General features: G+C 47.0%; 5 protein-coding genes across 6 annotated transcripts in view; 2 read left to right on the forward strand and 3 right to left on the reverse strand.

Annotated features, from left to right (window-relative positions):
• Positions 1 to 6,774: 6,774 nt before the first annotated feature.
• On the reverse strand, positions 6,775 to 20,484 carry CYB5D1 (cytochrome b5 domain containing 1). Its single transcript, XM_073624188.1, has 4 exons — positions 20,266 to 20,484; positions 17,688 to 17,764; positions 9,502 to 9,720; positions 6,775 to 7,541 (listed from the first exon to the last, which is right to left on the reverse strand). The coding sequence occupies exons 1-4, from the start codon at positions 20,390 to 20,392 to the stop codon at positions 7,311 to 7,313; spliced, it is 654 nt and encodes a 217-aa protein (XP_073480289.1). The 5' UTR covers positions 20,393 to 20,484; the 3' UTR covers positions 6,775 to 7,310.
• An 80-nt stretch (positions 20,485 to 20,564) lies between these two features.
• Positions 20,565 to 67,815, forward strand: NAA38 (N-alpha-acetyltransferase 38, NatC auxiliary subunit). 2 transcript variants are annotated; one of them, XM_073622969.1, is made up of 3 exons: positions 20,565 to 20,673; positions 23,004 to 23,175; positions 67,704 to 67,815. In XM_073622969.1, exons 1-3 carry the CDS (start codon positions 20,629 to 20,631, stop codon positions 67,799 to 67,801), a joined length of 315 nt encoding a protein of 104 aa, XP_073479070.1. In that variant the 5' UTR covers positions 20,565 to 20,628; the 3' UTR covers positions 67,802 to 67,815. The 2 variants fall into 2 exon arrangements, with proteins under 2 accessions (XP_073479070.1, XP_073479069.1); XM_073622968.1 differs by lacking the exon at positions 67,704 to 67,815 and adding an exon at positions 28,863 to 29,117.
• On the reverse strand, positions 43,020 to 56,035 carry TMEM88 (transmembrane protein 88). Its single transcript, XM_073622966.1, has 2 exons — positions 55,793 to 56,035; positions 43,020 to 46,034 (listed from the first exon to the last, which is right to left on the reverse strand). Exons 1-2 carry the CDS (start codon positions 56,033 to 56,035, stop codon positions 45,786 to 45,788), a joined length of 492 nt encoding a protein of 163 aa, XP_073479067.1. The 3' UTR covers positions 43,020 to 45,785.
• Positions 67,816 to 71,004: 3,189 nt separating the features above from the next.
• RANGRF (RAN guanine nucleotide release factor) lies at positions 71,005 to 81,714 on the reverse strand. The gene is made up of 5 exons (XM_073622967.1): positions 81,236 to 81,714; positions 79,960 to 80,076; positions 75,810 to 75,966; positions 72,593 to 72,687; positions 71,005 to 72,462 (listed from the first exon to the last, which is right to left on the reverse strand). Exons 1-5 carry the CDS (start codon positions 81,313 to 81,315, stop codon positions 72,342 to 72,344), a joined length of 570 nt encoding a protein of 189 aa, XP_073479068.1. The 5' UTR covers positions 81,316 to 81,714; the 3' UTR covers positions 71,005 to 72,341.
• Positions 81,715 to 106,279: 24,565 nt separating this feature from the next.
• LOC141134135 (uncharacterized) overlaps positions 106,280 to 118,891 on the forward strand; it is a 19,342-nt gene continuing 6,730 nt past the window's right edge. Inside the window, 11 exon segments of the mRNA XM_073623721.1 lie at positions 106,280 to 106,353; positions 106,636 to 106,706; positions 108,692 to 108,784; positions 108,858 to 108,985; positions 109,071 to 109,211; positions 110,631 to 110,690; positions 112,826 to 112,981; positions 114,376 to 114,472; positions 116,027 to 116,256; positions 116,929 to 117,085; positions 118,217 to 118,425. Coding sequence (XP_073479822.1) covers positions 106,280 to 106,353; positions 106,636 to 106,706; positions 108,692 to 108,784; positions 108,858 to 108,985; positions 109,071 to 109,211; positions 110,631 to 110,690; positions 112,826 to 112,981; positions 114,376 to 114,472; positions 116,027 to 116,256; positions 116,929 to 117,085; positions 118,217 to 118,425 — 1,416 coding nt within the window.

The raw sequence follows: 118,891 nt of genomic DNA on the forward strand, positions 1-118,891 counted from the left end.
TTTGATGGGCACAGTGGCTGCGTTTGATGGGCACAGTGGCTGCTTTTGATGGCACAGTGGCTGCAATTGATGGGCACAGTGGCTGCAATTGATGGGCACAGTGGCTGCAATTGATGGGCACAGTGGCTGCTATTGATGGGAACAGTGGCTGCATTTGATGGGCACAGTGACTGCATTTGATGGGCACAGTGGCTGCATTGGAATCCATAGTCCAGCGCCCTGATATATAGATCACAGGTCACAGTGGCTGCATTTGATGGGCACCATGGCTGAGTTTGATGGGCACAGTGGCTGCGTTTGATGGGCACAGTGGCTGCGTTTGATGGGCACAGTGGCTGCGTTTGATGGGCACAGTGGCTGCAATTAATGGCACAGTGACTGCATTTGATGGGCACAGTGGCTGCAATTGATGGGCACAGTGGCTGCTTTTGATGGCACAGTGGCTGCAATTGATGGGCACAGTGGCTGCAATTGATGGCACAGTGGCTGCAATTGATGGGCACAGTGGCTGCAATTGATGGGCACAGTGGCTGCAATTGATGGGCACAGTGGCTGCTATTGATGGGAACAGTGGCTGCATTTGATGGGCACAGTGACTGCATTTGATGGGCACAGTGGCTGCATTGGAATCCATAGTCCAGCGCCCTGATATATAGATCAGGGGGCCGGACGCATGGATAGGGAAAGCAGCACCTGTGCACCCTCTATGGATGGGCCGCCACTGGGACTACACCTATAGCAAGGTCATTATCTGACTTTAGTCCAAGCTGCACAGTTTCTTTTTATGCATAGCGGGGTGTGTGTGTGTGCTGGTTAAATGCCACCGGGGGGGGGGGGGGGTCACAGTGGCTGCCTTTGATAGGCACAGTGGCTGCAATTGATGGCACAGTGGCTGCATTTGATGGGCACAGTGGCTGCATTTGATGGGCACAGTGGCTGCAATTGATTGGCCACAGTGGCTGCTATTGATGGGCACAGTGGCTGCTATTGATGGGCACAGTGGCTGCTATTGATGGGCACAGTGGCTGCATTTGATGGGGCACAGTGAGGCTGTATTTGATGGGCACAGTGAGGCTGCATTTGATGGGCACAGTGAGGCTGCAATTGATGGGCACAGTGAGGCTGCACTTGATGGGGCACAGTAAGGCTGCAATTGATGGGGCACAGTGAGGCTGCATTTGATGGACACAGTGAGGCTGCATTTGATGGACACAGTGAGGCTGCAATTGATGGACACAGTGAGGCTGCAATTGATGGGCACAGTGAGGCTGCAATTGATGGGGCACAGTGGCTCCTATTGATGGGGCACAGTGGCTGCATTTGATGGGCACAGTGAGGCTGCATTTGATGGGCACAGTGAGGCTGCAATTGATGGACACAGTGAGGCTGCAATTGATGGGCACAGTGAGGCTGCAATTGATGGGGCACAGTGAGGCTGCATTTGATGGACACAGTGAGGCTGCATTTGATGGACACAGTGAGGCTGCAATTGATGGGCACAGTGAGGCTGCAATTGATGGGCACAGTGAGGCTGCAATTGATGGGGCACAGTGGCTCCTATTGATGGGGCACAGTGGCTGCATTTGATGGGCACAGTGAGGCTGCATTTGATGGGCACAGTGAGGCTGCAATTGATGGACACAGTGAGGCTGCAATTGATGGACACAGTGAGGCTGCAATTGATGGGGCACAGTGGCTCCTATTGATGGGGCACAGTGGCTGCATTTGATGGGGCACAGTGGCTGCGTTTGATGGGCACAGTGAGGCTGCAATTGATGGACACAGTGAGGCTGCAATTGATGGGGCACAGTGGCTCCTATTGATGGGGCACAGTGGCTGCATTTGATGGGGCACAGTGGCTGCATTTGATGGGCACAGTGGCTGCATTTGATGGGGCACAGTGGCTGCATTTGATGGGCACAGTGGCTGCATTTGATGGGGCACAGTGGCTGCATGTGATGGGGCTCAATGGCAGCATTTGATGGGCAGAGTGAGGCTGCAATTTATTTATTTTTTTGTCAGTATTTTTCAGTTTGTTTGCGCCCCCCTCCAAAATTTTTGAGCACCAGCCGCCTCTGCGCCTAACCGCTAGGCATCCAGTAGGATCGCCTGACGCCTTGGCCAGTCGGGAAACAAGTCTCACGACCTGCCTCCTGATTGGCGGAGAGGAACTTTAGTGTGAAAATAGCGAAAATTCATTCACTATCGTCACACAACTGGGTGGGCTCGGAGCGCAATGCTCTGCCCCCAAGCCCAACCTTTTTTTGAAGCCTCTGGCTCTAATCAAGTGCTTAAACCCCCCCCCCCCGCAATGGAATCCATAGTCCGATGCCCTGATGTGTAGATCAAGGGGCCAGGCGCATGGATAGGGGAGTCGCCCTTTATCTGCAGGTTTTTGGTAAAGGTGAACTAAACCTTTAAATTATTAGCCAGCTAAGGGCCCCTGAAGAACAAGAGCGCTGCATTGTGGCCCAAATAACAGGTTTGACATGCCTGTCATATACAGGAAGTTTCCAGGATCTGGATTTCAGATTTTGTACTCTGGTACCATCTACAGGTGAAATTTGGTACAGCAGGCCGCCCTTTAAAATGGAATAGTCAGCCTGTTCAAAAGCTATAGCATGACAAGGGTGCAAATGTTTATACATGGACCTGTGACATCTGTTCGGTGTATAAAACTACCAATATGGCTAAAAAGCAGGCCCCAAAACTGCCTTCTGAATGCTTGAAACTGACCCCAGGCAGACTGCCCACTAGTGCCAGGACAAGGTCCTTCAGCGCCCAAGGGAAAAAGTCCAAGGTGCCCCCCCCATATAAGCTGCAAATGACTTCAGCAGCATAGGCTGTAGGTCCTGAATTTTTTGCACACCCCTCTCTCAGAAACGCCCAAGGCAACTGCCTTTTCTGCCTACCCCTCAGCCCAGCTGCCCACACAGGCTCAGGTTCTGCTCCAAGTTAAGTTCTGCCACCGCCAATCAACAATCCACAGCCAAATCCTCTATGCCAAGGGTAGGCAACCTGGGGCCCTCTAGCTGTTGTGGAACTACATATCCCATGAGGCATTGCAAGGCTGGCAGTTACAATTACTCCCCAGAGGCATGATGGGACTTATAGTTCTGCAACAGCTGGATGGCCCCAGGTTGCCTACCCCTGGTCTATACTATCCCATTATTTAGGAGTAGGTGGGCTTAGCTCAAGTAGGGGGGAGGCTTAGCTCTGAATCAGAGGACATTGCTCCTGGTATAGCAGGGCTCCCCGAATACAAAAAAATGCAACTTGGAGTACTTAAAGGGTTTGATTTACTAAAACTGGAGAGTGCAAAATCTGTGACTCCCAAAAGTATTGAAGCAAAAGCAGGAGAGCCAGGCAATGGGCATTCTCAAAAAGAAGGGGGTCAATGATGGTATCTCTTCACAGGATGGTATCTATCACAGATAACTTGTATATTCTAACTTTGAGGCCAAGTGTCATGGGACACCCATATTTAAGGTGCAACATGACTGTCCACCGTCACCCCCCCCCCCCCCCAACTTACCTGGAGTGCTTCTCCCCGCGGTGCCCTTTTGATATCTGACTTTAGCATATCTCTACTTGTAGAACTTGTAGAACAGCATCATCCATTCAGAAGGATTTATGAATGGGGAGATTACGAGTCCCATCTGCCATCACAGTGAAAGCAGATGGACTCACAGATCGCACCGGCAGCAGGACACTTTTAGTCCATTGTTGACTTCCTCTAGTCCCATAATAAAAGACCTTACCATTGTATGAACCAGGGGCTGCTGCAGGTATATAGGAGCCTGCAATGCACTGATCACCGCTGCAATGCTCTGCAGGCTTGAATGCAAAAATATAATAAATGCACTTTTTGTTGTTTTTTTATATTATGAGTGCATCTGTTACATTTTTGCACAAGGAGGACCAACCCATTTAAACATTATTGCAGGTACCTTTTGGTGCCCACTCTGTAGCCGTATTGCCCGTTTCATACACCTAATATTTTAGGTTCACGTTTAAAAGGATAAGTTCACCGCAGGGAGCATGTTACACTTTACACCCATATTTAGGTGTAACATGCTCCTGCAGTTTTCACTGCCCCCCGCACCTACCCCTGTGACAGCAGGTCGGGGGATCTTCTCCCCGCACCCGCTGTTACAAATTAAAAAGAGCACCGCCGCCGCCCTTTTCAGGACGCAGGACGTATGAATTCCTATGGCGGGGTTGGGGGGGGGGTTTGAAGCACATGATTAGAGCCAGAGGCTCTAATTGGTTACAAAAAAGGGTGGTCTCGGGGGGCAGAGCACTGCCTTCTGATCCCACCCAGTTGTTTTCACACTAAATCTTCTCCCCGCCAATCAGGAAGCAGGTGTGAGACCTGTTTCCCGATTGGCCAAAACGTCAGGCGTCCAATAGGATCTAGCCAGTGGGGGAAGTCGCTGGAGCCAGAGAGGAAGCCCCCCCCCCTGGAGCTGCTGCCTGGACCCCGCACCCACTAGCCTAGAGCCGTTGGCCAGACCCCGCTAGTCTGGAGCTGCTGCCTGGACCCCACACCCACTAACCTAGAGCCATTGGCCAGACCCCGCTAGCCTGGAGCCGCTGCCGAGACCCCGCACCTGCAAGCCTAGAGCTGCTTGCCAGACCCCGCTAGCTTGGAGCAGCTGCCCGGACCTCGCACCCGCTAGCCTGGAGAAGCTGCCCGGCTGCCACGCTGGATGACACCCCCCATCTATCTGGATCTATCTATCCAGGTACGTGCTGGTTGAACCGGCAGACAAGCGGGAGGATTGTTAGTATGGGGGGTATGGTTGCTTGCTGCCCCTCCAAACAAAGAACCCACCAGCCACCACTGGTTACACAGATACCGTTTTTTGCCAGCGAGTGCGAGTACGGATACCTTCGGTCAAGAACTCGCCGTTTCCCAGTACTGATACCTTTGCAGGGTGATTTGAGCCCATACAAAAATGAACGGAATCAAATGGCACTGCAAAGAACCGCATGTGATTTGAACAGGTATGCGGTGCGATTCATGTCCGAATTGAATGCGGTTTCCTGCACCGCTCCTGTATGAACCCAAGCTGAAGTCACTATGACAAGCCTGGATTCACACAGGAGCAATGGGGGAAAACCGCATGTCATTCGGACAGGAATTGCACCACATTCCTATTCAAATCACATGCGATCCTACGCAGTGCGATTTGAGCCCATTCATTTTGTATGGGCTCAAATCGCACTGCAAAGGCATCAGTATCGGAGCATTTGCACGAGTAGGAGTACTGGGGCATTGGTACTGGCAGGGCCATCTTTAAACGCAGGGCAAAAGGGGCAGCTGCCCCGGGTCCAGTCACTGTTGTGGGGCCCAAAGCACCTGCCCTTTTAGCCCACAAATTGTTAAGTGGATGTGTGCCCAGGGTCCAATCAATATTAAAGATGGCCCTGGATAGCGGTATTGGTGCAACCCTAATACTAAGAGTCTGCAGGAGTCTGGCATTGCACCCGTGATCTAATGATCATAGGTGCTATGCTTTCCAGGCTCCTGCGGGGGAAAAAAATAAAAAAAGGCACTTTTTTTATTCTGCAGAAATATGTACATTTATTATTTTTTTACCAAAAGGTGAACTTATCCTTTAAGAAATTCCTCAATAAAGAATACAACTTTTTCCATTGTTAACAGGCTGCTCAGTGGATATGCATTACTCAGCTTGTGACTCAAAGGCTATGTAACTCCTGTTCCTTATCAAATGTGCGGCCACAGAATTCTGTTCAGCTCAACGGAATGTATACTAGACATGTGCAATTCGTTTAGTTCCGATTTCTTTATTATACGAATCTTAACAAATTCGTTAATTCCGAAATTTCCAAAATCTCAGAATTTCCGAAATTACAAATTTATGAATTTTCAAATTTCCGAAAATTCCGAAATTCGAAATTTCACAAATGTAAAAATTCTAAAATTTGGAAATTTGAAAATCCAAGAATAAGAATGAAAATCTGAAAATTCACAAGAATGAAAATCTGAAATATTAACTAATAAATATTAAATTATAGGTATTGGAATGTCCTTTCAAAATTTGGCTATTTGGCTGGAACGTATATTTGAACGAATTATCTGAAATAACGAATGCCGTATCTAAACGAATGGAACGTAACAATCTAATATTAATAAATAACATTAATAACAATAAAATCTTTTTATTATTATTAATTATTCATTTGTTCCATTCCATTTGTTTCGACGCGACATTCTATTTTGGATAATACGTAACTTCAGATAAATGCGTTACGTTCACAAACAGACAAATTTGAAAGGAAATTCCAATACCTATAATTTAATAGTTAGTTATTATTTCGAATTTTACTGATTTTCTTTCTTTTTTTTCAGATTTTTGAATTTCTGAAAATCCGAAATTAGGAATATCGAAAATTAGAAAATCCGAATTTTCGGTTTTCCGAAAAAAGCAAAAAAAGGAAAACGAACAAATTTTTTGTTAGTGCACATTTCTAATGTATACCCTCCTGCCAACCCGTCCATTTCTCAATGGATGGCTCCTGATAAGGGTCCTATTTTCTTACATAAAGTAAAGAATACCAAATCACCAGGAAAAACCCACATTAAATAATTGGCTAGCGGTTAAAGCCTTACCCCAGTTTTTAATATTTTTGTTTAGGTTTCTCTCATACCCCCCCCCCCCATGCTATTTTATGTACTACTTACTCTTTCCATGCCCTTATCTACCACTGGTTCTCTTTCAGGACGAACAACACCCTGGGGTTGAGTTACTAAAAATGGAAAATCTGCTGCAGCTCTGCATAGAAACCAATCAGCTTCCAGGTTTTATTGTCAAACCTTAGTTAAACAAGCTAGAAGCTGATTGGCTACCATGCACAGCTGCATCTCTGCTCTCCGTCATGTGACTGGTTAAAATTCAGTATGTAGAACAATTATATACAATAAAGTTTGGCGGTGTAGAAGCTAGAGTTGGGCTTTAACTCTACTCTAGAAACAATCTATTAAGTTATTAGAAGGACTGAGCTTTCCAATCATTGTGGGGTTTTTACCCCTCCAAAAACAGCACTATACCTGGCTTGGTGACTGGCTAACATGTTGTAGGATAGCTGCACTGCGATTGTTTTTTTGGCATCAAAGGATCTGCAATTTGATTGGCTACTCTGCACAACAACTAAAAACAATGAGCAGCAATTTACTTTGTCTCTTGGCCTAAGAAAATATAAAACTGGCACTGTATATCAGAAAACCTTATGGAATAAGGATGTAGTGGTGACGAGGGGGGAGGGGGTTGATGCCTTGCTATTTAAAGTTCTGTCAGGTCATCGTTGAAATATAAGTGTATGCTGGCTGTATACAGATCGGAATCTAACTTCAGCTCCTCAAATTCATCATCTTCATCTTCCACACCGTTTTCCTCTAATGTCAGATCCATGTTCAGAGGAACACCGCAGTACTTCCATGTGTAACTGGCGGCATGGGCATTGTATGGCAAATAGCGGCGCAGAATCTCCCACATAGTTTCCTCTGAACAGACCTAAAAGACACAAGGGGGACACTATAAACGTCTTATAAAAACAGAGACAGTGCCATCATTCCCTTCTGCATCACCCTGCAGGAGGAGAACAGACTCATAGCTCCCTTCTGTCTGTATCACCCTGCAGGAGGAGAACAGACTCATAGCTCCCTTCTGTCTGTATCACCCTGCAGGAGGAGGACAGACTCATAGCTCCCTTCTGTCTGTATCACCCTGCAGGAGGAGGACAGACTCATAGCCCCCTTCTGTCTGTATCACCCTGCAGGAGGAGGACAGACTCATAGCCCCCTTCTGTCTGTATCACCCTGCAGGAGGAGGACAGACTCATAGCTCCCTTCTGTCTGTATCACCCTGCAGGAGGAGAACAGACTCATAGCTCCCTTCTGTCTGTATCACCCTGCAGGAGGAGGACAGACTCATAGCACCCTTCTGTCTGTATCACCCTGCAGGAGGAGGACAGACTCATAGCTCCCTTCTCTCTGTATTATCCTGCAGGAGGAGGACAGACTCATAGCCCCCTTCTGTCTGTATCACCCTGCAGGAGGAGGACAGACTCATAGCTCCCTTCTGTCTGTATCACCCTGCAGGAGGAGAACAGACTCATAGCTCCCTTCTGTCTGTATCACCCTGCAGGAGGAGGACAGACTCATAGCTCCCTTCTGTCTGTATCACCCTGCAGGAGGAGAACAGACTCATACCCCCTTCTGTCTGTATCACCCTGCAGGAGGAGGACAGACTCATAGCCCCCTTCTGTCTGTATCACCCTGCAGGAGGAGGACAGACTCATAGCCCCCTTCTGTCTGTATCACCCTGCAGGAGGAGGACAGACTCATAGCTCCCTTCTGTCTGTATCACCCTGCAGGAGGAGAACAGACTCATAGCTCCCTTCTGTCTGTATCACCCTGCAGGAGGAGGACAGACTCATAGCTCCCTTCTGTCTGTATCACCCTGCAGGAGGAGAACAGACTCATACCCCCTTCTGTCTGTATCACCCTGCAGGAGGAGGACAGACTCATAGCCCCCTTCTGTCTGTATCACCCTGCAGGAGGAGGACAGACTCATAGCCCCCTTCTGTCTGTATCACCCTGCAGGAGGAGGACAGACTCATAGCTCCCTTCTGTCTGTATCACCCTGCAGGAGGAGAACAGACTCATAGCTCCCTTCTGTCTGTATCACCCTGCAGGAGGAGGACAGACTCATAGCACCCTTCTGTCTGTATCACCCTGCAGGAGGAGGACAGACTCATAGCTCCCTTCTCTCTGTATTATCCTGCAGGAGGAGGACAGACTCATAGCCCCCTTCTGTCTGTATCACCCTGCAGGAGGAGGACAGACTCATAGCTCCCTTCTGTCTGTATCACCCTTCAGGAGGAGGACAGACTCATAGCTCCCTTCTGTCTGTCTCACCCTGCAGGAGGAGGACAGACTCATAGCTCCCTTCTGTCTGTATCACCCTGCAGGAGGAGGACAGACTCATAGCTCCCTTCTGTCTGTCTCACCCTGCAGGAGGAGGACAGACTCATAGCTCCCTTCTGTCTGTATCACCCTGCAGGAGAACAGACTCATAGCTCCCTTCTGTCTGTATCACCCTGCAGGAGGAGGACAGACTCATAGCCCCTTCTGTCTGTATCACCCTGCAGGAGGAGGACAGACTCATAGTCCCCTTCTGTCTGTATCACCCTGCAGGAGGAGGACAGACTCATAGCTCCCTTCTCTCTGTATTATCCTGCAGGAGGAGGACAGACTCATAGCCCCCTTCTGTCTGTATCACCCTGCAGGAGGAGGACAGACTCATAGCTCCCTTCTCTCTGTATTATCCTGCAGGAGGAGGACAGACTCATAGCCCCCTTCTGTCTGTATCATCCTGCAGGAGGAGGACAGACTCATAGCCCCCTTCTGTCTGTATCACCCTGCAGGAGGATTACAGACTCATAGCTCCCTTCTGTCTGTATCCCACTTACCTCCAGGGTATGCTCCTGGGATGTCAGTGTGTTAATGATACGTATGGTCCGGGTTTTGGCAGACAAGATTCCAATTTCATAGGATGGATCCCGCCACCAAGGGCGTCCAAAGTCTGTGTCCCAATCTGAACAGGGGTAGGAAGGGGATATATGGAGAAAACGCCCCTGAGGTGTAGAGTATCTCAAGCAGCCAGTTTGTGGATCTATGAATGTCTTGATCTGTGAACACAGTGACAAAATAAAATGGCTGTCAGCAGAAAAGAACTATAAAAACACATACGAAGGTCAACTATCCCAGCACTTCCCCGGTGTGACAGTTCAGGGACTAACTACTGAAACATGGATCAGAACATGTTCCCCGACATGCTCTCAAGCTATGTTAAAGCGCTGGACGCTGGGCACACTGTGTGAGAGAGCTGGACGCTGGGCACACTGTGTGAGAGAACTGGACGCTGGGCACACTGTGTGAGAGAGCTGGACGCTGGGCACACTGTGTGAGAGAGCTGGACGCTGGGCACACTGTGTGAGAGAGCTGGACGCTGGGCACACTGTGTGAGAGAGCTGGACGCTGGGCACACTGTGTGAGAGCGCTGGACGCTGGGCACACTGTGTGAGAGCGCTGGATGCTGGGCACACTGTGTGAGAGCGCTGGATGCTGGGCACACTGTGTGAGAGAGCTGGATGCTGGGCACACTGTGTGAGAGCGCTGGACGCTGGGCACACTGTGTGAGAGAGCTGGACGCTGGGCACACTGTGTGAGAGAGCTGGACGCTGGGCACACTGTGTGAGAGAGCTGGACGCTGGGCACACTGTGTGAGAGAGCTGGACGCTGGGCACACTGTGTGAGAGAGCTGGACGCTGGGCACACTGTGTGAGAGCGCTGGATGCAGGGCACACTGTGTGAGAGCGCTGGATGCTGGGCACACTGTGTGAGAGCGCTGGATGCTGGGCACACTGTGTGAGAGAGCTGGATGCTGGGCACACTGTGTGAGAGCGCTGGATGCTGGGCACACTGTGTGAGAGAGCTGGACGCTGGGCACACTGTGTGAGAGCGCTGGATGCAGGGCACACTGTGTGAGAGCGCTGGATGCTGGGCACACTGTGTGAGAGAGCTGGATGCTGGGCACACTGTGTGAGAGCGCTGGATGCTGGGCACACTGTGTGAGAGAGCGCTGGATGCTGGGCACACTGTGTGAGAGAGCTGGATGCTGGGCACACTGTGTGTGAGAGCGCTGGATGCTGGGCACACTGTGTGAGAGAGCTGGATGCTGGGCACACTGTGTGAGAGCGCCGGATGCTGGGCACACTGTGTGAGAGCACTGGACAGGCCACGTGAGAGCGCTGGACACTGGGCACACCGTGTGAGAACACTGGACACGTCACGTGAGAGCGCTGGATGCTGGGCACACTGTGTGGTTGGATGCAGTGCTACTTAGACACTGTGAGTTGCTGGGCATAGACGGGGGGGCACTGTGAGTATTGAGGTATTATGGACACTAGAAAACTGTCCCCATATGTAGCTCAGGCTAATGCCCCGTACACACGGTCGGATTTTCCGATAGAAAATGTCCGATCGGAGCGTGTTGTCGGAAATTCAGACCGTGTGTGGGCTCCATCGGACATTTTCCATCGGATTTTCCGACACACAAAGTTGGAGAGCAGGAGATAAAATTTTCCGACAACAAAATCTGTTGTCGGAAATTCCGATCGTGTGTACACAAATCCAACGGACAAAGTGCCACGCATGCTCAGAATAAATAAAGAGATGAAAGCTATTGGCCACTGCCCCGTTTATAGTCCCGACGTACGTGTTTTACGTCACCGCGTTTAGAACGATCGGATTTTCCGCCAACTTTGTGTCACCGTGTGTATGCAAGACAAGTTTGAGCCAACATCCGTCGGAAAAAATCCTAGGATTTTGTTGTCGGAATGTCCGAACAAAGTCCGACCGTGTGTACGCCCTATAAGTCCATTGACTGAATGTCAGTTTTAACCACTCCACTCAATGTTGTATATATTTTATAAATGTCTTTGTTATCTCCCTTTTTTTTTTTGCTATGAATAAAAATGTATAATATGGTTTTAATATGCCTATAAAGTCCATTCATTCCTCTCTAATTTGCTAGTGATTTACTGAGGTAATGTAACTGGGGTACTGTGAGTACTGAGGTATTGTAGTGGTCAGGAGGAGAGGATGTCGGGGGGCCGTGTGTTGGGTGGTCAGGAGGAGAGGATGCTGGGGGCCGTGTGTTCGGTGGTCAGGGGGGGAGGATGCTGGGAGCCGTGTATTCGGTGGTCAGGAGGAGAGGATGCCGAGGGCCGTTTGTTCGGTGGTCAGGAGGAGAGGATACCGGGGGCCGTTTGTTCGGTGGTCAGGAGGAGAGGATGCTGGGGGCCATGTGTTCAGTGGTCGGGGGGGAGGATGCTGGGAGCCGTGTATTTGGTGGTCAGGAGGAGAGGATGCTGGGGGCCGTGTGTTCAGTGGTCAGGGGGGGAGGATGCTGGGAGCCGTGAATTCGGTGGTCAGGAGGAGAGGATGCCGAGGGCCGTTTGTTCGGTGGTCAGGAGGAGAGGATGCCGGGGGCCGTGTGTTCGGTGGTCAGGAGGAGAAAATGCCAGGAGCCGTGTGTTCGGTGGTCGGGGGGGAGGATGCCGGGAGCCGTGTGTTCAGTGGTCAGGAGGAGAAAATGACAGGAGCCGTGTGTTCGGTGGTCGGGGGGGAGGATGCCGGGAGCCATGTGTTCAGTGGTCAGGAGGAGAGGATGCCGAGGCCATTTGTTCGGTGGTCAGGAGAGGATGCCGGGGGCCGTGTGTTCGGTGGTCAGGAGGAGAGAATGCCGGGGGCCGTGTGTTCGGTGGTCAGGAGGAGAGGATGCCGTGGGCCTTATGATCAGTGGTCAGGAGGAGGGGATGCCGGGAGCCGTGTGTTCGGTGGTCAGGAGGAGAGGATGCTGGGGGCTGTGTGTTCAGTGGTCAGGAGGAGAGGATGCCGGTGGCCTTGTGTTCGGTGGTCAGGAAGAGAGGATGCTGGGGGCCGTGTGTTCGGTGGTCAGGAGGAGAGGATGCCGGTGGCTGTGTGTTCGGTGGTCAGGAGGAGAGGATGCCGGGGGCCGTGTGTTCAGTGGTCAGGAGGAGAGGATGCCAGGAGCCGTGTGTTTGGTGGTCAGGAGGAGAGGATGCCTGGAGCCGTGTGTTTGGTGGTCAGGAGGAGAGGATGCTGGGGGCCGTGTGTTCGGTGGTCAGGAGGAGAGGATGCCGGGAGCCATGTGTTTGGTGGTCAGGAGGAGAGGATGCTGGGGGCCGTGTGTTCAGTGGTCAGGAGGAGAGGATACCGGTGGCCGTGTGTTCGGTGGTCAGGAAGAGAGGATGCCGTGGGCCTTATGATCAGTGGTCAGGAGGAGGGGATGCCGGGAGCCGTGTGTTCGGTGGTCAGGAGGAGAGAATGCCGGGGGCCGTGTGTTCGGTGGTCAGGAGGAGAGGATGCCGTGGGCCTTATGATCAGTGGTCAGGAGGAGGGGATGCCGGGAGCCGTGTGTTCGGTGGTCAGGAGGAGAGGATGCCGGGGGCCGTGTGTTCAGTGGTCAGGAGGAGAGGATGCCGGTGGCCTTGTGTTCGGTGGTCAGGAAGAGAGGATGCTGGGGGTCGTGTGTTCGGTGGTCAGGAGGAGAGGATGCCAGGAGCCGTGTGTTTGGTGGTCAGGAGGAGAGGATGTCGGGAGCCGTGTGTTCAGTGGTCAGGAGGAGAGGATGCCAGGAGCCGTGTGTTTGGTGGTCAGGAGGAGAGGATGTCGGGAGCCGTGTGTTTGGTGGTCAGGAGGAGAGGATGCTGGGGGCCGTGTGTTCGGTGGTCAGGAGGAGAGGATGCTGGGGGCCGTATGTTCGGTGGTCAGGAGGAGAGGATGTCGGGGGGCCGTGTGTTCGGTGGTCAGGAGGAGAGGATGCCGGGGGCTGTGTGTTCGGTGGTCAGGAGGAGAGGATGCCGGGGGCCGTGTGTTCGGTGGTCAGGAGGAGAGGATGCTGGGGGCCGTGTGTTCGGTGGTCAGGAGGAGAGGATGCTGGGGGCCGTGTGTTCGGTGGTCAGGAGGAGAGGATGCCGGGGGCCGTGTGTTCGGTGGTCAGGAGGAGAGGATGCTGGGGGCCGTGTGTTCGGTGGTCAGGAGGAGAGGATGCTGGGGGCCGTGTGTTCGGTGGTCAGGAGGAGAGGATGCCGGGGGCCGTGTGTTCGGTGGTCAGGAGGAGAGGATGCCAAGAGCCGTGTGATCAGTGAGAAGCAGCAGGATCATAAGCGAAAGACACCAGGGGGAAAGACACCATGTTATCTGTGTTTAGGAAATTCCAAACAGTTTATTAAACAACCAGTGCTCAGAATAGGGTAAAGTTAAAAGTTTTATTTGGATTATCCCCATTATATTAGCAGGTAAAATGTCCAACAGGACTAGTGATGCGACCAAGTGCACATCTTGCTCCATGCATACGCTCATTGAACAGCGGCTCGCGGGTGAATACTGCTGTACGAGATGTGAGCAAGTGATCTGCAACACTGTGCAGAATATACAGACTCCCTCCCCTAGCTGCCAGGGGAATGACTACTCTAATAAGGATGGGGGCAAGGTTACAGGCAAGGTTACAGGCAAGGATAGACAGATTCTGGTGGTAGTGGACTGGAATTTTTAGAAGTACAGATAAGTCAGATAAGTCCCCAAGGGCGTGATCGCCGAATGTTTTGGTTCGGCACATTGTGGATCTGAAGGACAGATTGTTGGGTGGGGATGGGGAGGACCCAGCTGTCATGGTACACATTGGTACCAATGAGAAAGTTAGAGGAAGATGGAGAGTCCTAAAAAAAAATAATTTCAGGGACTTAGGAGCTATATTGAAGAAAAGGACCTCCAAAGTGGTATTGAAGAAAATACTGCCAGTACCTCGAGCCACACCAAAGAGGCAGCGGAAGCTTAAGGAGCTTAACAAGTGGCTGAGGATCTGGTGCAGGAAGGAGGGTTTCAGGTTCCTGTTCTCAGTTAGTTTCTGGTTTGGTTGGTTACCGGCTCTATAGTAGGAACAGACTGCACCTAAATGGGGAGGGAGCAGTTCTGTTGGGGGAGAAGATGCCCAAAAAGTTGGAGGAACTTTTAAACTAGGAGATGGGGGGGGGCCTAACATTGTAACATCATTTTCCGTTACATACAAAAAAAAAAAAAAAGGGTAATATATATATATATATATATATATATATATATAATTTTTTTTTTTTTTTTTTTAAATCATTAAAGTGTATTATTTTCCCCAAAAGACGAAAAAAACGCTGCATAAAAAATGTGTGACATAGAAAATTGCAACATCACCCATTTTATCCTCTAGCCACCTCAGGACCGCCCACAGTATATATACACGTCATCACTTTGATGTTTAATACCGGGGTCATGTCAGCTAGTTGCCATAACCCCAGTATTTTTTTTAAAACTGTGGACGATTCTTTGTAAGATAAAAGTGATCACGGTGGCGGATTCGCCACTGGATAACTTTTAGAGTTGGTGGGAGAGGTGGCCCCCCCGCCGCTTCCCGGTCGTCTCTGGGCTTACCGGACCTGTCAGTTAACCTGGAGCCGATTCAGGGATGGGCAGGAAGCAGAGTGAGGGCAAGATAGCCCTCACTTGGCTCTATGCCCTTGGAGGATCAGAGCGCCCACATATGTAAACAGTGCTCAAACCACACATGGGAGGTATCGCCGCGATTGTTATGCCCTGTACACACGGTCGGACATTGATCGGACATTCCGACAACAAAATCCATGGATTTTTTCCGACGGATGTTGGCTCAAACTTGTCTTGCATACACACGGTCACACAAAGTTGTCGGAAAATCCGATCGTTCTGAACGCGGTGACGTAAAACACGTACGTCGGGACTATAAACGGGGCAGTAGTCAATAGCTTTCGTTTCTTAATTTATTCTGAGCATGCGTGGCACTTTGTGCGTCAGATTTGTGTACACACGATCGGAATTTCCGACAACGGATTTTGTTTTCGGAAAATTTTATAGCAAGCTCTCAAACTTTGTGTGTCGGAAATTCTTATGGAAAATGTGTGATGGAGCCTACACACGGTCAGATTTTCAGACAACAAGGTCCTATCACACATTTTCCATCGGAAAATCCTATCGTGTGTACAGGGCATTAGAGTGAGAGCAACAATTCTAGTACAAGATCTCCTCTATAACTGTAAACTGGTAACCTGTAAACATTTATAAAGCGTCGCCTATGGAGATTTTTCAGTACCGAAGTTTGGCCCCATTATATATAAATTTATATATGTATATATACAGAGTATATATATATATATATATAAATTTATTTATATATGTATATATACAGAGTATATATATATATTTAGGTTTGTCCATCGGATCGGGTCCCAGCGCTGCCATTTGAACTAAGGGAAGCAGGCAGTGGAGCCTTGCAGCTTCACTGCCCACTTCCTACTGTGCATGCGTGAGTCGTGCGGCGCTTTGTGAATGGCCGGCTGTGTTATGGGACACACACAGTTCCCAGAAGGCAGCGCGCCCCATTCCCCAGAAGACAACGCGAGGAGGAAAAGAATGAAGATCACCGCGGAAAAGGAAGTGGCAGATTAGGACGATCTGCCTAGCAACAGCCATTTCTGGTAAGTAAAAAAAATTGTTTTTTTTTTCAATTTTTTTTTTCACATTTTTAGGAGCCTTTTTATGTAATTTTTTTTTTTTTAGGGTCGACCTCCGCTTTAAGTTGAATCTGTTTGTAAGTCGGAACAGGTACATTTTTTAAGTGTAGCTCTAACCAAAAAAACAATTTTTAAGCTTTTTGGATAACATAGGGAAGGGTTATCACCCCTGTAACATTTGTTTTGCTGTCTGCTCCCCTGTTCAGAAGATTTCACCTCACTTTCTGTCCCTATGACAGTTGGATTTAGAAAATTTTGGGTTGTTGTGGAAACAAGGATTGGTGATAAATCATCAGTGGAGACACGTTTTTCCCATAATATCTCTTACAGGAGAGAATTTCCCTTCCTAGGGGTAGATTTCCGCTCACTTCCTGTTGTCTCCTTCCGTTTGTAAGTCGGAGTTACTTGTAACTAGGGGACTGCCTGTGTATGTGTGTGTATATATATATATATATATATATATATATATATATATATATATATATATATATATATATATATATATATATATATATATATATGTATATACACACACATACATACATACATACACACACACATATATATTTGGGGGTTCTAAGTAATTTTCTAGCAAAAAAATACTGAACCTGTAAAAAAAAAAAAAAGTGTCAGAAAAAGGCCTGGTCTCATTTCTTGAGGCCTGCAAATGCCAGGAAAGTACAAATACCCCCCAAATCGCCCCTTTTTGGAAAGAAGACAGTCCAAAGTATTTAGTAAGAGGCATGGAGAGTTGTTTTTTTTTAAGTTGTATTTATTTGTTACAATTTTGTGGAAATTTAAAAAAAATATATAGCTTTTTTTTTTTTTTTTCACAAAGTTGTCATCGTAACAAGTTATTTCTCACACACAGCAAAGGCATATTTATAATTATAATAAAGATGAAGCTATCTGTAAAACTTTTCTAAGGTTTCATTCATGAAACCTTGTTTACTACAGTGATGCTCTGATTGGTCACAGCTATTACATGGTATAAGGTTGCTGTGATTGACCCAGGTACCATGTGATCATTGTGACCAATCACAGAGATCACACAGTAAGCAAGGTGTCATGAATGACATTCCTTACTTACTACTGTAACTGTGATTGGTCACAGCGATCACATGGCACCAGGGCTGCTCACAGTGGCCCAGGACCGCAATCAGTAATCTCCTGTGTCCACAGACAGCGCTGCTGTAGGCTCTAGGGCAGGGATATGCAATTAGTGGACCTCCAGCTGTTGCAAAACTACAAGTCCAATCATGCCTCTGCCTGTGGGTGTCATGCTTGTGGCTGTCTGTGTCTTGCTATGCCTCATGGAACTTGTAGTTCTGCAACAGCTGGAGGTCCGCTAATTGCATATCCCTGCTCTAGAGAGCGCACACCAGCCGTTGAGGTGGGAGGATGTATGGGAACGTCCACCTGCATCAGCACTGCACCCGTCCAGCAATGACCTGATAGTTTACATAAAGAGGCATTCTCTAATTTCTACTTACATCGCCTGTCTTGGGATTGAACCAATGACTGATATCCTTCCCTGCAGCTTCAATAATTGGCTTCAACAAAATGTCACCTAAAAGGAGACACAGGATAGAAATGTAAATGCCCCGCTCACAAGCAAACAGAGGGACAGACAGTAAAGTAAGGACAATACAGGGGGACAGGTGACAAAGGACACACAGGGACAGTGCGAGGGGACAGGTAGGGGGGGGGGGGTCAGGTGAGGGGGGAACACATAGGGACAGTGCAAGGGGATTGGTGAGGGGGGGGGAAACGACACATAGGGACAGTAAGTGGGGGCATAGAGACAGTACGGGGGGAGAGGAGAGGGGGGACACATTGGGACAGTAAGGGAGGGCAGCTAAAGGGGATACATAGGGATAGTACGGGGGGACAGGTGAGGGGGCACGTAGGGACAGTAAGGGGGAATAGTGCGGGGAAAAGTCAGGTGGGACACACAGGGATAGTAAGGAGGGGGGGGGGATACAGGGACAATACAGGGGGACAGGTGACAAGGGACACACAGGGACAGTGCGAGTGGACAGGTGAGGAGGAGCACATAGGGACAGTGCGAGGGGACAGGTGAGGGGGGGGGACGACACATAGGGACAGTAAGGGGGGCATAGAGACAGTACGGGGGGGGCAGGTGAGGAGGGCCACATAGGGGCAGTACGGGGGGGGACAGGAGAGGGGGGACACATTGGGACAGTAAGGGGGGGACAGGTAAAGCGGGGACACATAGGGACAGTTCAGGGGGACAGGAGAGGGGGGACACATTGGGACAGTAAGGGGGGGACAGGTAAAGGGGGGCCACATAGGGACAGTACGGGGGGACAGGTGAGGAGGGGCAGTAGGGGGGGACAGGTGAGGAGGGCCACATAGGGGCAGTACAGGGGGACAGGTGAGGAGGGCCACATAGGGGCAGTACGGGGGGACAGGTGAGGAGGGCCACATAGGGGCAGTACGGGGGGACAGGTGAGGAGGGCCACATAGGGGCAGTACGGGGGGACAGGTGAGGAGGGCCACATATGGGCAGTACGGTGGGGACAGGAGAGGGGGGACACATTGGGACAGTAAGGGGGGGCAGGTAAAGGGGGGACACATAGGGACAGTACAGGGGGACAGCTGAGGGGGGGGATATAAGGACAGTAAGGGGGGACAGGTGAGGGGGGCACGTAGGGACAGTAAGGGGGGTGCATAGGGACAGTAAGGGGGAAAAGTCAGGGGGGGGGACACACAGGGACAGTAAGGAGGGGGGATACAGGGACAATACAGGGGGACAGGTGACAAGGGACACACAGGGACAGGGGAGAGGGGGGACACATAGGGACAGTAAGGGGGGGGTCAGGTGAGGGGGAAAACATAGGGACAGTGCAAGGGGATAGGTGAGGGGGGGAAACGACACATAAGGACAGTAAGTGGGGGCATAGAGACAGTACGGGGGGAGAGGAGAGGGGGCACACATTGTAACAGTAAGGGGGGGGACAGCTAAAGGGGGGATACATAGGGACAGTACGGGGGGGACAGGTGAGGGGGGCACGTAGGGACAGTAAGGGGGGATAGGGATAGTGCGGGGGAAAAGTCAGGGGGTGACACACAAGGACAGTAAGGAGGGGGGGATACAGGGACAATACAGGGGGACAGGTGACAAGGGACACACAGGGACAGTGCGAGGGTTCAGGTGAGGAGGAGCACATAGGGACAGTGCGAGGGGACAGGTGAGGGGGGGGGGGGCGACACATAGGGACAGTAAGGGGGGGACAAGTGAGGAGGGCCACATAGGGGCAGTACGGGGGGGACAGGAGAGGGGGGACACATTGGGACAGTAAGGGGGAGGACAGGTAAAGGGGGGACACATAGGGACAGTACAGGGGGACAGGAGGGGGGGGGACACATTGGGACAGTAAGGGGGGGGGAACAGGTAAAGGGGGGAAATAGAGACAGTACAGGGGGGGACAGGTGAGGAGGGTCACATAAGGGCAGTACGGGGGGGGACAGGAGAGGGGGGACACATTGGGACAGTAATGGGGGGGGACAGCTAAAGGGGGGACACATAGGGACAGTACGGGCCGGACAGGTGAGGGGGGATAGGGAAAGTGCAGGGGAAAAGTCAGGGGGGGACACACAGGGACAGTAAGGAGGGGGGGATACAGGGACAATACAGGGGGACAGGTGACAAGGGACACACAGGGACAGTAAGGGGGAGCGGGCAAAGAGACAGTGGGGGGGGGGGGACACAGAGACAGTGAGAGGGGACAAAAGAGATGGGGCATATAGGGACAGTAAGGGAGGGAATCAGGGGGACACACAGGGACAGGACAGGAAGTGATAGTAAATCTCTCCAGCAGGGACACTAACAAAAACTAAATGATTTCAGTGACTTCCTGTCCCAGTGACCCCCCCCCCCCCATTTCTTGTAAGGTGTCACATGAACAGGAAGTGAGGGAGAATCTGCCCTTTGGGAGGGTCACAGATAAAGATATAACCAATAACAGAAGACATATCAGTCCATATTGGGGCGATATAGAATGGAGCTCTATGTGTACAATATGGGTTGTCAGTGTCCGGGGTCACCTCTGTAGTGGGCGGCCAGTGGGGTGAGGTCATACACCCTTCCCAGGTACGACACCCACAGGTCGGCGGCGGTGCAGTGACGGGACACCTCCCTGGGAGTGAAGAACGGAGCTCTCGCCGGAGACATGATTGAAGGTGTCTTGGTTACCCCGGCAACGGGACGCGCAGCGCCCTCCTTCCGCCCTCATACACTATTTCCGGTTTGGTTTCCGCACTTTTGCGTTCCACTGAGCTCCGATAGGACGTCACATCCGGTGTACAATCATTATAGGCTGTGCAATTGGCTAAAGGTTGTATTGGGGCGTACCCTTTCCGTTAGTGGCTGGGTTGTGTGCTTCCCATAGTGCACTGCGGGGAGAGGAGATGGCAGCTGTGCTGGAGGAGAATGGATGTAGTCCCCCTCCTGGGGTGAGTACGACCTCCCCACCCCCACCATTCCTTTATAGAGGTCTAAGAGGGGGTCCTATACAGGGACTGGGAGGAGGAGGAGCTCCCCAGAGACCAGGGGGTCCTATATATGGACTGGAAGGAGGAGGAGCCCCCCAGAGACCAGGGGGTCCTATATATGGACTGGAAGGAGGAGGAGCTCCCCAGAGACCAGGGGGTCCTATATATGGACTGGAAGGAGGAGGAGCCCCCCAGAGACCGGGGGGTCCTATATGTGGACTGGGAGGGGGAGGAGCTCCCCAGAGACCGGGGGGTCCTATACAGGGACTGGGAGGGGGCTCCCCAGAGACCGGGGGGTCCTGTACAGGGACTGGGAGGAGGGGGGGGCTCCCCAGAGACCGGGGGGTCCTATACAGGGACTGGGAGGAGGAGGGAGCTCCCCAGAGACCGGGGGGTCCTATATATGGACTGGGGGGGGGCTCCCCAGAGACCGGGGGGTCCTATATATGGACTGGGAGGAGGGGGGGCTCCCCAGAGACCGGGGGGGTCCTGTACAGGGACTGGGAGGAGGGGGGGCTCCCCAGAGACCGGGGAGGGTCCTGTACATGGACTGGGTGGAGGGGGTGCTCTCCAGAGACCGGGGAGGGTCCTGTACAGGGACTGGGAGGAGGGGGGGGCTCCCCAGAGACCGGGGGGTCCTATACAGGGACTGGGAGGAGGAGGGAGCTCCCCAGAGACCGGGGGGTCCTATATATGGACTGGGGGGGGCTCCCCAGAGACCGGGGGGTCCTATATATGGACTGGGAGGAGGGGGGGCTCCACAGAGACCGGGGGGTCCTGTACAGGGACTGGGAGGAGGGGGGGCTCCCCAGAGACCGGGGGGTCCTGTACAGGGACTGGGAGGAGGGGGGGCTCCCCAGAGACCGGGGAGGGTCCTGTACATGGACTGGGTGGAGGGGGTGCTCTCCAGAGACCAGGGGGGTCCTGTACAGGGACTGGGAGGAGGAGGGGCTCCCGAGAGACCGGGGGGTCCTGCACAGGGACTGGGAGGAGGAGGGGGCTCCCCAGAGACTGGGGGGGTCCTGTACAGGGACTGGGAGGAGGAGGGGGCTCCCCAGAGACCGGGGGGGTCCTGTACAGGGACTGGGAGGAGGAGGGGGCTCCCCAGAGACCGGGGGGGTCCTGTACGGGGACTGGGAGGAGGAGGGGGCTCCCCAGAGACCGGGGGGGTCCTGTACGGGGACTGGGAGGAGGAGGGGGCTCCCCAGAGACCGGGGGGGTCCTGTACAGGGACTGGGAGGAGGAGGGGGCTCCCCAGAGACCGGGGGGGTCCTGTACGGGGACTGGGAGGAGGAGGGGGCTCCCCAGAGACCGGGGGGGTCCTGTACGGGGACTGGGAGGAGGAGGGGGCTCCCCAGAGACCGGGGGGTCCTGTACGGGGACTGGGAGGAGGAGGGGGCTCCCCAGAGACCGGGGGGGTCCTGTACGGGGACTGGGAGGAGGAGGGGGCTCCCCAGAGACCGGGGGGGTCCTGTACGGGGACTGGGAGGAGGAGGGGGCTCCCCAGAGACCGGGGGGGTCCTGTACGGGGACTGGGAGGAGGAGGGGGCTCCCCAGAGACCGGGGGGGTCCTGTACGGGGACTGGGAGGAGGAGGGGGCTCCCCAGAGACCGGGGGGGTCCTGTACGGGGACTGGGAGGAGGAGGGGGCTCCCCAGAGACCGGGGGGGTCCTGTACGGGGACTGGGAGGAGGAGGGGGCTCCCCAGAGACCGGGGGGGTCCTGTACGGGGACTGGGAGGAGGAGGGGGCTCCCCAGAGACCGGGGGGGTCCTGTACGGGGACTGGGAGGAGGAGGGGGCTCCCCAGAGACCGGGGGGGTCCTGTACGGGGACTGGGAGGAGGAGGGGGCTCCCCAGAGACCGGGGGGGTCCTGTACGGGGACTGGGAGGAGGAGGGGGCTCCCCAGAGACCGGGGGGGTCCTGTACGGGGACTGGGAGGAGGAGGGGGCTCCCCAGAGACCGGGGGGGTCCTGTACGGGGACTGGGAGGAGGAGGGGGCTCCCCAGAGACCGGGGGGGTCCTGTACGGGGACTGGGAGGAGGAGGGGGCTCCCCAGAGACCGGGGGGGTCCTGTACGGGGACTGGGAGGAGGAGGGGGCTCCCCAGAGACCGGGGGGGTCCTGTACGGGGACTGGGAGGAGGAGGGGGCTCCCCAGAGACCGGGGGGGTCCTGTACGGGGACTGGGAGGAGGAGGGGGCTCCCCAGAGACCGGGGGGTCCTGTACGGGGACTGGGAGGAGGAGGTTGTACACAGACATTGTAGTAGAGCTTGAATGTTATGTATTGGTAGGACCTGGATGTGGGGCCCCGGAACAACGCCCGCCGTAAGCTGCAGACTCTCCTGAACAAAAACATGCGGATAGAGATGACAGATGGACGCTCCCTGATTGGCTGCTTCCTCTGTACAGACCGGGACTGTAACGTCATCCTCGGTTCAGCCCAGGAATTCCTCCGTCCCTCAGGTGAGACCCCATTGGACGTTCAAAAGGTCTAAGAGGTGATCCAGCAGTCCCAGTTTAAATGCCAACTAGGGGTACAAAAAAAATAATAATCTACCCCCCCCCCCAAGCCATCACTCTGTCCCTGTCCAGGACTGACATCTGAAGATAAAGAGCATTGTGTAATAGGTGACTGTCCTCCTGTACCTCTTACCTGTGCAGAGTCCTGAGGAGGACTGGAGGACACTTTTCTGGCTTGAGGTCCACTCTATGGTTGGCCTATAAAACATGTAACAATATCGCCTCCTAGTGGCACAAGGTAACTATTGTTAAATAGAAACTCCGGGCACATAAAATGTGATCATCAACCACTTCAGCCCCAGAAGACTTTACCCCCTTCCTGACCAGAGCACTTTTTGACAATTGTGCGGTCATGCCATGTTGTACCCAAACAAAATTGACGTCCGTTTTTTCCCACAAATAGAGATTTCTTTTGGTGGTATGTGCCCCCCCTTGCGTTTTTATTTATTTATTTTTTTGCGCTATAAGCAAAAAAAGAGTGACAATTTAAAAAAAAAAAAACAATATTTTTTTACTTTTTTTTTTTTTTTCTATAATATCCCCCAATTTTTTTTTTGTTTTTTTTCCTCAGTTTAGGCCGATATGTACTCTTCTACATATTTTTGTTAAAAAAATTGCGATAAGTGTATATTCTTTGCGCAGAAGTTATAGCGTCTACAAACTATGGGAGAGATTTATGGCATTTTTATTTTGTTTTTTACTAGTAATGGCTTCTTTCTTCCTTTTCTCTTTTTTTTCTCCCTTTTTTTTTTTTTCTCCTCTTTTTCTCTTTTTTTTTTTTTTTGCCAGTAAATACCTTATACAGCCCCCTTCCTCTTTCTTGTCATTACCCTAGACCAGTGACGGCGAGCCTTGGCACCCCAGATGTTTTGGAACTACATTAACTATGATGCTCATGCACTCTGCAGTGTAGTTGAGCATCATGGGAAATGTAGTTCCAAAACATCTGGGGTGCCAAGGTTCACCATCACTGCCCTAGACTTGTGGCATTATGCACAGCTCTCTCACGCTTGTGAGTTTGCCAGGAAGGGAGGGGGGGATGAGTCATAAGAGGGCCAATGAGAGCTGCAGAGCTGGAGGTGTGCCTCTGTGTAAATCCAGGAAGTGAACAGGCAGCAGTTTCAGCTGCCCACAGTTTAAAATGGATGCAGCCAGACTCAGTGGAGGGAGATTTCTGCAGCATTGTACTGTATTTGGCAAATACAGAATCACAGCACAGTGGAACCTTGGTTAACGAGTAACGCGGTTAACGATCGTTTTGAAAGACGAGCAACTTTTTAAAGAAAAAAATTCTGACTCTGTTTTGCGAGTGTTGTCTCAAGCGAATGGGGTGTGCAGTACCGCATTTGGCCAGAGGTGTGGGGGCGCCGGTGACACTGAGCCGTTCGGAAATACTCCGTTCCTGAATGTTTCCAAGCCTTTCCAAGGTTTTCTGAGTTCAGCCAATTGTCCCCGAGTATTTACATTGACTTCTATGGGGAAACTCGCTTTGATATGCGAGTGATTTGGATTACAAGGAACGTATTGTGCTCGTAATCCAAGGTTCCACTGTATATATAAAATAATATGTAAAGTGGTTGGAGGGAAGCTTCAGAATGGCAAAGATGGTTTTTATTACAAATTATGTGAGCAGACTGCAGTTCCTTTTTAACTGTAATCCTGTTTTGGTAAGTATTAGAAAAAAAATTAGGATATCAGGAAGAACTCGATGGTGGGGACATGAACCAGTCTGGTATGGAGAGACTAGTTTAGGTATGACTAAAAATAAAAAATAATAATAATATTAATATTATTAATGGGAGTCCAAAGTGAAAGTGCTTCTAGGATGCACTAGAGGTAATTTCTGCTCCTCAGGTCAGATGTGAGGTGTCTCCAGTATTGTGTGTGATGGAGGTCCCCACATGACATTCTTCATGACTGGAAGTGGGGTGACTCCAGAATTGTTAACAGTATTCCTCATGTGACCACTCATTCTCTCCCTGTGAGGTGAAGATATGTGAGTGACAGTGGGCCCCATGTGACCGCTCTTCATCTGCCCCATGGGGCGACTCCAGGATTGTGAGTGACAGTGGACTCCATGTGATCACTCTTCATCTGCCCCATGGGGTGGCTCTAGGATTGTGAGTGACAGTGGGCCCCATGTGACCGCTCTTCATCTGCCCCATGGGGTGGCTCTAGGATTGTGAGTGACAGTGGGCCCCATGTGACCCCTCTTCATCTGCCCCATGGGGTGGCTCTAGGATTGTGAGTGACAGTGGGCCCCATGTGACCGCTCTTCATCTGCCCCATGGGGTGGCTCTAGGATTGTGAGTGACAGTGGGCCCCATGTGACCGCTCTTCATCTGCCCCATGGGGCGACTCCAGGATTGTGAGTGACAGTGGGCCCCATGTGACCGCTCTTCATCTGCCCCATGGGGCGACTCCAGGATTGTGAGTGACAGTGGGCCCCATGTGACCGCTCTTCATCTGCCCCATGGGGCGACTCCAGGATTGTGAGTGACAGTGGGCCCCATGTGACCACTCTTCATCTGCCCCATGGGGTGGCTCTAGGATTGTGAGTGACAGTGGGCCCCATGTGACCGCTCTTCATCTGCCCCATGGGGCGACTCCAGGATTGTGAGTGACAGTGGGCCCCATGTGACCATTCTTCATCTTCCCCATGGGGCGACTCCAGGATTGTGAGTGACAGTGGACTCCATGTGACCGCTCTTCATCTGCCCCATGGGGCGACTCCAGGATTGTGAGTGACAGTGGGCCCCATGTGACTGCTCTTCATCTGCCCCATGGGGCGACTCCAGGATTGTGAGTGACAGTGGGCCCCATGTGACTGCTCTTCATCTGCCCCATGGGGCGACTCCAGGATTGTGAGTGACAGTGGGCCCCATGTGACTGCTCTTCATCTGCCCCATGGGGTGGCTCTAGGATTGTGAGTGACAGTGGGCCCCATGTGACTGCTCTTCATCTTCCCCATGGGGCGACTCCAGGATTGTGAGTGACAGTGGGCCCCATGTGACTGCTCTTCATCTGCCCCATGGGGCGACTCCAGGATTGTGAGTGACAGTGGGCCCCATGTGACTGCTCTTCATCTTCCCCATGGGGCGACTCCAGGATTGTGAGTGACAGTGGGCCCCGTGTGACCGCTCTTCATCTGCCCCATGGGGCGACTCCATGATTGTGAGTGACAGTGGACTCCATGTGACCGCTCTTCATCTGCCCCATGGGGTGGCTCTAGGATTGTGAGTGACAGTGGGCCCCATGTGACCGCTCTTCATCTTCCCCATGGGGCGACTCCAGGATTGTGAGTGACAGTGGGCCCCGTGTGACCGCTCTTCATCTGCCCCATGGGGCGACTCCATGATTGTGAGTGACAGTGGACTCCATGTGACCGCTCTTCATCTGCCCCATGGGGCGACTCCAGGATTGTGAGTGACAGTGGACTCCATGTGACCGCTCTTCATCTGCCCCATGGGGTGGCTCTAGGATTGTGAGTGACAGTGGGCCCCATGTGACCGCTCTTCATCTGCCCCATGGGGCGACTCTAGGATTGTGAGTGACAGTGGGCCCCATGTGACCGCTCTTCATCTTCCCCATGGGGCGACTCCAGGATTGTGAGTGACAGTGGACTCCATGTGACCGCTCTTCATCTGCCCCATGGGGCGACTCCAGGATTGTGAGTGACAGTGGGCCCCATGTGACCGCTCTTCATCTTCCCCATGGGGCGACTCCAGGATTGTGAGTGACAGTGGGCCCCATGTGACCGCTCTTCATCTGCCCCATGGGGCGACTCCAGGATTGTGAGTGACAGTGGACTCCATGTGACCGCTCTTCATCTGCCCCATGGGGCGACTCCAGGATTGTGAGTGACAGTGGGGCCCCATGTGACCGCTCTTTCTTTGCTTCCAGGGCAACTCCAGAATTGTGTGATAGTAGGGGGGGCCCCCACAGGACCATTCTTCATCTGCCTGCATTGTGAGTGACTGCGGCCCCCAAATGACACTTTATGTGCCTGCAGGGTGGTAGTCAGCTGCTGCACCTGCAGGGCTCTAATGAAGACAGTGGCAGGGTCTGCATCCCTTTAGACGTGATTTCCTTTTGGGAGTATCTCGCCAAAAATAATAATTTTTTTTTTTTTTTAATTTTATTTTTTTTGCAGGGGAGTTCAAAAATCGGACTAGTATATTAGTGCGATGCACAAACTGTTGGCGCTATATAAATCCTGTATAATAATAGTGCAGATTTCTGGAAAAATCGGGGGGGGGGGGTAGCCTTCTGTATACTCCAGGTTTAGGAGTATACAGATTTATTGCCCATGTACCTGGATCTAACTCCTCCTAGGTAACCACCCATGTAATGGTTATCAGTAGGGGATTTACAGGTGCCTTCCTGCTGTCATTAACCCCTTCCAGACTGGCTCATAGTATATTTACTCAGCTCCCAGCTACATCACTAACCTAGTCTCAAACGCCAACCTACTCGTTCCCTTCGGGGGTTGTAAACCCATTGTGTGTTTTTTCACCTTAATGCATCCTATGCATTAAGGTGAAAAAACCCCTGACACTGAGCGCCCCCCTAGCCCCCCCGTTTACTTACCTGAGGTCGTTCGTTCCCTGGGTGGAGACACGCTCTTCCTCTCTGCCCGTTGTTCCGGCTCTTGATTGGATAGAATGATGGCAGCACAGCCATTGGCTCCCGCTGCTGTCAATCAAATCCATTGACGCGGGGGGGGGGGGCCGAGTCCTACATTCTGTGTGAATGCAGGACTCTGTAGGAGAGCCTTCTCCAACGTGGACACTCGATGTAGGGAGGAGCTACCAGCACCGCCGGGGGACCCCAGAAGTCGAGGATCTGGGCTATCTGCATAGTGGAGGTAAGTATGATATATGTTTGTTTTTTTTTTTTTTTTTTTTTTTTTTTTTTTTTTTTTTTAAATAAAAGGGTTTACAGCCCCTTTTAAAGGTAATGTCCTTCAACTTTACAGTTCCAACTTATCTTACCTAAAGTGTCATAAAAACCTTGTTGTTCGTCACAATCTTTGCTCTGGTCACACACAGAGCTCATTGAGTCTTTGGAGCAGGGGTCTCCACACTTTTCAAAGGGCCCCTTTATTAGTCCTTCAGACTTTAGAAGGGCTGAATTGTGGCCAGCAGGGGCAGAAAATGTCACGGGCCCAGCATCCGTGAGAATAAATATGGCCTCCAAGGTTGGTGGTCAATAGGAGGAAGAGTATACCTCCCTATTAGTAGGAGGAATAGTATCCCATCATTGGTATCGGTGGAAGATATAGTGCCCCATTGTTGGTGTCAGTGGGAGGAATAGTGCCCCAAGCGCCGGATAAAGGCCCGCAAAGGGCCACATCTGGCCCTCAGGCCACAGTTTGAAGACCCCTGCCTTGGAGTGACTCCTCCATGATAGATTTATTTCAATGTAACAAGGTAAGACTAATTGGGATCTTCTTTTGCTGTGCTGCTCCTTTTAGGTTACCCATAGTGCTCTAGGAATCCTTTGTCATATGTGAAATGTTTGTTTAAAAAAAAAAAAACAAAAAAAAAAAACAATATATAATTCCTGAGTTAACCTGCTTTTTTCTTCTTTATATTATGTTCCACTAAAGTCCTTTCTCTACTCTTCAGACACTTTTCCTATCAGAGAGCCTCGTGTCTTGGGTCTTGCCATGGTCCCCGGACATCACATTGTATCCATACAAGTGGAGCTGGAGAGCGTCACCTCCCCTCAGTACCTGTGAGCAGCGGAGGAGATGTTGTGTGTTCCTGAGTGCAGAATATAGACATCGGCTGTCTGTGCCCCACCCATCCCCCCCAGATCTGTATGTGTGTAACGCCGTGTACATTTTTCTATAATGCCAAAAATAAATTATTTTTACTGCCTCCCCTTCTTCTCATTTAGTTGTGCTTGTTCAATAGTGAGGACTCCATATTTCGGACCTGTTCTGGTTGCTTGGCTGTCAAACTGATCCATTGTCTTCAGTACTTTTCTGAGGAGTCGGCCTCCATCAAGAATGCAGATCTGACTTCCGTCTGAATCTTTAATCGATGTGCTTGTTCCAAGTCAGAAAACATTGAAGGCGGAAATGGCCAGGGGACTAGTGCTCATAGGAGGAGGTCAGCAACAGTCCCTGTGTGGGTTTTTTTTTTTTTTCCTTCGTGCATGAGTGGACAAATTTAACCACTTCAGCCCCGGAAGATTTTACCCCCTTCCTGACCAGAGCACTTTTTACGATTCACCACTGCGTCACTTTAACTGACAATTGCGCAGGCAATTGCGATGTTGCACCCAAAGAAAATTGACGTCCCTTTAGGCCGATACGTGTTCTTCTACATATTTTTGGTTAAAAAAAAAAAACGCAATAAGCGTAATATTGATTGGTTTGTGCAAAAGTTATAGCGTCTACAAAATAGGGGATAGCTTTATGGCATTTTTATTATTATTATTTTTAACTAGTAATGACGGTGATCTCTATGTATGTGTGTGTGTATATGTGTAATTTTTTTTTTTTTGTAAATCGGGACTGCGACATTATGGCGGACACGTCAGACAATTTTGACACATTTTTGGGACCATTGTCATTTATACAGCGATCAGTGCTATCAAAATGCACTGATTACAGTAAAAATGTCACTGGCAGGGAAGGGGTTAACACTAGGGGGCGATCAGGGGGTTAAGTGTGTTTTCTAACTGAAGGGAGGTGGGGACTGTGTAGGGGAGAAGACAGATCGCTGAACAGATGATCTGTCTCTTCTCCCCTCAGATAACCAGAAGCTGTGTGTTTACACACACAGATCCCAGTGTGTCACGAGCGATCGTGTACGGATCTGCGGACGAGCAGGGGGCTCGCGCGTGCGCCCTTGGTGGTCACAGGGCGAAGCGACGTTGCATAACATCGTCTCGCCCAGCCGTGCCATTCTGTCGCAGTACAACTGCGGCGGCTGGTCGTTAAGTGGTTAAAGATACGTTCCAGGTAAGGATATTTTTGTATGGTTACAATGGTCAGGCTTGCACCAATGTAACTATGGGGTTGATTTAGTAAGGCAAATCGACCTGTGTACTTTTGCAAGTGTAGTTGCTTCAGAGCTTAGTAAATGAGGGAGAGAATATCTCTTCTGTCCTCCATCATACAGCATTTTTGCTTGCGCATGATTGTTTGGTGTGGTGTTTTTTTTTTTTTTTTTTTGTTTTTTTTTTTTTTTTGTTTGTTTTTTTTTCCCTTGCATGTGATTGGGTATTCATTGTAAGGTAAAACTTTATCTCCTTTTTTACAAAGCTCTGGAGCAACTGCACTTCAAATAGGGAACAGTCTATTTTGCCCTTAGTAAATCAACCCCTACGCTTGAACCATATCCAGAAGATCCATGCGGATGCTGGAAATCGCTGTAGTAGGCACGGGACCCGGAAACGAATGGCGATCACTAGAGCAGTGGTGCCTGCTACAGGGATATCCATCTTCCAGGTATGGATCGTGCATAGTTCAATTGGTCAAAGATGAACCAATGTAACTATGAAAAAATAGCCATACTGGGAATTCAGTTAGTGTTTTTGTTTTGTTTTTGGTGGGTTTTTTTTTTGTGGTGTGTTTGTGGTTTTTTTGGTGTTTGGTGTTTGTTTGTTTTTTTATGGTGTTTGTTGTTTGGTTGTTTTTGTGTGTCTTTTTGTTTTTGTGTGGGTTTTTTGTTTTTTTTGTTTTTGTTTTTGTTTTAAGCACTGAGTCCTCTCCCAGCAGTAGGTGATCCTGGACAATGCGGAGTAATGTGATCACATCAGCTCTGCTCTCTTCATCATTCCATTGTGTGTACAGGGTGCTACTCGAGGGAACGGCCATGACACTACATTCAACATCTTTCCTTGGTCTTCTGGGTTCCGTAATGCTTTACTTCATACAGCTCCCAGCACAGTGACTGAGCTGTCAAGACGGCTCTCAGTATCTACTAATGATCAGGAGCTGGTAGGACCGGCTCCTGATCGTGGCGACGGCCAATCCCAGTGGGCACATGATTGGCTGATCCTTCCCATCCCCCAGACATAAAGACCCAGCTTAATGGGATGCTGGGTCTGGCCCAGTGTTCATTTTGGCAGCAAATTTCGATCTAGTTTTAGTCTTAGGACTAAAATGGCATTTTAGTCTTCTGTAATTATTTTAGTCGTATTTAGTCATCTAAATCTCCAACACATTTTAGTCGACTACAACTCATTTTAGTTGACTAAAATCTAATGAGTGTAATTAAATTGTAATGCATTAGTTAACATTTCTCTACAATTTCCAAACTCATTATATACTGCTGGAGTGAAAAATCTAATATGTTATTATTTATGATATTGGGGTATGAACATGCACTACAGACCAGTGTTCATTTTGAAGTCATATTTCAATTTAGTTTTAGTCCCATTTTTAGTCTTTTGACTAAAATTGGCATTTTGGTTTTAGTCGTATTTTAGTCATCTCAATTGTTTTAGTCGACTAAAATGTTTTAGTCAATAAAATGAACGCTGGTCTGGCCATGACATTACATTTAACATCTTTCCTTGGTCATGGGGGGGTGGGTTCAGTAAAGCTGGTCTTCATACAACTCCCAGCACAGTGACTGAGCTGTCAAGACAGCTCTCAGTATCTACTAATGATTGGGAGCTGGCAGGACCGGCTCTTGATCATGTGTTGGTCCCACGCCTGATGAAGGGGTGTGGCTCCAAAACGTTGCAATCTGCTGTATCGATGTTTTCGCTGGAGAAAAAAAAAAAAAAAAAAAAGCTTTGGACCCGTTCTGGAGATCCTTGGTGTGTTGGTGACGTTCTCTTGCTCTGACTTGACACGGTTCCAGACGGTGGTGACTTCAGCACCCACCTACATACACAGCCATTTCTACAGGAACGTCTGCTTTGGGAATAGTGTGTTGGAAACTGACAGCCAATCACAGTGGGCATGTGATTGGCCTGTTCTCACCCCCCCCCCCCCCCCCCTCCAGGCATTAAGACAGTGTTGGGCAACCCATAGATTATGCAATTTTACTTTCCTGCAACCATGAGTGGAAGTAAAGAAAATGTTTGATTTTTTTTTTTCCCCATCGACACAGTCAGTGTTGTTTATTATTATTATAATAATAATACATGATTTATATAGCGCCAACAGTTTACGCAGCGCTTTATAATGTAGAGGTGGGACAGCACAATTACAGTACAGTTCAATATGAAAGGGACAGGAGGGCCTGGCTTATAGAGCTTACATTCTAAAGTGAGGGGGTGGTGGTACAAAAGGTAATAGCTGTGGGGAATAATTTGATGGGGGAATCTCTCCTGCTGAGCCATTGTGTTCTGCACTTTTTCGCAGAAGGGAGTTGAACAAGACATGTGACCACTCATTAAAATGAGAAGAAAAGAGGTTTAACCTTAAACTGCATAGAGGGTTCTTTACTGTAAGAGCGGTAAGGATGTGGAATTCCCTTCCACAGGCGGTGGTCTCAGTGGGGAGCATCGATCGTTTCAAAAAACTATTAGATAAGCACCTGAATGACCGCAACATACAGGGATATATAATGTAATACTTACACATAATCACACACATAGGTTGGACTTGTGTCTTTTTTCGACCTCACCTACTATGTAAGGACTGGTGCCCAGAACTGGACAGCATACTCCAGGTGCGGCCGGACCAGAGTCTTGTAGAGCGGGAGAATTATCGTTTTATCTCTGGAGTTGATCCCCTTTTAATGCATGCCAATATTCTGTTTGCTTTGCTAGCAGCAGCTTGGCATTGCATGCCATTGCTGAGCCTATCATCTACTAGGACCCCCAGGTCCTTTTCCATCCTAGATTCCCCCAGAGGTTCTCCCCCCAGTGTATAGATTGCATTCATATTTTTGCCACCCAAATGCATTATTTTAAATTTTTCTACATTAAACCTCATTTGCCTCATCAATGGATCAACTTGGGTACAATCAGCCTGCTCATAGGCGGGTCAAATCTCAGCCAGTCCTTGCTGAACCGGCTGAGATTGGGACCATCTATGGCCGGCCTTGATGGGATGCTGGGTCTGGCCATGACACTACATTTAACATCTTCCCTTGGTCTTCTGGGTGTAGTAATGCTGGACTTCATACAACTCCCAGCACAGTGACCAAGCTGTCGGTTTGTACTAATGCTCGGGGGGAGGGGGGGGGGGGGCTGGCAGGATTGGCTCCCGATCATGTGACCACTGTAACAGCCAATCGCAGTAGGCACGTGATCGGCTGATTCTTCCCATCCTCCCACACCCCACCAGGCATAAAGACCCTGTTAAAGGGGTGCTGGGTCTGGGCGGGAAGGTCTTGGTTCTTTTAAAAGTCCTGTTTTAGCAAAGTGCCTGTGGTTACTGGCTCTTGGGGCGCAAAACAGGACAGAAGGGTTCTTTTCTGGCCCTGGAAGGTAATCAAAGGCACCTTTTGTGGTAGTTGTCGCCTATTTGCTGCCCCAGTCACGGTTTGTGAAATGTAGAAGAGGGTCTAATTCAGTGTGATTTTTATGGGCAGTGTTCTTTCTGGCAGCCATGATCATAATCCAGCAGATAACACTCAGGTCCCTGACCTGTAAAATCCTGTCCTTCAAACACTTGGGGGGGGGGGGTCTGTTTTATAATAATAATTTTAAAAAATTGCAATGAAATGTTTGTAATATCTGTGAAATGTCAGTTTATACTTACTGCCTTTTCACAGGGTGAATATACAATTTCCTAACATTCGACCCTAAGAGAAAATAGTCCTAAGAACATTTGATCAAAAGAGTTAGGCTATTTTCTGAATTGATCGAATGCTAACGTTACAGGCTAAGAATGTTCCACCAGAACAGAGAACTGTAAACCATGGGGTTTATTAAAAAAAAAAAAAGTGGCAGAGCTATTTATCCTGCGTTGAACCTTCATGTATATGCATTTTGTATGAATGAGAGCAAAAAACGAATGTGATTGGCCTATTTTCTCTCCACTTCAAATGTGTTGCATTTAGAGCAGGGGCATTGAGTTAAAATTAAATGTAAAATTTATTTTCTCTTTACAATCGAATGTCAGAAAAGCAAAACATAGAAACCGACGTGTCACACATAATACAGGCTTTATGAGTGACTTTTGTGCAAATGCTAATTTTTTTTTTTTTTTAATAAATAGACCCCTGGGGCAATTGACCTGGCTATACGGTGCCCTGTTTAGTCTTCAGAGTGTGATTTAATTTTCCTGTGAACGACGGTTTACACATGCACTGGCAATGGATGGAAATTCAGATTAAATAAAGAATAAGTGGGAATTTTCTAAGGCTGCTGCAGTTCCTCACAGCTGCCACTAGATGGCGACGTAGTTGCAGTGTTGGTGTGAACAGTGCAGCAGAGTTCCATTTTTCTTATAACTTGCATAGAACTGTACAATATGTCCCATACTTTAAGTGAACCTGTCAGGGTGGTAATAAGTATGCTGACATGTTCTATTAAGACATTTTTTCATCAGTCTCTGTAAATTCTAGAGACTGTAGGGTGTAAAAATCCCAGGAATCTCACTGTTATTCCACCTTCATAAAGCTTGTGTCCAGCCTGTTTAATTTTCATGGGGTCCCCATTCTGCGTCAGAAAAAAAAAAAAAGTTTGGCATTACTCCTACCCCCCCCCCCCCCATGTTCCAGCCCTACCCCACATATTATCACAAGAGAAAGGACAACCTGCATGCAGCAGATTTTGTGCAGCCCTTGGGGCCCCTACAGACACTGATCTGGGTTTCCTTATTGCTCTGGTATAGAATTGATCTCTAGCAGTCTCATGTAATGTGTTCCCAGTCTATAACTGTCTCTTGAAGCATGAACTCCAGTCTACAAATACTCCTATATCATGTTCACAGCTCTGATAGTCTCCTGCAGCTTGTCTACAGTCTCTGACCATCTCCTGTACCATGTCTACAGTCTCTGACCATCTCCTGTACCATGTCTGCAATCTCTGACCATCTCCTGTACCATGTCTGCAATCTCTGACCATCTCCTGTACCATGTCTGCAGTCTCTGACCATCTCCTGTACCATGTCTGCAGTCTCTGACCATCTCCTGTACCATGTCTGCAGTCTCTGACCATCTCCTGTACCATGTCTGCAATCTCTGACCATCTCCTGTACCATGTCCGCAGTCTCTGACCATCTCCTGTACCATGTCTGCAATCTCTGACCATCTCCTGTACCATGTCTGCAGTCTCTGATCATCTCTTGTATCATGTCTGCAGTCTCTGACCATCTCCTGTATCATGTCTTTAGTCTCTGACCATCACCTGTACCATGTCTGCAGTCTCTGACCATCTCCTGTATCATGCCTACAGTCTCTAATTATTACTTGTATCATGTCTACAGTCTCTGGCCATCTCTTCTTTCATGCCCAGGGTCTTTGACCATATCCTGCTGTGTGTCTGTTGTCACTGAGGGCTCGCTAACACTAGCGATTGAAGGACAGTAAAACTTGCTGTGTTTTTACCGCTCTCCCTTTAGCTGCAGATGCTTTGTTTCTGTGGCCATGGCAGAAAATATACCCCCTGACGCTTTCGCCGGTCGTAGCACCTCTCTGCAAGCGCCCCTTTACTACATGCAGTGCCAGCAGTTGCAACGCATTACTGCGAGGTTCAAGGGGTTAAAGCAGGTGGTGAGAAGGCAATACAATGCCTCCTCAATGACTGTCAAACGCTCTCTAAAGAGTGATCCAAGCGCAGACCGTTCTTTAGAGGCAAAAGCAAACGTGAACCAGCCCTGAGACTGCACATTCCCTTAATTTTATGTGTGGCCCTTTGGTGACGTCGGGGGCTGCACTTGAGGCTCCCCACATCAAGTTTGTGGACCACCACTGCTTGAAGGTATGGAAGGACCATGTGACTCGCTCCATGTGACAGTGCTGTCACACATGGATTCCTCAGCCCTCATAGCTTATGAATGGAGTGGGGGATGAACAGAAGGTAAGGATATGCAGGGCTACATTGAAGCTTGCCCCCCCTCACCATTCTCTTTCGGTTCACCACTGCAAAGGGTGACCTCACATACCATTTACTAAGGCTGCTGAATTTGGCTTTTACTACTGATTTTGAGTCACTTTAAAGACCCCAAGGGTTTCAAACAATATACTATTTTTAATGGGACAGGAGTTCTTCCAATACATGCAAAGGTAAAATAATAAACATATGAGTTTCTGTAGGCTGTGTATCAACCCTACATGCAATAACCCATAAAAAATCACAATTACCGTACAAAAAAAGGTCACAATTACAGTACAAAAAAAAGTCATTTATTTAATCAAACAAAGGTGACATAGGAAGCTGAGCTGCAGGCAGGCTGTATACAGAACTAGGGCTCTCCATGTACTCCTTCCTTGGGATCAGGTGTCGGATAGAGGAAGAAAAGTGGACAGATACAGTGCACACCCAGTTCATTGATCAACACAGGCTCAACGCAAGGCACTGAAAAAAAAAAGTGTTCTCTATGTGGCCTGTTCACACCATACAGGTGTGTTGCAGGGAAGCTGCATTTTTATGCAATTCAACTCACAAAAACGTATGCCAATCTCTGCCCACGATCCGCAGGTGCTGCATACAGTGGCCAATAGCAGTGAAAGGCTATGCACAGCTGTACACCATTACTTAGGTAAACAGGCGCACGTGTACGGCATAGTTGCCAACATTCTCCAAAAAAATTTAGGGACACTTTTTCATCTGTAGGCGAAGTATTATTTTAATTAGGGGCAGAGCAATACTTTGAAAGTGTGGTCTAGTAGGAGCGGAAAAATGCGTAGTGACAAAAAATGGGCGTAGTTTTAATTGCGCTAAATATTGGGCGAGGCTTATTGGCGGTGTGGTTAAATAGAGTCTGAGATGACTTACATAGTGGCGAATGTGGTAATATATAGGGAAAGAAAAAAGAGAGAGAGAGCGATTGAGGGAGTGAGAAATAAAGAAAGAGAGAGAGAAAAAGATAATGGCTAATAATTGACAATGCACCCATTAGCTGGGACAGGAAGCCCAGACAGCGCACCCATTGGCTGGGACAGGAAGATTGAGGGAGTGAGAAAGAGATAATGGCTAATAATTGACAATGCACCCATTGGTTGGGACAGGAAGCCCAGACAGCGCACCCATTGGCTGGGACAGGAAGCCCAGACAGCGCACCCATGGGCTGGGACAGGAAGCCCGGATAGCGCACCCATTGGCTGGGACAGGAAGCCCGGACAGCGCACCCATTGGCTGGGACAGGAAGATTGAGGGAGTGAGAAAGAGATAATGGCTAATAATTGACAATGCACCCATTGGTTGGGACAGGAAGCCCAGACAGCGCACCCATTGGCTGGGACAGGAAGCCCAGACAGCGCACCCATTGGCTGGGACAGGAAGCCCGGACAGCGCACCCATTGGCTGGGACAGGAAGCCCGGACAGCGCACCCATTGGCTGGGACAGGAAGCCCGGACAGCGCACCCTTTGGCTGGGGCAGGAAGCCCAGACAGCGCACCCATTGGCTGGGACAGGAAGCCCGGACAGTGCACCCATTGGCTGGGATAGGTAGATTGAGGGAGTGAGAGAGAAAGAGATAATGGCTAATAATTGACAGTGCACCCATTGGCTGGGACAGGAAGCCCAGACAGCGCACCCATTGGCTGGGACAGGAAGCCCGGACAGTGCACCCATTGGCTGGGACAGGAAGCCCGGACAGTGCACCCATTGGCTGGGACAGGAAGCCCGGACAGCGCACCCATTGCTGGGACAGGAAGCCCGGACAGCGCACCCATTGCTGGGACAGGAAGTCCGGACAGCGCACCCATTGGCTGGGACAGGAAGCCCAGACAGTGCACCCATTGGCTGGGACAGGAAGCCCGGACAGTGCACCCATTGGCTGGGACAGGTAGATTGAGGGAGTGAGAGAGAAAGAGATAATGGCTAATAATTGACAATGCACCCATTGGCTGGGACAGGAAGCCCAGACAGCGCACCCATTGGCTGGGACTGGAAGCCCAGACAGCACACCCTTTGGCTGGGACAGGAAGTCCGGACAGCGAACCCTTTGGCTGGGGCAGGAAGCCCGGACAGCGCACCCATTGGCTGGGACAGGAAGATTGAGGGAGTGAGAAAGAAAGAAAGAGAGAGAGAAAGAGATAATGGCTAATAATTGACAATGCACCCATTGGCTGGGACAGGAAGCCCAGACAGCTCACCCATTGGCTGGGACAGGAAGCCCGGACAGTGCACCCATTGGCTGGGACAGGAAGCCCAGACAGTGCACCCATTGGCTGGGACAGGAAGCCCAGACAGCGCACCCATTGGCTGGGACAGGAAGCCCAGACAGCGCACCCATTGGCTGGGATGCAATGCAGCCCCGCTTCCTGATACCTCCTCAGCCAGTAGCTGGCTGAAGTTGTCTGTTATATTCCTCCCTCTCCCTCCAACATACTATCCCGATTTCCAGCCCACCCAGCTTACTACGTGGGCGGCCCTGGATAACACTGGGTGACGGCGGAGAGGTGCGGCTTTTTTATGGGGGATCAGACACCTTGGCCCAAACTGTCCCTGCCCGGGACAAAGCCTATTTTCCGGGATTCTGCCCAGGACAGGCTCAGACAGGGACATGGGTGGCTCTGAATTCCGTGAATGTCCTGGACAAAATCGGGACTGTTGGCAACTATGGTACGGGTGTACGACTCTGGATGCATGCTACATTTTTATGCAGCACATATATGGTGTGCACACGGCACATAGAGAAGAATTGTTTTCTCAGTGTCCTTGGATGAGTTCATCAACGCAGCTTGGCGCTCCTCCTGTGAATGAGCCCTACAGTGTTTTACATGTATATTTAAATGCAATGGAATTTAAAAATAGGAGAGTGGACATTCTATCAACATATCATTTGTTAACTTTATATGGGAATCCGTAATTGATCATTACATATACTGTACATCCTCTGCTTCCTGTTTAGTAGTTGTACACAGTGGCTGTGCTTTACTGCTCAACTTGGGTCCATTCAGCCTGCCCATATGTGGTTTGAATCTCGGACTGTTCCTGCTGAACCGGCTGAGATTCAAACTGTCTATGGCCGGCTTATATCTTGTTTTCTATGCCCCCCCTAGATCTAAACAAGCAGTTAACCCTTGCAGTGCGAGTGCAGCCCCGCCAGAAGAGAGCGCTTTCAGCTTTCCTTAAAACACTTTAAAGTGGTTGTACACCCTTCCATATACCCAGTGAAATGACTGGCCTCAGGTGATACACAGAGATGAAACAAATCCTCCTACATAAGTTCTACCTGTTTATCTGCAGCCTTCTGTTCTCCACAGCCATTCAAAGTCCAGAATTTATAAAGCTTGTCTGGGCTTTCAGAAAAAAAGGGGGCAGAGAGCTGAAGTTACACTCTGCAGAGCTCAGTGAGGAAAGCTGTGAGAGCTGATTGGAGGGAAGGGACGTCACTCCCCCACCCCCCTTCTCCCCCTCACAGGGGAACAGAGCTGAGGCTGTCAAGCAGAGTGTGTGCTGGAGCTCCCTCCCCGTCACCTTTTTTCTCTTGGTGTCAGGAAAACTTGTCAGAAGTGATTCATGTTGATAGCAGAGGAAGGAGGCAGCAGACAGAAATTATATTTAGTGCTCTGTATTGAGACAATTACACACAACAGAGGGATATGCTTTGTTCATATTTCATGGGTCATAGGGCCAAATGTAACTGTTTAATGTAACATATACCATAAACGTGAGATGCCCCGTGGAAGCTGGAAATCGGTGTAGTAGACACCACTACTCCAGTGATCTCCACTACCCTCTGGGTCCTGTGCAAGTAGCTGCTCTGCTGCTTTGTGAACACGGGAGGTTGACTGCTCGGCACAAGCACCATTCAAAGCCTGAAATGCAAAGCATTCTCTTGTATGTTATACATATAGTTATATTTGGTCCAAGCTTAATGTAACCAGGGCTTTTTTTTTCTCAAAAATAGGTGCAAGTACTTCCCTCTTCCAAGTCACCCCTTGTCTCCGCCCCTTATCCACCTCCGAGCTCCACCTCTTGGTTCCACCCCCTACCCTAAACACAACCAAGTATCATTGTGTGGTTCTAAGTCATTTGTATGGATTTTGTTAAAGAGGAACTGCACTCTGCTCACATAATTTGTAATAAAACAACCACTTTGCATATTATTCTATATATATTGTGATTCTGTACTTGCCAAATATGCTGCAGAAATCTCCCTCCATTGAGTCTGACTGCAGCCATTTTAACTGTGGGCAGCTGAAGCTGCTGCCTGTTTACTTCCTGGATTTACACAGAGGCACACCTCCAGCTCTGCAGCTCTCATTGGTCCTCTTATGACTCATCCCCCCGTCCTTCCAAAGAGAGAGAGGGGGAGAGAGAAGAAGAGAGGGGAGAGAGAGGGGAGGGGAGAGGAGAGAGAGGGGAGATGAGAGGGGAGAGGGAAGAGAAGAGAGAGGGGAGGGGAGAGGAGAGAGAGGGGAGATGAGAGGGGAGAGGGAAGAGAAGAGAGAGGGGAGAGAGTAGAAGAGAGAAGAGGAGAGAGAGGGGAGAGAGTAGAAGAGAGAAGAGGAGAGAGAGGGGAAAGAGTAGAAGAGAGAGGGGAGAGAGAAGAGGAGAGAGAGGGGAGAGAGTAGAAGAGAGAGGGGAGAGAGGAGGAGAGAGAGGGGAGAGAGGAGGAGAGAGAGTGGAGAGAGGAGGAGAGAGAGGGGAGAGAGTAGAAGAGAGAGTGGAGAGAGGAGGAGAGAGAGGAGATAGAGTAGAAGAGAGGGGGACAGAGTAGAAGAGAGGGGGACAGAGTAGAAGAGAGAGGGGACAGCGGACAGAGGAGAAGAGAGAAGAAGAGAGGAGAGAAGAGGAGAGAGAAAGGAGAGGAGAGAAGAAAGGGGGGAGAGAGAAGAGGGGAGAGAGAGAAGAGGAGAGAGAAGAGAGAGGGGAGAGAGAAGAGGAGAGAGAAGAGAGAGAGGGGCGAGAGAGGGTAAAGAGAAGAGAGAGAGGGGCGAGAGAGGGTAAAGAGGAGAGAGAGAGGAGAGAGAGGGGTGAGGGGAGAGAAGAGAGTCGAGATAAGAGAGGAGAGAGAGAGCTGTGTATGATGGAATGGACCCTACAGCACACCCCAGCACCCCTTGTCATTGCATACATTGGGTGCTGGAGGTGCCGGAGCTGCGTTCTCCCCGCGTTCCCGCTGAAATAAAGCCCTGAATATAAGAATGTAAAAATATCCATACCTGGAATTCTTCTATAAAGATGAACTATGGCTAAAGTAAAAAATGACCTTCACTAGAATTACCATACAGGTTTTGTTCTTCTGAAGCCTCCTGTAGCTTAGTTTATTAACTGTTGATCCTGCCACCAGATCCATTTGTCACTTCCCTTAACAGGCCAAGCAAAAGTGGAACTTACAGTTGAGATAACCCATATGCTTTCATCTTTTATTCTTATGCTTTAATCCATTCCCTCAAAAGAATATGTTGCTGTAAAGGCTTAAAAGCATTAGCCGGAGTTGGGCTTTAATACATTTGTTCCTTTTTTTTTTTTCAAATCCAGCTACGTAGGGTGACAACGCTGCTGTGTGATCTGACTGCAGAACGAAGTGTTGTCACTCCTTTACAGGAAGTGAAGTGTAACAGACCTACTGGCAGGATCGTTAGGTAATAAAACTTTGTTACAGGGTGGACTCATAAACTGCTCTGTTAATGCTACTGACATTTTTTTTAATTTTGCCCGTAGTTCCACTTTAAAGACAACCTGTATAGAAAGATACACAGGATCCTCCATTACCAGCCCCTTTCTGAGGATGATAGATGTCTGGTAGACATGCGCAGTTCGTTTCGATTGAAATTCGGACACAGTTTTTGTTATTCAGAAATTCGGATGTATCCCAATTTCCGATTTACAATAGTAATGATTTTACGAATTTAAAAGGATCAGAAATAACAAAACAAAATTTCAGCCGAATTTCAAATAGTTTTTGAATTTAATTCGAAAAGTTTTCGAATCAAACAGTTTTCGAATTTCCAAAGAGAATAAAATAGAATATAAAAATAAAGGGATAGAATAGAAAAGAATAGAATAGAAGATAAACTAATAAAATATAATAGAGTAAAACAGAACAGCATACAAAATAAAAGGATAGAGCAAATAATAAATAGTAAATAAAGGGATAAAATAGTAAATAAAAGAATAGAATAGAAAAGAACAGACTAAAACAGAACAGAATAGAATAGAACATAAAAAAACTGAATAAAATAGAATAGAAAATAAAGACATAGAATAGAATAGACTAGAATAAAATCGAATAAAACAGAATATAACCATCTTCTAAAATTCGAATTTTAAATAGAATAAATTTGATTTAGAATAGAATAGAAAAGAATAGAATAGAATAGAATAGAAAATATTAGAATAGAAAATAAAATACTAAATTAGAAAAGACTAGAATAGTATAGAATAGAATAAACAATAGAAAAGAATAGAATAGAAAGAATATAACAATATAACTGTTTTCCAAAATAAAAATTTTGAATAGAATAAATTAGAATTCAAATAGAAAAGAATATAATATCATAGAAAAGAATAGAACAGAAAATAAAAGAAGAGAATAGAATGGAATAGAAAAAATATATCCATTTTCCAAAATTCGAATTTCGAATAGAATGAATTTGATTATGAATGGAATTCGATTTGAATGGAAATCAAATTTGAATTGACTTGAATTTTCCAAATTTGACCTGATTCGAATTAGAATAAATGAAACGAATTCCAAAAACGAATTAAACAAATTTAACTAAACAAATTTATGTAAATACCGAATCGAAATGAAACTAAGCAAAAAAAGAAACAGAAGAGCACATAGGTAAAGTTAATACACATACTGGTGGTAACGCGTTTTGATACAGTATGATCATTTGTTCAACTGGTTGCAACCAAACAAATCAAACTGCATACAAATGCAACGTTCAGTCAATGAGTAAATTGGTCCTTTTCCACTGAGATTGCTTCCATTTTTCCCTAACAGTCTGTGCTGAAAACCAGAGAACACACTGTAGGTAGCCAGCCGCTACCCCCCAAAAAAATCTAGTGTCCCGATCAATTTTTTTGCTTCTTATTGATGGATGATCTATAGCAATGGAAGGAAAAGCCTGCAAGGTCTTCTGGATCTGAATATATAGACAGTTCCATGCTATGGGTCATGGGAAGATTTGGTAACATGGTCAGGTCCATGCTACGGGTCATGGGAAGATTTGGTAACATGGTCAGGTCCATGCTATGGGTCATGGGAAGATTTGATAACATGGTCAGGTCCATGCTATGGGTCATGGGAAGATTTGGTAACATGGTCATGTCCATTCTATGGGTCATGGGAAGATTTGGTAACATGATCAGGTCCATGCTATGGGTCATGGGAAGATTTGGTAACATGGTCAGGGCCATGCTATGGGTCATGAGAAGATCTGGTTATATAAACAGTTCTGTGATATGGGCTATGGGAAGATTTGGTGGTATGGACAGTTCCATGCTAAGGATCATGAGATCTGATTATATAGACAGTTCCAGGTTGCTGGAAAATCTGGTTATATGGATAATTGCATGTAATTTAGTCATGGGAAGATCTGATGATATGAACAGTTCTGAGCTATGGGATACGAGTAGATCTGGTTATATGGACAGTTCCATGCTAGGAGTCATGGGAAGATCTGGTTATGTGGACAGTTCTGTGCTATGGGTCATGTGAAAGTTCTGGTTATATGGACAGTACAATGTTATGAGTCATGGGAAAATCTGCTTGTGTGGAGAGTTCCGTACTATGGATCATGGGAAGTTCTAGTTATATGTACAGTTCTGTGCTATGGGTCATGGGAAGATCTCGATATATGGACAGTTCCGTGTTATGGGAAGATCTGGGTACATACACAATTCCATGTTATGGATCATTAGGAAGATCTGGTTATATACACCGTTCCATGCTATGAATCATGGGAAAATCTGCTTGTATGGAGAGTTTCATTCTATGGGTCATGGCAAGATCTAGTTATATACACAGTTCCATGTTATGGATCATGGGAAGATCTGGTTATATACACAGTTCCCCGCTATGAATCATGGGAAAATCTGCTTGTAAGGAGAGCTCCATGCTATGGGTCATGGGAAGATCCGGTTATATGGACAGTTTTGTGCTATGGGTCATGTGAAGATCTCAATATATGGACAGTTCCGTGTTATGGGTCATGGGAAGATCTGGGTATATACACAGTTCTGTTCTATGGGTCATGAGAAGATCTGGTTACAGTATATGGACAATTCTGTGCTTTGGGTCACTGGAAGTTCTGGTTATTTGGACAGTTCCATGCTATGGGTTGCAGAAAGATTTTGTCACGTGGACAGTTCCATGTTATTTGTCATGGGAAGATCTGATTACATGGACAGTTCCATGCTATGGGCTATGGAAGATCTTATATTGATAGTTCTGTGCATCGGTCATGAGAAGATCTGGTTATATGGACTGTTCCATGCTATGGGTCATGGGAAAATCTTGTGTTTATGGACAGTTCCGTGGTATGGGTCATGAGAAGAACTGGTTATATGGACAGTTCAGTGATATGGGTCATGGGGAGATCTGGTTATATAGGCAGTTCTGTGTTATGGGTCATGGGAAGATCTGGTTATATGGACGTTCCATGCTATGGGTCATGGGAAGATCTTGTGTTTATGGACAGTTCCGTGCTATGGGCCATGAGAAGATCTGGTTATATGGACAGTTCAGTGATATGGGTCATGGGAAGATCTGGTTATATAGGCAGTTCTGTGTTATGGGTCATGGGAAGATCTGGTTATATGGACGTTCCATGCTATGGGTCATAGGAAAATCTTGTGTTTATGGACAGTTCCGTGGTATGGGCCATGAGAAGAACTGGTTATATGGACAGTTCAGTGATATGGGTCATGGGAAGATCTGGTTATATAGGCAGTTCTGTGTTATGGGTCATGGGAAGATCTGGTTATATGGACGTTCCATGCTATGGGTCATGGGAAGATCTTGTGTTTATGGACAGTTCCGTGCTATGGGCCATGAGAAGATCTGGTTATATGGACAGTTTAGTGATATGGGCCATGGAAAGATCTGGTTATATGGACAGTTCCGTTTTATGGGTCATGGGAAGATCTGGTTATATGGACAGCTCTGTGCTATGGGCTATAGGAAGATCTGGTTATATGAACAGTTCCGTGCTATGGATCATGGGAAGATCTGATTATATGAACAGTTACATACTATGGATTATGGGAAGATCTGGTTATATAGGCAGTAGCATGTTTTGAGTGATGGAAATGTGGGTATTGTACTTCCAAAGCAGCTGAGAATTAACACAAGGCCATTGTGTTCTTTGCTAATAGTATGGTACATTGTAAGGTCTCAGTCCTTTGTACGTTTTGGATAGTTCTTCAGGGATGATGCAGCGTAGCGCTTGCAGTAGTGACATCATAATGAAATCAGCAGGTCCAAGATAGGCATAGTTTTGGAAAGCAACGTGGTCATTGTGGCATCACACAGTCAGTAGGGTGACCAGATGTCCCCTTTTCACACCCAGGCCTTGCTCTGTTTGGGGCTCTCCTTGGCTGGGGTTCTCTGGACCCTGCCTCCTTCGTACATGGCCCGGCTATAGGGCAGGAAGCAGGAGCCAAGGTGGAAGCTGCGGACGATACGAGCGTAGCCAGCCAGGCCGAGGATCAAGAAGGGCAGGAGCAAAGCCAGTCCAAAGACCAGCAGTGTCACACAGGCTGCCGGGGTCAAGATGGCGGGGCAGAGGGTCTCCTTCGCTTGGCGGAACTGGGGAGGAGAGATAAATGGAAAGGGTTAGACCAAAACATGCCAGGAGCAGTGGATATAAATGCATAGTTATACTTTTTTGAATGATAGCTATTGAACTAGATAAAAAATAATTAAATGGTGAGTCCACCCAAAAGTGATATTTGACTTATAAGTGGAGCCTAAAACTCCAAAAGAGAGATCTCCCTTCCAGCAGGTGGCAGGATACTGAACATAGCTTGCTGAAAACACCAGAGCTGCCTCAGTACTCCTGCCAAGAGCTCTCAGGCAGTCAGGCTGGGGTGGAAAGAGCTAGATGATGCTGAGTGACCTCCACCCAGGAAATAAGGTGAGCTTCATCTGACTTTCTGCAGCTTCTAATGCACATTGTTAGAAGCTCACAGTATGCAGCGAAATCAGAGTGAGTCATTTTAGTACAGGTGAGGAGCCGGTGTTCTGCCGGGAAAGTTCCTCTCGGCGGATAAGGACCCCCCTCTACTGCGCAGGCGCAGCGCTTGTGCAGTAGGAGCCGCCGGAAATAGCCGAATAGAATAGAAATCAGCTGTACATGGCGCCTGTAAGAGGGCCCCTCGCGGGCTCGCTTCGCTCACTCATGCTTCGGGCACGGCCTCGCTTCGCTCGGCACTTTTTTATTCTCCCTCTAGGTCCACTTGGATGGTGGGGCTTCAACCTGGACCCAGGGCGCAGGCGCCGTGTACAGCTGATTGAAGCTTTTCCGCTTCGGCTATTTTCGGCGGCTGCTAGGCCTTCGTACTGCTCATGCGCAGTACAGGGGGGTCCTTATCCGCCGGGGGAACTTTCTCGGCAAGACACTGGCACAACCGTACAAGACTGAAGGAAAGGCCGGAGGTCAGATTTAGGAGGAACATGGCAGAATAGGATAAGCAAAGTGTTCAGGCGAAGGATCCCATTGGTCGTTTGTCAGTTTTGGAATATCCTGGCTGATAGTCCCATCATGTGAGGTCAATTTATTCTGCAAAGGGAAAGTCTATCTAAAACCAAATGTTACTTTTCTAGTTATGAATGGAGCGGTGAAGGGTTAACCCCTGCCAGGATTTTATTGCTTCGGGTCAAAAAATGGCATGAGGTCCCCCCCCAACTTCCATACCAGACCCTTATCTAAGCATGCATCCTAGCAGGAAAGGAAAGGGGGTGGGGGCATGCATGTGCCCATATCCCCCACCTTACCTGTACCATACTAGCCTACATGCCCTCAACATGGGGGGGCTTTGCAAAGCATTGTGTCTCCATGTTGATGAGGACAAGGGCCTCTTCCCTACAACCCTGGCCCGGTAGCTGTGGGGGTCTGCAGGCATGGGGCTTATTGGAATCTCGATGCCCCATTGAACAATAATCGGGCATTAAGTCCCCCCTTCCCAGCGAGGACACAAACACAGGATTCAAACAGCAATACTCCCCCCCACCACCCACCACCCACCACAGGGGTTCTGATCTTTCCCCCTATTCATCCAAAATAAAAAAAAGTTTTCGCTTGAGCAGTGATCTCTAAACTGCAGCCCCTGCTTGCCTTTATCTGGCAAGCAGTTAGTAATGGTTAGTTAGCTGTCCATGGTCCATATCCCCCCCCCAAAAAACACTCATTGCAGTTTTAGAGACCAAATCTGAGGACTTTCTATGCAAAGCAGAAAGCAGCTATTTGTTGCACAGATCTGATTTTGCAGTTTATAGGGGAACATAACATGAAGATTGGGGGAGGGAGCGAGGGCTCCATGTGGTACCAGACGTTGGAATGTGCGAGGGAGGCACACCCGTCTACATACATTGGATCGGAGAGGCTGATATCTATATACAAACTCCTAAAGCACGCTACAATACTTAAAGAGGAACCCCAACCCGCTGCTTGTTATCTCCAGGCAATGCAAATGTTGGAGAATGCAGATCCCTTTATTAATCTCGGGGGGACAGCAGGAGGAAGGGAAAAATGTGATCATGTTCGTAAACTTGCTTGATTTATTTGTAAATAATACACCTGCTATAGAGCAGCCTTTCTCCGCCGGGATGCTGTCTGGGTTAGTCAGGGGTGACATCAAACAGGGGTACCCCGACAATGGCGGAACGCATATCTGCAGCCACACATACACTATATTGTCAAACGTATTGGGACGCCTGCCTTTACACGCGCATGAACTTTAACCGCTTCATCCCCCGGAAAGATTTTACCCCCTTCCTGACCAGAGCACTTTTTGCGATTCGGAACTGCACCGCTTTAACTGACAATTGCGCGGTCGTGCGACGTTGCACCCAAACAATGACGTCCTTTTTTTCCACACAAATAGAGCTTTCTTTTGGTGGTGTTTGATCACCTCTGCGTTTTTTATTTTTTGTGCTATAAACAAAAAATCAGTGACAATTTTGAAAAAAAACCCAATTTATTTTACTTTTTGCTATAATAAATATCCCCCAAAAATATATATATATTTTTTTTTCCTCAGTTTAGGCCGATATGTATTCTTCTACATATTTTTGATAAAATAAAATCGCAATAAGCGTATATTGATTGGTTTGCGCAAAAGTTATAGCGTCTGCAAAATAGGGGATAGTTTATAGCATTTAATATAGCATTTTTATTAATAATTTTTTTTTATTAGTAATGGCGGCGAGCTGAGATTTTTTATCATGACTGCGACATTTTGGCGGACACATTGGACACTTTTGACACTATTTTGGGACCATTGTCATTTATACAGCGATCAGTGCTATAAAAATGCACTGATTACTGTGGAAATGACACTGGCAGGGAAGGGGTTAAAGACTAGGGGGCGATCAAGGGGTTAAGTGTGTCCTAGGGAGTGATTCTAACTGTGGGGGGATGGGCTACCACTCACATGACAGCGATCACTGCTCCCAATGACAGGGAGCAGTGATCTCTGTCATGTCACTAGGCAGAATGGGGAAATGCCTTGTTTACATAGTCATCTCCCCGTTCTACCTCTCCGTGACATGATTGCCAGGAGACCAGCGGACATAGAGTCCGCGGGTCCCGCGGGCACGGTTAAGCTGTATGCAGCAGGCGCGCGCCCGCTAGCCCCGCCAATTAAAGGGGACGTACAGGTACGCCCATTTGCCCACCGCTGCCATTGTGCCGATGTATATCGGCGTGCAGCAGTCAACAAGTGGTTAATGGCATCCCAGTCTTAGTCCGTAGGGTTCAGTATTGAGTTGGCATATAGACTATATTACCAAAAGTATTAGGACACCTGCCTTTACACACACATGAACTTTAATGGCCTCCCAGTCTTAGTCCATAGGGTTCAATATTGAGTTGGCCCACCCTTTGCAGCTATAACAGCTTCAACTCTTCTGGGAAGACTGTCCACAAGGTTTAGGAGTGTGTCTATGGGAAAGTTTGACCATTCTTCCAGAAGAGCATTTGTGAGGTCAGGCACTGATGTTGGACGAGAAGGCCTGGCTCACAGTCTCCGCTCCGATTCATCCCAAAGGTATTCCATCAGGTTGAGGTCAGGACTCTGTGCAGGCCAGTCAAGTTCCTCCACCCCAAACTCGCTCATCCATGTCTTTATGGACCTTGCTTTGTGCACTGGTGTGCAGTCATGTTGGAGCAGGAAGGGTAAGTCCCCAAACTGTTCCCACAAAGTTGGGAGCATGAAATTGTCCAAAATGTCTTGGTATGCTGACGACTTAAAGTGGTTGTAAACCCTGTTGCACCACTTGTACCTACAGGTGAGCCTATAATAAGGCTTACCTGTGGGTACTGGAAATATCTTCTAAACCTGCACAGTTTAGGAGATATTTACCATATACACTTGCGCCGACGTCATTGGCACATGCGCCCTGAAGAAAGGGCACGATCGTGCTGTTTCTAAGGGGACCGTGCCGTGACTGGCGGCTCCTGCGACTCCATGACATCACGCGACTCCAGCAAGTCACAGAGTTCCCTTCACTGGAACTAAGGGGCCAAGCCCAACCCCTGAAAAACAACCCCCACATCATAATCTCCACTCCACCAAATGATTTGGACCAGTGCACAAAGCAAGGTCCATAAAGACATGGATGAGTGAGTTTGGGGAGGAGGAACTTGACTGGCCTGCACAGAGTCCTGACTTCAACCTGATAGAACACCTTTGGGATGAATTAGAGCGGAGACTGCAAGCAAGGCCTTCTCGTCCAACATCAGTGCCTGACCTCACAAATGCTCTTCTGGAAGAATGGTCAAACATTCCCATAGACACACTCCTAAACCTTGTGGACAGCCTTCCCAGAAGAGTTGAAGCTGTTATAGCTGCAAAGGTTGGGCCAACTCAATATTGAACCCTACTGACTAAGACTGGGAGGCCATTAAAGTTCATGTGTGTGTAAAGGCAGGTGTCCTAATACTTTTGGTAATATAGTCTATATGCACCAGACATATGTTTGTAACTATTATGGCTCGGTGGAAAAAGTATAAGTAAGCAAGAGAAAAAACAAAAAAAGGTAAGTAAAAGTAAAACAAAAAAAAGAAAAAATCAATAAGGGCTTGATCTAGGTTAGTGTCTGGCCATAGGCAGAACAAAATTCAGCTGGTTCAACAGGAACCAACTGAATTTCAATCCATGTATGGGCAGGGATGTCAATCGATGGATCTACTTCAGCACAACCAGCCTGTTGGATTTTTTTCATGCGATCACTGCCGGCAGTTATAGCTGCAAGCGCTGATCATTGTGTACTGAGGGCTCCTGCTGTCACAATAAAATAGCGCAACAGACGGGATTCCCCTATCAACACTAATGTCACTTTTAGCAGACTGTATGTCAGTGTTTTTCAGCCATGATGCAGTTTGGGTTCCCCTGGGTTGTCATGAGCATGAGAGACTAACAAGAAGACTGTGAGTGAGGGGCGCTCTGATGTGATGGAGGAATGTGATGTGAAGGGGGAACTCTGATATAAATAGGAGAACTCTTATGTGAAGGGGACCTATGATGTGATGAGTGATCTCTGATGTCAAGGGGGTCTCTGATGTGATGGGGGGACCTCAGACATGATGGGAGAACTCTGATGAGATGGAGGACCTCTGACATGATGGGAGGACTCTGACATGATGGGAGGACTCTGATGTGATGGGAGGACTCTGACATGATGGGAGGACTCTGATGTGATGGGGGACCTCTGATGTGATGGGAGGACCTCTAATGGTATGGGAGGTCTCTGATGTGATGGGAGGATCTCTGATGTGAAGGGGGGACCTCTGATGTGATGGGAGGTGTCTGATGTGATGGGAGGACCTCTGATGTGATGGGGGACCTTTGATGTGTTGGGAGGTCTCTGATGTGATGGGAGGACTCTGACATGGTGGGAGGACTCTGATGTGATGGGGGACCTCTGATGTGATGGGAGGACCTCTGATGTGATGGGGGACCTCTGATGGTATGGGAGGTCTCTGATGTGATGGGAGGATCTCTGATGTGAAGGGGGACCTCTGATGTGATGGGAGGACCTCTGATGTGATGGAAGGTCTCTGATGTGATGGGGGACCTCTGATGGGATGGGAGGACTCTGATGTGATGGGGGACCTCTGATGCAATGGGAGGACCTCTGATGGGATGGGGGACCTCTGATGTGATGGGGACCTCTGATGTGATGGGGACCTCCTGATGTGATGGGAGACCTCTGACGTGATGGGAGGACTCTGATGTGATGGGGGACCTTTGATGTGATGGGGGAACTCTGATGTGATAGGAGGATCTCTGATGTGATGGGGGACCTCTGATGTGATGGAGGACCTCTGGTGTGATGGGGGACCTCTGATGTGATGAGAGGTCTCTGATGTGATGGGGGACCTCTGATGTGATGAGAGGTCTCTGATGTGATGGAGGACCTCTGATGTGATGGGGGACCTCTGATGTGATGGGAGGTCTCTGATGTGATGGGGGACCTCTGACATGAGAGGACTCTGAAGTGATGGGGACCTCTGATGTGATGGGAGGACTCATGTGATGGGGGACCTCTGACATGATGGGGGACCTCTGATGTGATTGGGGGACCTCTGATGTGATTGGGGACCTCTGATGTAATGGGGGGGATCTCTGATGTGATGGGAGGACCTCTGATGTGATGGGAGGTCTCTGATGTGATGGGAGGTCTCTGATGTGATGGGGGACCTCTGATGTGATTGGGGGACCTCTGATGTGATTGGGGACCTCTGATGCGATGGGGGGATCTCTGATGTGATGGGAGGTCTCTGATGTGATGGGGGGATCTCTGATGTGATGGGAGGACCTCTGATTTGATGGGGGACCTCTGATGTGATGGGAGGTCTCTGATGTGATGGGGGGCCTCTGATGTGATGGGAGGTATCTGATGTGATGGAGGACCTCTGATGTGATGGGAGGACCTCTGATGTGATAGGAGGACCTCTGATGTGATTGGGGGACCTCTGATGTGATTGGGGACCTCTGATGTAATGGGGGGATCTCTGTTGTGATGGGAGGACCTCTGATGTGATGGGAGGTCTCTGATGTGATGGGGGACCTCTGATGTGATAGGAGGACCTTTGATGTGATTGGGGGACCTCTGATGTGATTGGGGACCTCTGATGTAATAGGGGGATCTCTGATGTGATGGGAGGACCTCTGATGTGATGGGGGACCTCTGATGTGATTGGGGGACCTCTGATGTGATGGGAGGTCTCTGAAGTGATGGGAGGTCTCTGATGTGATGGGAGGATCTCTGATGTGATAGGAGGACCTCTGATGTGATTGGGGGACCTCTGATGTGATTGGGGGACCTCTGATGTGATTGGGGACCTCTGATGTAATGGGGGGATCTCTGTTGTGATGGGAGGACCTCTGATGTGATGGGAGGTCTCTGATGTGATGGGGGACCTCTGATGTGATAGGAGGACCTTTGATGTGATTGGGGGACCTCTGATGTGATTGGGGACCTCTGATGTAATAGGGGGATCTCTGATGTGATGGGAGGACCTCTGATGTGATGGGGGACCTCTGATGTGATTGGGGGACCTCTGATGTGATGGGAGGTCTCTGAAGTGATGGGAGGTCTCTGATGTGATGGGAGGATCTCTGATGTGATGGGAGGATCTCTGATGTGATGGGGGGATCTCCGATGTGATGGGAGGACCTCTAATGTGATGGGAGGTCTCTGATATGATGGGAGGACCTCTGATGGTATGGGAGGTCTTTGATGTGATGGGAGGATCTCTGATGTGAAAGGGGACCTCTGATGTGATGGGAGGCCTCTGATGTGATGGGGGACCTCTGATGTGATGGGATGACCTCTGATGGCATGGGAGGTCTCTGATGTGATGGGAGGTCTCTGATGTGATGGGAGGTCTCTGATGTGATGGGAGGTGTCTGATGTGATGGGAGGACCTCTGATGTGATGGGAGGTCTCTGATGTGATGGGGGACCTCTGATGGGATGGGAGGACTCTGATGTGATGGGGGACCTCTGATGCAATGGGAGGACCTCTGATGGGATGGGAGGCCTCTGATGTGATGGAAGGTCTCTGATGTGATGGGGGACCTCTGATGTGATTGGGAGGTCTCTGATGTGATGGGAGGATCTCTGATGTAATGGGAAAATCTTTCATGTGATGGGAGGACCTCTGATGTAATTGGGAACCTCTGATTTGATAGGGGGGACCTCTGAGTTAAGGGGAGTAAGCATTTTGCCTATTTTTAAAGGGAACCACCACTGAAAAAAGGTAGAAAAACCCTGCTGTATGCGATCGCTCAGCATGGTGCATCAGGCAACGTGTGGCTGATTGATTTTACTTTACAAGCTATTCAGCAGAGATCCCTGATATGCAGCGGGTAAGAAATCTACAATTGTGCAAATAAAATACTTTAAAATGGGGACAGTGAGGAAGTTCATGACAGAGATGATTTATTTCCAGCACTCAGTATTCCACATATTACAGATTACTGGTGTCATTATTATTATTGTCATCAGTCTGTGTGCTCCGGAGGAGCTTACGCTTCCCTACCACACTTACAGTATATATGAGAAAAGACACAATCTTAGGATTATATATAGTCCCTAGAGATAATGAATCCAGGACCCGGTGCTGCAAGGCAAGAGTGATAACCAGTATAGCCACTGTGATGCTAGGTTCAGGTAAGAAGTACAATACTGTGGTGGGAACATTAGAGTGTAAGCTCCTCTGGTTCTAAAAAGTAAGAAGTATGTATACCATTTACATTTAGTCCATCATGCTGTGATTGGATTGGGAACCTTTTTTATATTAAATATTCCATTAAATATTATTGGTAGTCTTGCTGTTGCAAAAGAGGACCAATGGTCTTTAATACTTGGGATGGTCCTTGGGGACTGGCACCGACCAATGCCAACACCTGGCAGGTCAATAAAGCCTTGTCATGCAACGGTTTGCTCATCCCCCATTCCAGTGACTATGGGATCGGCACCAACCAATGGCAACAATTGCTGGTCAACAGGTCTAGGTACCAATTTTCTCCCCCTCCCCCCATTTCACTGACTATGGGACTGGCACCAACTGATACCAACACCTGGCTGTTCAATAAGTCTTGCCACCAATTTTCTCACCTCCACCCTTTCCTTTCACTGACTTTGGAACTGGCACCAACCAATGGCAATACCTACGAGGATACCCCACAGTCTTGAGGTGCCATGGAGAAGGCAACCATCCAGGAGCTGGCAGCCACGCACATCGATGCTTACCCCAGCAGGAATATAAGGTCTGGACATCCCAGGGTCTGATACATCAAGGAGGAGAACAGTTCCAGATATAACCCCACTTTATGCGATCTACCCCTGCAGGGGTATGAGGATCTGGTGAGTGGGGAACTGAAGGGGGGCATGAAGGTCACCTCACGCTGTTTGCACAGGATTTGACCTAAGAATGATTTCTAAACAAGTCACTTTGGATTGCTTCACTTACAATCAGCATTACAGATTGGACTTATATACCAGTATTTGCACTTTCACGTCGTTAGTCATCACTGGAGGTCATTCTCCAGGTGATAGGCAGCGCCACCCACCCCTGCATATATATATATATATATATATATATATATATATATATATATATATATTCTTTGAATGGCAATACCTGGCTGGTCAATTTTCTCACCCCCCCCCCCCCCCCATTTCACTCACTATGGGACTGGCACTGACTGAACTTGTCAATAAGTCTTGGCACCAATTTTCTCACCCCCTTCCTTTTCACTGATTATGAGACTGACACCAACCAATACCAACCCCTGACAGGTCACTAAACCTTGGAATGCAGTAGTTTGCTCACCTCTCATTCCACTGACTATGGGATTGGCACTGACCAATGATAACACATGGCTGGTCAACAAGTCAGGGTACCAATTTTTTTCACCCTCCCCAATTTTACTGACTATCGAACTGGCATCGACTAATACCAACACCTAGCTGGTCAATAAGTCTTGGCACCAATTTTCTCACACCCACCCCTTCCTTTTCACTGACTATGGGACTGGCACCAACTAATGCCAACACCTGGCTGTTCAATAAGGAATGGCATCAATTTTCTCACCCATTCCCTTCCTTTTCACTGACTATGGGACTGGCACCAACCAATGGCAACACCTGGCCGGTCAATAAGTCTTGGCACCAATTTTCTCAACCCCCTCTCCCCATTTCATTCTGGGAATGGCACTAACCAATGCCAACAACTGGCTGGTCAAGGAGTCTTGGCACTAATTTTCTGAACCTCCCATACCAATTCGATCAATTCCACTGACTATAGACCCAGGAGCAGCACAGGGCACTGACCTTTGGATGGCACAGGAATCCATAGAGCAGCATGACAGCAGATGGTAGGAGGGCTCCTCCGCACATCACGATGAAAATGCCCAGGTTGGCAGCACCCACTAGCAAGTTGTGGCCAGTGATGAGGACGGCACAAGCCCAACAATCCAAGGGTTCCCTGGGGGTGGGGGGCGCCGGAGTGTAAGGCGGTGGCAGGGTTGGCGTATCTTCACCCATGGCTGCCAGGCTGACCTCAGAGCGGGGCATGGACCTCTGTGTCTCCTCTATGAGTCTTTCCTTCCAAATGGAACCCCTTTCCTCTCCTCCTTTGGTCCCTCACCTCCCCCCTCCTCTTATCTAGGAATGCAGCTACTTCACTCCCCTTAATTCTCTGTGTGATGTCTCAGGAATGTCAGAACTCCACATCCCCCTATATACCACCCCCCAGACTGACCTGCCTATGGACTGAGTGTCAGCTCTCTGGTCCAGAAGTATGACATGGAATCATCCAACACTGATCAGAGTGAAAGATTATGGTCCTCCTGTGTTAGTCAACAGTAGGATCATGGAGGGTTCACTGTCTTCATTCAATTTGATTTACTGACGGATAAAAGTTACAAGCTGTGGGAGCTTAGATTTACCTCTCCTAAACAGGGTGATACAATGTATCATTCTGACATCCCTATAAAAGCAATCCAGGGTGTTCTATCAGCCAATGGGCTCAGACCGCTAATATAATCGTGGTCAGGGATCATCAGTGGATAATGCACCTTGGTGTTGCAGCGCTGCCGTTCTGGGTTCAGCTTCTACAACAGACCCTACTCACAGACCTTAGTTTACAGACTAACTTTACTAGAATACATTAAGCTTGTGTATTATAGGGGTATTTTTATTTACAAAGTATAATTTCGGCCGGAACACCACTTTAACCAAAAGTATAATAATACATTTTCAAAATCCAGTATATCAATTATTAATCCACCAAGGAAAAAAAAAAAAAAGAGCAAACAATTTTTAAAGTAACATTAGTTCCTACTTTCCCCAATGACCCCCGAAATTTCTCATATAGGAGCATACCTACTATAAACAATGGCCCCCATGGGCACTCGATGCTGTTTACGGTTTGTCCAGACACTTTGCCCACACTTTATCATATTTACTAGGACAGCCCCTATTCATGTAAGTATCTCTATAAAATAGAAGATTATTATTACCAATTGTTTCCAATATGAGAGCGTAGGTTTCATCCAATGCAGCGCAATAGCTTTTCTTGCGTAAAATAATGTTATATTAGCGAACACTCACTCAGACACTGTGGGAAGAATAGTCTCTACCAGGCCAAGTAGACAGACAGACATTGAAACTGGTAAGGGAACAGAAGTGATAGAGTTCAATAAATCCACCACTTCCACCCAAAAGATAACTATATATGGACAAGTCCAGAAAATATGTGTAAAATCCCCCTGATTCGCGCCACATCACCAACACTCCGAAGAACACACAGGATTTATCCCTTTAAGTCTATGTGGCGTAATATATGCCCTATGTACCAATTTATATCGAATCATACGATCTCTTAAGGATATCAAGGATCGCAGAGGGAAATCCTACACACCCCTCCAATCCTCCATATCTAGATCTGGCATATCTCGCACCCACCTAGCTCTAACGCCGCGTACACACGGTCGGACTTTTCAGCTACAAAAGTCCGACAGACTTTCGACAGACTTTTGGCGGACTTTCTAACAACCGGACTTGCCTACACACGATCACACCAAAGTCCGACGGATTCGTACGCGATGACGTACACCGGACTAAAATAAGGAAGTTGATAGCCAGTAGCCAATAGCTGCCCTAGTGTCGGTTTTTGTCCGTCGGACTAGCATACAGACGAGCGGATTTCTGCGATATACCACAGCACAGCCAGGGCGGGCAGCGCGTGTGTGCGCCCCCTACCCGGAAGAGCTAAATCACGTATTAAAGGCATGATCCAGTGCAGGAGAGACGCTCTGCAAAACTAGATATTACCTTGTAAATGTAGCAGTGACCTCAGCACCATGCTGTACATAGAAATACATTGAATTTCACATGTCCTGCAACTCGGGGGTTTCACAAGTCGGATCCCAAGTTGCAGAGGTGTGAAAGTCATCACTGAAGAAAAAATACCAAATTTTGGGTTGTCACCAGAACAGGAATAGAGGGAAATCTTCCAATAGGGACACTAGTTCTGGTGACCACCAGGGATTTCCTCTCACTTCCTGTTTTGGAACACAGATGGCAAAAATAAAAAAAAAAACAAGCAAAGTTATAACCTGCTCTAATGCCCTGTACACACAGTCGGACATTGATCGGACATTCCAACAACAAAATCCATGGGTTTTTTCCGACGGATGTTGGCTCAAACTTGTCTTGCATACACACAGTCACACAAAGTTGTCGGAAAATCCGATCGTTCTGAACGTGGTGACGTAAAACACGTACGTCGGGACTATAAACGGGGCAGTAGCCAATAGCTTTCGTCTCTTAATTTATTCTGAGCATGCGTGGCACTTTGTGCGTCGGATTTGTGTACACACGATCGGAATTTCCAAAAACGGATTTTGTTGTCGGAAAATTTTATAGCCTGCTCTCATACTTTGTGTGTCGGAAATTCCGATGGAAAATGTGTGATGGAGCCCACACACGGTCGGAATTTCCGACAACAAGGTCCTTTCACACATTTTCCGTCGGAAAATCCGACCGTGTGTACAGGGCATTAGTCTATTCAAATAAAAAAAAAATTATTTTTTTTTTTGCATTTAGTTCTACTTTTTAACCACTTCACACAAAACGCCGTACATCGGTACTTCGACGCTAAATACCGTTGTTATGGCAGCAGCTAGCTGCCACATCGCCGGTATTTTCGGGAATGGCGTGCGTTTCTCTTTAAGATAAAAGTGGTCTCTGCAAGATCACTTTTATCAGTGGCGGGACAGCATTTGCTTCTGCGCGAGTTCGCGCGCAGAAGCAAATGCATACGGGAGTAGCGCCCGCATATGAAAACGGTGTTCAAACCACACATGTGAGGTATCGCCACGATCGTTAGAGTAAGAGCAATAATTCTAGCCCTAGACCTCCTCTGTAACTTAAAACTGGTAAACTGTAGAATTTTTTAAACGTCGCCTATGGAGATTTTTTTAGAGTAAAAGTTTGTCGCCATTCCACGGCGCGGGCGCAATTTTGAAGCATGACATGTTGGGTATCAATTTACTCGGCGTAACATTATCTTTCACAATATAAAAAAAAATTGGGCTAACTTTACTGTTGTCTTATTTTTTAATTAAAAAATTTTTATTTTTTCCAAAAAAAGTGCACTTGTAAGACCACTGTGCAAATACAGTGTGACAGAAAGTATTGCAACGACCGCCATTTTATTCTCTACGGTGTTAGAAAAAAATATATATAATGTTTGGGGGTTCTAAGTAAATTTCTAGTGAAAAAAAAAAAAGATTTTAACCTGTAAACAAGTGTCAAAAAGAGTCTCAGTCCTTAAGTGGTTAAGGTGCCCTATTGAAAATGATGGGCTGCCAACGTACTAAAACATCCCAAAAAAATCAGACAAGTCGCAAAGTTTTTAGCGCAATGCACAGCAAGTATGATATATTGCTTTGGTGTGTAGTCTAATGCTGTCTGTCGCACTGTAGCATTTTTGCATGCGAGCAACACAGTCTTCAAAACACGGGACCCTCTCAAATGTTGAGCTGATATGGACAGGTTCACAATGAAGATACAGAGAGTGCATGGGGTGGGTGGGTTGGTGAGGATTAGGGATAAGTGGAGGGGGCACTTTAGGTTCAGCGTGGCCCCCCCCCAGGTTGATGAAGTGCAGACCCTCCAGGATGGTGACTTGCAGATAACGGGAAGGGGGAAATCAGAGTTCAGTCCTAGCTGTCAGAGTGAGTGAAGCCATACCATGTGTGATGTCACCCAACCAGTCCCAGGAATCTCTCACACCTCTGCATCTTAAACAACGCACATCTTCAAAAACTGCATCTTCTTCCAGTGCATTTAGCTTGTCTTTTTTTTTTTTTTTTAAATGGGCTTGCTTGAGATTTCTCTGCCTCTGGAGGATATGGTGTTTTATGCGCATTAAAGTGGACTTATGCCGCGTACACACGAGCGGACTTTACGGCAGACTTTGCCCGGCGGACGGGATTTGGTCGGACAATTCGATCGTGTGTGGGCTCCAGCGGACTTTGTTTTCTCAAAAGTTGGACGAACTTAGATTTGAAACATGTTTCAAATCTATCCGACTGACTCGAGTCCGGTCGAAAAGTCCGCTCGTCTGTATGCTAGTTCGACGGACAAAAAGCCACGCTAGGGCAACTATTGGCTACTGGCTATGAACTTCCTTGTTTTAGTCCGGTCGTACGTCATCACGTACGAATTCGACGGACTTTGGTTGATTGTGTGTAGGCAAGTCCATTCATTCAGAAAGTCCGTCGAAAAGTCCGCCAGGCAAAGTTTGCCGTAAAGTCCGCTCGTGTGTACGCGGCATTATCCTCTGCAGGGCTGGAACATGCAAACATGTTTACATGCACTGGCCAGGAACCACCTTACAAACCTCGCCTCAAGTTCCTCTACCATCTGTATTACCGGGATCACTCCCTGCAATTCCCAAGGGGATCTTTTGATTTCTAATTCTGGGAGGTAGGGTCCTAATTCCCAGGCACTGGAGGTTATTATTATTATACAGGATTTACAGTTGTGCTCATAAGTTTACATACCCTGGCAGAATGTATGATTTTTTGGCCATTTTTCAGAGAATATGAATAACACAAAAACATTTCTTTCACTCATGGTTAGTGTTTGGCTGAAGCCATTTATTATCAATCAACTGTGTTTACTCTTTTTAAATCATAATGGCAACAGAAACTACCCAAATGAACCCGATCAAAAGTTTACATACCCCAGTTCTTAATACCGTGTATTGCCCCCTTTAACATCAATGACAGCTTGAAGTCTTTTGTGGTATTTGTGGATGAGGCTCTTTATCTTCTCAGATGGTAAAGCTTCTTATTCCTCTTGCTAAAAAGCCTCCAGTTCCTGTAAATTCTTGGGCTGTCTTGCATGAACTGCACGTTTGAGATCTCCCCAGAGTGTCTCAATGATATTGAGGATAGGACTGAGGTGACCACTCCAGAACCTTCACTTTATTCTGCTATAGCCAATGACAGGTCGATTTGGCCTTGTGCTTAGGATCATTGTTATGTTGTAATGTCCAAGTACGTCCCATGCACAGCTTCCTGGCTGATGAATGCAAATGTTCCTCCAGAAAAGTTTTAGTGTTATCATTCATATGCTCTGAAAAAATGGCCAAGAAATCATAAATTCTGCCAGGGTATGTAAACTTATGAGCACAACTGTATATAGCGCCAACAGTTTGCGCAGCGCTTTACAATGTAGGGAGACACTACACCAACAGTATAATTCAAAACAAGAGGGTTAGAGGAGCCCTGCTCCTTCGAGCTTACAATCTAAGAGGGAGGGGCTGGTGAAACAAAAGGTAGGGACTGTGAGGGATGAACTGATGAGGGGAGTAGAAGATTTGGTTGTTAGCTGGAGGCAGGATAGGCCTCCCTGAAGAGATTAGTTTTCAGGGGTCACCTAAAAGTGGACAGAGTTGAAGATAACCCGACAGATTGGGGTAGTGAGTTCCAGAGGATGGGAGAAACTCTGGAGAAGTCCAGGAGATGAGCACAGGAGGAGGAGACAAGGGAGCTAGAGAGCAGAAGGTCTTGAGAGGAGCTGAGAGGACAGTTTGGGTGACATTTGGAGACAAGATTGGTGATGTTGCTCGGGGCAGAATTGTGAATGGCTTTGTATGTTATTGTTTTTTTTTAAATTATTCTTTGGGCAATGGGAAGCCCAAAGAAGGGATTGGCAGAGAGGGGTGGGCTGACACTGAACAGTTGGTAAGGTGGATGAGTCTGGCAGCGGCATTCATGCAGACTGAAGAAGGGATAGCTTGCGGAGAGGTAGGCCAATGAGGAGGGAGTTACAATATTCAAGGCGAGAGATAACAAGGGAGTGAATATGTTGCTTAGTGGTCTCAACGGTTAGAAAGGGGCATGTTTTGGAGATGTTGTCTGGACAATTTGGATAGTTATGACAACCCCCTCAACCTTGGCAGAAGTTAACCGATGCATGCTCCTGGAGGAACTTGTGGCTCAGATACATGATTGATCGGCCACTCTCAGTCAGGGTTCCTCCAGAGGTGCTAGGGCTTCCTTAGGTTCAGTTTCTGCCTCTCAGTTAAGTAACCACTGACAACAATCATTTATCTGTAAGGCAGGCCATACTTGGGTCGAATTCCAAACGCATTTTCTTTAAAAAAAATCAGAAATTTTGTGCGGTTTTGTGATCCGATGGTGCCACCGCTGATTTCAAATTCATCCAACCAAGCCTTTAATTTCCCCTCATGTTGATACAGAAAATAATTTTCTTAGCCAAGAATCTTTTTTTCTTTCCAGGTCACAGCTCATGCGCATTTCTTTTTTAAATATATTTCTCGCACGTTTCTCCCATCATTGATTAGAAATTTGTTTGTTTTTCAAAAAATTTAATTTCAGCAATAGGGACATTCCTATGGGGAGCTCATGGTTGATAAACATAACTACCAGTCCCACCCCAACCTGCCACCTGCCCTACCCTACCCTGTCCTTACTTTGGTCTTGTCCCCTGACTCACCACCTGCCACTTTCTGTTGCTTCTTCTTACCTTTATGCGCCGCAGTTGGCTCCAGACCTGGCACAACATTCACACCAATCCACTACCATGAGAGACTTTATCAACACCTTATACCAGCCTCCTAATTCAGCCTTCCTGTAATGTTCTGCATATATATGGGTCAACTTTGCCAGCTGAAATGTCTCGTAATGTAATAATATTTAGTGCTTTTGGGGCCTATTGGGCTTATCTACCAACTTTCTAAAATGACGAGGGGGGGCACCTTTTAGCACGCAGTAAGTAGGCAAAGGACACAGCCCTGGTTACACGAACCACAGATGCCTAATATGCTAATATGCAGAAATTAATTGACTAAACCACACAAGTGCCCTTTGACCTCAATATTGACTCTTCAACATAACAAATGCAGTAATATAGAGATTAAATAAAAGGTGTAGTGCAGCATATTACCTATGGTAGTAAAATAGTACATTTTGTATAGAGATGTACACATCAGACCAAAAGGAGGGACAGAGCAGATCTGATGTTGGAACACACCTTCCAATGGCCCTGCAGCACGTCTGATACTGGAACACACCTGCCAGGGATGATGGCGCACTCCTGTTGCTGGAGTACATCTGCTAGTGATGGTGAAGCACACCTAATGCTGGAACATACTTTCCAGTGACTGACTAGAGCAGGGATAAGCAATTAGCGGACCTCCAGCTGTTGCAAAACTACAATTCCCATCATGCCTCTTGACTCTGGATGTCATGCTTGTGACTGTCAGTCTTGCTATGCCTCATGAGACTTGTAGTTCTGCAACAGCTAGAGGTCCGCTAATTGCTTATCCCTGCTCTAGTCAGTCACTGGAAAGCATGTTCCAGCATTAGGTGTGCTTCACCATCACTAGCAGATGTACTCCAGCAACAGGAATGCTCCATCATCCCTGGCAGGTGTGTTCCAGTATCAGACGTGCTGCAGGGTCATTGGAAGGTGTGTTCCAACATCATCCACCATGCATATCCCTGGACTAGAGCATACATGATGCTTGAGCACACCTGCCAGTGATACCAGCACATCTGATACTGGAGCACACTTGCCAGTGATGCCAGAGCACACCTGATACTTGAACACACCTGCCAGTTATTCTGGAGCACTCCTGATACTGGAGCATACCTGCAAGTGGCTTTGGAGCACTCCTGACACTGGAGCACACCTGCCAGTTACTCTGGAGCACACCTGATACTGGAGTACACCTGCCAGAGCACACCTGATACAGGAGCACATCTGCCAGTTACCCTGGAGCACATCTTCCAGTGACTCTGGCACACCTGATACTAAAGCACATTTGCCATTTACTCTGGAGCACACCTGCCAGTGATGCCAGAGCACACTTGATACTAGAGCGCACCTGCCAGTGACTCTGGAGCACACCTGATACTGGAGCACACCTTCCAGTGACTCTGGAGCACATGCCTGATGCTGCAGCACACCTGCCAGTGATGCCAGAGCACAATTGATACTGGAGCACACCTGCCAGAGCACAACTGATACTGGAGCACACCTGCCAGTGACTCTGGAGGACACCTGATACTGCAGCACACCTGATACTGGAGCACACCTGATGCTGGAACACACCTGATGCTGGAACACACCTGATGCTGGAACACACCTGATGCTGGAACACACCTGCCAGTGATACCAGCACACCTGATACTGGAGCACACTTGCCAGTGATGCCAGAGCACACCTGATACTTGAACACACCTGCCAGTTATTCTGGAGCACACCTGATACTGGAGCACACCTGCCAGTGGCTCTGGAGCACTCCTGATACTGAAGCACACCTGCCAGTGGCTCTGGAGCACTCCTGATACTGGAGCACACCTGCCAGTGGCTCTGGAGCACTCCTGATACTGGAGCACACCAGCCAGTTACTCTGGAGCACACCTGATACTAGAGTACATCTGCCAGAGCACACCTGATACTGAAGCACATCTGCTGGTTACTCTGGAGCACACCTTCCAGTGACTCTGGCGCACACCTGATACTGGAGCACATCTGCCAGTGATGCCAGAGCACACCTGATACTGGAGTACATCTCCCAGTTACTCTGGAGCATACCTTCCAGAGACTTTGGAGCACACCTACCAGTGACGCCAGAGCACACCTGATACTGGAGCACACCTTCCAGTGACTCTGTAGCACACGCCTGATGCTGCAGCACACCTGCCAGAGACACCAGAGCATAACTGATACTTGGACACACCTGCCGGTGATGCCAGAGCACACTTGATACAGGAGCACACCTGCCAGTGATGGCAGAGAACACCTGATACTGGAGCACACCTGCCAGTGGCTCTGGAGCACTCCTGATACTGGAGCACACCTGCCAGTGGCTCTGGAGCACTCCTGATACTGGAGAACACCTGCCAGTTGCTCTGGAGCACTCCTGATACTGGAGCACACCTGCCAGTGGCTCTGGAGCACTCCTGATACTGGAGTACATCTACCAGAGCACACCTGATACTGGAGCACATCTGCTAGTTACTCTGGAGCACACCTTCCAGTGACTCTGGCGCACACCTGATACTGGAGCACATCTGCCAGTGATGCCAGAGCACACCTGATATTGGAGCACATCTCCCAGTTACTCTGGAGCATACCTTCCAGAGACTTTGGAGCACACCTACCAGTGACGCCAGAGCACACCTGATACTGGAGCACACCTGCCAGTGACTCTGGAGCACACCTGATACTGGAGAACACCATCCAGTGACTCTGTAACACACGCCTGATGCTGGAGCACACCTGCCAGAGACACCAGAGCATAACTGATACTTAGACACACCTGCCGGTGACGCCAGAGCACACCTGCCAGTGATGGCAGAGAACACCTGATACTGGAGCACACCTACCAGTGACTCTGGAGCACACCTGCCAGTGACTCTGGAACACACCTGATACTAAAGCACACCTGCCGGTGAGGCCAGAGCACATCTGACACTGAAGCACACCTGCCAGTGATACCAGTGCACACCTGCTAGTGATGACAGAACACACCTGCCAGTGACCCTGGAGCACACCTGATACTGGAGTACATCTGCCAGAGCACACCTGATACTGGAGTACATCTGCTAGTTACTCTGGAGCACACCTAATACTGGAGCACATCTGCCAGTGATGCCAGAGCACACCTGATTCTGGAGCCCATCTCCCAGTTACTCTGGAGCATACCTTCCAGAGACTTTGGAGCACACCTACCAGTGACGCCAGAGCACACCTGATACTGGAGCACACCTGCCAGTGACTCTGGAGCACACCTGATGCTGGAGCACACCTTCCAATGACTCTGTAGCACACGCCTTGTGCTGGAGCACACCTGCCAGAGCACAACTGATACCGGAGCACATCTGCCAGTGACACCAGAGCATAACTGATACTTGGACACACCTGCCAGTGACGCCAGAGCACACCTGATACTGGAGCATACCTGCCAGTGATGGCAGAGAACACCTGATACTGTAGCACACCTGCCAGTGACTCTGGAACACACCTGATACTGAAGCACACCTGCCAGTGACGCCAGAGCACAACTGACACTAAAGCACACCTGCCAGTGATACCAGAACTCACCTGCCAGTGACCCTGGAGCACACCTGATTCTGCAGCACACCTGCCAGTGATTCCAGAGCACAACTGATACTCAGTCTAGGTTCACATTTATGCGGCTGCGTTTGATGCCTTTCTCAGTGCATTTTGTGTTTTTAAACCAGTGCTTATGCGTTTTTTCATGCATTTTGGTTTTACATTTTTTTATTCTCTTTAAACATACTGTATATAGCTGGTTGCTAAGCAGGAGGGTGGGAAGCCGACCACCATGTCCTTAGCAACTGAGTCATCAGCTGTCAGCGGGGTTTCCCGCTGAAAGCTGAATGTAAAAAAAAAATATTGCCGGTAAAAAAGTGGCTTGGGGTTCCCCCCTCCAGGTACATACCAGGCCCTTCAGGTGTAGTATGGATTCAGAGGGGACCCGCCCACCAAAATGCAATAAAAATTTTTTTTTTAAATGTCGTGGGGGTCCCCTCCAAAATCTATACCAAAACCCTTATCTGAGCATGCCGCCCGGCAGGTCAGAAAAGGGAGGGGACGAGTGAGCGCACCCCCTGAACCATACCAGGCCGCATTCCCTCAACGCGGGAGGGGGGTCTCTACGCCCCCCACCCCAAAGCACCTTGCCGCCATGTTGATGAGGACAAGGGCCTCTTCCCGACGACCCTAGCCGGTGGTTGTCGAGGTCTGCAGACGGGGGCTTATCGGAATCTGGAAGCCCCCCCCTTTAAGAAGGGGGCCCCCAGATCCCGGGACCCCCCCCCCTATGTGAATGGATATCGTGTACATCGTACCCCTACCCATTTACCAAAAAAGCAATGAAATGTAATAAAAACACGCAAGCCGGTGTTTGACAATTCCTTTAATAGCTCTGTCTTCTCTAGCTGTCTCTTCCCGTCATCTCCTCCTCGAGTTGTCTCTTCCCGCTGTCTTCTCCTCGAGCTGTCTCTTCCCGCTGCTGTCTTCTTCCTCGCCGCCGGTTAGGGGCTAGTTCTCCGAGTGATGTCATCGGATGGCCACGCCCCATGGCTATATAAGGGTTGGCAGAGACCGGGGCAATAACAAAACAGATGAAGACATCAACAGAACAAGAGCGGCTTTTTTTTTTTTTTGCGGGTAACCGGCAGCGAGGAAGAAGACAGCAGCGGGAAGAGATGGCGGCGGCAGGAGGAGAAGATGGCGGGAAGGAGACGACGGCTAGAGAAGACAGAGCTATTAATAAAGGAATTGTCAAAAACTGGCTTGTTTTTTTATTACATTTCACTGCTTTTTTGGTAAATGGGTAGGGGTACGGTGCCCGATACCCATTTACATAGGGGAGGGGGCCGGGATCTGGGGGCCCCCATCTTAAAGGGAGGGCTACCAGATACCGATAAGCCCCCCGTCTGCAGACCCCGACAACCACCGGCTAGGGTCGTCGGGAAGAGGCCCTTGTCCTCATCAACATGGGGGCAAGGTGCTTTGGGGTGGGGGGGCGCAGAGCCCCCCTGCCCCAAAGCACCCACCCCCCTATGTTGAGGACATGGGACCTGGTATGGTTCGGGGGGGGGGGGGGGCGCTCGCTCGTCCCCTCCCTTTCTTGACCTGCCAAGCGGCTTTTTTTTTTCTGCAGGTAACTGGCAGCGAGGAAGAAGACAGCAGTGGGAAGAGATGGCGGCGGCGGGAAGAGACAGCTCGAGGAGAAGACGGTGGGAAGGAGACAACGGCTAGAGAAGACAGAGCCATTAATAAAGGAATTGTCAAAAACCAGCTTGTGTTTTTCATTTACATTTCACTGCTTTTTTGGTGAATGGGTAGGGGTACAGTGCCCGATACCCATGCACATAGGGGAGGGGGCCAGGATCTGGGGGCCCCCTTCTTAAAGGGGGGCTTCCAGATTCCGATAAGCCCCCAGACCCTGACAATCACCGGCTAGGGTTGTCGGGAAGAGGCCCTTGTCCTCATCAACATAGGGGCAAGGTGCTTTGAGGTGGGGGGGCGCAGAGCCCCCTTGCCCCAAAGCACCCACCCCCCTATGTTGAGGGCATGCGGACTGGTATGGTTCAGGGGGGGGGGGCGCTCGCTCGTCCCCTCCCTTTCCTGACCTGCCGGGCGGCATGCTCGAATAAGGGTCTGGTATGGATTTTGGGGGGGGGGGGGGGGACGCCATCTTTTTAAAATTGTGCCATGGGGGTCCTCTCCGAATCCATACTAAACTTGAAGGGCCCGGTATGGACCTGGAGGGAACCCCACAATGTTTTTTTTGCATTCAGCTTTTAGCGGGGAACCCCCGTTGACAGCTGATGACTCATCGGTTGCTAAGGATGCAGCAGCCGGCTTCCCGGCCCCCTGCTTAGCGACAATCTGTATACAGTGGTAAAATAAGAACCGAAAAACACATAAAAATCGCATCAAAAATGCACCACTTGCGTTTCTGGTGCTGCTCCACTGAAGTCTTTTAGAATGGATACTGAGAATTACACCCGGCATACAGGACAAGATAAGTGGTACTCTGCAGAGTCCATACATACAGCATAAGAAGAGATACTGAGAACTACACCCAATTATAACCATAATTATTAGCCGCAAGTCGTGGGAAAAAAGTCCCCGACCCTTTCCAAAAACACACCGGCCGCAAAACGCATAGATGTGAACTAGTACCATAGGAAACCACGTTAAATGGACTGTAAAGTGTTTCTCCAAACCGCACTAAAAAACGCATAGGTGTGAACGTAGGGTGACGCACACTTGATACTGCAGCACACCTGTGATGCTGCACACTCTCCTTGCTTCCTCTCATATACCAAAAAAATGGATGTGTAAAATTGCCAGTACTAAGATTTTTCACAGACAACAATCAGATTCAAACCTGTCCTGGATGTCTGAATGTGAGAGGCGATAAAGTTATCAGAGAGGAAGTCGCTCAGTACAGGATGAAGTGCGCTCTTACTGTTGTCATGTAGAGGCGTGTGACTATTCTGTGCTAGCACTGCCACCTTTGTGCTAAAATCAAATGATCAGTTCTCAGAATACTAAATTAGAATCAAAGACGAATTACATTTTAAGTAGAATTTAAATTACAACTTGTCTGCCCCTTATATGCTTATTGCCATAAATGCTGTCTGCCACTAGGTGTCAGAACTGCCCCATAAATAAAGGAAGTGCTACTGTGCAGAGTCCATACATACAGAATAAGAACAGATACTGAGAATTATGCCCGGCATACAGGACAAGAGAAGTAGTACTGTGCAGAGTCCATACATACAGAAGAAGACATACTGAGAATTACATCAGGCATACAGGACAAAAGAAGTAGTATTGTGCAGAGTCCATACATACAGAAGAAGAGATACTGAGAATTACACCCGGCATACAGGACAAGAGAAGTAGTATTGTGCAGAGTCCATACATACAGAAGAAGAGATACTGAGAATTACACCCGGCATACAGGACAAGAGAAGTAGTATTGTGCAGAGTCCATACATACAGAAGAAGAAGAGATACCGAGAATTACACCCGGCATACAGGACAAGAGAAGTAGTACTGTGCAGAGTCCATACATACAGAAGAAGACATACTGAGAATTACGCCCGGCATACAGGACAAGAGAAGTAGTATTGTGCAGAGTCCATACATACAGAAGAGATACTGAGAATTACACCCGGCATACAGGACAAGAGAAGTAGTACTGTGCAGAGTCCATACATACAGAAGAAGACATACTGAGAATTACACCCGGCATACAGGACAAGAGAAGTAGTACTGTGCAGAGTCCATACACACAGAATAAGAACAGATACTGAGAATTACACCCGGCATACAGGACAAGAGAAGTAGTATTGTGCAGAGTCCATACACACAGAATAAGAACAAATACTGAGAATTACACCCGGCATACAGGATAAGAAAAGTGGCTCTGTGCAGAGTCCATACATACAGAAGAAGAGATACTGAGAATTACACCCGGCATACAGGACAAGAGAAGTAGTACTGTGCAGAGCTCATACTGACAGAATAGGAACAGTCTCTGGGATTGTGGGGATCAGTCTGAAAACTAAAAAGATCCACGGAGGCACCCACAAGGTTCCCGCTCCTCAGCACTGTTATGACCTCAGAAATATTCAGGTGACATTCACTTATAATTACTAAAAATCTGCAGACTTATAAAAGATTTGCATCTGTTCTCTGTTTAGTGTTAATCAAAGGTCGGGAAGAGAGGTCCAATTCACTCTGACATTTGTCACCTTGTCAGCTGCTGGAGCTCCATGCAGATAATACGCAATGAAGTTGATTTACTAAAACTGGAGAGTGTAAAATCTGGTGTAGCTGTGCATGGTAGCCAATCAGCTTCTAACTTCAGCTTGTTCAGTTAAAGCTTGGACAATAACATGTCAATTCGCAGCCTATTGCCGACAACCCCACACCATAATCCTCCCTCCACCAAATGATTTGGACCAGTGCACAAAGAAAGGTCCATAGAGACATGGATAAGCCAGTTTGGGGTGGAGGAACTTGACTGGCCTGCACAGAGTCCTGACCTCAACCCGATAGAATACCTTTGGGATGAATTAGAGTGGAGACTGCGAGCCAGGCCTACTCGTCCACATCAGTGCCTGACCTCACAAATGCGCTTATGGAAGAATGATCAAACATTCCCATAGACACACTCCTAAACCTTGTGGACAGCCTTCCCAGAAGAGTTGAAGCTGTTATAGCTGCAAAGGGTGGGCCAACTCAATATTGAACCCTACGGACTAAGACTGGGATGTCATTAAAGTTCATGTGTGTGTGTAAAGGCAGGTGTCACAATACTTTTTGTAATATAGTGTATGTAACAGTGCCCATGGTCAGCTAGTGTGTGTGTGTGTGTGTGTGTTCATTTTTTTCCTCATTAATGTACACACAGCACCCCATATTGACAGAAAAACACAGAATTGTTGACATTTTTGCAGATTTATTAAAAAAGAAAAACTGAAATATCACATGGTCCTAAGTATTCAGACCCTTTGCTGTGACACTCATATATATTTAACTCAGGTGCTGTCCATTTCTTCTGATCATCCTTGAGATGGTTCTACACTTTCATTTGAGTCCAGCTGTGTTTGATTATACTGATTGGACTTGATTAGGAAAGCCACACACCTGTCTATATAAGACCTTACAGCTCACAGTGCATGTCAGAGCAAATGAGAATCATGAGGTCAAAAGGAACTGCCTGAAGAGCTCAGAGACAGAATTGTGGCAAGGCACAGATCTGGCCAAGGTTACAAAAAAATTTCTGCTGCACTTGATCTCCCTGATGAAGACACGTGACCCTGTGTCGAACACGCGTAGGGGAGGGGCCAGGAAAAAAAAATGAACTCAAATAATTTTAGCAAATGGCTGCAATATAACAAAGAGTGAAAAATGTAAGGGGGTCTGAATACTTTCCTTCCCCACTGTATATCTATCTATCTAGATAGATATACATATCTCTCTCTATATATATATATCATAGGTCTGCGGAGCCTATTGCATTAGGGTGTGCACCCCAAAGTTCAAACACACATGAACGCCACCTGCTGTCACAGGAAGGGGGCTCTGATGGTAGGAAACAGTTGATTGAGAGCATATTGCATTACACCCTAAATACGGGTGTAACATGTTCCTAAAGTTAAACCTAGACTTTAATATAATGGGGGCATTTACACTGGCCACTGGTACCCCCAACCACCCACCTGGTGCTGCTCCTGGATAAATAATACTAATGCACATGGGGTGATTAGGGTGTGCCCAGGCACACCCTGTGCGCACGCCCATGAATATATATATATATATATATATATATATATACACACACACATACATATATACACACACACACACACATTATATATATATATATATATATACACATATATATACACACACACACACACACAGCTTGATGCTGTTATGCACTCTCAGGAGCTCAGAGACAGCATGAAGCCAGGCAGTTGATACAGCTCCAGCTGCAGGATCTCAGATGCCTCTGAGCTTCAGAGTCATCCTCGGCTATGTTGTCTCTGAGCTTCGACATGTGCACAAAGTATACAACAACACAGCCATGTATTTATTTATATTCATGTTCAGTACAGGCTCTGTTAATTGACACGGTTATGCACCCTCCAGGTACTGCAGGTAGCGGTGCTAAAATATCTATCCTGGGATGAAGTCCTAGTTATTGGTGGGACATTCTAACTAGGGATGAGAGAAGAAGCATCCCGGCTTCAACAGAGGAAGGTCCTTTAAGTCAGCCAAAGATGCCGGGATCATGTAGACAGAAACTGCACAGGAGGCGGTTGAAATCTTCCTGTGTCCATAGAGCAGAGGAGCTGTTCGATAATCCAGAAGAGGCACTACTGCTGGCCGGACTGAGAGGAGACAAGAGGGAGACTAGATTAATGAGAGTAACATCTGTACATTGCATTGTAATGTCTACAGTCTGTATCACCCTGCAGGAGGAGGACAGACTCATAGCCCCCTTCTGTCTATATTACTTACTCTATAGCTGCAGGATCATTGAATGTCACCAGGAGGTCTGTAGAATATTGTGGCATTCTGAACAAAGCCATGTATATGGTGACCGTGTTCTGAGCCTGAGGAGAGAGAACAAACAATAATGCATATTTGTCAAGCAGGACAACATGATACATGACACACTGAATGTATAAAAGCAAACATGGCATGCTGGGAGTTGTAGTGGTCCCAGGTATATAGAGTAACCCCAGCAGAAAATGCACACCTGGCTTCCTTTGGAAACACCAATCCTGAGCTGTGGTTTTTGTACAGTACTGTGCAAAATTGTGGGAAGGAGTGAAGAAATGCTGTAAAGTAAGAATGCTTTCAAAAATATGTATTTCAATTGTACATTTTTATCAATTTACAAAAATGCAAAGTAAACTGACAGATGAAAAGCCCAAATCAACATTTGGTGCGACTACCCTTTGGCTTCAAACCAGCATCAATTCTTACACTTGCACAAAGTCAGGGATTTTATAGGATTGAAGTCAGGGGTATGATTAAAGTATACCAAGCAGGTGCTAATGATCATCAATTTCGTATGTAGGTTGAAACACAATCATTACCTTTAACAGAAACAGCTGTGTAGGAGGCTTAAAACTGGGTGAGGAACAGCCAAACTCTGCTACTAAGGTGAGGTTGTGGAAGACAGTTTCATGTCTCAGGTCATACACCATTGCAAGACGGAGCACAGCAACAAGACACAAGGGGGTATACTGCATCAGCAATGTCTCTACCAGGCAAACATTTCAAAGCAGATTGGGGGGTTCAAGATGTGCTGTTTAAGCTCTTTTAAAGAAGCACAAAGAAACTGGAAATGTTGAGGACCGTAAACGCAGTGGTTGGCCAAGGAAACTTAATGCAGCAGATGAAAGACACATCATGCTTACCTCTCTTCCACATCAGAAGATGTCCAGCAGTGCTATCAGCACAGAACTGGTGGAAACCAGTGGGACCCAGGTACACCCATCTTATGTTCTGGAGAAGTCTGGCCAGAAGTGGTCTTCATGGAAGAATTGGAGCCAAAAAGTCACCATACCTCCAACGTGGAAACAAGGCTAAGTGACTCAAGTATGCCGAAAAACGTAGGAACTGGGGTGCAGGAAAATTGTAGCAGGAGCTCTGCACTGATGGGTCGAAGCATAAAATATTTGGCTGTAGCGGGAGGCAGTTTGTTGGTGAAGGGCTGGAGAGCACTACAATAATGAATGTCTGCAGGAAACAGAGAAGCATGGTGGAGGTTCCCTGCAAGTTTGGGGCTGCATTTCAACAAATGGGGTTGGAGATTTGGTCAGAATCAATAGTCTCCTTACTGCTGAGGAATACAGGCCCAATACTTATCCATCATGCAGTACCATCTGTGTGATTGGCTTCAAATTTATTCTGACAACGTCCCCAAACATACAGCCAATGTCATTAAGAACTATCTTCAGTGTAAAGAAGAACAAGGTGTCCTGGAAGTGATGATTTGGCCTCCAAAGAGCCCTGATCTCAACATCATGGAGTCTGTCTGTGATTACATGAAGACAGAGAAAGATTTGAGGCAGCCGACATCCACAGATCTGTGGTTAGTTCTCCAAGAGGTTTGGAACAACCTACCTGCTGAGTTTCTTCAAAAACCGTATGCAAGTGTACCTAGAAGGATAGATGGCCTTTTGCAGCATAGCTTACATGAAGACCACTTCTGGCCAGATTTCTCCGGACATTAGATGGGTTTACCTGGGTCCCACTGGTTTCCACCAGTTCTGATGGCACTGCTGGACATCTTCCAACATGGAAGGGAAGTAAGCATGATGTGTCTTTCATCTGCTGCAGTTTCCTTGGCCGACCACTGCGTCTATGCTCCTCAAAGTTGCCCAACAAATAGTGTCCTCAATGCTAAAAAAATACAGGCAGATACTTATCCATCATGTCATACCATCAGGGAGGCGTGTGATTGGCTCCAGATTTATTCTGCAGCAGAACAACCCCAGACATACAGCGAATGTCATTAGGAACTATCTTAGCCAATGTCATTAGGAACTATCTTCAGTGTAAAGAAGAACAAGGAGTCCTGGAAGTGATGGTTTAGCCTCCAAAGAGCCCTGATACATGAAGACAGAGAAAGATTTGAGGCAGCCGACATCCACAGAAGATCTGTGGTTAGTTCTCCAGGAGGTTTGGAACAACCTACCTGCTGAGTTTCTTCAAAAAACGTATGCAAGTGTACCTAGAAGGATAGATGGCTTTTTGTAGCATGGCTTACATAAGAACCACTTCTGGCCAGATTTCTTCGGACATTAGATGGGTTTACCTCTGGTTTCCACCAGTTCTGATGGCACTGACGGACATCCTCCAACATGGAAGGGAAGTAAGTATGATGTGTCTTTTATCTGCTGCATTTTCCTTGGCCAACCACTGCGTCTATGCTCCTCAAAATTGCCCAATAAATAGTGTCCTCAATGCTAAAAAATACAGGCAGATACTTATCCATCATGTCATACCATCAGGGAGGTGCGCAATTGGCTCCAGATTTATTCTGCAGAAGAACAACCCCAAACATACAGCCAATGTCATTAGGAACTATCTTCAGTGTAAAGAAGAACAAGGTGTCCTGGAAGTGATGGTTTGGCCTCCAAAGAGCCCTGATCTCAACATCATGGAGTCTGTCTGGGATTACATGAAAACAGAGAAAGATTTGAGGCAGCCGACATCCACAGAAGATCTGTGGTTAGTTCTCCAAGATGTTTGGAACAACCAACCTGCCAAGTTCCTTCAAAAACTGTATAGGCAATTGTATCTAGGATTTATGCTGGTTTGAAGGAAAAGGGTGGTCACACCCTTGATTTGATTTGGATTTGTCTTCTGTTCATTTACTTTCCATTTTGCTAATTAATCAAAATAAACTATTAAACACTTCTACACGCATTCTTCATTTACAGCATTTTTTCACACCTGCCTAAAATTTTTGCACAGTACTGTACTTTGGAGTCTCACTCCTTCTCCTGCAATAATATGAATCATTCCACATGAATGTCCTCAGCAGACGAATAGAGCTGCAAATTCTTTTACCAAGTCTCACTGACAAAGCCACCAAGAGGCATAGGAAGCCATGGAGTCATTTTCTGCAGAGAGGAATCTGGGACGGGCTGAAGAACTTGCACTCATCTGTGCAATGCGTCACTAATGACCAGAGGGATCGGAAATGGCCCGGAATTACCTGTTCATTGAATTTGGAGACGAGCTGATGTCCGGTGAGTGCCCAGGCGCTGGAGCAGCTGCTGAGAGAGAGTTGTGCCAGTGGGAGGGGCTCAACGCTGATAATCTCCGCCTTTCCCTGGGCATCATTGCTGGTGGCGACATCTTCAAAGTGGTACCTACCTCAGAGACAAGAGAGGAATCATTGGCGTCAGTGGGAACTTATCTGAGAGGCAAAAATTGCTCATTGCCTGAGGAACCCCTAGCAACCTCTGGAGGAACCCTGGTTGGGAAACCCTGAGTTAGGAGGTAGAGCTCTCCAGAGCTTACACAGAGAGCAAAGGTCCCTCTCTTCAAGCATGCTGGCAAAATGCCTTCTTTTTTTTTTCCTAACCACTTTACGCCCGGCCTATAGACAAATGATGGCCAGGTGGGGTGGCTTTCCCATCCTGACTCAACGTCATATGACGTCCTGTCAGGAAGCACAGATCGTGGGGGCCGCACTCTGTCACCGGCCATGTCCGCGGGACACAGCCGATGACTTTTCAGAGTACCAGCTCGCTGCCGGTACCATGTGACCGTTGTGACCAATCACAGCAGGTCACATGAATTTGCAAATGTGTGCAGACTAAACCCCTGTTTTAACGCATATTGTTAGGTTGATTCGGTTGTCAGCAGGCTGGTCGGTGAGTAAGCTTGGATCTTGGCCTAGTTTATATCATATGCTGCCTTCCAATGCTGCTTACTGCAATGGCCAGTTATAGGTGGGGCAGTGGACACCTTTTTTTCATGACACCTTTATTTCGTGCCATCCATTGTGTAGAATTGTGTTGCTGGCTACTTTGATCACATGGTACAGACTGGGCCATTCACAGCCCATCTGTACCATGTGATAAGCTTTGGCCAATCACAGCTAATCACAACAAACTGAATGATTTATATATATATATATATATATATATATATATATATATATATATATATATATATATATATATATACACACACACACACACACACACATATATATATATATATATATAAAAAATACTTTTTTTTCTCGTACTGTCACCATTCAGTGTCCCTGATCACCGCCACAACAGTTATATGATGACGCTGTACTGTATTGGTGGTGACAGTATGTTAAAAAAAAAAAAAAAAAATTGAAAAAATTCTTTTTTTTTCATTTCATTTTCCAAAAAATTCTGGCAAAAAAAATGAAAAACCCGCCATGCCTCTTACTAAAATACCTTGGACTGTCTACATGTCAAAAAGGGGTCATTTGGGCGATATTTGTACCGCCCCGGTGTTTTTGGGCCTCAAGAAGTGAGATGGGCCGTCAGCACATCAGGATTGCTCAATTTTGAGGTATATATCCCATAGTTTGTGGACTCTATAGCTTTCCAACAGACTAAATAATATACACTGATTTGGGTTATTTTCACCAAAGAAATGTAGCAGAATAAATTTTGGGTTAAATTTAAGATTTATTTATTTTAGGGTTACATCGATACCAAGCATTTGCATAAGTACTTGTACTCGTGCAAAGGCTCCGATGCTTCACCCGATACCTGAGCAGCCTCAGACATGATTGGTGTGGCAGTTGGGGTGGGGGAGTTACAAGCACCAATCTCCCTGTATACATTTTCTGACAGCTCCTCCTCCCCCTCCTATGGCTGTCAGGGAGATCGGTGCTTGTAACTGCCGCACCAATCACCCCTGTGTCCTCCTCCGAGTCCCCCTCTGTGCTCTCCGGGTCTCTGTGTCCTCCTCCGAGTCCCCCTCTGTGCCCCCCGGGTCTCTGTGTCCTCCTCCGAGTCCCCCTCTGTGCCCCCCGGGTCTCTGTGTCCTCCTCCGAGTCCCCCTCTGTGCCCCCCGGGTCTCTGTGTCCTCCTCCGAGTCCCCCTCTGTGCTCCCCGGGTCTCTGTGTCCTCCTCCGAGTCCCCCTCTGTGCTCCCCGGGTCTCTGTGTCCTCCTCCGAGTCCCCCTCTGTGCTCCCCGGGTCTCTGTGTCCTCCTCCGAGTCCCCCTCTGTGCTCCCCGGGTCTCTGTGTCCTCCTCCGAGTCCCCCTCTGTGCTCCCCGGGTCTCTGTGTCCTCCTCCGAGTCCCCCTCTTCGCTCCCCGGGTCTCTGTGTCCTCCTCCGAGTCCCCCTCTTCGCTCCCCGGGTCTCTGTGTCCTCCTCCGAGTCCCCCTCTGTGCTCCCCGGGTCTCTGTTTCCTCCTCCGAGTCCCCCTCTGTGCTCCCCGGGTCTCTGTGTCCTCCTCCGAGTCCCCCTCTGTGTCCTCCTCCGAGTCCCCCTCTGTGCACCCCGGGTCTCTGTGTCCTCCTCCGAGTCCCCCTCTGTGTCCTCCTCCGAGTCCCCCTCTGTGTCCTCCTCCGAGTCCCCCTCTGTGCACCCCGGGTCTCTGTGTCCTCCTCCGAGTCCCCCTCTGTGTCCTCCTCCGAGTCCCCCTCTGTGCACCCCGGGTCTCTGTGTCCTCCTCCGAGTCCCCCTCTGTGTCCTCCTCCGAGTCCCCCTCTGTGCACCCCGGGTCTCTGTGTCCTCCTCCGAGTCCCCCTCTGTGTCCTCCTCCGAGTCCCCCTCTGTGTCCTCCTCCGAGTCCCCCTCTGTGTCCTCCTCCGAGTCCCCCTCTGTGTCCTCCTCCGAGTCCCCCTCTGTGCACCCCGGGTCTCTGTGTCCTCCTCCGAGTCCCCCTCTGTGCTCCCTGGGTTTCTGTGTCCTCCTCCGAGTCCCCCTCTGTGCTCCCCGGGTCTCTATGTCCTGCTACGGGTCCCCCTCTGTTCTCCCTGTGTCCTCCTCCAGGTCCCCCTGTGTCCTCCCCAGCTCTCTGGCTCCTCCTCCAGTTCGCCTCGGTCCTGGATCTGTCAGGATGGAGAGCGGAGGAAGGAGCCGGTAAATCTGTCATTTACTGGCTCCTTCTTTTTCTGAATGCACAGAGTCAGTGATCACTGACTGTCTATCCCTAACTGAGCATCATAACCTGTGTTTACAATGCTTTGGTTTATGAATGGAGAGGAGCCGCTGTCTCCTGTCCATTCATCTCCAGTGCAGCTGAGGCTGCAGAGAAAGGGACTGAGGAATCTGTGTCCTCACTCCCTTTCCCTGTCTCAAAGGGGAGATATCAGCGGTCTACTTAGACCGCTGATATCTCACCAAAGCCCCCCCCCCCCCCCCCCCTCCAACAAGGCTGATAAAAAGAAAAAAAAATAATTAAAAAGAGAAAAAAAATTAATAAATATTTAAAAGTTAAATTGTAAAAAAAAAAAAAAAAAAAAAAAAAAAAAAAAACACCACAGGCACCATCCACTGCCCCCCCCCCCCCCCCCCAAAAAAAGAAAGCATTGTAAACAAAAAAAATACACACAAAAAAAATTTTAAAATTATAAAGAAAAATAAAATAAATTAAAATAAAAAAACTACTGACACTGCTGAATATTAGTGCCACTGTCACATGACAACAAAAAAAATGTATCAGTATCAGTGAGTACTTACAAAAAAAGTATCTGTACTTGTACTTGGTCTTAAAAAAGTGGTATCGGTGCAACCCTAATTTATTTGCAAAATTTTATAATGGAAACTAAAAAAAAAAAAAACATTTTTTTTCTCAAAATTCTCTTTTTTTTTTCATTTATTAAGCAAAAAATAACCCCAGTGGTGATTAAATACCACCAAAAGAAAGCTCTATTTGTGTGAACAAAATGATAAAAAGTTTGTATGGGTACAGTGTAGCATGGCCGCGCAATTGTCATTCAAAGTGCGACAGCGCTGAAAGCTGAAAATTAGCCTGGGCGGGAAGAGGGTAAATGTGCCTGGCATAGAAGGGGTTAAGGAATGCACCTGGAATCTTTTTAGCTGATTACAACTAATAGTTCAGTAGGACAAGATATGAAAGACTAAGGATGAGCTCCGGTGTGTTCGCACAGCCCATGTGCAGAGCCCGCCAAGAAGTCGGCACTGCGGAGCGCTAATCACAAGCAGTGAGACATTGTCCTGATGTGCGGCTGCAGAGATCGGGAAATGTCTCACTGCCTGTGATTAGCGCAGCGCATTGCCGACTTCTTGGCGGGCTCTGCACGTGGGCTGTGCGAACACGCCGGAGCTCATCCTTATCAAAGAGTAGGTAGAGAGTCCCCAGGAATAGAGCAGCTCCAAGGAAAGGGGGACTATTACCGTGCAGCATCGGGGTCCGTCATACCGCCCTGATACTCCAGAAGCTCCACAATGATACTCTGATCTGTGTGCTGATTGGCGAACACCTCCTGATTGTCGGGGATCTCCCGCAGGTCACTGGTGGGAAAATAACAGGAGTGAGGCACAAGAGCTTACAATCGCTGGCTCTGCAGATATTGACTGTCAATAGTGTGAGGTTTAGAGGGAAATGAGAAGGGGCTTGGATCATTTGGGTTTTTTTCTTGAAAGTCAGCAAACTACAGTTGTAGATCAAATCTATGCCCCCATAGTGCCCTCTGCCTCCATAGTGCCCTCATAGTGTAATCTGCCCCCATAGTGCCCTCTGCTCTCATACTGCCGTTTGCCCCCATAATGTCCTCTGCCCCCATAGTGCCCTCTGCCCCCCCCCCCCCAGTGTAATCTGCCCCCATAGTGCCCCCTGCTCTCATACTGCCGTTTGCCCCCATAGTGCCCTCTGCCCCCCCCCAGTGTATTCTGCCCCCATAGTGCCCCCTGCTCTCATACTGCCGTTTGCCCCCATAGTGCCCTCTGCCCCCCCCCCCAGTGTAATCTGCCCCCATAGTGCCCTCTGCTCTCATACTGCCGTTTGCCCCCATAGTGCCCTCTGCCCCCCCCCCCCCCCAGTGTAATCTGCCCCCATAGTGCCCCCTGCTCTCATACTGCCGTTTGCCCCCATAGTGCCCTCTGCCCCCCCCCAGTGTAATCTGCCCCCCATAGTGCCCCCTGCTCTCATACTGCCGTTTGCCCCCATAGTGCCCTCTGCCCCCATAGTGTCCTCTGCCCCCCATAGTGTAATCTGCCCCAATAGTGCCCTCTGCTCTATACAATGTGACTCCCTCCCCCAGTCAGTCTATACAGAGGATCTACAATGTGACCCCCCTCCCCCAGTCAGTCTATACAGAGAATCTACAATGTGACCCCCCTCCCCCAGTCAGTCTATACAGAGAATCTACAATGTGACTCCCTCCCCCAGTCAGTCTAAATAAAGGATCTACAATGCGACTCCCTCCCCCAGTCAGTCTAAATAAAGGATCTACAATGTGACCCCCCTCCCCCAGTCAGTCTATACAGAGGATCTACAATGTGACTCCCTCCCCCTTAATCAATCTATATAGAGGATCTACAATGTGACTCCCTCCCCCAGTCAGTCTATATAGAGGATCTACAATGCGACTCCCTCCCCCAGTCTATATAGAGGATCTACAATGTGACCCCCACCCTTTCTATATAGAGGATCTACAATGCCCCTCCTCACCTGACATCTTGTATTGATGGGGGGAGGAGTGCAGAGAAGGCTCCTCCAAACAGAGGACGTTCTATAGCTGAGCCTTCCATAGCAGAGAACTGATAACTCCCAGCATGCACCGCCCCACTCACTCCACATGCACTCTCCGCTTCCCAACTACAACTCCCAGCATGCACTGGGAAGTTCTTCCTCTACTTAATAAGCTCTTCAAAACAGAGGCCAAGCTTTATATTCTTTTTCTGACTGCAGAGAAATACACGTCTGTAGTCTCGTTCATTAGTTTTAGTTCGCTGAAGAAAATCCCTCAGATCAGGCCGATGACCGTGTGAGGGGAGTGCGCATGCGCAATACGACCGAAGGCCTCCCGATTCTGAGAAACAAGAAATAATCCCTTCAGCGGTCACTGCTCGGAGATTACAACGGGACGCGATGATGGATTTGAGAGAGCTGCAATAACAACTGCTGGCAGGGACATCTTTGAAGCCAAGCGCGGCCATTTTGTCTATGGGCAGGAAGTGACCATCTTCCGGTTCATGGCGGGAAATGAGCTCTTTTAAATGTATTGTAATTTATGTCGGGGAACAGAACGTTTTATTTTTTTGTTTTATGTACATGACGTTCTGTCAGTGACGTAATTGAAGAGAGTGTCGGCCATATTATTTACGGGCAGGACATGAGCACCCACAACAATGGGCAGTCACTAGATTTTTTCTTTTTTTTTTTTGTAATGTAGGTCAAATAAATTTGTAAATAAAGAACATTATCTGTTTTCTTTAGACAGAATGTGAAAACCTGGCAGTGAATTAAAGTGTAAACTTAAGCCACAACTTTGTTTTATTTTTGAACAGAGTGGGCATGGATTAGAACCTCTGCCAGGTTTTACCTACATTCTAGGCGCACATGGAGAGATTCCTTCACACCTGGTCTCCCATAGAGAGATTCCTCCACACTTGGTCCCCCATGGAGAGATTCCTTAACTTCCTGTCTCCCATGGAAAGATTCTTTTAATTCCAGTTCTCCCATGGAAAGATTCCTTTAATTCCAGACTCCCATGGAAAGATTCCTTTAATTCCAGACTCCCATGGAAAGATTCCTTTAATTCCAGACTCCCATGGAAAGATTCCTTTAATTCCAGACTCCCATGGAAAGATTCCTTTAATTCCAGACTCCCATGGAAAGATTCCTTTAATTCCAGTTCTCCCATGGAAAGATTCCTTTATTTCCAGACTCCCATGGAGAGATTCCTTCAGTTCCCAAATCTCAGGGTGAGATTCCTTCACATCCTGTCTCCCATGGATAGATTCTTTGAATTCCAGACTCACATGGAGAGATTCCTTCACATCCTGTCTCCCATGAAAAGATTCCTTTAATTCCAGACTCCCATGGAGTGATGCCTTCACGTCCTGTCTCCCATGGAGAGATTCCTTCACTTCCTTTCTCCAATGGAGAGATTCCTTCACACCTGGTCTCCCATAGAGAGATTCCTTCACATCCTGTCTACCAAGGAGAGATTCCTTTAATTCCAGACTCCCATGGAGAGATTCCTTCACACTCTGTCTCCCATGGAGAGATTCCTTCACATCCTGTCTCCCATGGAGAGATTTCTTTTACTCCAGACTCCCATGGAGAGATTCCTTCATTTCCTGTCTCCCATGAGAGATTCCTTAAATTCCAGACTCTCATGGAGAGATTCCCTCACATCCTGTCTCCCATGGAGAGATTCCTTAAATTCCAGACTCCCATGGAGTGATTCCTTCACATTCTGTCTCCCACTGAGAGATTCCTTCAATTCCCAACTCTCATGGAAAGATTCATTCACACCTGGTCTCCCATGGAGAGATTCCTTCAATTCTAGACTCCCATGGATTCCTTCACTTCCTGTTTACCATGGAGAGATTCCTTCAATTCCAGACTCCCATGGAGAGATTCATTTACATCCAGTCTCCCATGGAAAGATTCCTTTAATTCCAGACTACTATGGAAAGATTCCTTTAATTCCAGACTCCCATGAAGAGATTTCTTCACATCCTGTCTCCCATGGAGAGATTCCTTCACATCTTGTCTTCAATGGAGAGATTCCTTCACATCCTGTCTCCCATGGAGAGATTCTGCCATTTCCTGTCTCCCATGGAGAGATTTCTTCACATCATGTCTTCCATGGAGAGATTCCTCCACTTCCTGTCTCCCATGGAGAGATTCATTCAATTCCCAACTCTCACGGAGAGATGCCTTTAATTCTTGTCTCCCATGTAGAGATTCCTTCACATCATGCCTCCCATGGAGAGATTCCTTCACATTCTATCTCCCACTGAGAGATTCCTTTAATTCCCAAATCTCATGGTGAGATTCCTTCACATCCTGTCTCCCATGGAGAGATTCCTTAAATTCCAAACTCCCATGGAGAGATTCCTTCATATTCTGTCTCCCACTGAGAGATTCAGTCAATTCCCAACTCTCATGGAGAGATTCCTTCACACCTAGTCTCCCATGGAGAGATTCCTTCACATCCTGTCTCCCATGTAGAGATTCCTTCACATCCTGTCTCCCATGTAGAGATTCCTTCAATTCTAGACTCCCATGGATTCCTTCACTTCCTGTCTCCCATGGAGAGATTCCTTCAATTCCAGACTCCCATGGAGAGATTCCTTTACATCCTGTCTCCCATGGAAAGATTCCTTTAATTCCAGACTCCCATGGAGAGATTCCCTCACTTCCTGTCTCCCATGGAGAGATCCCTTCACTTCCTGTCTCCAATGGAGAGATTCCTTCACATCCTGTCTCCCATGGAGAGATTCCGCCACTTCCTGTCTCCCATGGAGAGATTCATTCACATCCTGTCTTCCATGGAGAGATTCCTCCACTTCCTGCCTCCCATTGAGAGATTCCTTTAATTCCCAACTCTCACGGAGCTGCCTTTAATTCTTGTCTCCCATGGAGAGATTCCTTCACATCATGTCTCCCATGGAGAGATTCCTTCACATCATGTCTCCTAAGGATAGATTCCTTCACATTCTATCTCCCACTGAGAGAATCCTTCAATTCCCAAATCTCATGGTGAGATTCCTTCACATCCTGTCTCCCATGGAGAGATTCCTTAAATTCCAAACTCCCATGGAGAGATTCCTTCACATTCTGTCTCCCACTGAGAGATTCCTTTAATTCCCAAATCTCATGGTGAGATTCCTTCACATCCTGTCTCCCATGGAGAGATTCCTTAAATTCCAGACTCCCATGGAGAGATTCCTTCACATTCTGTCTCCCACTGAGAGATTCCTTCAATTCCCAACTCTCATGGAGAGATTCCTCCACACCTTTTCTCCCATGGAGAGATTCCTTCACATTCTGTCTCCCATGGAGAGATTCCTTAAATTCCAGACTCCCATGGAGAGATTCCTTCACATTCTGTCTCCCACTGATAGATTCCTTCAATTCCCAACTCTCACTGAAAGATTCCTTCACACCTGGTTTCCCATGGAGAGATTCATTTGCATCCTGTCTCCCATGTAGAGATTCCTTCAATTCTAGATTCCCATGGATTCCTTCACTTCCTGTCTCCCATGGAGAGATTCCTTCAATTCCAGACTCCCATGGAGAGATTCCTTCACTTCCTGTATCCCATGCAAATATTCCTTCACTTCCTGTCTCCCATGGAGAGATTCCTTCATACCTGGTCTCCCATGGAGAGATTCCCTCACATCCTGTCTCCCATGGAGAGATTCCTTTAATTCCAGACTCACATGGAGAGATTCCTTCATATCATGTCTCCCATGGAGAGATTCCTTCAATTCAAGACTCCCATGGAGAGATTCCTTCACACCCTATCTCCCATGGAGAGATTTCTTCACATCCTGTCTCCCATGGAGAGATTCATTCACATCCTGTCTTCCATGGAAAGATTCCTTTAATTCCAGACTCCCATGGAGAGATTCCTTCACTTCCTGTCTCCCATGGAGAGATTCCTTCAATTCCAGACTCCCATGGAGAGATTCCTTCACTTCCTGTATCCCATGCAAATATTCCTTCACTTCCTGTCTCCCATGGAGAGATTCCTTCAATTCCAGACTCCCATGGAGAGACTCCTTTACACCCTGTCTCCCATGGAGAGATTTCTTCACATCTTGTCTCCCACTGAAAGATTCCTTCAATTCCAGACTCCCATGGAGAGATTCCTTCACTTCCTGTCTCCCGTGGAGAGATTCCTTCAATTCCAGACTCCCATGGAGAGATTCATTCACATTCTGTTTCTCATGGAGAGATTCCTTCAATTCCAGACTCCCACGGAGAGATTCCTTCACTTCCTATCTCCCATGGAGGATTCCTTCAATTCCAGACTCCCATTGAGAGATTCCTTCACATTCTGTCTCCCACTGAGAGATTCCTTCAATTCCCAACTCTCATGGAGAGATTCCTTCACACCTGGTCTCCAATGGAGAGATTCCTTCACACCTGGTCTCCAATGGAGAGATTCCTTCACATCCTGTCTCCCATGGAGAGATTCCTTCAATTCCAGACTCCCATGGAGAGATTCCTTCAATTCCAGACTCCCATGGAGAGATTTCTTCACATTCTGTCTCCCATGGAGAGATTCCTTCACATCCTGTCTCCCATGGAGAGATTCCTTCAATTCCAGACTCCCATGGAGAGATTCCTTCAATTCCAGACTCCCATGGAGAGATTTCTTTACATTCTGTCTCCCATGGAGAGGTTCCTTCACATCCTGTCTTCCATGGAAAGATTCCTTTAATTCCAGACTCCCATGGAGAGATTCCTTCACTCCTTGTCTCCCATCGAGAGATTCCTTCAATTCCAGACACCCATGGAGAGATTAATTCACACCCTGTCTCCCATGGAGAGATTCCTTCAAATCATGTCTCTCGTGGAGAGATTCCTTCAATTCCAGACTCCCATGGAGAGATTCCTTCACTTCTTGTCTCCCATGGAGAGACTCTTTCACTTCCTGTCTCCCATGGAGAGATTCCTTTAATTTCCAACTCTTATAGAGATATTTCTTCAATTTCCGACTCTTATGGAGAGATTCCTCTACTTCCTATCTCCCATGGAGGGATTCCTTTGATTCCTGTCTCCAATGAATTTTTTTTTTCACTTCCTCACTCAATGGAGAAATTCCTTCAATTCATGTCTCCCATGGAGAGACTCTTTCACTTTCTGTCTCTCATGGAGAGATTCCTTCACATCCTGTCTCCCATGGAGAGATTCTGTCACTTCCTGTCTCCCATGGAGAGATTTCAATTCCCAACTCTCATGGAGAGATGCCTTTAATTCTTATCTCCCATGGAGAGATTCCTTCACATCATGTCTCCCATGGAGAGATTCCTTCACATCATGTCTCCTAAGGATAGATTCCTTCACATTCTATCTCCCACTGAGAGAATCCTTCAATTCCCAAATCTCATGGTGAGATTCCTTCACATCCTGTCTCCCATGGAGAGATTCCTTAAATTCCAAACTCCCATGGAGAGATTCCTTCACATTCTGTCTCCCACTGAGAGATTCCTTTAATTCCCAAATCTCATGGTGAGATTCCTTCACATCCTGTCTCCCATGGAGAGATTCCTTAAATTCCAGACTCCCATGGAGAGATTCCTTCACATTCTGTCTCCCACTGAGAGATTCCTTCAATTCCCAACTCTCATGAAGAGATTCCTCCACACCTGTTCTCCCATGGAGAGATTCCTTCACATTCTGTCTCCCATGGAGAGATTCCTTAAATTCCAGACTCCCATGGAGAGATTCCTTCACATTCTGTCTCCCACTGATAGATTCCTTCAATTCCCAACTCTCACTGAAAGATTCCTTCACACCTGGTTTCCCATGGAGATATTCATTTGCATCCTGTCTCCCATGTAGAGATTCCTTCAATTCTAGATTCCCATGGATTCCTTCACTTCCTGTCTCCCATGGAGAGATTCCTTCAATTCCAGACTCCCATGGAGAGATTCCTTCACTTCCTGTATCCCATGCAAATATTCCTTCACTTCCTGTCTCCCATGGAGAGATTCCTTCATACCTGGTCTCCCATATAGAGATTCCCTCACATCCTGTCTCCCATGGAGAGATTCCTTCAATTCCAGACTCCCATGGAGAGATTCCTTCACTTCCTGTATCCCATGCAAATATTCCTTCACTTCCTGTCTCCCATGGAGAGATTCCTTCAATTCCAGACTCCCATGGAGAGACTCCTTTACACCCTGTCTCCCATGGAGAGATTTCTTCACATCTTGTCTCCCACTGAAAGATTCCTTCAATTCCAGACTCCCATGGAGAGATTCCTTCACTTCCTGTCTCCCGTGGAGAGATTCCTTCAATTCCAGACTCCCATGGAGAGATTCATTCAATTCCAGACTCCCATGGAGAGATTTCTTCACATTCTTTCTCCCATGGAGAGATTCCTTCACTTCCTGTATCCCATGCAAATATTCCTTCACTTCCTGTCTCCCATGGAGAGATTCCTTCAATTCCAGACTCCCATGGAGAGATTCCTTCACTTCCTGTATCCCATGCAAATATTCTTTCACTTCCTGTCTCCCATGGAGAGATTCCTTCAATTCCAGACTCCCATGGAGAGACTCCTTTACACCCTGTCTCCCATGGAGAGATTTCTTCACATCTTGTCTCCCACTGAGAGATTCCTTCAATTCCCAACTCTCATGGAGAGATTCCTTCACACCTGGTCTCCAATGGAGAGATTCCTTCACACCTGGTCTCCAATGGAGAGATTCCTTCACATCCTGTCTCCCATGGAGAGATTCCTTCAATTCCAGACTCCCATGGAGAGATTCCTTCAATTCCAGACTCCCATGGAGAGATTTCTTCACATTCTGTCTCCCATGGAGAGATTCCTTCACATCCTGTCTCCCATGGAGAGATTCCTTCAATTCCAGACTCCCATGGAGAGATTCCTTCAATTCCAGACTCCCATGGAGAGATTTCTTTACATTCTGTCTCCCATGGAGAGGTTCCTTCACATCCTGTCTTCCATGGAAAGATTCCTTTAATTCCAGACTCCCATGGAGAGATTCCTTCACTCCTTGTCTCCCATCGAGAGATTCCTTCAATTCCAGACACCCATGAAGAGATTAATTCAAACCCTGTCTCCCATGGAGAGATTCCTTCAAATCATGTCTCTCGTGGAGAGATTCCTTCAATTCCAGACTCCCATGGAGAGATTCCTTCACTTCTTGTCTCCCATGGAGAGACTCTTTCACTTCCTGTCTCCCATGGAGAGATTCCTTTAATTTCCAACTCTTATAGAGATATTCCTTCAATTTCCGACTCTTATGGAGAGATTCCTCTAATTCCTATCTCCCATGGAGGGATTCCTTTGATTCCTGTCTCCAATGAAATTTTTTTTTCACTTCCTCACTCAATGGAGAAATTCCTTCAATTCATGTCTCCCATGGAGAGACTCTTTCACTTTCTGTCTCTCATGGAGAGATTCCTTCACATCCTGTCTCCCATGGAGAGATTCTGTCACTTCCTGTCTCCCATGGAGAGATTTCAATTCCCAACTCTCATGGAGAGATGCCTTTAATTCTTATCTCCCATGGAGAGATTCCTTCACATCATGTCTCCCATGGAGAGATTCCTTCACATCATGTCTCCTAAGGATAGATTCCTTCACATTCTATCTCCCACTGAGAGAATCCTTCAATTCCCAAATCTCATGGTGAGATTCCTTCACATCCTGTCTCCCATGGAGAGATTCCTTAAATTCCAAACTCCCATGGAGAGATTCCTTCACATTCTGTCTCCCACTGAGAGATTCCTTTAATTCCCAAATCTCATGGTGAGATTCCTTCACATCCTGTCTCCCATGGAGAGATTCCTTAAATTCCAGACTCCCATGGAGAGATTCCTTCACATTCTGTCTCCCACTGAGAGATTCCTTCAATTCCCAACTCTCATGAAGAGATTCCTCCACACCTGTTCTCCCATGGAGAGATTCCTTCACATTCTGTCTCCCATGGAGAGATTCCTTAAATTCCAGACTCCCATGGAGAGATTCCTTCACATTCTGTCTCCCACTGATAGATTCCTTCAATTCCCAACTCTCACTGAAAGATTCCTTCACACCTGGTTTCCCATGGAGATATTCATTTGCATCCTGTCTCCCATGTAGAGATTCCTTCAATTCTAGATTCCCATGGATTCCTTCACTTCCTGTCTCCCATGGAGAGATTCCTTCAATTCCAGACTCCCATGGAGAGATTCCTTCACTTCCTGTATCCCATGCAAATATTCCTTCACTTCCTGTCTCCCATGGAGAGATTCCTTCATACCTGGTCTCCCATATAGAGATTCCCTCACATCCTGTCTCCCATGGAGAGATTCCTTCAATTCCAGACTCCCATGGAGAGATTCCTTCACTTCCTGTATCCCATGCAAATATTCCTTCACTTCCTGTCTCCCATGGAGAGATTCCTTCAATTCCAGACTCCCATGGAGAGACTCCTTTACACCCTGTCTCCCATGGAGAGATTTCTTCACATCTTGTCTCCCACTGAAAGATTCCTTCAATTCCAGACTCCCATGGAGAGATTCCTTCACTTCCTGTCTCCCGTGGAGAGATTCCTTCAATTCCAGACTCCCATGGAGAGATTCATTCAATTCCAGACTCCCATGGAGAGATTTCTTCACATTCTTTCTCCCATGGAGAGATTCCTTCACTTCCTGTATCCCATGCAAATATTCCTTCACTTCCTGTCTCCCATGGAGAGATTCCTTCAATTCCAGACTCCCATGGAGAGATTCCTTCACTTCCTGTATCCCATGCAAATATTCTTTCACTTCCTGTCTCCCATGGAGAGATTCCTTCAATTCCAGACTCCCATGGAGAGACTCCTTTACACCCTGTCTCCCATGGAGAGATTTCTTCACATCTTGTCTCCCACTGAGAGATTCCTTCAATTCCCAACTCTCATGGAGAGATTCCTTCACACCTGGTCTCCAATGGAGAGATTCCTTCACACCTGGTCTCCAATGGAGAGATTCCTTCACATCCTGTCTCCCATGGAGAGATTCCTTCAATTCCAGACTCCCATGGAGAGATTCCTTCAATTCCAGACTCCCATGGAGAGATTTCTTCACATTCTGTCTCCCATGGAGAGATTCCTTCACATCCTGTCTCCCATGGAGAGATTCCTTCAATTCCAGACTCCCATGGAGAGATTCCTTCAATTCCAGACTCCCATGGAGAGATTTCTTTACATTCTGTCTCCCATGGAGAGGTTCCTTCACATCCTGTCTTCCATGGAAAGATTCCTTTAATTCCAGACTCCCATGGAGAGATTCCTTCACTCCTTGTCTCCCATCGAGAGATTCCTTCAATTCCAGACACCCATGAAGAGATTAATTCAAACCCTGTCTCCCATGGAGAGATTCCTTCAAATCATGTCTCTCGTGGAGAGATTCCTTCAATTCCAGACTCCCATGGAGAGATTCCTTCACTTCTTGTCTCCCATGGAGAGACTCTTTCACTTCCTGTCTCCCATGGAGAGATTCCTTTAATTTCCAACTCTTATAGAGATATTCCTTCAATTTCCGACTCTTATGGAGAGATTCCTCTAATTCATATCTCCCATGGAGGGATTCCTTTGATTCCTGTCTCCAATGAAATTTTTTTTTCACTTCCTCACTCAATGGAGAAATTCCTTCAATTCATGTCTCCCATGGAGAGACTCTTTCACTTTCTGTCTCTCATGGAGAGATTCCTTCACATCCTGTCTCCCATGGAGAGATTCTGTCACTTCCTGTCTCCCATGGAGAGATTTCAATTCCCAACTCTCATGGAGAGATGCCTTTAATTCTTATCTCCCATGGAGAGATTCCTTCACATCATGTCTCCCATGGAGAGATTCCTTCACATCATGTCTCCTAAGGATAGATTCCTTCACATTCTATCTCCCACTGAGAGAATCCTTCAATTCCCAAATCTCATGGTGAGATTGCTTCACATCCTGTCTCCCATGGAGAGATTCCTTAAATTCCAAACTCCCATGGAGAGATTCCTTCACATTCTGTCTCCCACTGAGAGATTCCTTTAATTCCCAAATCTCATGGTGAGATTCCTTCACATCCTGTCTCCCATGGAGAGATTCCTTAAATTCCAGACTCCCATGGAGAGATTCCTTCACATTCTGTCTCCCACTGAGAGATTCCTTCAATTCCCAACTCTCATGAAGAGATTCCTCCACACCTGTTCTCCCATGGAGAGATTCCTTCACATTCTGTCTCCCATGGAGAGATTCCTTAAATTCCAGACTCCCATGGAGAGATTCCTTCACATTCTGTCTCCCACTGATAGATTCCTTCAATTCCCAACTCTCACTGAAAGATTCCTTCACACCTGGTTTCCCATGGAGATATTCATTTGCATCCTGTCTCCCATGTAGAGATTCCTTCAATTCTAGATTCCCATGGATTCCTTCACTTCCTGTCTCCCATGGAGAGATTCCTTCAATTCCAGACTCCCATGGAGAGATTCCTTCACTTCCTGTATCCCATGCAAATATTCCTTCACTTCCTGTCTCCCATGGAGAGATTCCTTCATACCTGGTCTCCCATATAGAGATTCCCTCACATCCTGTCTCCCATGGAGAGATTCCTTCAATTCCAGACTCCCATGGAGAGATTCCTTCACTTCCTGTATCCCATGCAAATATTCCTTCACTTCCTGTCTCCCATGGAGAGATTCCTTCAATTCCAGACTCCCATGGAGAGACTCCTTTACACCCTGTCTCCCATGGAGAGATTTCTTCACATCTTGTCTCCCACTGAAAGATTCCTTCAATTCCAGACTCCCATGGAGAGATTCCTTCACTTCCTGTCTCCCGTGGAGAGATTCCTTCAATTCCAGACTCCCATGGAGAGATTCATTCAATTCCAGACTCCCATGGAGAGATTTCTTCACATTCTGTCTCCCATGGAGAGATTCCTTCACTTCCTGTATCCCATGCAAATATTCCTTCACTTCCTGTCTCCCATGGAGAGATTCCTTCAATTCCAGACTCCCATGGAGAGATTCCTTCACTTCCTGTATCCCATGCAAATATTCCTTCACTTCCTGTCTCCCATGGAGAGATTCCTTCAATTCCAGACTCCCATGGAGAGACTCCTTTACACCCTGTCTCCCATGGAGAGATTTCTTCACATCTTGTCTCCCACTGAGAGATTCCTTCAATTCCCAACTCTCATGGAGAGATTCCTTCACACCTGGTCTCCAATGGAGAGATTCCTTCACACCTGGTCTCCAATGGAGAGATTCCTTCACATCCTGTCTCCCATGGAGAGATTCCTTCAATTCCAGACTCCCATGGAGAGATTCCTTCAATTCCAGACTCCCATGGAGAGATTTCTTCACATTCTGTCTCCCATGGAGAGATTCCTTCACATCCTGTCTCCCATGGAGAGATTCCTTCAATTCCAGACTCCCATGGAGAGATTCCTTCAATTCCAGACTCCCATGGAGAGATTTCTTTACATTCTGTCTCCCATGGAGAGGTTCCTTCACATCCTGTCTTCCATGGAAAGATTCCTTTAATTCCAGACTCCCATGGAGAGATTCCTTCACTCCTTGTCTCCCATCGAGAGATTCCTTCAATTCCAGACACCCATGAAGAGATTAATTCACACCCTGTCTCCCATGGAGAGATTCCTTCAAATCATGTCTCTCGTGGAGAGATTCCTTCAATTCCAGACTCCCATGGAGAGATTCCTTCACTTCTTGTCTCCCATGGAGAGACTCTTTCACTTCCTGTCTCCCATGGAGAGATTCCTTTAATTTCCAACTCTTATAGAGATATTCCTTCAATTTCCGACTCTTATGGAGAGATTCCTCTAATTCCTATCTCCCATGGAGGGATTCCTTTGATTCCTGTCTCCAATGAAATTTTTTTTTCACTTCCTCACTCAATGGAGAAATTCCTTCAATTCATGTCTCCCATGGAGAGACTCTTTCACTTTCTGTCTCTCATGGAGAGATTCCTTCACATCCTGTCTCCCATGGAGAGATTCTGTCACTTCCTGTCTCCCATGGAGAGATTTCAATTCCCAACTCTCATGGAGAGATGCCTTTAATTCTTATCTCCCATGGAGAGATTCCTTCACATCATGTCTCCCATGGAGAGATTCCTTCACATCATGTCTCCTAAGGATAGATTCCTTCACATTCTATCTCCCACTGAGAAAATCCTTCAATTCCCAAATCTCATGGTGAGATTCCTTCACATCCTGTCTCCCATGGAGAGATTCCTTAAATTCCAAACTCCCATGGAGAGATTCCTTCACATTCTGTCTCCCACTGAGAGATTCCTTTAATTCCCAAATCTCATGGTGAGATTCCTTCACATCCTGTCTCCCATGGAGAGATTCCTTAAATTCCAGACTCCTATGGAGAGATTCCTTCACATTCTGTCTCCCACTGAGAGATTCCTTCAATTCCCAACTCTCATGGAGAGATTCCTCCACACCTGTTCTCCCATGGAGAGATTCCTTCACATTCTGTCTCCCATGGAGAGATTCCTTAAATTCCAGACTCCCATGGAGAGATTCCTTCACATTCTGTCTCCCACTGATAGATTCCTTCAATTCCCAACTCTCACTGAAAGATTCCTTCACACCTGGTTTCCCATGGAGATATTCATTTGCATCCTGTCTCCCATGTAGAGATTCCTTCAATTCTAGATTCCCATGGATTCCTTCACTTCCTGTCTCCCATGGAGAGATTCCTTCACTTCCTGTATCCCATGCAAATATTCCTTCACTTCCTGTCTCCCATGGAGAGATTCCTTCATACCTGGTCTCCCATGGAGAGATTCCCTCACATCCTGTCTCCCATGGAGAGATTCCTTTAATTCCAGACTCACGTGGAGAGATTCCTTCATATCATGTCTCCCATGGAGAGATTCCTTCAATTCAAGACTCCCATGGAGAGATTCCTTCACACCCTATCTCCCATGGAGAGATTTCTTCACATCCTGTCTCCCATGGAGAGATTCATTCACATCCTGTCTTCCATGGAAAGATTCCTTTAATTCCAGACTCCCATGGAGAGATTCCTTCCCTTCCTGTCTCCCATGGAGAGATTCCTTCACTTCCTGTATCCCATGCAAATATTCCTTCACTTCCTGTCTCCCATGGAGAGATTCCTTCAATTCCAGACTCCCATGGAGAGACTCCTTTACACCCTGTCTCCCATGGAGAGATTTCTTCACATCTTGTCTCCAACTGAAAGATTCCTTCAATTCCAGACTCCCATGGAGAGATTCCTTCACTTCCTGTCTCCCGTGGAGAGATTCCTTCAATTCCAGACTCCCATGGAGAGATTCATTCACATTCTGTTTCTCATGGAGAGATTCCCTCAATTCCAGACTCCCACAGAGAGATTCCTTCACTTCCTATCTCCCATGGAGGATTCCTTCAATTCCAGACTCCCATTGAGAGATTCCTTCACATTCTGTCTCCCACTGAGAGATTCCTTCAATTCCCAACTCTCATGGAGAGATTCCGTCACACCTGGTCTCCAATGGAGAGATTCCTTCACACCTGGTCTCCAATGGAGAGATTCCTTCACATCCTGTCTCCCATGGAGAGATTCCTTCAATTCCAGACTCCCATGGAGAGATTCCTACACTTCCTGTCTCCCATGGAGAGATTCCTTCACTTCCTGTCTCCCATGGAGAGATTCCTTCATTTCCAGACTCCCATGGACAGATTTCTTCACATCCTGTCTCCTATGGAGAGATTCTTTAAATTGCAGACTCCCATGGAGAGACTCCTTTACACCCTGTCTCCCATGGAGAGATTTCTTCACATCTTGTCTCCCACTGAAAGATTCCTTCAATTCCAGACTCCCATTGAGAGATTCCTTCACTTCCTGTCTCCCGTGGAGAGATTCCTTCAATTCCAGACTCCCATGGAGAGATTCATTCACATTCTGTTTCTCATGGAGAGATTCCTTCAATTCCAGACTCCCATGGAGAGATTCCTTCAATTCCAGACTCCCATGGAGAGATTCCTTCACATCCTGTCTCCCATGGAGAGATTCCTTCAATTCCAGACTCCCATGGAGAGATTCCTTCAATTCCAGACTCCCATGGAGAGATTTCTTTACATTCTGTCTCCCATGGAGAGGTTCCTTCACATCCTGTCTTCCATGGAAAGATTCCTTTAATTCCAGACTCCCATGGAGAGATTCCTTCACTCCTTGTCTCCCATCGAGAGATTCCTTCAATTCCAGACACCCATGGAGAGATTAATTCACACCCTGTCTCCCATGGAGAGATTCCTTCAAATCATGTCTCTCGTGGAGAGATTCCTTCAATTCCAGACTCCCATGGAGAGATTCCTTCACTTCTTGTCTCCCATGGAGAGACTCTTTCACTTCCTGTCTCCCATGGAGAGATTCCTTTAATTTCCAACTCTTATAGAGATATTCCTTCAATTTCCGACTCTTATAGAGAGATTCCTCCACTTCCTATCTCCCATGGAGGGATTCCTTTGATTCCTGTCTCCAATTACATTTTTTTTTCACTTCCTCACTCAATGGAGAAATTCCTTCAATTCATGTCTCCCATGGAGAGACTCTTTCACTTTCTGTCTCTCATGGAGAGATTCCTTCACATCCTGTCTCCCATGGAGGGATTCTGTCACTTCCTGTCTCCCATGGAGAGATTTCAATTTCCAACTCTCATGGAGAGATGCCTTTAATTCTTATCTCCCATGGAGAGATTCCTTCACATACTGTCTCTCATGGAGAGATTCCTACACTTCCTGTCTCCCATGGAGAAATTCCTTCACTTCCTGTCTCCCATGGAGAGATTCCTTCACTTCCTGTCTCCCATGGAGAGATTCCTTCATTTCCAGACTCCCATGGACAGATTTCTTCACATCCTGTCTCCTATGGAGAGATTCTTTAAATTGCAGACTCCCATGGAGAGATTCCTTCACACCCTGTCTCCCATGGAGAGATTCCTTCACTTCCTGTCCCCCATGGAGAGATTCCTTCACATCCTGTCTCCCGTGGAGAGATTCCTTCAATTGCAGACGCCCATGGAGAGATTCCTTCACTTCTTGTCTCCCATGGAGAGACTCTTTCACTTTATGTCTCCCATGGAGAGATTCCTTCAATTTCTGACTCTTATGCAGAGATTCCTTCACTTCCTATTTCCCATGGAGGGATTCCTTTAATTCCTGTCTCCAATGAATTTTTTTTCACTTCTTCACTCCATGGAGAAATTCCTTCAATTCATGTCTCCCATGCAGAGACTCTTTCACTTTCTGTCTCTCATGGAGAGATTCCTTCAACTCCCAACTCTCATGGTGAGATGCCTTTAATTCTTGTCTCCCATGGAGAGATTCCTTCACATACTGTCTCACATGGAGAGATTCCTTCACATCCTTGTCTCCCATGGAGAGATTCCCTCACTTCCTGTCTTTCATGGAGAGATTCCTTCATTTCCTGTCTCCCGTGGAGAGATTCCTTCAATTCCCAACTCTCACAGAGAGATGCCTTTAATTCTTGTCTCCCATGGAGAGATTCCTTCACATCATGTCTCCCATGGAGGGATTCCTTCACATTATGTCTCCTGTGGAGAGATTCCTTCACATTCTATCTCCCACTTAGAGATTCCTTCAATTCCCAACTCTCATGGAAAGATTCCTCCACTTTCTGTCTCCCATGGGGAGATTCCTTCAATTCCAGACTCCCATGGAGAGATTTCTTCTCTTCCTGTCTCCCATGGAGAGATTCCTTCAATTCCAGACTGTCATGGAGAGATTCCTTCACTTCCTGTCTCCCATGGAGAGATTCCTTCACTTCCTGTCTCCCATGGAGAGATTCCTTCAATTCCAGACTCCCATGGAGAGATTCCTTCACACCCTGTCTCCTATGGAGAGATTATTTAAATTGCAGACTCCCATGGAGAGATTCCTTCACTTACTGTCTCTCATTGAGAGATCCCTTCATATGCTGTCTCCAATGGAGAGATTCCTTCACTTCCTGTCCCCCATGGAGAGATTCCTTCACATCCTGTCTCCCGTGGAGAGATTCCTTAAATTCCAGACTCCCATGGAGAGGTTCCTTCACTTCCTGTCTCCCATGGAGAGACTCTTTCACTTCCTGTCTCCCATGGAGAGATTCCTTTAATTTTGCACTCTTATGGAGAGATTCCTTTACTTCCTATCTCCCATGGAGGGATTCTTTTGATTCCTGTCTCCAATTAAATTATTTTTTCACTTCCTCGCTCCATGGAGAAATTCCTAATTCATGTCTCCCAAGGAGAGATTCTTTCAATTCCTAACTCTCATGGAGAGATTCCTTCAATTCCTGTCTCCAGTGGAGAGATTCCTTCACTTCCTATCACCCATGGAAAGATTCCTTTAATTCCCAACTCCTATGGAGAGATTCTTTTGATTCATGTATCCAGTGGAGAGATTCTTTCACATCCTGTCTCCCTTGGAGAGATTCTTTCAATTCATGTCTCCAGGGGAGAGGTTCTTTCACTTCCTGTCTCCCATGGAGAGATTCATTCCATTCCTGTCTCCCAAGGAGAGATTCATTTTATTCCTGTTTCCAGTGGAGAGATTCTTTTACTTCCTGTCTCTCGTGGAGAGATTCTCTCCCTCCCTGTCTCTCATGGAGAGATTCTTACACCTCCTTTCTCCCATGGAGGGATTACTTAAATTCATGTCTCACATGGAGAGATACCTACCTCAGATAGAGAGTCCCCTTCCCTTTCTGCTTTCATTAGAGGGATTCCTTCACTTTTCTTTTCTGTTGGAGAGATTCCTTCACTTTCGGCCTTTGTCCAATGGAGAGAGATTTTTATTTCCTGTGTTAAAGGGATTCCTTCACTTCCTGTCTGGTAAAGAGATCCTTCACTTTTTGTCTCCTTTGGAGAGATTCCTTCCCTTCCTGTTTTCATTAGAGAGATTCCTTCACTTTTCTTCTCCATTGAAGAGATTCCTTCACTTTCTGTCTGGCTCCATTGAAGAGATTTTTTCACTTCCTGTCTGTTTCTGTTGTAGAGATTCCTTTACTTCCCGTCTGTCTCCATTGGAGAGATCCTTCATTTTTGTCTCTGTTGCAGACATTCCTTTACTTCCTGTCTCAGTTGGAGACGTCCTTCATTTTTGTCTCCGTTGCAGAGATTCCTTTACTTCCTGTCTCATACCTCCCAACTTTTTGAGACTTTAATGAGGGACACCTATCAGCAAAAGTATGCAGGCAAAGGACACACCCCTTGCCACGCTCCCTTAAAGGAGAATTTTACAAAAAAAGAAGATTGGTTAAACCCACAAGTGCTTTTTTTACCACTACTATTCCTTTATATTGGCTTTTGGAATTTACAAATGCAGCAATTTAGAAATCAGATGAAAGGTTTCGTGCTGGAAAACACTTTTTGATAGATAAAAAGTACATTTTTTATACAGCTATATAGATCAGACCAAAATGAGGGACAAATGAGGAGGAATGAGGGACAGAGGGACATTGCTCCAAATCAGGGACAGTCCCTCGAAATCAGGGACAGTTGGGAGCTATGCTGTCTGTCTCCTTTAGAGAGACTCTTCATTTTCATCACCGTTGCAGAGATTCCTTTACTTCCTGTCTGTCTCTGTTGGAGAGGTCCTTCATTTTTGTCTTTGTTGCAAAGATTCCTCAACTTCCCATCTGTCCCTGTTGAAGTGGTGCTTCAGTTTTGTCTCTGTTGCAGAGATTCGTTTACTTCCTGTCTGTCTCCGTTGGAGAGATCCTTAATTTTTGTCTCCATTGTAGAGATTCCTTTACTTCCTGTCTGTCTCTGTTGGAGAAGTCTTTCATTTTTGTCTTTGTTGCAAAGATTCCTTAACTTCCCATCTGTCCCTGTTGGAGAGGTCCTTCAGTTTTGTCTCTGTTGTAGAGATTCCTTAACTTCCCGTCTGTCTCTGTTGGGGAGGTCCTTCATTTTGTCTCCGTTGCAGAGATTCCTTTACTTCTTGTCTGTCTCTGTTGCAGAAGTCCTTAATTTTTGTCTTTGTTGCAAAGATTCCTTAACTTCCCATCTGTCCCTGTTGGAGAGGTCCTTCAGTTTTGTCTCTGTTGTAGAGATTCCTTAACTTCCCATCTGTCTCTGTTGGGGAGGTCCTTCATTCTTGTCTCCGTTGCAGAGATTCCTTTACTTCCTTTCTGTCTCTGTTTGAGAGGTCCTTCATTTTTTGCCTCTGTTGTAGAGATTCCTTTACTTCCTGTCTGTCTCTGTTGGAGAGGTCCTTCATTTTTGTCTCCATTGCAGAGATTCATTTACTTCCTGTCTGTCTCTGTTGGAGAGGTCCTTCATTTTTTGCCTCTGTTGTAGAGAATCCTTTACTTCCTGTTTGTCTCCATTGGAGAGTTCCCTCAGTTTTGTCACCATTGCAGAGATTCCTTTACTTCCTGTCTGTCTCTGTTGGAGCGGTCCTTCGTTTTTGTCTGCGTTGCAGAGATTCGTTTACATCCTGTTTGTCTCTGTTGGAAAGATTCCTTCACTTTCTGTGTGTCTCTGTTAGAGTTCCTTCACATTTCGCCACCTTTGTAGAGACTCCTTCACTTCCTTTCTTATTCCATTTGAAAGAGACTGTTGAACTTTGTTTTTACTGTGTCCAACTGCCTCCCCCCAAGCTGCAAAGGCAGTGCAGCAAGAATAACCCCCAATCGTGTTCAACTGAATGGGGCCACCTCGCAACCGTGTAGTGAGGAAGTGACATAACATGAATCGCTTTTCAGAGGTTTAACACCAATGTAACCAATCCCTAAAGGCAAGATTTTTTGTTGTTGTTTTGGACAGAGTGGATAGGGTTAGAACCCCTGTCTAGCTTTTATTGCTGTCTGTGCCCAAAATAGGGAGATTCACCCTCTCTATTTGTCCTATTTACTGTTGTTACTGAGAGTGAATGTAAATTCAAAATTTTGGGTAGTCACCAGAACAGGAATAAAGGGGAAATCTTCCAATGGGGACACTAGTTCTGGTAACAACTAGAGATTTCCTTTCTTTGGATGGATTTCCTCTCACTTCCTGTTTTTGGTGTTGGACAGGAAGTGAAGGGAGATCTCCCCAGTGGTGACACTGATTGGTATAAAAAGACAATTGCAGGGGTTATAAACTTTCCCTTGCTCTATCCCAAATTTTTTTTAAAAAGTTCTACTTTTTAAAGCATCCCATTGAAAATACCGACCAAAATGTCCGCAAAATCAGACGTGACAATGTTTGTAATGCACCACAACTCAGCATGATACACTGGCTATTTCTGCTCCTCCCAAGACCTCCTGCTCTCTAGCTTCCTTGTCCCCTCCTCCCATGCTTATCTCCAGGACTTCTCCGCAGCTTCTCCCATCCTCTGGAACTCTCTACCTTAGGCTATGTTCACATTGATCCGACGCGAAAATTATACGACTTCCGATCTAACTTTGCCCTGCGACTTCATGTCCGACTTCCATGTGACTTCAATGAACGTGGTCTGACTATGATCCAACTATACCAGGACCTTTGAGTCTGGTTTTAATCTTGGGGGGGGGGACCCATGCCAAAATTGAAAAAAACAACCCTTAGGTCTGGTATGGATTTTGAGGGGAAACCCCACTCCAAAAAAGTAAAAAAAAAAAGGCGTGGGATCCCCCCAAAATCCATACCAGACCCTTATAGAAACACGCAGCTCGGAAAGTCAGGAAAGGGGGGGACGAGCGAGCAAGCCCCCCCTCGGACCATACCAGGCCACATGCCCTCAACATAGGTGGGTGCTTAGGGGCAGGGGGGCTCTGCGCCCCCCACTCCAAAGCACCTTGTCCCCCTGTTGATGAGGACAAAGGGCCTCTTCCCAACAAACAGGGGCGGTGGTTGTGGGGGTCTGCAGGCTTATGGGAGTCTAGAAGCCCCCTTTAACAAGGGGGCCCCCAAAACCTGCCTCCATGTGAATGAGTATGGGGTACACGTAATGTCACCAGGGGCGGAGACTTATGGTGATGTCACCGGATGGCCAAGCTCCATGGCTATATAAGATCTGGCAGACATTGCAGGTGGCACAACAGTGGAAGCCAGCGTCTGAGGAGGAACGGGTCAGCGGCGGAGTGGTGGAGAAGACAGCAGCAGAGGGAGAAGACTAGAGAAAGAACACATCACTGGAGGGAGAAGGAGAAGTGCGGAGGAAGAAGACATCACCGGAGGGAGAAGACCGGAGGAAGAAAACATCAACGGAGGGAGAAGACCAGAGGAGGAAAACATCACCGGAGGGAGAAGACCGGAGGAAGAACATATCACCGGAGGGAGAAGACCAGAGGGAGAAGACATCACCGGAGGGAGAAGACCGGAGGAAGAACATATTACCGGAGGGAGAAGACCGGAGGAAGAACAAATCACCGGAGGGAGAAGACCAGAGGGAGAAGACATCACCGGAGGGAGAAGATCGGAAGAAGAAGACATCACCAGAGGGAGAAGACCAGAGGAAGAAGACATCACCGGAGGAAGAAGACATCACTGGAGGGAGAAGACTAGAGAAAGAACACATCACCAGAGGGAGATGACCGGAGGAAGAAGACATCAACGGAGGCAGAAGACCAGAGGAAGAAGACATCACTAGAAGGAGAAGACTGGAGGAAGAAGACCAGAGGAAGAACACATCATCGGATGGAGAAGACTGTAAGAAGAACACATCATCAGATGGAGAAGACTGGAGGAAGAAACATCACTGGAGGAAGAAGACCAGAGGAAGAACACATCACCGGAGGGAGAAGACCGGAGGAAGAAATCCGGAGGAAGAATACACATTGGAGCTGTGATGGGGGACATTCTTCACTTTCAATAAAGGACTTGTCAAAAAACATTGCTTATTTTTATATACACTACACTGCTTTTTTTAGGGGTTAATGGGTAGGGGTACAATGTACCCCATACTCATTCACATGTGGGAGGGCGGGACCTGGTGGCCCCCTTGTTAAAGGGAGCTTCCATATTCCAGTAAGTCCCCCACCAGAAGACCCCCAAAACTACCGCCCAGGGTTGTCGTTAAGAGGCCCTTGTCCCCATCAGTTTTGGCATGGGGTTCCCCCTCAAGATCCTCAGAGCACAAGTTGGATCAGTTTAGATGATGATTATTCCGACATCCATTCAAATCAATGTGCTGAAATCGTGCCCAAGTCGGACCAAAGTAGTGCAGGAAGCATTTTTAAAGTCGGACCAACACAAGCCGAACCACTTAAGACGGCTCTCATAGGGAACTGGTGTTACGTGAAGACTGGTGGAGCAAAGCCATCCCAGACTGCAAGTAAAACTTGCCACACATTTGTGGCAGTGCTGAATTGTAAGTCTGTTAACTTGCTGCACATTTTCACTGGCAAGTTGTACACTTGCAGAGCACTTGAAGCACAAGTTCTAGTTGACACTTTTCCAATTTGTAACAAATTTGCGTGGCAAGTCTCTAGCAAGAGCAAAGTTGCAATGGTGATTCTACAGCAAGAGCTCTGCAAGTCTACAGAATGAAAATTCAGCCACAGTGCCCCCTGTGGTGGGAAGACTATTACACGACATAACTGAACCAGAACTTGCAGCAGACTTCCAGAATGTTTGCAAAGAAAGTTGATCTGGAGTCATGCAATGCAAACTTTCTGCAATTGTGCAACAAACTTGTGAAACCTGGTAAGTCTAGCAGTCGCTTAGCAAATCATTTTCAAACTTGCAGCACAATTGCTTGCTATCTGGGATTATGGTGGCACCCAAAGAGGGGGAGGGGCCACCATACTAGGTAGACTGAAGTTCCGCTATAACTTTGCTTGCAGAGTTTGACAGGCAGCATTGGCTGTCGCACTCGCCCATCGAGGTAAATAGGGTCGTGGGTTGCGGTGGAATTAAAAAAAAAAAAAAAAAAAACACATTGAGGAGATGTAGGATCACATCCTGAACCCCAGCCAGCTGCTGCTATGCCGCCTTCTGAAAAGCCATCCACTGCTGATTGCTTTTTAGAATGCCCTGCTGCCAATATGAAAGAGTTATGGTGCATTATGGTGCCACCCAAAATGAAGGGCAGCACACGTTAATACAATACATATGGGCCCTAAACCTAGGTTCACATTGATGCGATTTGGCATGCGATTTGACATGTCCAATTGCCGGCAATGTCCTTTGCTGACAATGGCACCGTTCGCATCGGTGCAACGTCGACTTTGCGATTCCCAAAAGTAGTTTCTGTACTACTTTTGGCGACTTCGGGGTGCAATTTCAATAGACATCTGTGCAGGAACCCGCACAGATGTCTATGAAATTGCACCAGAAGTCGGACTAACATGTGGTAATGAAATTGAGCTGAACTCGCACGATTTCAATCCCGCTGTCAGTGTGAACCTAGGCTCAGGCTCCTTTCACACTTGTATGACTCCAAATTCGCAACGACTTTGGAGTGCAACTTTGGATGGGTGCAACTTGGATACAACTTTGGTTTTGACCAGTGATAATGGACAACTGTTTGTACACAAGTTTCATTGTATAAGGCTCTATTCACACTTGTGCGACTTGTCATGCAACGTTGGACATTAAAGTTGCATGACAAGTCGTTCCCCATGTTTTCCAATGATACGCATTCATATATGCACGACTTGAAGTTGCAGCGACTTCAAAGTAGTTCATGTATTACTTTGGTCTGCCTTTCATGCAACTTGAGGGCCATAGATATCAATGCTAACCCTCAGAAGTTGCATGCAAGTCGTACCTGAATATTATACAATGCAACTTGTGTGCAACAGTTGTCCATTAAAAGCCATATTGTAGCCAAGTTGCACCCAAAGTTGCGTCAAAGTTGCACCAAGGTTGCACTCCAAAGTCAGTGCAACTTTGGAGCTGTACAGGTGTGCATGGAGCCTAACATTCAGGTATGACTTTAATGCAACTTCTGAGGGTTAACGATGAAGTCTGTGGCCTTCAAGTTGCATGAAAGTCGGACCAAAGTAGTGCATGAAGTACTCTGAAGTTGCTGCAATTTTAAGTCGCACATATATGAGTGGTTATCATTGGAAAACATGGGGAACGACTTGTCATGCAACTTTGATGTCCAAAGTTTCATGACAGGTCGCACAAGTGTGAATGGAGCCTAAGGCAGATTTGCACATCATGGCAGGAGAACGGGGCCACACACTGGATGACCACAGTCATTGCAGGGCCAGGTGAGAAGGCTGGGGAGGGGCAGAGGTGATCAGGAGGGGAATTAGAGGTTAATTGGTGTCAGGTGACATTCTGATCTCCTATATATATGGTGGGTGGAGAGGAAATCAATGTATCTCTCTGGTAGTATGTGGAGGGGCTGGTGTGGTGAGATGCATTGTCTGCTCCTTGCTGGGTAAGTGCACCTGTTGAGGTTTAGTAGTGTGGTTTTTTGGTTGGTGTCAGATGGATGATTGTTATTGGTGAGCCTGCCAATGGTGATTTGTTAAAACCACCAGTGAAAGGTGTGTGAAGGGGCTGCCTGTTTGTCTTTATGGAAGGGTTGTCCCTCCTGTTGATGACATTTGAGATTTGGCAATGCTCAAACCAGTAAACGAGGGAGCGCTTTCCATGTCCTCTGGTTTCTTCCCACATGCTGCCAAAGATATCCTACTAGGTTAATTGGTTCCTGTCTAATTTGCTGTCCCCCCCCCCCCACTACTGTTTTCTCTTTATTGGCTTTTGAAATTTAGAAATTGGATGAAAGGTTTAGCACCAGGAAACTTTTTGCCAGGGGGGGGGGGGGGGGGGGAAACAAACTTTCAGACCAAAATGAGGAGGGACAGTCCCTTGAAATTGGGAGCTATGGGATTGCAACTTGTAAAAGCATTTTGAGATTTCAGATGTATCCAAATGGACACGTATGAATAGTCTGCCATGACTAAGCTGTCTGCAGTAATGGCTGACCTGATCCCAAACATTACTGTAATGGATGTGTAGCACACTGTAGTTTAGGCAGGGTTGCTCCTCACAAATTTTACTTGCCAGTAGTAGTTATCCTGATAGACCTCTATTGATTTCTCCATAAGTTTAGCCTTGTTGCACTTTTCTCTTCTACCATGTGGCTGGGTATTTGGTGGTACTAGATATGAGAAGAGTAACACAAGGTCAGGTTATGGGTATCTCAGCCAATGGGCAGGGGTTTTCTTGGATCCCTTGGCCTGCTGGGAGAGCCTATATATTCAGATGGAGTCGGGTGATCTATGTCCTGTGCCACCTGGATGGCTGTCTGGGTAGACGTGTGTTGTATTGCCTAGGCTGCTTGGCTGGAGATGGGGCCTGTCCTGGGCACGTCTGTCTGAGGGCCTATCCAGAAGTAAGAGCAGCGCAGGGTTGAGATTGTGGCTTGCAGTCCAACCAGAAGTGATGGTTCTGCTGGCCAGAGAACCTGACGTGGTTGGAGGTAGAGGGGAAGCTGTTGGCAGTAAGGGACTATGCGCCTAATTACCAGGGATCAGTGAGTAGCTGAAGCAAGTACTGGAGCAGCATTTTCACCAACCAGGGATGACAAAGAATCTCAAACTTCAGTGGGTATCAAGCCAGGGACCCAGCGGAGGGGATGCTTGCAGAGCAGCCTTGTGTCAAGCCAGCTATGTAGCGGGCCAGTGGGGTAAAGTTTGAGAGGTATCCAGAGTGCCAAGCTAGGGACACAGCAGAGAAGTGGGGGTGACGCTTGAGGAAGATACCACTGTGAAGATTGGAGTAGCTCAAGAGATTTGGTGGCAGTGGGTCTAGGGAGCTCAGTGGCAAAGAACTACAAGGAGCGATTGTAGTTAAAGAATTGTTACGCTTTGTTAGGAACTGTTGCCATAGGAGACAGCATTCCCGCACGTGCAAATATGGTGTCTTGCTGGATGCCTTTCCCTGCATGGTTGTCCTATTGAAGTCGGAGTCTGTCAATTGATCTTGCAACTACCTAAGGGTGTCCTGGCCCTAACCCTCTCTCCCCCAAAAGTTTAAGAGAAATAAACTCTTTTGCATTCAAGAAGTGTCTGGTGCCCAATAACTTTAACTACTCTGAACCCACCATGCCTCACAACCCACCACATACGGAAGGATGTCGACTATCTCTCTGGCCCTGGAGGTTCTCATTAGATCAAAGGAGGCCTGGAACCTTGCTACAGATGCGTTGTGAACATTTATTTTTAGCTGCTTGTACTTCATGCTCCACTGAAGGATCCATATCTGTATTTCACATATCTGCTGTCTAATAGATGCTTCACAGTAGCAGTACTTTTTTGCCCTGTATGCTGAGGGGATTATCTCAGAGTATCTGTTCGTATGGCCACTACATGGTACCACTTTAATCTGGTGTGCTAAAGGGTCATCTTGGTATCTGTTCTGTGTATGGACTCTGCACAGTACCACTTATCGTCTATGTTGGCTAACATTTTTTTTTTTTTTTTTTTCCAGAGTTGCAGTGCTCTGCTTGACTCTACCATATCTTGTGCACGCACAGCCTTTACCGGATAGTCTACCAGTCAGTAAGTGTACATCATTCTCGGATTACCAAATTGGTTTCACTGTGCATAGTGATAACATTATTGCCCAAACTTCATTGAGTACCTGTCGCATGAAATGTGGTCCTGTCATGGCTAAATTATTGGTTAAAGGTTCTAGTGCTTTAATGCCTGCCCTTGTATACCTAATGTAACCTAAATCGGTAGGTGTCCAGGTCAGTGGCTAGGGTAAGTATTAAAGTGAGGATGAGATGTGAGCACGCTTTAAAGAACATGGCCAACACCCCCCCCCCCCCAAGCCAACAGTTCACATAACCTAGGAGTTGACATTGGATGCATCCCTCACAGGTTTGTCGTGCAGGTGTATGATCCAAAAGTGTATATAACTTTTATTGTAAAGTGCCCAAAATTTCAGATCTGGTAAAGTGAACTAGTTACCCAGAGAGCTGGGTTTCATTTTTTTTTTTTTTGATAAAAGTATAAAGGAGCCTCTGGGCATACCCTGGCTCGATAACTGTAAAACTAGTATTAACCCATCCTTGCTACACATAGGCCAGGAGACTAATCAAAAAGGAGTATTTCCTAGAATACTAAACCCCCCCCCCAAGCTAACACAAAATCAACAGTGTAATGGACACAGCACATGAGCAACCAACATGGGTCTGTCATGGGGACTAATTATTGGCTATCACTTAGGATGGACTGACAGTGACCTCAGTCGTGGTAGCAGCTGAGTCCAGCCCCAGACAGTGTTTGGTTTTTTTTTTTTCCAAAATCCCAGGGTGGGAGCAGTTCCTTGCTTCCATTTTAATAAGTGGAATTCCTAGCCTAAAAACAATTACTCCAGCAGTGTATGAGCAGCCCGGGTGGGGGGGCATTAGAGCCTCTACCAGCCCAAGAAGGCACATGTCTGTAGGATGGGGATAGCATTTGTGTACCCTTGGGGTTGTGGGCATGACAAAATTGTATGGAAACTATCATCTGGCACCACTTGGCAACGTCATCAATGTGGAGGGCGATTTGGGTAAATCCTATGGTGTCAGATAAATCCCATACTGGATTAGTGGATCCCTAGGAGAATGGGAACTCCCAATCTTTGCCATCTAGCTCTGCCAGCCAGGAAGTTATCAATGTATTTAGATTGTGATGCACAGTAGACTGCAAGGCCTTGTAGATGTGTTTCTTAAGAGACTTGTCCTGGAGGAGCAATTTCATATCAAAACTGTCATACAGTCAGGGTGGAATTTCCAAATTGCATGGAAATGGCATAGCTATAGGCAATAGGACTGCTTTTTTTTTTTTTTTTTTTTTTTTAAAGCGTCAAATGTCTTAAGGGTGCTGTTCTTGCAAATGGCACGTTACCAGTGGTCCTGAGGGGTCTGGAGTAGAGAAGATGCAGAGATTTGGGCTCATAATTTTTGAAGAGTTGGTCTTGGTTATAGCCATGTGCACTCTCTGTTTATGACTTTACAGTAGATTATTTGCAAAATTCTCAGAGGAAGATGAGCCTCCCGGTTTCTTGCAGTAAACAGCTTGTACTAAAAGGGATGTGACTTGTAGCTCACTGCAGACTGAGCAAAGCAGTGAGCCAATCGCATGATCAGAAAATCCTCCTGGAGCTTTTTACAAACTAAATGAGTACATTTCCTTAAAGTGATTGTAAACAATTCACCTTGTAAAAAAAAAAACCTTTTTCTTTAAAATAAATATAACAGACAACTTTTTTTTTTTTTTTTTTTATAAAATGATCATTCCCCCCCTCAGCTGCAGCACACCGAGCTTCCCAGTAAATGGCTGTGCAGCATGGGCTTGTCAGGACAAGTTTGATCATTGTCGAGTACAGAGTTCCTAGCACAGCTATTTTATATAGATGAGACCAAAATGAGGGACAGTTGGGAGCTATGGGATTCCTGTTCTTCACAGGAAACTGTAATATGCAAGAGCTGCTGCGCTGCCCAGTTCTGGGCCTAATTTCCTTCTAGTACTCCTGGTTTGGTCTTTTCTTCTAGCTGTGTTGAAGACAGAATGTCGTGACAGGTATTTCTATCTCTGGGGAGATAAGACTTTCTTTGGATCGCTTCAATGGCAGCTGGAAGCCATAAGTAAGTAGACTTTCACTCTAAAAAGAATCTTAATAGAAGTGTCATGTCTATTTAATATCTGCTGCTTTATCAGACTATACAGGGTCTATTGATATAATGAAGGGCCTGCGGGCAGCCCAATGTGGCTACACCCTCACCACTGACTTGTTTGGCAACTTGGAAATTCGAATCTCCTTTCTAGGCTGCTGGGTGACTAATACAGTAAGTGTTACGCTTTGGGATAAGCCATGCAATTTCCCAGCCCCCCAATTGTTTTTTTTTAATTGTTTTTTTCTTAATATTGCAGAAAGACGCGCAATTTAACATCTCTATACAGATCAGAGTGTACCGTGGTATGCAGTCTGTGGCATATGTTAGGGATATAACATGCATCCCTGATCAGCCATGGGATGTGAGGGAGATTATCTGTGAAGAAAACTACATGGAGGTAAACTTTAAGTGCAGGGCTGAGGTGGAACTAATATCTTGTGGTCAATGCACAACCCTGAGGCAGCGCCAAAGTTCATAGGGAGTGGTTGAAGAGTTAATCTTCAATTGGCCATACACTACACATTTCAGCTAGTTCTAGGGATTCGAAGTCTCCATATGTAGATGTAAAGAGTAAGGCCAGCCATAGACTCTCTGAATCTTAGCTGGTTGAGCAGGAACCAGCTGAGATTTGAACATGTATGGGCAAGCTGAATGTACAAGTTGAGGGCTCAACTTGGGTACAACCAGCTTGCTGGATTCATTTGCAACTATTGCTATACCTGCTAGCATTACTCGGTCTTTCCCCTGCCAGGAGCAGACAATGTCTCAGCAGGAGGATTCCCCTGTGGGCACTTTTTTGTTCAACCCAACAGGCTGAACAAAACTAAAGCTTGGGAGGAACTTGTAGTAATAACTATCTGATGTTGGTACAGTTTTCCCCCCCTCTGAGTTATTGTGTTCTAGGGAACTACACCCTGGTCAGTACTCACTGCCAAGGTTGATCGGATGCTGGTTTTCCAGCATGTTTGACCAAAGCCAGCCAGGCTGATGTACACATGGGCCAAATGTCAGTTGGTTTCTGTTGAACTGGCTGATATTCAGCCTGTGTACCAAGCTTGACACATAACCCTTAGGATGATTTGATAGTGGTGCCAGGGTGAACTCATGCAGCACTTTGTAGTGATACTGCAGAGTTCCATTTCTGTGGATAATCATTGGCAAGATGACTTTTAATAACCTCTTGCAGGCATGTTGGGTCAGCATGGTAGCCTATAGCTCTACAGCAGGGTCATGCATATAGGGTTGCACTGCAGAAGCCACCATTGCCCCTTGCTGTTGCCTGGAAATCCTTCAGAGCCCTAGATGGAATCACTCTTGCAGAAGCCTAGTTGGCCCTCACATTGCTTGGTGTGGTTGCCAACATTCCTGCCTCGTATTTGGCTTTTTCTGATACAGGTAGGAGGATCCTCTGTACAAACCGTTTTGTCGATGCAATGACTAACTTGGAATGCTGCATGCTTTCAGGTCAATCATTTTGAGATTAGTCCTAAGAGGGGGAAAAAATGTACTTTAACGGGTGTACTTGAACTTCTTGTGATCTAAGCTGCCTTTTTTTGAAGTCTCCTTGTAGGAGAGGAGGTTCTAAATTGCTACTCTTAGGCCCAGCCGAGCTAACTTGTGTGCAAGTGTTCTAACTAGTTACAGCATGCCATTGGACTACACAGATGACCAGTATTTTAGGGCCCCCATTCCTCAGTAACTGAATTGTGGCTTGCCTTGGTCTAATATGGGTTTACTGAAGTGTACATTGTTCTATTTTGTAGCTCTTGCTTAACAAAAAGCTTGCTGCTCTTTACAAGCCCCATCTTCCCTACAGGTGTCTGTGCTGAGACTTGCGGAAGATGACAGGATTAAATTTCAACTGGCGGCACCTGCGGTAAGCTTTGCTTTGTAGCAAATTTTTAATGGAATTTAAAATTGATGGTGAACCTAAAATCGCCTCTTGGGTATTTTCAGGGCTAGCCCATTCTACAAGGCTATAGCTTCAAGCAAGAGGTTCTCATACCTGTACATCGGGTGTGACTTGACTAATACAAGACTAGTGTTGGCTATGGTTCTTCCAGTGTCCTAGCTCTTGCCAAGAACAGCATGCTTTAGGCCTTGGCTCCCAAGGTCTACTTTCTTGCTTCTAGTCTCAAAGCTCTTCTAGAATAAGACTCCAGCTACTTGCCTCACCCAATGGCATAAAATGCTGTAACTGCATCAATAGCTGTCAAATGTATCCCATGTCTTGCAATAAAGGGGGGGTGTGGACCCCAGAGGACTGCAATATTTAGACACTGCCAAAAATGGGGTAAACTGATTACTGTGGGATACACATTAAGCCAGGTACTGCATCCCTGTTTCTGACTTGTAAGTCCCAGTGAGCTATAGCCCTTCTGATTGACAGGTTTCAACAGTTATATTTAAAAAAAAACAAACACGCAATTATGCAAAAACAAATGTTAAGCTGCACATGCATAAGAGTATTCCCTCCCAGTGAACACTAATATAAAATGTTGTGCTACATCAAAAGAAATATAAATATCAGTGGAATGTAACAAAATTAAATGTTAAACATTTTTAATGAACGCTTGATCAGCCTTTCAACCAGGGATTCTTCAGGGGGTGCCTTGGCAAAATGCCTACAATTCCTCACTGTATACAAGCCAGCAGGTGGATCAAGACTGAATTTGAGTTGCATAAAGTCACATTAGCTGAATGAGGGGAACAGAGGGAGATGAGAAACCTTTGCGCACTAGTCGGTATCAATGTGCAAAGATGCACTTGCTTTGGAAGAATAAATTGGCTCTCACATTAGGTGTTGAACATGTGTAAATGTTGCTACATAAAATTTTCAAAATTTAAGTTTACTTTTTTTTTTTTTTTTTTTTTTTTATTGTGCACAATTTTTAAAGGGTTATAGAAACACTGCTCTAGATTTCAAAGTTCTTTATGACTGAAAGTGCTCCTTGGTATTAACACTTAACACCATTGCCCAGTGTGGGATAAGGTGCTTGCTTATCAGATTTCTGTGACTCTCTTTAAGGGAAGTCCTCAAACGCATATGGAATTACTCCAGAACCACCACTCCACTTCCCCAGCACACTTATCACCTGGGATTTCACCACTAGGCAAACCACAGGTATTCCTCTTTAGCCACTCAGCTTTGGGAGTTGGCTCCCCAGGTTCTTAAACCACTCCACATCCAACACTTCAGTCCTGCCCCTTTCTTCTGAGGACTGATGTATTGGTTATGAGATCTATCTAGAATTGTTTATAGATTTTAATTGTAATGTTCCACTGATCTTTATAAAGTTAGTGTTGTACTACACCAAGATATTTTGTTATCTTGTGTGTAATTTTCAGCTTTCAACTAAGCCACAATAAATGGGCACTAAGATGGTTGCCTAAATCGGAGATGCAGACCTAATTTCTGGTTTCAGGTTGGCATGATGGCCTCAACAGCCAAGAAGCTGGTTAAATTTAAAATGGGATACCTACACTTTACTCATGACAGCCAGGCTTAAAGTAGTTTTGGGTGTTTTTGCGTGGCTTTTTATACATGCTGCTGTAAATGTAAGTGCAGATGGTGCCACACATGAGCTTTTTACTGCCTTGTGTTTGGTTTAAGTTCTAGTGAATACTCTTTACAAAAAGTGCTATTATGCCACAAAGGAAGAATGGGGGACCAAGGAATTTGGCTCTAAAAGAGTCCCTCCAAATGAGGTACACTTTGATCAATGCCAGATGTAGTACTAAGATTCTTGCATTTGTATGGTAAATGAACAACACAAATCATGTCAGTATAATGAAACTGAATAGCTATTGTGCTACCCTGTGTAACATTCAGATTGTGGGTAGAGTGGTTCTAAAATGAGCAGATTTACTAGCTTTATCCTAGTCTCAAAACTAGAGATTTTCATGGAATTTGACTATTGTCAAAGATCTTCTATAGACGCTGAGATGATCTGATGGTGAATTCACCTCTCCATCTGAAATGCTTACTTTCTGACTCTTGGCCTTCTGCAGACTACTATATCTCAGAAATATAGAGTGGAATTCCTCAAAAACCTTACTACCATCCTGGCTGAAGATGCCATCAAGAGAGGCTACGGTGTCCACGTCACATTGACCAGGGTGGTATTCCGAGCACCTTACAATACTCCAGAGTCACAAGTCCTACAGGTAAGTAGGAGTTGCAAGGTAAATGTATATCTGGCTGGGTTAATGCTGAATATATATTAGTATTTTCAGTTCATATAACTAAAGGCAAAACTTTTAGTTTATGTATAGTGGAGAGGGATTAGAACTCGTGTCCTTATATTGCTGTGACAGACCCCACCAGGACAGGAGCTTTTGGAGAGTTTCCCTTCTGGAGTGGATGGAAAGATGTTATCTGTCATGTTAATGGTCAGAGGGAATAAGGTGGCCCTCCTGCAGACTGGGTTGGAGAGGCTCCTTCACTTGGGACAAATGTTATCAATATCCCCTCAAGAGATCTCTAAATATAAATATCACTATCGGACTGCTAAAATATTGTATGAGTTTCTCAGACTGTTGTAGGCTGCTGGCCAGTCTGAGATGGGGTCACTGTTTCCCTCCCACTGTATGCCTCAGTGTGCATCCCCATAAGTTGAGTTTCCTATTTCTGTCTGTTGGCTAACTCTTGGAGGTTCTTTATGGTATTTGGCTTGTCTAACTTTATTTTGGGTAAATATTTGGTTTTGTGGTGACCTACTCTTAAAGTGTGTAAGCCTGTGTTTCTGTTCAATAGCATAATTCCTTTGGTTCTACCTCAACATCATGAAGTATGCTTGGGGTAAAATGGCTGGTATTGACTCTTGGCCTACCAAAAGGGTTTGGAGAGCAGTAGTGTTTGGCGAAATCGCCTAAGCATTCCGTCACAATTGCTGTCTGCCCCTGTTGAGACTTGCCCTCTGGGTTTTTACTCACTTTCAATAACTGGTAAATTGAACATAAACTGAGTTTCCCCCCAAAAAAGGGGGGGGGGGGGGGTAGAGAATCTTCCAGTGGAGACACTAGTTCTGGTGAGCCCCCACAAGGAATTCCCTCCAACTTGCAGGGATTTTCATACCACAATCTTTGGCTATGGGACAGGAAGTGAAGGGAAAGCTTTAAGATGGCATTAAAAAAAAAAAAAAAAATCTTACAAGGGTTATAACCCTTCCTTACTCTATCCAAAAAGTAAAATTTTGCCGATTTTTTACTTTAGGTATTGCACATGACCAGTCTTGCAGCTCTGTAAAAAAAAAAGCAGATGCTGTAAACCTCCTGCATACCCAACCTATGGCAGCATGTGATATTGGAATCTAAACTTCTGAAGGTCTTTTGATGTGACTGCTGGTATAACCTAAATCCAGCGCAGTGTAGATTTGTTAGTTCAGTGTGTAAGGGCCACATCAACTGACAAACATATACAAGTATTTGACTTTCCACATCCAAGTTTTAAAATGACCTAGCTGATGAATCGCTTGCTGTATGTGTAGTTGGTCAAACTAGTATCCTGAAGGATGGTTTTTTGTGTCTAGTAGTATGGGAAAACTTTTTTTTTTTTACAGTTTGGAGACTACCATCTTGATGCAGTATTAAGCAAGATGCTGCAAAAGCAGACTCTACGCACTCTCATCATAGACACAACAATGGCATGTCCCAGTGGTAAGTGATCCATCCTCTGTAAATGGTTATAGGAAATGGTTATAGGAGCTAGTCATTGGAGGAACAGAAATGGACAGTTTCCTGACTGTCATTCCCCCCACCATGTAAACTGTTCACCACCTAGATATGCTTATGGACTAATGCACACTAGACTATTGCCCAGGTCTTTTAATACCTTTCTGTTGCCAGAAGAAAAGCAGCCTTAATGTGCCTAAAGCCATGTTTTGCAAATTCATTTGGACTCTCACCCCAAATGAATTTGCAAAACATGGGGGGGGGGGGGGGGGGGGGTATTCTGCCTCCATTTTTGACTCCCAGTGTACATGAAGCATTAACCCAACCTTTTTTCTTTGCTTCTGTAACTTTCCTTGGTTAAAAGGCATTTGCTGCCGCTATTGCCACTTAAACTTATTGCATGTATTACTTGTACTAGTTAAAGTGGTTGTTGTAAACCCAGTGAAGTGACTGGCCTCGGGCAATTCAGATGAAACCAGTCCTTCATTTGTGCCCATTTATTAGCAGTCTTCAGCTGTTCAAAAGTTCAGAAAGGGGCAGAAAACTAATTACACCCTGCAGAGCTCAGTGAGGAGAGCTGATTGGAGGATGAAACATGCCCACCACACAGGAACAGAGCCGATGCTGTCAATCCCCATTTTTCTTAGCGTCAGGGAAAACTTGTCAAAAGTGATCCATGCTGATAGAGGAAGGAGGCAGCCAGAAATGGCACTTGGCACTCGTAATAGAGACAAACATGCTATAGAGGGATATGCCTTGTTTATATTTCATGTCTGAGGTGCACAACCACTTTAAGTGGTCAGTGTTTTGGTTCATGAGACCTTGACATGCAATACTCCCTATTGCCAGCTTTTCCTATATATGTAGATGTAGATGTAGATAGTTTTAATGGTACAGGATCTCCAGAGCCACAATCCAGATCTTTGCTTCACTGCCCACCACCAACTATGAACATTTATCCAGGCATTGACATAATATTTCAGCTGATGCCTCACCTTGAAAGGTTTGTTTTGGGTCAGGATCAGAAAATCCCTAGAGCCTGTAATCCTGAAGTCCCCGATACTTTGCCCTCATAAAATTTCAATGTCTAGGTACAGTTTTGTTAAAGCCTGTTACATGTCACCAGGAGTCTTGGCACACTTAAGTGGGACCATCAGTTAAAAATAAAGCTGAATTTGTCTAGCACATTTAGGGTTTTTAGCACTGTAGGTCCTTGTCTTCTACCTTCTGTAGAGTAGAAAATTTGGCCTGTAGACTATCCACAAATGCTCCCATTAAACTAGTTTTGGAAGCACAGAATGGAGTCACTAGATGACACTAGGTGGTCTTTACTGCATAGTGTTTAGGGCAAGAGTTGAGCTAAGCTAAAAGGGTCAGTCCTTTAGGGTCTTAAGGGAAGTGTTCTGGGTGATCACTGTTTATACCCTTGGGAGAGGGTTACAAATTTCTAGTGCTTTTCTCCAGGAAAGGTTTCATGCAAAACTGTATTGCTGTCTTAAAGGGCATGTTCTCATCTGAAACCTCTTCTGCTTATCATAGACCCTCCAGTGTTCCAAGACCTGGCTCTCTCTTGGCTGTCCCCAGCTCTGCTAGGACCTCTGATTGCAGATAATGTCAAATCCTGCTTGTTTGCCATGGGCATCAATGGAAATCTGCTGAGCAAGAATGATAATGCAGACTATTACATATTTAATGACAAGATTGCCTGTAATGTCTCAAGTATTGTGAATGTGACTGTGCCAATTGGAGCTCCTGGCGGGTTTTCTGAGGTGAGTGGCAGCTGGCCTTTGTAGTAAACTGGTGACAAATTGCAACTTTTACATGGGGGTGGAGGGTCAAAGTCAGCAGCTGAGCAACTTTTGCTTTGTGTGCACAGGTTCACCTCCCCATCCTGTAGATCATAACTGGTATATTCTAGGTAACCTGTACTGACCTTAATTTTGTCACTAATCTGGGTGAGTAACAATGCAAGAAAATGACAATTTGCAGACTTTTTTACCAGGTCATACAGTGGCCTTCATGTCTTGTAGATTTCCTGTGAACATTTTATGACCCCTCTATGCTGGGGAATGTCTATAGCAGGGATATGCAATTAGTGGACCTCCAGCTGTTGCAAAACTACAAGTCCCATCATGCCTCGGTTTCATGCTTCTGGCTGTCAGTCTTGCTATGCCTCATGTGATTTATAGTTCTGCAACAGCTGGAGTTCCACTAATTGTAATCTCTGCTCTATAGGACTACTGATTGATTAAATGGATGTTAGGTGCTGCAGTATTGCCAGTACAGGAGGTATTGGGAGGTTGGGTCATCCAGTGACTACTAGAGTATTGTACAAAGCCTGTCAATTTATAACCAAAAAAACAGTTTGGATAGTTGGTTGCCTGGAAGAACATGGCAGGCATTGCTCTCCATTTAACCATGACAATTTTTTGTTTCTTCAGAGTGATGTTGTGAACAACACCTACGTTACAACATACCGTATTAACCTTCTGCTGCAAAGACACTGGCTGGGAGAGGATGAAGATGACCAAACAACGCATACACAGTACAAGCCAGTTGTGACCCCAGCCATAAAACAACAACCTATCTTCACAGACTGTGAGTCTTGTGTTCTGGGAAAATATCAAACTGGTGGGGCAATGCAGTCGCCATAATTTTCAGATCACTGTAAAAATTTGCAAAGGCTTCAGCTCTAAGTTTAGTTCTCTTAGTTGCCAGACCATGTAAGCTTTAGGTTCCTGCTTAAAAGCTTAGTTTCTCATTGCCAAACAACTGATGCTGATTTTCCTAATAAAGGAATTTTGAAGTTCAAGTTTGGCTAAATCCCCAGGTCCTCTATGGGTTTTAGCCACCAACTATTCAGTCTGTTCTGACTGGATTTCATTTGAGACTTTCTAGTAGTTGGTCTATAACCAGAAAATGAAGAGCCACACCCACTGCTAAGTGTTTTGTATTTGTTTGTGTGGTTTTTTTTTTTTTTTTTTATTTCCCCATAGGCATTCTGGTTAGGCCTGAAGCTGCATTGGTACAGAATAAATTTAACATGGTGTTGAAGGCTTCCTTCAACACTACTCACTTCAAAGGTCTTAGGAAAGGCTCACATCCAGGATACAGAGCTGGATTCTAATGTCAGTACATTCTCTGGTGCTACCCACAGAATCTAAGTGATACTAAGGATTTTGGCTCTGTAGAGCACTAATCCAACCATGTGTCCGTACCTGCCTTTAGATTATGTAAATTTATAAAGGAGTATAGCCACATTGACTGTTTCCTAGGCCTAATGTACATACCAAGGGGGTCCTTCCTGTCAACTCCTATATTATGCTTGCAAAGCTATAATTGCTCTAGTAGGGCAAAGGCAGACTAAACCCAGGATATTTGTAGTTCATGGAACAGAAATGGTGATTGTACAAGGACTACTGTGGGACAGCTCCAAATAATAAAAGTAGCTGGGTCTGTGGGACATCGCCAAAGATGCAACTTTACGCCCCCCCCCCCCCAATCCCTAGCTTGTCTCCTTAACCTTTTTATTAGAATAAGTTCACAAGCATCGCACCAATGCCAAGGATGTCCAGTCTCCATAAACTGGATCACTCTGGGGTATAGAAGCCACCTGCCCTCTAACCAGGTTTACAATTTAAAATGGCAATACCAATAAGACCTTTTGGGTCCAGTGCTGTGTTTCCACTTTAGAAGTCTTGCATGGTAATATTGATTATCTCTATGCAGACACCATCAAAAAGGATCGTTACTTCAATGTGTCACTGGGCAATTTTTATTCTGATGTCAACCTGGAGTCTTTTGTCATCCTCCATACTCCACTGCCACTGGATACCCTGGACTCCAAAGGCATGCAGACCTCCTACACAAAAAACTCCAACAATACGCAGGTCTTCTTTCTGACTGTGCCCTTCTCTTCCTACCTAGTAGAGCAGATGGTAAGATGTAGCTGTAGTCTCTTCTTCAGACTGGAAAATGCATAACTGCAATGTTGTCCTTGCATGCCCTACATGTTCGTCAGGTTTTTCGTATCATGCTTTCTAGCTAACTTGAACTTAAAACTATCTATGTTCTAGGTAAATCAAGCTTCAACTTTTTTTTTTTTTTTTTTTTTTTTTATTGGCCAAGAGCATGGAAACTTTAATCTAAAAGACAATAGAAAATGTGCTTCCTCCAATGAGGTTATGCACTAGGCTAACTGGACATGGTGTCCAACTAGGGTGGACTTCAACAGTGGTGCTAGGTCAGGGGAGCCTGTACAGATGTTTGGGAGGGCCACACCCAACTAAGCTCTAAAATTACAATTGGAGCTGGAAAGACTAAAGCTAGCCATGTACTAGATTTGCATTTATCAGTTGGGTTTAACTAAAACTTGTTGACCAGTGATGAATTTTTGAAGGGGCA

The sequence above is a fragment of the Aquarana catesbeiana genome, linkage group LG03 (genome assembly GCF_042186555.1).
Source record: "Aquarana catesbeiana isolate 2022-GZ linkage group LG03, ASM4218655v1, whole genome shotgun sequence".
Classification (NCBI taxonomy): domain Eukaryota; kingdom Metazoa; phylum Chordata; class Amphibia; order Anura; family Ranidae; genus Aquarana; species Aquarana catesbeiana.

Excerpts from the sequence above, each read along its gene's own strand:
- NAA38 (XM_073622968.1), top strand. The coding sequence starts at position 20,629 with ATGGCAGCTGTGCTGGAGGAGAATGGATGTAGTCCCCCTCCTGGG. Across the intron at positions 20,674-23,003 it reads GATGTAGTCCCCCTCCTGGG|GACCTGGATGTGGGGCCCCG; the intron begins GTGAGTACGACC and ends ATGTATTGGTAG. Across the intron at positions 23,176-28,862 it reads GGAATTCCTCCGTCCCTCAG|ACACTTTTCCTATCAGAGAG; the intron begins GTGAGACCCCAT and ends TCTACTCTTCAG.
- TMEM88 (XM_073622966.1), bottom strand. The coding sequence starts at position 56,035 with ATGCCCCGCTCTGAGGTCAGCCTGGCAGCCATGGGTGAAGATACGCCA. Across the intron at positions 46,035-55,792 it reads GATTCCTGTGCCATCCAAAG|TTCCGCCAAGCGAAGGAGAC; the intron begins GTCAGTGCCCTG and ends TCTCCTCCCCAG.
- CYB5D1 (XM_073624188.1), bottom strand. The coding sequence starts at position 20,392 with ATGTCTCCGGCGAGAGCTCCGTTCTTCACTCCCAGGGAGGTGTCCCGT. Across the intron at positions 9,721-17,687 it reads TCAATCCCAAGACAGGCGAT|ATCAAGACATTCATAGATCC; the intron begins GTAAGTAGAAAT and ends CTGTGTTCACAG. Across the intron at positions 7,542-9,501 it reads CCCAGGAGCATACCCTGGAG|GTCTGTTCAGAGGAAACTAT; the intron begins GTAAGTGGGATA and ends TGTGTCTTTTAG.
- RANGRF (XM_073622967.1), bottom strand. The coding sequence starts at position 81,315 with ATGGAAGGCTCAGCTATAGAACGTCCTCTGTTTGGAGGAGCCTTCTCT. Across the intron at positions 75,967-79,959 it reads ACGGACCCCGATGCTGCACG|GTACCACTTTGAAGATGTCG; the intron begins GTAATAGTCCCC and ends TCTCTGAGGTAG. Across the intron at positions 72,463-72,592 it reads AATGATCCTGCAGCTATAGA|TCCGGCCAGCAGTAGTGCCT; the intron begins GTAAGTAATATA and ends GTCTCCTCTCAG.